Source organism: Anopheles cruzii, chromosome 2 (assembly GCF_943734635.1).
Source record: "Anopheles cruzii chromosome 2, idAnoCruzAS_RS32_06, whole genome shotgun sequence".
Lineage (NCBI taxonomy): Eukaryota > Metazoa > Arthropoda > Insecta > Diptera > Culicidae > Anopheles > Anopheles cruzii.
Genome location: NC_069144.1, coordinates 16,295,466 through 16,411,228, shown reverse-complemented (window position 1 = coordinate 16,411,228; position 115,763 = coordinate 16,295,466). Strand labels below are relative to the sequence as shown.

The following is a 115,763-nucleotide window of genomic DNA, read 5'->3' as shown; positions in this document are numbered from 1 at the left end:
ATGCTTTGAAATTGGAAACGTTTCTTCCCAACTTCTTTCAGTCGCAGGACGACGCTGACATTCCGTCGAAAGCTCGTGCCGGCATCATCTTACAGATGCCGCTCGGGAATTACTCCGTCGTCCAAATTAGCTTGTCATTTCACCCAAAAGCCAAGCGGCAAAACATCAGACACCCAGACAGGTTCACCTGCCACGTCAAAACACACTTTCATCTTCACTATCTACCAGTTCTCGGTCGGAGACCTTCGGGGAAGAAACGGGGCTGCTCCTGCTCCTGCTGCCGGTTCCTGCCCAGTAGCCGCCTGTGGCAGCCTTTGAAGGAATGCATTTAATGTAGCTCTGGAGCGAAGAGGCGACTTACAACGGCAGCAAGTCTCGGGAATGGGCCCTCCGGAAGAAAAGTCGGAGCGGAAGAAAAAGCTAATCATCTTCAAATGTTGCTGCACGCGGCGAGGTTCGAGGCACCTCGGTCCCGGATTAAGTTTTGTAATGAGTTGCCATCTGCAGGCTGCTCCGGGCATCTTGATTCCGTGACCTGGAGGAAGGATGCGCGGTGCTCAGTGCAAAGTTTGTGCCCGCCGCAAAGAAGTATGCTTCCAAGAAAAACTGTCACTCGCCCAAGATCACCGACCACTGAAGGGAAAACTTTTGTTTCAAACCCTTTTTCTATCTACCTTTCTCTGTCGCTCTCGGGACGTACTGCTGAAGCCCTTAGTGGTTGTTACTGTGAGGCGAACAGCTTTTCTCTACTATTTTTGTGATGATTCGCATCCTTCCATCTGATCAATCACAGCAGGAGCCTAGAGAGCATCATAAGATAAAGCTATTTTAATAGTTGGTAAAGCGAATAAAGCTTAAAAAGCAACATGAAGTGGAGCAACTGGTGCCGCTGTAGCGATTATTGTATTGCGTCATTCTTCGGATACCTTTGCTGGTTATTATTTTCCGCCTGCGGTGCTTGGTTTTCCATTCAAAAATATTGAATAGTTTTGGCTAATTGATGTACTAAGTTCAACTTAGGTCACTTTGCTGGTACAGCTTATGCTTACTTTAATTTCATTTGTTTATTAAGAATCGTTGAACAACGGGGCTTCAAAGAACTTTATTTACCTCTTGAAAAGCATTGTGAGCATTGACGCTTAGTGCATAAAAGTAAGATTCCATTAGTTTAACTGAAAACGAACTGAGATTACGTATACCAGCCTTTACATTAAGACACAATTTTTGTCGTCCTCGGTTCATAATTTATTAAAGTTAATTTCATTATGCATACTGAAGTAGGGCTCCATTATGCACAACTCATTCAGCATGTGGTCTCGTTGGCTGAGGAACTTTGAAGCTGATTTCCACTCACACACTATCGGCAGTGGAACATTTTAACCCATCAACAGCAACCCACTCACAGTTTCGCAGAAACAGCACAAACTTGCTTAATGAGAAAATGATTTTGCGTATAACGGTTGTGTGTTGCGGTTACGCTTTTATCGGCCCATTTGCGTTGGACGATAAAATATATTTCATTAACTGTGCCCAGTGGGCGCACTGGGTCTAACTTGAGGCTCCCACGTGCTATGTTTTGCTTCCAACCAAACGGAAGTCATTAGACACATCGAACGATTGATGGGGCGACCGAGCTCGTGCCGTTCGTCAGAAATCGATCACCATTTACCACGATGCTTCGAGGCAAGCCGAGGCCCTTAAAAAGAAGGCACCGTAGCTGGGGGAGAACGCATCCCGAAGCGATGCCATCGAAGGGATCGAAGGGCGGCACAAACCGACCCGGATAACAGTTGCCATGAAGCGGCGCCCTCGAACTCCCGCATCTCGATAGGGTGAAAATGTTCAACGGCACTTCGCGTCGCCCTTGAAGTGGAGCCTTGTTTTGTGTGGAAAATTTCCCAGAAAGAAAACAGAAGCAGGGGAAAAGCGTCCATCAGCATGAGTGTCAGTGGGGCGGCCTTCCTTCTGACGACGGTTGGTTCTGATTGATGTTGATGGCACTCGATGTCCTGATAATAATATCGATGCACGATAACGGTAATGTTTATCGTGACAACAGTCACTAGCACCGCTACAACGCGTGACGACGAGGGCCAGCGCCGTGATGATTTTATGGTGTCGTGCCACCGTAAAAAACCCGCGAAGTTTGCATGTCCTTGCGGTAATCATAATAATTATGGCAAGCCCCCACACACACACACGGTTGGGCCCGCGCGAATGTGTCGATTGCCATCGAAACGGCACTTAACCGCGCATGGCTGGTAGGGAAGCCGCATCACTGGAGGTCCTGAAATGAGGCAAGTCATCAGGCGGCCGTTTCGGGGGCCAAACATGACCGAAGCAAAGTGATAATTAAGCACCGAGCACCAGGCGCCTCCATCGGCGGCAGGAATGTTTGTATTCGGGTTGCGTTGCTTCACGGGCGTGCACCACGCACGCCACGTCACACAAATGGGTTCCAATAAACCTCACCATAACAATTACGCGTGCAGCCTGCCATCGTCGCGGTCGTTACCGTACCGTCGTTCGGCGCGCAAACTTCATTAATGTTGCTCAGTCGAACGCGCGAGTGAATTTAATTTGGCAATAGCATAACTTTTTCGTACCGCCACCGCCGTTCGTCGTCGTTCAGCGTGTTATGGCCATTTGGTTTGGGTTGGTGACCGGTGGGTCGTTCCAATGATGCGATGGTGCCTAGTCCAGCAGGCGAGGTGGCAGGTGTTTACCGTTAGTCTATTACATTTTATCTGATTGCGCTCTGCGGGAAGTCTGGGGAAATCTCAGTCTTTGGAGCTTTGGTAGAGAACTACATTCAGGGAGAGTTCTTTGGTGCTGTGCTCCACACGGTAGTGACCGTAGTTAGCACGATCTAACAGTTTAGGTACTATTTAGTCGCACAATCTTTTAGCGACAATTTTCCTTGTTTACGCCCGGAAGATATGCAAACGATTGCGCAGCGCTTTTAAGGATTTGTTATATCCCAAATTCTCCCGGCACTCCAATCAACTAACCCGGGGTCCAAAACCAACACAAAAATCGTTAAATTTAAATGGATTCCAAAAAGGAACGAGGGACCGACCGACACTTTCCGTCCCGTTTCGGTTTGCCGATTCGATCAATAATTTACAGCCGTTTGATTGTGCAACCAGTCGGCCGGCTAGCGACCACCGTTCGTTAGGCTCATCTATAATTGATCACCAGGGTCTCCACCCGAAGCCGTTGTCGTGGCTCCAATCCCGGGAAATGATGTTGATTCCATATTCGTAACGCCGTGGTCCTCCCCGAGGCAGGCTTTTGAGTATTTTATATTTTATTTTGTTTGCTCACGGCGGCCAGGTCACTTTGGCCGGGCAGACCCGGTCTGCTTTCGGTCCCCCGGCAGTCATTAGGCCGCTGTGTTGGGCTGCTGGGAAGTGCTCAAGTGGACTTTTCGAAAGCGAGTTTTTTCTGCTTTCTTCCCTCTGTATGGTGCTTCTAACAAAGGCAGAAGCTTCGGGGCGAAGAAAGGACCGAAACGAAGAAAAGTGACCCGCTTGATTGGCCGCTGTAAAAGGACCCGTTTTACGCCGTTTTGGGAAGGCCTGACAGTGGTTCATGCCGGAGGCCCGGGGCTAAGGCTGTTCCGGTCGTATTGGTTCTGTTTTGGAAAATCATTAAACAACCTTGCGGACACAATAAGCACAATGAACGGTCGGCCATCTGTCGGCCTCACTGAAAATACGAAGAAAGAACGCTCCTTCCAACGACTGGACGGAGGACGGATCCTGACCGTCGCTGTTTACTGACACTGGATGGAAAAAGATATCTGGAAAATCATTTTCCCTCCATTTATCAACTCTAAACAAGGACCCACGCACGCTCGCCGCAGAAAGAGACACCGGCGCTTAGAAATCGGCTAGGAAAAATGGAAACTGAGCTGCTGGCGTGGCGATTTGCAGCAAGAGCTTGTTTCATGAGTTTTTTGCTCAGTGAAAACGCAGAAAAGCACACCGAAGAAGTGCTTTAATGGAGTGAAACTCCACTCGGGCATCTTTACGCCCGGCGGACCATTTTATGGTTTTTGATACCGGTTTGCGGTTCTGTTCGGTGGGATTTATTTCACTTCTTCGCGCAAGAGATGGACGGACGATAAGCAGAAAGGCACAGACTCGCCCTGGCTGTGGCCAGGGCCGCAGTCATTTCGGGTTTTGGCGACATTTTCAGCGGACCGACCGTTCGCCTTCGCCAAAGGATTGTGTCATTATGCTGGGCCTGGTTCGTGCCGAACGAAGGACGACTGAAAGGGGCTGACTACAAACTGGGTGGGCTGGAAGCTGATCCGGTCGTTTGCAGCTAACGACGGGCGGGCAAGCGGCGATGAACGATGAGTTGTCAGGTCCGTCCTTCAGAAGAAACCGAAACCGGTTGCAACCGGGAACCGGAACCGGCTCCCCCGACCGAATGGTACTCACGCGACGCTGGCTAAGCTTGTCAGCTAACATCTGGTTTTTCGGGTTTAGCCAGCTCCCCACCGCTTCTGTCTGGAGCTTTGTTTCTGTGGCGCTCCCACCAACGTTCTGGTTCTCCCCCAAAAAGGCCCAAGTCCTGCTGAATGTAGTCCTCGGTTTGGCGTTGACAAGAATTGGGACAGTTTTGCAAAAAAAGAGCTAAAAAGAACATGCCAGAAAGGCGAAAGACATTTTCGCCGGCACGAAATGATACAAATGCACTTTTATTGTTTCGCTACCCAATGACGGACGGCTGGGTTGGCATTTAAAGTTGGATGTTGGAATTATGTTTATTGTAGCACTAAGCCTTGGAAACGCTTTTTATAATTTCCCATGTCTGTGCGAAAGGAACACACTCGCAGCCGTGCGTTTGGTGTAGTTTCGTGTTTTTGAACTAATACGAATTTTATCAGATTAAAACTTATTCTGCCAATTTAACTTTAATTGAATTTGATGGTGTTTGATATTAATGAGAATTTTTAAATTCCCCAGTCAAATTCTTCTCGATGATCAATAAATGAATGATTGAATTTGAGATCTTGTTTTATTAAATTACGATTAATATTATAGATGGGATTTGTTGTTTTTGATTTTCAAGGCTGCGCAGATTTTCGATTTAGACAAAATAATTTACTACTCTCATCAAATGATTGAAGAGACGATTCATAAGAAGCCCCAACAAAATCAATCAATCAACAACATTTTCCAAATGAAAACTTCACACTTCAGATCGCCTGTTTGGCAGATCGTTACACGGTCGCGTTTCCTGGTTCTTCGCAATCGGGGCCAAGCATCTCCAGCTCCACTTTCCACTCAATAATTCATTGCTGCAAACGATTCTATCCTATCCGTTCCGCAATTTCCTGTTCCACGAAGCACTTTCGCAGGCATCATTGATTCGGCTGCTGATGCACAACACAATTACAGCGGATGCAATTTTGCAGATCGGACGGATCTACGATGACTCATTTGGCACGGTTTCCTTCACCATCGGCTCGCGTTTTTGGCTTGTTTCAAGCCAAATCAGCATATTGCAGAATGGCAAACGAAAAAACGGAAGGAATCATTCATTCCGCTCATTATGCAACGCAAAGAGTATTGCATTTTTGCTGCAATAACGCATTTCCATATTTTATTTCACTTCCCCCCCCTTTGGCGCTGTCGAACGGCTTGCGGCCATTTTAGATAATGTTTCCCGTGGCACAAAGGCTTCCACGAACTGGGGTTGCTGCATAAATTAGCATCCTTTTAACGAAGAACAAACAACGGTCGGTGGAGAGTATCTGTTGCCACTTTTTTACGTCAGCTACGGCTCTTGATTATGCTAACGAGCTGCGCGGCTGATCATGAACTGAGCTTCTTTTTTTTATTTGTGTGGTTTGCAACAGCGATAATGAAATATCCAAAACCGATAGGACCAAACCATTTTGTCCGAGTGTGTGGTTACCTTTGCGTCAATTAATATAAACTACGTACAGCTGGGGCCGAACGGACGGCTGACCGTTAGGTGCCAAGTACCAGGAAGACCGTCAAATTTCATCGCCCGGCTGCAACACATGCGGATATAAAAAAACTGCATAACTTACTTCGGAACCCTACGGTTCACGCTTATGCGCGGAACAGCAGCTCTCGGGTGTGCAGAGTGTTGCAAAACTGTAAAATATGCACCATCAGCGCGCCACGATGCATTTACTAAATTAAAACTTATCATTTTTCGCTCGTGTGTTTTTTTTTTCATTTGCGGGGTACCATGTGTGTTGAGTAGTTCATATTTTTACTTGATTCGGTTTGCTATTTGTTGCGCCGTTTTTTCTACAACTTTTTTGTTCGTGTTGCTTATGCTTTTTTGTGGCACTCTGACTCCGAACGCCATGTTGGTCACCCACAAACACACGCCTTGGTTTTGCTGGTGTGCGGAAAATTAGTCGAAGCCCTGCAAAAAACCGGAAAAGCAAAATGGTCCCAAGAAGGCAGGGAAAAGTACATAAGTAGCGATCGGGACGTTGGGGATCGGATTGAAATGACAAGCGAAAAACTTTTCCCAGCCACCGTCAGCAAGGGAGAGAAAGAGAGAGTGATTCTGGGGAAAAATATCCGTCCGTCCTCTATGGCCAACCGCAAAACCCGTGAACGGTAAAAGTGAAGCGTAAAAGTTTCGCCACCGACCAGAAACTGTGTTTTTATCTTTCGCCCAAACCGTCCAACCCGACGTTTTCCGAGACCCCCATTTCGTCTTCCTTCTGGCATAGTTTGCTCGTTTTGCTGCCCTTTTTCCTCTGACTTTCCACGGGCCGGGCTAATGGATGGTGGTGGTGCTTGAAGCAAGAAGTTTGAAGTTTTGCAGTCAAAAACTGTGCCACGCTTCCGTTCCGCATCATCGGCGTTGACACCGGCGTGACTCTCCGGAAGCACCGTGCGCTTCCGTACGTTCTGCCTTTTTTATCTTCCTCTTCGTTGCCTACGTGCGTCTGTCACGGCCACTTTCAGGAGTGTCAACTTTCGGGAGCGCACAAATTGTGACAGAAAAGTGAGGTGACATTAAATTTAATTTCCCACCGAACACCGAAATTGGTTCAGAAGGAACGGGGACTCGTTTTTGGAATAAAATTAACGAAATTAATTGGAGCCAAACTTTGGCGTCGGCACCGTCGTCGGGGTTAAAGGTGCGCAAGAAACAGTGAAACAGTGAAAGTTACCGGACGGCACAGTGATACTTGCGTCTAATCAGTAATGGGTATCTTTAAAGTGTTTTGATATTCAAATGAAAAAGGTTAATGTCAATTTAACGTTTAGGTAAAAAATGGAAGTTTATTGCAGACATTTTAAAAATAATTGAAAAATCTAAACGATACGTGACGAATCTTTCTTCCTTCGGGCCGACATCGCGAGTGATTTTGTTGTTCGTGTATGGCACGATTTTCGACCGCATGGAAGGATTGTGAGTATCCCTCGATGTGGAGCACAATTTTGACCGTGAGCTGCAAGCCAGTTTCCGGTGCAGGACACCGTGCAGGATTCGCAATTTGCATCGGGGATTAGATTTTCGTTCATTTTCGTTCTCATGCGAGAAACGGTAACGCGTGACTTGCAAGTTCTACCGGTGGCGCTGGAAAGGTAAGAAAATGGGAATCTTTTAAGTCCACCCCCAGCCGACACCCACGCCACAGGGGTAGCCAATTTTGCTCCGAGCCAGCCAGCTTAGAGGCATCAACGGAGACGAAATAATTTAATTTGCCTGAAAAACCGCACGTACCTACTATTTATTCATTAACTGGCTAGACGGAATATCAACTAGAACCGCCGGCATCCTGGTTGGCCTGGTTCGTGTTCGGTGTTTTAATATTCAGCACAGCAAAATGGGTCCGGGGGTTTTAAAAATGGACGCTCGAACGAGAAATACAAAAAAATGTGTTCATTGTACCTGTCCGTTTCTGGGCCATGTTATTAAGTTATCTCATTATGATGTTGACACTCGTTGTTGAAGTATTTAACCCACTTGGCTGGGGTTTCTCGAGGTGATTTAAACGTTTGTTGATTTGTCATTGTTCGCCTGGGGCCTGCATACCAATCCATTACTATGTTGTAATGACCGTCTGTAATCCATTGTACGCTTCATGTAATTATATTTTACATCTTCCAACGAGTGAAGTGACGAGATAAACAAAAGTAAATTGCTATTTTTGGAATATTCTATTCATCGAATATAACTGGGTTCTCTACGCAAAACAGGCATCAAAACTAAAGTAACGAAAGAACATGATCAATTACATTATTGATCATTACAGAGAACCATTTTTTTCGCTCAAAGTGTGAGTTTTGGTGAAGATGCTTGAAAGTCAAGAAAATTGTATATTTGTAAATCAATGTCCGAGTAGTAGAAAGCACCCTGGTTTCGCTCTCCCCTTTTTAGCGCGTTCATCGTTGCTCTCTCGTTTCTCTCTCAGTTTCTCTAACTCTCTCTCTCAATCGCTCTCTCGCTCTCTCTCTCAGCGCTCGCGCGCGCACGCTTATTTTTGTTTGCGCGTTCGCCGTCAAACAAATCGCGGTAGCAAAACAAACGAGTTCACGAAATCCCTTTTCGCTGCGAACTCCGTCTTCGGCGGGGCTTTTGGGTGATCTTGGCCGCGAGATGAGCTTCGTGGATAGCGACGCGGAGGGCAGCGGTGTAAATGCTCGAAAGCGCAAAGTTACGATCGAATAAGATGTAGCTCACATGGTGAAGGAAGTGTAGGCACAGGAGGATCGAAGAAACCGCAAGGTACACTTGAAATGAGAACTCTCCCGAGTACAGTGCGGTGACTAATAAGTGCTACAGGTATTCGCGAATGCCTTATTCGATCACCTCGATTTGGAGATTCCTGGTTTGCATACGATCAACGACGAGTATGATGAACCCAGTTCGACCGTTCCTTTTGTGTATTCCACAAACGAACCAGAAAACAGTAGGTGTTCGTGAAAACGGCCTGACCGTTGCCGCAAAATTGATTACCCGTCGGTATCGATGAAATCGGCCTCGCACTGTCGCCTTATTTAGCGGTATATTAAGTTAAAAAGGACAACTACGGCGCCCCAAACGTGGCCCGCTCCTCGTGTGAGTGTGTGTGTCTGTATGTGGCGAGAGAAGTGGAAAAACCGGCTTTTTGCATACGCACCTCTCCGGATGTTGTGGCGATCGACTCTCCAACTCTCCGGCGACGAATGGAGTGCGCAAAACAGAGCCAAAATAAAGGAAAAGAAAATAGAAACATAAAACAGGGTGATCTCCCGCGCGTTCCGCCCAAGCCACATCTCCCTGCCGCCACCCTCCCCCGCCGGCAGGCACACCCCGTGCCCCGGTAAGGTCACACTTACCGTGTAATCCTACCCTGTCGCGGGTCTCGTGAAACCGAAACACTTTGGCTATTTATTGACTCGCTAAGTGGAAAGGCTGCTCTTCGGTTGCGCCTAAAGATGACAAACCGAAAGACGCGACCCCGGAGAGAGAGAGGGAGTAAGCGAGAAGGATAAGCCGGCCCGGGAGAGTTGCTGCGTAAATTTCTTGTGGCGCGAAAAATGCTTGGCGATTAGTTTTTTTTTTGGTTTCGCGTGTACGGCCAATGTTTGCAGCTTCGCCACTAAACGCGGCGCACGTTGCTTCCATGTGACTCGCGCGGACCGCGGCCTGCGTTGGGTGCTCTGTTTTGCGCGGTCCATTTTTTGCGACATCATCATCAGACAGCAGCAACCGCGATCGCGAAGTTGGAGAGCGCAGGCGAGCTGTGGCCCGTTTACGGACTCGCCATTTCCAGTCCATCCGATGAAGAGAGCACTTGTCGGTTTATGGACAGAATTTCGTTACCTAATTACCATTCCGATTCCGGGCTTCAAAATGGCGACAAAAGGCAGTACAAAAACGTGCCTTCAATGGTGTGTGGCGTGTGTTTTCTGGAAAGAACCTCATCGAACCAACTCGGCAACGAGCCCATTCAAGTGTTAATCACGAGCCCCACACTTGGGAGCGCTCAAGTGCCTTCGGAAAGTCCATTGACGCGCAATTGAAGGGGAGGCTTTGGAAAATCACTGCCATAACGTTATCACACCCCAGGCCGGCCGGAGTAGCCGGTTCCACATTATCTAATTTCAAGAAGCTCCAGCACGCCTAATCGCCATAATCCAATTTGTTCACCCTTGAAAAGGAGGCCCCCCTTTTGGCACGGTAGAATACCACCTGCAAAGCCTTATTCCGCGACTTCCTGGCGTGTGCATGTGTGCGCGTTGGGGACGACCGCACGACGACGGTGTGCGTGCGGTCTCCTTAACTTAACTTCCCCTTCATTCACGTCGCGATGATAATGTTCATTCGCCAAGAGAGTGGTTTTGAGAGCGTGAGAATTCAGAGTTGTGTTCGGAAATTCAAAGTCTGGTTCGGTAAGTCACACGCGCACCGCGATCTTTTTTTTTCGATGTTATTTGGGGCTTGAATCGTGGCGATGTTAAAATCGGTTCATCGGTTCATCGGCTCTTGGCGGGAGAGCGAGAAAAAAGGGGTGAGAGCGATAAAAGTGAGACTCAGCGTCAGGTTCGGAAATTCGAAGTCAGCTTTGCAAAACGGTTAGATTGATCGGTTAAATTCAGAAAAATTCAGACGCAAGTTGTTTTTCAAAAATTCGGACGTTCCGGTAAAGTGCTGCGTTCTGGTAAAGTGTTTCGTCCTCGTCGGCGTACTATTAGTAGTTGGCCGAGAATACCACCGTTGTGGGTTAAACACGTTGAACTGCCGAGCGAGCCGGTTGTGCTTGAGCTCTCGGGAAAAAGGGGAGCGTGCGAATACGCGAAAGTGTTTTGTGGTGCTGCTAGACATGAGATCGATCGACGATATTTTGAACCACTAGTAAACGCGCGAAGTGAAGCATTGAATCCTTGCCTGGTCCGTGTGGTTGCGCCGCCAACAGCGATCGAAAGGCTACAGGGCCAACGAGCCACCCGAAAGCGCAGAGTCGGAAGTGTTGTTATTTTTGCGGATACTGTGAAGGTGCCCGGTGATTCGCGGTGCGTGAAGTGTGATTAATGTGGTGAGTGTAGCTTTTCTTCTGTGGATCTTCGCGGGCTGCTGCGACGATCGTAGCCGCGGCGTTGTTCCGCTTCTCTTTTGCTCCGCGTGTGTGTGTGTTTCGGTGGCGCGCGCACACGCTGTCTGTGCGCCTGTGTGCGAGTGGCCGCGCGGGTGCGTGCGATAAGCCCAAAATCGAAGCCTGAGGCGCGCGCGGGTTGTTGTTATTTTCGGGCATCTTTTTTGGGACAACTTCAGGCGGCATCGGCGGCATCGGCATCTTGCGGGAGATGAGGCTACGGATGGCCGACTTTCGACGCCTTCAACGGCGCCCGGTCACTCAGCGTGCTCTTTAGAACCTTTTCCTGTTTTGTAGACGATGGAGGAGCTACTGGGGCAGGCACAGGATTCTGAGACGCCAAGCCTTGCGGAAGGTGTTAACCTCGATCAGGGTTGTTGTTCCGTGTCAATCAAAGCTCACCTTGGTGGTGAAATTGATGACATAAACAATACTAATCATTTGATGATAATGTTCTGAGATATCCATCACATTGGACCTGATCATTAAAGTTCTTCTGGTAACCCCAGCTTTAGTTAAATTACTTGAAATGTTAACATAGCATAGATGCTACTACCTCCAACGTAGCCCTGGGCAGTACTCTCTCCGGGTGGTTCCGTCATCAGGGGGAGGCGAATAAGCCCATCAGCTCGAGGAGGCACCAGATCATTAGAAAGCCGATAAGATAACGCAATTCATAATCGTTCGTGAACGGACTTGTTCACACGAATGTGAATGTTTGACTGGATCAAACACGTTTGAAGTTAATTATCAAACTATTACGGTTCTGATGAATCACGAGAGCCACTTTCACATCGTGACGAAATGCGTTTTGCGAAGAATAGATTGAGCTTTGTTCTTCATCAAAACTGGGTTCAAAATGATCGCATTTAGCATGCATTACGAGAGCAATAAAAAAAAAAATCTGTTTGATCGATGAACTGACACTGTCGGGCACATGGTCGGGATCGGAAATTCCACAAAAGAAAGGCAATAAGGTTGCACAAAAAAAATGGTCTGAAACATAATCTTTCAACGCACGCACGCCACACACACAAGGTGTTTCGGTTCCCAAGCGCCGCGAAAGAAACTTTTATGATGGATTTGTCATTGAGTGTGGCATTTATTGAGGCCACCGTGATCATGCGCAAGGTTCGGTGGCAGATTCGAGACGCTTGTCTTTCACCCGGCGATATGGGTCGATGTGTGTGCGGCGAGAAACTGTAACCAGTACAGTTCGCGATCCGGTAATAAATGTCCGCATGCGATGGGACCGTTGTTTGAAGTTTAGTAACAGAAAAGCGAAAAAGGAATCCACGCGAATCCATCGACACACGGGTCGACCTTGACAGGGACCTGCGCTACGTGGCGTGGCGTGCGTGGATCAGTAAAAGTTAGCCTGATTTACGATCATACCGTGCCCGATAGACCGATAGATCTTGCCCAGTCGCTGTCGCCGGTCAGTGAGCTAAGGCCAACCAGCCACCGGGAAGCATGTTGCCCGACACGATTCACTTCCCATTGGTTGGGGAAAAGAGAGAGCTAAAGCTAAACGAAGGTGTTAACATAAGCGGAAGTACCCCGGGGGTGAGGGGTCAGGTCGGTCGGTGACGTGTAATTCGAAACCTTCGCGCGTTCTAATGCCGTGTTTGACAAGCGAAACGATCAACACTAATTAGTGAGACGTTTTCACGGTTGGTGTGTCCGGCACGGGGCCGTGGCGATCAGTTTCCTCGAACCTTTCTCAACTACTTCAGTTTTCTTCTCTCTTTTCCACAGATACTTTGGCATGAAGATACCATTTTGTATTGTTTTCTACTCTTTACCATCTAAAAAATTTATCTCTTTTCCTTTAAACGATCTGGACTTTCATTCTTTTTTCGTTTCTTGTGTTCTACTGCCTTTTGTGAATGGGTTTTTCGTTTTTATTTTGTCTCTTTCTCCATTGATTTTCTTTTTAGCGTAGTGTTTTCGTTTTTTTATCGATTCCAACACCTTTTACCCATTTGAACCGTATTTTGATTTTACCTAACGACATTCTCATTCCGGGTTGAGTTTTGATTTTAATCGAATGGATTTTCGTTTCTCCGACCCGCCTGGGCTATCATTAGTGGGGCATCATTAGCGGAATGTGCCCGAAGTTTCCGTGTTTTATGTGTTTCCGTTCCGCGTGTTCAATGTCGGTTTCCTTGGGCCCCTCGTATGCATAAAAACTGCCGCCGCGGACCATCAAACGCGGCGGACCCGCGCGAAACAGCTTAATCACGGCATCCGGGAGTCCCCAATTCGGATCGCGCGACAGTCGGCGGCGTTAGTTGGTGTTCCGGTGGCCCCTTGTCTGGTCGGCGGACTCGTGCCTTGGTTGGCGCGGTCCAGAGTCGCTGTTTGCTGCTGAAGTGCGCGCAAATCTGGCAACGGCCGCCGCCAGCGAGTCCTACGCAGGCACCCGCCGCCACGGCACTCCGTGGCGGGGCTTTGAGTTCATAAAACATTCACATTATAACATTCGCTAATTTAAAAGCCATAAATTTTAATTTTAATATCTCGTCCGGCCGCGTTGGATCGCGAGCATCGCGCGACCCCGATCAGCAATGGGCGACCAGCAACCCGACCGCGTACACATTTCGCGCGTCGCGTTTGTTTGCGATTTTGTGTGATCATCCCGGCGATCGGAGTGAGCTCTCTGCGGTTCTTCCACGCGGTGGACGCCCCGTGCTGGAGCCTTTTCCTTGATGCGAACCGTTTTCGCAGTTTAGCGACCGAGCTCTTCGCCGCAGACCTTCGCGGCGCGGCACGATAGCGAGTGTGGCTCATTAGTAGATTTTCCTCCTCCGAGTCGGTCGTCGCAATCATCTTGTCTCGTTTATCATGAGGGACAGGAAGATAGCGAAAAAAATGGTTCCTTTAACCTCGCCGGCCGGGCGACTGTCTTAAACAGTCGTCCCATTTACCGGGTGAAACGGGACGCCACACAGAGTGAGACAGCAGCTAGTAGAGGAAATAGCGAGCGAGAGATGCGAATGCAGCAGCCCTTATAGCTGCGCAATCCGCAGACAGCGCGTCGCTGCCGCTCGATGTTTTCGTTTACGCAACTGGCGTGACACTTTCCGTGAGCAGATCGCGGGAACCGGCGGCGAGGGGCCGCCGGGAGCCTGAGCGGTGTCCCGACCGAGCGCGCCAAATGATTCTTTTCCGTCGTCGCGAAACCACCACAGCCAAGCATTCCTTTGCCGTGGTTTCGGTTGCGACAACGGATGTGTTTTGGCAAAATTAGATACCAACGTTTTCCTAGATTTGGGTCATCTTTTTAATGCGCCACACACATTGTTAGAGTGTTGGCGGTGCCATTTTCGCAATGGTCGCAATTTAATTCGATGATTGCGATAATGGTTGGAACGGGACTGTTGCTTCCAAATGGAGAATTTTTAGATGTTTTTTTTTAGATTTTCCATTTGTTTCGTATCTTTGTGATATTTTCGATTGCTCTGTGGTTACTTCCATAAGTCAAGTTTGTGCCTTTTTTCCTGTTTTTAGAATTTTTTCAAAAGGTTGGCTTAACCTATTTTAATCGTTTAAAGTGGAGAGTTTTCCTTGTTATTACTCCCAAATGATGTTGAACGAAGAGAAACGTTCGCCTGAACGGTTGTTGCCACGATGGATGGCAATGGATGAATGGATGAACGATCCAACCCCACACAGCTTTACCACAATCAGGTTTACCGTTTACCAACAGTATTACAGCAATGAGGGTATGTGATCAACGGGTGAGAGGTGCGACACCCGATTCGCCCCCGCTCAAGATTTGCGCCCTTTGGAAGTCACTTAGGGAAATTAAAATGTCACATTTCTTATCTGACACTTCCTTAATCGCTTCCTCCGCATTGCGTTCGGTGAGCTGGGCTCAGCACCACTAAGGAAGGACACGTGTCGTACGAAGGATTTCACAGATTTGTGCAGGTTTTTTTCTTTCCGTCCGGGACTCTGGATTGTTGGACCTCCACGAAGCACGGCCTTTGCCTTTGGGCCGCTGTCCGCGTCCGACAGGAAACGCCACGTCAGGATGATTAATTACCCACAAACACATGCACCCCCGTTGCTGGCCCCGTTTAATTTTTAAACTCTCCGGTTTTGAGCAATTAGGGCTTTTCTGGTGGAAATTTTCTGCGGGAACCATTATGTGGGAGAGCGTGTGGAGAAGAATTTTTCCCCCGATTCGACGCAGCGCAGGGAAATGATTTTTAATTTCGTATCCTTCCTTCCGTTTGAAACCGGGTCGGCGAGTCGTTTATCCTTTTTAATCATTGTCTGGAAGGCGAGGGGGGGATGCCGTCCGAAAGCAGCGGCGCAGCACTAATTGATACCCGTTTCCGATTTACATTAGCATTCGTTTGGGAATTCTTTCCATCCGTTCGAGGTAATTTCATTTTCGCGTTGTTAGCGAACCTTTTTCACGCGGATTATAAATTGGAATGATTTACGTAACTCAAAGTGCTGTCTGCCTAATACGTCCCTTTTCCTTTCCTCTTTACAGCACTTTGATTTGTATTAAAGCAGCCACCAACCAACCAAGCAAGCAACGATCCGCCACGGAGCATAATATAAGAAGTTGATAATAACGACAAAGCAGGCAACGCATACACAAATAACTAGAGTACGAAAGGCGGTGCGCCGTGTGTTATTTATGCTTAAATGCGCGTGAAGGTGGCCGCATTTTCTGTGCATACACTCCCCAACCTGCTGGCCCCATTCTGGTGCGTGTGTACGTGTGAGTTTGGTGAGGGTGAGCAATCCGGTCGCCGCTCCGAAAGCATCAGAAGCATTGCGCGGAGTGCAAATTCCGCTAGAACGAATTGCGTGCGGCGAAACCGATCCGCGGAAGTTGGGCCGCCACTTCCCGCGTTTGATTGAGTCAAACGTCAAACGGTGCCGCCGCCGGAACTTGATCTCCGCCCGCCTCCGACGAAATAGCAATAAATCGAAAATTCGATCGCAAACACTGGTCGACACTTCATCGGTGGATTTCCAGTCACAGGCCCAGGAAAAGGACGACAAGGCAAGTGACGGAAGCGTAAAGACAAGTAAAACTATCAACCCGTAGCATTTCCGTGGCCGATATTAGTTTCAGCACCAGGTAAAAGTTGCATAAGCAGTGCGAAGCGACCCCGGGAAAGCGCTCGAAGTGCTCGAAGCTGGAAAAGTAACGCAAAATAGATAAAGCAAAGAAAACGAAACAAACGAAGCGAATGGTGGTAGAAGAAAATTCCTTCACTAAAGCGTGCCTTGAGTGTTGAAAAGCAAGCAAGCAAAAAAGCGCCGGCTTCCGGTGAAGCCGCCGTCGCGAAGAAAAAGTAGAGAGAAAAGTGTCGTCAACCGGCATCCGGGTCCGGGGAAAATTAGAAAAGGAAGCAGAAGCGCAAATCAAGGTGAAGATAAATTGATTCCGTTCAGTGTGTGCGCCATCTCTCTCCCTCGCAGCTTCGGTGTCGGTGGATGTGCCCAGGGTGTCGTGTGTGCGGGTCTGGGAGGAGATAAAACGCGAAAAAAGAGAAAGAGCGAGAGAGAGTGAGAAAGTATAAATTGGAAGAAGTGATAGTGAGAAAAGGGTGTCCAAGGCCCCCAGAAAGTGATTGTAAGAAGGGGCGCCCAAAGGGTTCTGCGGAATCCGGAAGCAAGCAGGTCCCCGGAGTGAGCTGAGCTGAGCGTCCTTCCGGGCACTTTGTCTGCCACCTGCCCCAACCGTCTTCGACTTTCCGGTGCAATGGCGTCCCGGAGTCGGAAAATCTGGTGTCTGCCACTACTGCTGCTTCTCCAACACGCCGGCTGCACCGCAGCGGAGGACGTCGTAACAGGTGAGCAAATCGATGGCGCAAAGTTCATGTAAAATTATTCACTTAACACGCCGTGTCGGGTGACCCGGGCGTGTGCCCGGGTGAAAGATTCAATTTCAATTTCGATCACGTTTCTGCCCAGGGCGGCCGAAGGAGTTTTTCTTGCGCTTTTTTTTTTGTTCACATCTTATTCGCTTATTGATGTTTCGCATTTGTCGCTATGTTTGTTGTTTTTTACCGCTTTCTTTCTTGCGCTAGAAAGTGCACTTTCTCACCGCGCCACGCCGGATTTGGCGTTAAATCGATTTGTGCATAAACAGCCAAACACCGAACACACAAATGATGTCGGAATCGGGTTTGGATTTTGTTTTTTAATTATGTTTTCTTGTTTGCCTTCGATTTTGTATCGGTTTTTCTGTGCCTTCGGCATTTCTTTTCGTCTTTCTATGTTGTCGATTGCCGTTTCAACACATTCAACCGAAGGCACCATTTATTTTTTCAATTTTGAGGTTCCCTTTTTACAGGATATTGCGAATTGCGCGTTGTTGGACCGTTCCCCTTTGCGAACGGTCCACTCCAAAATTGGTTCCCAACAATTACGCCGCCAACCTTGAGGAGGCTCTGCCAGTTTTCTACAACGTCTGCGCTGGCCTATCAGATTGCCAGCGACGCCACCGATAAGATAGCCTTCGTAAGGTTCTTGCCACCGGCACACGCAGTGTTGCGGAGAGGACCGAGCTTCGTTGTCGTTATGCTTGCCTTATGCTGCGTGAAGGTGATGTTTGTCACGATTTTCGACCGCCCACAGCTGGGGTCGGTGGCAGAAAGGAGGTCGCTCAGTGGGGGGCGGTCCACAACACGTCGGCCTGCTGGCCTGCTGTTTCACGCCACACCGTGCGTGCGTATCTCGCGTAGCATTAAACGAGATACGATTCGGCGTTGCTGGCGTTGTTACCTCTTCGCGTCAAGGCTCGCTACCCTAATTTACTTCGTCACTTGGTGTGCCATCCGCTTGGTGCGCTTTTCGGGCCCACGGTGTCACGGGCAATCAATAATGTTTGATTAGATTAGCCGTGACTGTGTACTTACTCCGGAAGGCCACCAGCCAGGCCGGGATGGCTCCAGCGCCGCGTGGCTCACTGCCGTTCACCAGAACGGGGCGGGGGTTTGTCACTACGAAGAACTTCCGGGAGTTGACCTTCGTCACGCCGCAGATCTCGTAGATCTCTCTCTCTCTGCTGCGCTGCGCGCCAGTGACCGAACGCTTTTCTCACCCTGCCCCGGGGGCGGTCCCGACCCAACCGTACCGACCCCACTAGCGGTCCATTTTCTTTGCCTACTTCGTACCACCGGTTTCAGCCGCCAGACACGTGTGTAGTTTGCGTTGCCCTTGAGAGAGAGATGCAGTCACTGGCTGGCTGGCTGGAGCGATAAAGGGCGAATGTTTCCTGCTGTGGCCGCTCTGATGCTGTTACTGATCGGGTCCGGTGGCCGGTCGAGGACACCGGGCACATCAAACGGACCGCGGCAGCGGCCAGAGTCGGTGCCAGCGGCAGTGCAGGGCCGTGTAAGATCACGGCCCTACCGAGCCGAGCCGAGGTTATGCATCCGACGGTGCACCGTCTCGGGCTGGCAACGGCATGCAATCTTGTAGGTGTTCCAAGAAAGATGTTGCTGATTTAGTTAGCTCCCTCGAGTGTTTATTGATCGAGTGTTTTCTTTATGCATGTCTACATCTGTATCAACACTTGCTGTTTTCAACGAATTTTTTGCATTGCATCTAAAGAAGCCCAGCTAGTTCTTGCTACGAGTTTATGAAACATGATACTTCATGTTTTCGCTTGCAGTTTACGAATTTTAAAATCATTAAACGAATAATGTTTACAGTATGCTTATGCGTTTCAAAATATTCCTCAGTTGAGAAATATATAAATTTCGTTTCATAACTAGTTTCGTTAAATTATTAACACACTCCGTCACAGTAATGGCAGAGTATAATAAGTTTAATGAAAAGTGTAACATCTAAAGCGGTTTGAAGGCGCAAAAAATCACCCTCCCAAACTATCCCACCACCAACCAACCGGGCGGGCGGCCCAATAATCGTTACGGCTGCGCTTTGCTCCCGGTCCCCGTTAACCCTTCACTGCTAATGGCTTCCCCACGAACAGGGGCCGCGCTAGGGGGCCCATCAGCCAATGCTCTTCCGTCTCGTTTCACCGTAGAACCTACCGAAGGGGCTCGATCGATCAAGATTGGGAGCCACCGTGCTCACTCGCTGTCCTGGCCGAATCCCGCGCGTTCTTCCGCCACAGCCACCGCCACGATTATGCTGCCAATTGGCGGCAGCCGGTCGTCGGTCGTCGGTTTGTCGGACAAAGTACAAAGCGGCCAGCCCGCGTGCTCGTTTCGCGGGCTCGTGCGCGATCATTCCGATTCCGATCGGTGAATGGGAAAATTACACCCTGCTGCCCGCCTCGACCGAAAAAAGGGTCCGCGCGAGCGAAGCGTTATGATCTAGGTTATGCAACCGCAATGCTCACACACACACACACGCGAGCGCGATTGTTGGCACGATCAGTTGATCGGAGCGCGGCCGCGGTCGCCGGCTGATGCTGCCAAAGTGCCGAGGCATTAAGGTAATACGGCGAGTGACTAATGCATGGCGGCGAAGCGCGGAAAGGGACCGAGAAGCCCGACCGAGAGGGTTGCTACAATACTTTCCCTGCGAAGCGATCGCTTGTGCCGGTTGCCCCCACCGACAGGGTGCCGATGCCGATGCCGGGAAAGCTTTAACGATTTTTATCGTGCCATTGAGTGGTTGATCGTTTTGCCTCCTTTTTTTCGATTACTTCGCCATCGACGATCGGAGTTCGTTATGGCCGCGCTCGGCGATGATTAGCCGTAGCATGTAAAGTGGCTTGCGGTACCTAGCCATGCGACAGCACTGTTGGGGGAACCGAGCAACATAGATTTCGTGTTTAAGTATATGTAAGAAAAATCGCCAAAGCAGTATCTGTTTATTTTTTAACATGGTGTACGTTGGATTCAGCTACTGAATTAAATCAAAAACATAAATTTTAATCCTGCAAGGTTGGATAGGAATATATTCACAGTACAAGCTACCGAATAACTTAACCTTCAAATTACTGTTGACTCGAAATCGCTGCACACCGAAGGGTTAACGGTCAACCGTGGCTTGGCTTATCTCCTGCCATTCAGCTTGAGACAAACAGTGCTGCCACCGTCGATGGCGAAATTCGAAATGGCACCGGAGGATGGAAAGCAAAAAACAGCATGAAAACCAACCAAACATCGAGAAACCGAGGCCGACGCCACCGCGGCGGTAAATGTCAAAAATCTGACAGCTGCTGGCTGCGCTCCGGCCGGACTTTCGGGTCACGGCCCGTAAAGATAACGATCGGCTTGACCGATTGGCAAGATTGCACGGACGCCACGCGGGGACCTTGGCGGCGACTTGGTGGTGGTGGACTTGAGTTTGACAGTCGACCCACCCGGCCCCCGCCCTGGTCGACCTTACGTACTGCGGGTGGCTCGTGACTTTGCTTCGCAAAATCCGCGATTTACGCATTCGCAGGGCGCATTCGCGTCCCGGTAAAGATTCGAATCGAACCCGGATTCGGTTCCAGATAGGCGGAACAACATGCGTGGCCCACCTTATCGACGGGCGATTATGGTTGATAAGAATTCAATTTCGTCTCCATTAATGGGTGCGTCCGGCGATAATGGGCGCCCCGAGGAAGTTCTGCATCAACAAATTGAGGCGCCATTCTAAATTAGGAGACCCAAAACCAATTATATGGGCCCGTTAGGCGAGTGGCGCCGTCCTGTTCGTCACGCTGTCGATGTTACTCGTAATCGATCGTCCGGGAGAAGGTGGGCTATTTTTAACAACCTCACCCTAACCTTTGTTTTCGTTTCGGCTGAGGGTATCTTTTGGCCCGGCGCGGATAGGTTCGTCAGTTTTATGGTGGGAAATTTGTCGTAGTAAAGCTGTATTTTGAGTCACTGAAAACATGAGAACAAAGTTGACACAGGGATCCGCAAGTTCGGACGATGACACGAAGCTGGCGCTTCTTATAAAAAATCTATGCATTCGAACATCATTCAAAAATATCAATTAAGACAAGGTCGATTGGAAAACGTGTAGGAAAGTTAAGGCTACTAAAAACCAAACGCCAGTCTATTGAAACGCTGTTTTTATGGTTTCCGCTTCTAAACTGAAAGAGAAAATTGGTCAATTAATTAGTTGGTTACCGAACGTTTTGGTGTGCACGATCGAAACGCGAAAAACATTCCTTCCTTCGCTCTCCTACAGTCTTTTGGGACGCTAATTTTCGGTTATTTTTTCACAAACCTGCCTGCCGCTTTTTCTGTGCACGCCAAAAGTGGCTTCTCGAAGGCCCCTGGTCGTTTCTTTCGTTGTGTTTATTTCGCCCACATTTCAGTCCGGCGAGGACACCCGGCAATTCTTCGAAACGTGGTCCGAACTTGCCGAAACCGGAAAGGATGGGCACCGTTCTAAATATTGCCATCCAATCAGGCGCACCCGAAACCCTGGGATCTGGGATTTTTCGGGACTGGCTGTCGTTGTCGTTGTTTGGAGCGCGCCCGTGAAAAATAATATCCTTATCGGTGTATCGGGCTCGAGGGCTCGACTACGGTGCCCTGGAGCATGTTTTTGCACCGTTCCGCCACGCGATTGGGCGCACTCAATTAATTTACCAATTATTTTTAATTTCCATCGGAAACCGTACTCGGGCTCGCGAAGTGTTGTTGCTGTTGCGTCGTCAAGCAGCGTCAAATGGAGTGTTGTCGAGTTGAACGGCCGTTCGGAGATTGAATCGAACAACGTTCGCTTCATTTGCTCGATTTAATTACGAAGAATTGCAAGTTCTATGGAGCATCAAAATTTGGTTTGTTCTGAAGCATGATCGAGAAAAATGTTGGAAATTTAAACTTACGTAAAGCGTCAACAGTTTCCATTCACCTTTGAATACTTTCCATCAATCGAAATCCGCTTTCTTGTGGCTTTAAAAGTACATAAGGCTTCATCGTGAATGCATCGTCATCACAACACTCTAACAGCACATAAAATGGTCGTCAAAATGCTCGCGTCCAGACGGGTCCAGTCCTGTTCCTCGGGTCAGTCAGTGTGACTTCCGTGCAGTGTTTCTGGTCATCAACGCTTCGAAACGGGGGCCATCAGCGACGATCGTCAGGGGCGTCATATTTTTTTATTCATAGCTCCGTTGCATTCCAGGGCGACTTATGCTGGCCGAATCCCAATATTTGGCGTCCAACGGAGCGGTCGTCCTGGAAGCTCTAGTTTTACTTTTCGTTCTCGAACAACAAAAACTCACTTTCCCAGTGAATGAAAGGTGCCCGCGGTCAGTCCTCGCCAGTGTCGCCGTTAAGATGTTCCTGGCAGGTTGTCGATGCCATCGATGGAATTTCGTCCCGCTAGAGGTGGTCCGCTTCTGTGTTTTGCAGCCCTCCTGTAGCAGGTCGCAAGCTTTGTTTAACGTAGTTTGTGAGCATAAAATTTGAATTTTGTTTATCTATTTTTTATTCCATGCGTTCCATCCGGTTCACCGGGTTTAGCCGCTTTCAGCGCCGAGCCGCTCCGTGCGTTAGGCTTTTCGGCATCGTCGCCGCAAGTTTCTTGTTATATTTTATTTTCACAATAAACCCCCGGTTTTTGCATGCGTGATGCTAGTTTAACCCCTTTCTGGGTTCCCGCCTCTCAGGTTTGCCGTTTTTTTTTGCTACGCAACGAAAGAGCCTTCTGGTTTTTGCTCGCAAAAATTGGTTGAAATAGTGGAACCAAAGCTGCCCGGCAGGGACAAGTAAAACCGGGTCTCTCGTCTATTCGTTTTGTTATGAGAAAAAAAAAACCCGGCATCGGTTAACCGGAAGTACGGACAGCGAGTTTGTCGTCGGCAAAATGCGTAGGGCTAGTAGCCGCCACACACTGGACCGCCGTTGGTGGACCAGCTGTTCCGTAGTAAAATATTTACTAACCCAGCAACGAAACGCTTGGTTAGTGGTTGGCACCTTTTTTTTTGTTGCACCGGCTCGCGGCCCGGAACTATGGTCCGGCGAGCGGATGTGAGTGGCCGCTCTGGTCCTGGTTTTTTGTCGCCCAACAGTTTCGCGAATTTTATGGCCGCAGAAATGACCATCTCTGGCCACCGTCGCCGTTTTCGATTATGAACGATCGGCCTCGGCTCAACCACGACTGTTGGCCGTAGGGGCAGCTCATCGTTATGTGCTAATGAAAGCAGCGAAAAACAGGGAATCGAGATCGATGGGGACGGTGCCGGTACACATGACCTGACACATTCCGATAGAGCTCGTCAATGGGGGCGACACGCGGCAATGGCAATTGGTAATCAATTTTCATAAACCTTGGTGGCCGGTCTGGCCGAATGGCCAGCGTTACCGCCAATTGGAATGCAATTGCATCGGTGCTCGGCTCGGGTCGATCGCAAAACCGCATCTGCTTCGTTCGCATCCAGATACGGCGAGCGGTCCGAACCGAACCAGGAAAGGAATTCCATCACTATTTGTCAATAGATAAGCAACTCGTGCGCCCGCCTACGTTCGCAATGGCTGCATCAAGTGCATCGATGCACATTCCTATGGCGACGGTGCACCGCTCGTTCGCGCCTGCTCGACACCGACCGGCCGACCGACCGACTGGCGGTGAAATAAATGAGGAAAAATGAAACCTCCGTCATCCGGAATCGGTCGCGTCTTGACGCATTAATGGGGACCACTTGAAAACGCTTGTTTGCTTCCTAGAAGAATGCGCGCATCATCGTGATGACGTTGGTCGGACGATGCGTGAAAGGGTGCAATGTGTGCAATATTGGCCCGGCCTGGTCACCACACGTCATTACTCATTCGACAGCCAATAGTCGATGAAGGCTGGCGCGATGAAGCGTTTCTTTCTCGATTGTAGCTTTAATTGAACAAACATGTACTCGAGGATGTTGCGCATCCGATTACGCTATTCCTAGTCGCATCTCATACTTTGATTTTTGTCTCCGCTCTCGGTTGCACCAAATCGTGGCAATCTCCCAGACGGAGGCAGATTCTTAAGCGTGCAGCTCATGCGTGCGTCGCACACCGAGGACACCGCAACGGATCGTTATCTTTCGCGCGCACCCGCTGGATAAGTATGGCAATTAATCACACCGTTTCGCTGCATATGAAACGGAATCATGCCGAGGACTCATGCCGCTGCTCGCGGTGCTTGTTGCCGTTTCGCGCTGGTTGCTGCTGCTTCTGAGAGATTCGTCTTTGGCCGTCTGTAAGAAGGGGAACAAAAAGCGCCGAGATTCCAATCGTGTGACCTCATTTTGTGATCCGATCTAATGCTCCACCGCTACCGGTTGTAGGGCAAGTTTACGGCTCGACGATAGAGAGATACAGAGAGAGAGAGAGTCGGTGGCGGATGACTGTGTTGGTCGTGCGTCGTGCTTGCCGTGCGATTATAAATTGTTTTCTGCTGTTTTTGTCCCGCTCGTGACGTGAGCAGCCCGCGTGTGGTGCAGTTCGTGGGTGTAAATTCCGATCCGAAATTAGTAATCACGGTTCGCTTATCCGCGCAAATCATGCCGCTGTCTGTCGTCATCGTCGTCACACGCTGTTCACTGGAACGGCACTGGGTGTTATAATGTTGCCACACGAGGCTGTTGATTACTGATTGAAGGTCATTGCTCTAGTGTTCCTTCAACAATAGCCCCCGTCCGTTTGGCGTGGTTATGTAACATTATTCCGAAACGCAAAAGAGGTTGTTTGGCTTGAAATAAATTGGAAATAAAATACACTTCTTTTTGCAAAGAAACACATAAATTGGACATAAAATAGTCATGTTTTCTAAAGCGCTCTTACCGTGGGTCTTAGCTAATTCCGAATTCCCTATCCATTTACACGCAAAATCGGCTGCTCCACTATGCTCCGCGTTGGGACTCCTGTGGAGTGCTAATTAGTGCACTTTAACTAACCACCATCACCGAGCATGGTGGCCGATTATGGTGGCGTCACGGAGCGTTTTACCGACTTTGGAGCAGGGGAGGGCATTGAATTTAATTATCCCGTTTCATGAGAATCAAACGCTACCGTCTCACGTCGGGAGCGTTCAGCAAAGTGGCAGTGGCCACAAACAGGGGCTGCCGCAGACAAAACCACAGATTCGGTTTCAAGGTTACGAGGCGAGGCGATAGTTAGAGCTTTGCCACCCAAAAGCGTATCCCAAAATGCATACACACCACTGACTTACAAGCGACGTCCCGTGCGAGGGCTGCATTGAAAGGAACCACAATGATTGATTACCATCACACGGATGCCGCAGGATGCTAACGAGAAGATGTTGCAACTGCTTCGTTGGGGTTTCCGTTTCCAGGAAAAAAAAACACCTACACAGACCGAGAGGTCGATGGTTCTTAAATTTTTTAAGACCACAGTTTACCTTTTTTGTGGCCCACAGTTTACGGCCCCAATGCAGTCACTTAAATTTCGATCAATCATCCTAATTGAGTTTAACTCGTTGCAATTTGATTAAATATGCTGCCACATTTCGATGCAATTACGCACCCGCAGTTATGTAGTGTGTTTAAAATCCTCCGCATGGCACTTAATTGTGCATTAATCATCATTGATTAGGGTGATGGTAAATATTTTCCAAACTATGCACCCTCTTACCATGGCACCAACTAACAAGTATGCAGAGTGCGAGTTTGTTTGTTCTAAAGCTTCTAAAGCACGCCCACCAGGAAGTGGATCGATCCGGTTACTGGCCTTGGTACTGTACTGGCCCCCGGATGTTGATGTCTCTGGCCGTGCCAGTAATACGGCGCGAGCTATCTTATCTTGACTCGGCTCGCGTATCGGTTCGCGTCGCCCTTCCAAGGAGCGGGTGTCACATTGAACCCTGCGCACTCAGGTGCTGATTTTGCGCTGCGTTGCGCGTCTTGACAGTCAACATTTCCGCTTTTGCGCATCTGATCGAAACGATAAATCATAGCCCGGAGGGGGGCCCAGCAAACAACAGCAAACTTCTTGGCCGTTTGGGCCGTTTTCTTTTCTTCGGTTATTTTTCCACATCGCAAGGGGCTTAAAATACGACCACCCGGCTTATCAACTTCGCCGCGTTTCGCGACCAGTTTTGAAAGTGCGTTGCGAGCGCGACAAATTTTATACGCATCGATCATCGGGGGCACCTCTTACTCGGGGTCCCGGTGGTCTCGCCCGGATCTTGGCCAAAAATGACGCCGGCTTGTCGACGGGTGATTGAATAATTTTGCGAATTGATGTGAGCTCTCGAGCACTGCGCATGAAGGCACCTACGGAATTAATCGCACGCGTCTTATCCTCTCGTTAGCGAGCGATGAGCTTGCAGTGAGCATGAATAATCGCTGAACCGCGCCCAGGTCAGTCGGCGAGCCGGCGAGACTGACCGGCCTTCCTCTAGTCCCCATGTGCTCCCCGAGAATCATGACAAATGATGCTCATTACGAGCGAGAGAAATCATAACCAATATGAGGCCGAGGCGCCACCAGACCGTCGTGGCTCGATCGATAGGGCCAGCAGCTATCGGTTGAGCGGTCCGGTCCGCGGAGTCGCGTAATCCTTCGCTGTGATTGATTTAAAGTGGATGTTGTGCGGATTTGTTTATATTTTTACTTTCCAATCGGGGCGCGTCTCCCGTGCGCTCTGCTCATAAAATAAACACTCGTCAGTGTGTTGTGCAATTGTGCGAATACTGTTGAATAGTAAACAAATAAGCACCACAAGGCACGCCGTGTGCCGATGCCGATAAGGGTTCAGGCCTTTACGGAGCCCGTAATCTCGGTCCACTCGAATCCCGGGGTCGAATGCGGTCCAGTAAGTGAAAGAGGGAGCAAAAGTATGCCCTGTTAAGTAGGGTGCGGCAATTACATTAAGCCACAATAAGATTTATACCACTTCACCTCAGTGGAGGATCAGTCCGATTGCTTGCTTACAATTAGGCCGAATCTCTTCGGTAACGTTAAGTGTCCCCGTACAGAGGCGGGTTATTGTGCAGCCATCAATTATTGCTGATTTTTCAAATTGTCAGTACAACATGACAGTTTTATTTACTCCCTATTTGCTGAGATGCGAAAAGTTCTAATGAAAACACCAACTGCAACAGAATTATAGCGCGTCGCGGACAATGTCGACGAAACGGGTGTCGCTATGTTCCGAGCAGCGCGCTCTCGGAAGCTCCGGTTTCAAGGGCGGGCCACAAAAGCGCTAGCAAATGAGAAACATAAACATACTCTGCCAAAGGCCCCCGAACTCCTTGCGCTGCACATTTTTATTCTACCACACCGAGCGGGGCCAAGAAAATACGGCTCTTTGGCGCATTGGCACACGGGCGAGCAGAAACGCAACTGTTGCGCTGCTCAGAAGCTGCTGAAGACGTGAGCAAGAAGCGGAAGAAGACAGAAACGCACCGTGTGCAGTATTCGGTCGAAGTGCAGGCGGCGATGCAGCGTGCCGCCGAGCGTGGAGGAGATGCAAATGGTTCGCCACCAGCACCGGCGGCACCAGTTGATGCTGCCTGCCTGTCGGCTGGCTGATGAATAATGCATTCTTCCGTAAAAGTGTCGCCGCGACAAATGATACATACCGTCGATGACACGTTCCCACGACGGAGGGTGTCGCAAATCCGTCACCACGCGAGACACTCGACACCCTCTCGGCAGACGCGGAGCGAACATAATCGACCGGTAGTGGATGGGAAGATTGATCAGTCATTGGTTCAATTTGGCTCAAGATTTATGGTCACAGATTGATTTTTATTTCTTCCATCGGTCAATAAGCTGTTGGGCTAGTGTTGTCGCTTACTATTTTTATCGCAATCACTTCTCTATAAAATGAAAATTTGTTTACACTTCATTACTATTTTCGTTAAATGTGTTTGGCGCTATGCAAACGAACGGAGCATAATTGAAAGCAAACGTTTCGGGCACGCACGTTTCCACGTTTTTAATGAAATACCGAATTTAAAACTAATATTATTATTCAGATAACCAATTATTCAGATAACCAATGATGCTCGAAACGCTTTGTTCAAGATATTTCGCATCAAGCGCATATTGCCTAGATTAAGCCAGAACGACATAAAAACTGTTTGCCTACAAATCATTCAATACACTTTCTGTAAATTAACCATAAACTACAGAAGAATAGTTTGCTCAATAAAAAGAATGTAGGACGTAGAAGACAAAAAAGAAAAATAAAGAGGATTACAATGGTATTGAATAGATGTTGCCATTCAAAACCAGACGCCAAACATTTGAGAAATCGATGAAAAACCGTGCGAATTGTGGCATTTGTTGAATCACAAGCAAGCATAAGAAACTCTTTGTTACTGATATGTTCACGCTTCACGCTAACGTCGGAGTATTTTCGCAAAGCAGCTGATCCCGAATCTGCGCCATTCGCAAACTATCGCGGACCGTCGGCAGAGGAGCTCTTTCATTCATCTGTTTTTACTTCGCACAGCGAAGGCGTAGAAAATGCGTTTGTTATTACCGTACCGTAAGACGTAGAACGAACCCGCGGCCGCGGCCGAACTCGGAGAGTGCAAAACCCGGCCAAAAATGTAAACATGCCGCGGACCACTCGATACACTACGCCGAGCGCTGAGAAAACCTCAAAACTCCCGTCGGGCCGATTTCGCTTCGGTGGTCCGTCTGGTGCGTCTTGGTTTAATTGCAATTTTGCGCCGTCCAGGTTCAAGGTGAACTCTCGGTACCGGGAGGCGCGTCGGATCGAGTGAAAAGTAAACAAGGCCGGTCCGGGAAGAGTTTATCAACTCTTCGGATGTTCGTGTACTTTAGCTTATCAAGATCGATTGCATCTTGCAACGTGCATCATTCGGCGGGTTGTTTTTTTTTTCGTTTCACTGTTGACTCAGCTTCGTTCACGAGACACGCCTTGGGGCCGGATGCAAGAATGAAGACCCGACGACGGGGGGCACTTAAGCAAAAGCTGTCTGACGAAATTTTCTTTGTCCCTCAATGGGCGAATTTTGGAGATAACTTCGGTCTTCGGTTTCGTTTCTGTTTTCCCCCAAGGTTCTATTGCGCAGTGGAAAAATTTCACATCCGTCACGAAATGTGGCGCAAACCGCGGACGGGATTCGCTCGCTCGCGTTGTTTACTTGAAGAACGGCCCACAGATGCGAAAATGAAGTTATTTTGAAGGAGCAACACACACACTGAATGGGAATCAGTTTTTGATTTTTTTTGCCTCCCCCCCGGCTGGCTGTCGGGTGGTTGTGAATGAAAGTGGCCGCGGGGTCCCGTATCCTTTCCGGGAACAAAACAAAACCGGCAGCCACACCGGCTACTGGACCATGGAAGTTCGGCGGCAGTGTGTCAAGATGCCGGGTGGCAAAAGGGATCCGGGATTGACGGATCCCGGCTACTGGCCGGGCCGGGATCGATGACAAGCCGATAAACGCTTCAATTTTGGCTGCCAATTGCATCCCGGGCGGCTCTCTCTCTCTCTCTCTGACGGTCTCTGACAGTCTCTGACAGGGTGATGGACATAATTTCAAGTGGGGTTTCGGTATTGTTTGTGCCGTGCAAATTTACTCGCACTGCCTCGAAGGAATGCCAGGAATTTGTTTATACGCTGCAGGCGAAAATAATATTTCAATTAAAACCAGTGCGCGCAGTGCCGAGACGGAGTTGTTGATTTTCGGTTCGTTGATGGTTCTCCGTGCACCAAAAATTGCGCCTTATTTGATTCGACCGGCGCCGCAATTTTGCTGACTCGCCCTGCTTAATCGGGAGTTTAACCTTTATCGGACCATTCAATCTATCCGCCGTTTGCTCTTCGGCATCGTGTTTTAAGCAAAAGGAACCAATAAAATCGACATTTCGCGATGCAATTAATCGTTGCGCGCCGTCATTGAGAGTCCCGTTGAGGTCGCAATTTATTGACGTTGTATCCTGTGCTTCTCGTGGGGTCTTTTATCATCAAAAAATTATCTAACTCGCCGTCGGTAAATGCAACCGCGAGCGGGTGAATCGGTATGTCGGTAACCTTCCGGTTTGTTTGTAAGCCTCAAATCCGGGTTGAGAAGAGGTTGCGAGCAAGGCGAAATCAAACAACAGCTCACTCTGCACTGCACACTGACGGACAAAAATTGTCATTGCGTTTGTTGAGTGAGTGGGGTTTTAGTTGAACACGGCAGCAGTCAGTCCCTCTCTTCGGGAGGCGGGACGCTTGACAGCCCACCACCGCCGGCAGTGACACTTTGTTCGGACGTACGAGAGGACGGATGAATGAATGGCGATCAGATCAGGAATCACCATAAATCTCCGGGGAACAATAAGTGCATTGAAAAAGTGCAACACCAGGCCACTCGACGCTACCGATGAATGGCGCAATAAAATGCCGGACCAAATGGCCCAGACGCGCGCGACTCACAACATGTCTATCTTGGGGTGCCATTAGTAGCGGGTGACCCCTTCAACGGGCCACAATGCTGAGCTAGCGAAATCCTGGAGACCTGTATTGTGTAGATTTGGATTTAGATGGAAAAGTTTTTTTTAACTTAAAATTCTGTTACTTTTTTCGGTATTCAAACTTCAGATCATCGCGTGTTAGTCAAATGAGAAGATTACTTTCCTATCCCGGTGATGATTAGAGAGCTGCTTCTAATTCGTTTACCTTATGTCACAAACGTTAGCAAAGCAAAGGACAAAATTATGACAATATTACATTGAAAATAATCAATTGAAGACGTTTCCCCCCGTAGGGTTGATTTGCCAAATAATAAAACAGTTCGACCCGGTGCGTTACGAAAATTTTGCCCATTCCTGTTGGCGACCGGAGACACGCCAAATGGGCCGTGCAGCAAATGTACCCCACAACAGCCAGGCGATAGCTAAATGGATTATATAAACGTTGGCGCGCTGTTGGCGACTGCAATCGGCTGGCGGACTGCAACGGCGCAGCGTCACACTGGTCACGGTTTCGCGCACCAAACCGCGTGTCAGAGATTTTGCCTGTTTTCTTATTCGCTCGCTCGGCCTTTTCGGTCTTTTTATGTTGTCCTCTGCATCGCCTGCCAACGGCCAAAGAAACGCGTCAGGCCGTTTCTGGGCGCTTTATTTGGCCCGCGTTCCCGTTGACACCATTTTGTCATCGGCATTCTGCGCGCTGCGATGCGATCATCGTTCACCCGTGGCGAGCCGTTAGCGGGGCGGTGTTTGACGGGAATCTGTCAAAAAAATGGCAACCAAAAATGAAAAATAGTCAAAAGTGCCAAACTGAGGGACACACGCTCGAGTGAGAGATGTTTGGCCAGATTATCACATTTGCGCATTTTTTGGCTGCAAACCACATTCTTCGGTGTTCGGTGTGCCACAAAAGGAACGGAGATGCATCCGGGCCACCGGGTTCGGGCGGAGTGCTAAAATCCGATTGCAACGCAACACACCTTGAGCGTCGGCGTCGTAGCGTCGGCCAGTATCTGCGCGCCCCCCGGGGGAACCAGGGTCTTTGTTCGCGTCTAATGGCGCGTGACGCTCTCGGCTCGGCTGCATATTGCGTCGAGACAGCGTCCTTGACCTTACGCAAGTGCATACGGGCGGCGCGCGCGCGCAGAACCTTATGCGCATCATCATCCAACGGCGGCGGCGCCTTGATGACACAATCGATCAGATTCTTTGCTGTACGATCCTCTTGCTCATCGCTGCTCCTCTCGTGCGGCGGTTATGTGCTGCGCTGCTAATTGCGCGTTGATCGCCCGGAACGCCCGGTTTTAAGGCCCGTTTCGACCTTCCCAGCGCCCAGACCTTGCCAGCGCCAAATGTCAAGGAGAGGGTCCTGTCGGTGGGGCTTGTGAACTCGATACGGGCAGCGTTAATCTGTCGGGATCCTTTCACTTTCCGACCCTTCCAATTTTCTTCCAAGGCTGCGGACGTCCAGTAAGTCGCCGCTCATTAAATCGATTATCGAGTCGAGTTAAGGCAGTATCCCATCGTCGAGCGAAGCATGGGGCGCGGAAGCGGACGCGGAAAATAAACAATAAACACTTCAGCAACCGCGCGATCCCTGAGATCCCTTTCACCTTCGCGGGCTGACACCGCGTGGGACAACCAGCAGCCACGGCGTTGCGCGGATAAACGCGGATTTCGCGGACACAAATTATCAAGGGGGCTACCGACCGGGCGGCCGTTGACGGTTTGGTTCGGGCTCGGGCAGCATTTGGTGGTGCGAAAATAAATTAAAACGATAATATTGAAAGTGGGCAATAATGATGCTAAACGGCTACCTAACCGGCCGGTGGCGGCAGCTCCGAAATCGAGGCCACACTTAAGGACGATGGAATTCGTTGGCGAACTCGCGGTTGACGGGGGGAATAAATGGGCCGCCCGAAGGAAACTTTAATTAACGCAAGCTATGCGACAACTTATTGAGTTTTCAAAGTGCACAAAAAATGGCATCTGTGACCAGGTCTTAAATAACGCCTTTGGGCTTATGCTTTTGGCACTGCCAATCGTTAATGGCGTATTCGAACAGTTTCGTGTAGATTTCTTCTAATATCAGAATTCTGTCCATTGTTCAGTAGTGTAGTTCGGTATCGGATATAAATATTTGTTGGCAGCCGGCACCGATCGTGAGGTCCAGTTTGGCAATCTTAGATCGTTCGTAACGCACGGCATTAGCAGGTTTAGCGAGAAATCTTTAAGCTTATAGAGTTATAGCCTGAACGAAGAAACATTTTGCATTGATATTGTTGGCTCTTGATTTGAAGTTCTCCGTTCACCACCAATGTAACAAATAAGCACTGATTTATGCACCAAAAACCTAGCGAAATTATGACTTCTTGACTTGCCCCATTATTTGATAAAGCTTTAACGAGTCAACGTTGTTTCGTGTTCGTAGTTTTAATATCGTGCGAAAATTGAAGCCAAAACGCACTAACCGTTAATGTTAACGAACATCAGCCCGAGCAAGACCCCCACAAACACACACACACACGGTGATCTCTTCTAATACGCGTTCCTGGCAAATGGAAAGTGATTTTGACATCTCCATCGCAAACAGAGGAGGCTCCAGAAGTAATGCTCCGCCCACCGTTAGAGGCCGTCAGTACTAATTTTCGACCCAAATTTCATACCAACCTCGGCCTCGGCGGCAGCTGAGCTGAGTTTATTAGAGGATAATTTTCTCATTTTCACTCGAACACACTCCGCCGCCACATCGCCGCTGGGTGGGCGGCTGGTGAGCTTGAAGACCATCAGCATCAATCGCCTTTGGCGCTTGGCTGCCGCCGGCGGAAGCGCTGTTCGGCCTACGCGCCGTGGCCATCAAACGGTGGGGGGTGCAAAGATGAGGCTTCCGTACGTGTGAGGGATACTGGGAAAAACGGCTGTACAACTAGACTACGAACCGTTTACCGCTCTCTCGCCTTACGGCCAGTGATTTCAGTGGAAATTCTTCGCTTCCCGAGGAGCGCCCTCTGGCGATACAGCGAATAAAAAGGAAAACCTCACGGTGGGCGATGCGCCGTAGGATGGTAATGCGCTTCCGGGTGGAAGCGTTTCGGTACTGAACACTCTCCCCGCCGGACGCAGACCCACCCCGACTGCCATGTTACGCCAACGCCTTAATCGTACGCTCTGGGGCCTCGGGAGCCCGCGAGCACCGAGAGGCGTTTCCGGTGAACAAATTACAACGCATCGCCAGCGAGGACTGTTTGCGTAGCAGCAGCAGCTATTCCGGTGGCCGGCTGTCCCGGAAGGAACCTTCCACCAACTGGTGCTGCTGGTGCCAAATGTCGACTTTCGAAGCTTTCGTCGAGTTCCTAGCTACGACTCTAGTCGGGCGGGAAGAGTCAAACAAACTCGCACACAGCACAGTGAAACGCAACAAATACCAACCTTCATCGTGATTGATTGATTGACTTCGCTGCTCGCTGGTGGTGGTTGTGGCCGCGCTGCGCTGATTTCACGATCCGGCCATCCGGCAGCAGTAGTGACAGCTCCGGGATGAAGTCGCGAGTCGTGCCCGGTGCACGATTTCGGGGGCCTACCGTTGTTTTGGGGCTCGTCAAAAACCATATTAGCGAAGCCATCGATCGCTGACGAACAGCCGACGTTGTGTCGGGTCAAATAGCCGCTCTAGCTTCCCTGATTTGATTCGCTTCGTTAGATATTGACGCCCGTGTCTGCCCTCTAGCCCTTCTCGTTAGTAGCGCGCTCTAGCCACACCACGCGGAGGGCGTTGTTTTGCGGACACCCGAATCCCCAGCGCACTATTTTAGGCCACAGAGACGGTCCAGCAAACCGGCCGAGACGACGGCTGATCTTCCTCGGCCGCTGGTTGTCTAATAAATTTTGTTTCCCATTTTTTGCATCCCCCACGGGGTGTGGTGGGCTAAGAGATGGATCGTCAAATATTGTGAATTTCCTCCCTGAGCGCCTGCCAGCCAACCTAACCTAGCGCGGGAGATGCGGGAACCATCAAATCAAATCGATAACTTCATTTTTCTTCATTTTCGTGTCCGGCCACGGGTGGGCCGTAGCCAGATCTGCCGTCGGCCAGCATCGATAGCACGTGGTGTGTGTGTTTTTATTCGATTGCCTTTTCGCTTCATTTTATCGGCTCCATGTTGTGCGTGTGTGTGTGCACTAGCTTTTAATATTCAGAACCGGCCTATGGTCCCGAGCCAGCATTCTGCACTGCTTCCGGTAGAAGCCATCCCGGGTGAGCGTTCGATCTGATTGGTATTGATATGGCTATCGTATGGCAAAGGTGCTTCAAGGTGGGTTTCATCTTTCGAAATGGGGCTAGTAGAAAATAGGCGATCAAATTGTGGTTCGTTTATCGATAACAAGAGAGCGCCTTAGCCTTGTGAAGCAGGAGTTGAGTTATCAACTTATTGGCGTAAACGATACCAGTAAATTTTCCCTGCAAAAAGCTTCGTTCGATTGCTCAATGAAGCAATAAAGTTGTCGACCAAACGGACTCTCTGCTGTCTCGACTATCGAGACGCAGATGTCGGCCACTTTCGTACTTTCACATTCGCCTTCGTTTTTTATTGCAAAACAAACGAGTACTACGGAGTACGGAGCCACGTTTACCACCCGTAAACGTGGCCCCTTGCTTTGCCCAAATCTTTCATTAGTTGCCTATTGCGTTGTGGAGTGGCCGCTGTTTCCCCCCGTTTCATCCTCACCCCCCCAAGAGACATGTAATGGGTGATCGTAATACGCGATAACCATCGCACCATCATCACCATCATCGCCAGCGACATCTTTATCACTCGCTCTGCGCGCTGGGGCGACGGCATCGGCAGCGTGTTGTCATGTTTATCGCGCCTTCTGCCTGTTATCGAGTATCTATTGGCCGATGTTGTTGTGATTTCCACGGCCACCACAGCGACTGGCACCCTAGTTTTTTTTTCGGGCCTTATTCGCCTCGCCTCTGTCTTCGTTCCTTGATCGAGAACCGACCCCACGAGCTGGCTGGCTGGCTGGCGACGCCCCAAACATATGCTGGGGACACTCTCGAACTCGAACTGTCAAAATGATTTCGTTCGATTTCGGTTCCGTTTTCGGTTGGACCGGTTTTTGTAGTGAGCCGGGTGATGTGCTATTGTTGTCTGGTGCCGGCCGCCGGAGCACCAATTGTTATGGTTCTATTTCGCCGTAGCATAATATTCGTTCCCCTTCCTGGCGCAATATGATGATGCACCCGCGTGCGTTGCTGACGTTCGTTCGTTTGGAGGGAATAGAATTGATGGTTTTTTAAATGAACTAACACCAAACGGACGCCCTATCGGGCCGCCTCCCCCCCGATAAAGTGACGTGTGATAAGAGGGTGGCCAGCCAGGCAGAGATGGCGATGGCGGGTACGATGGGCCACAGATCGATGCCGATGCCCATGAATCGATTCCTAATGGTTGCAAATGGCCACGGTACGATGAATCCATCACGATGGTCCCAGCTGCAGACGGAATGGCGAGCAACGAATTGAACGGCAAATGGTGGAAGGTCGGTCGACTCTCGTGCCTTCGTCCGTGTCATGCCAAACGAACAGAGCCTGGGCTGTTGTGACGTGCGCACGTCGGTAGGGCAGCAAAAAGCTAAACTCTTCCTAATGACTGTCGCTTCATCAGGTCTTGGCCGCTGCAGAATTGAGAACTTTATTGCTCTTTGAATAGAGCAGGACTCCGTTGTCCCAGCCGTCGGTGCCGGGCGGCGAAGACGGATCGGATGGCACACATAATTTAAAATGCATTTTGATCAAAACTAATGGAAAACTGATTCACGACTATTCGGGGACGCGCGTCTCGATTGAACGATTTGCCAGCCGACGGAAGTCTACATTCGGAACGGGGCCATTATCAATTCATCATCGCCTTCGACCCTCGAGCCGAAAGGGTGTCTCCGAAACGTTTGTCCGAAGACTTATTAAGAAGCTCACATTTTATAGCAACTGTGGCCTTAAATGAAGATTACAGATTCACAACATTGCGAAAGTTATTTCTTGAATAGAATAGGCTAGAAGGCGCTCTCGAGGCTTAATTGCAGTCATTAAACGAATTACGCGACGAATTATTCGCCATCGACCACCGGCGACCTTGTCGGAGGCGTAATCTCACGCCCCGCACGATTTATGGCAACCTTGAAGGAAAGTAACACTCATCTGTCACAAATGTAACACACCGTATCATCCCGCACGCGTGTCACGACCGTTCCGTAGCCCGTTGTGTCTTCAGTCGTAGCTACGTTTTGTGACCGTTTGTGACCTCCGTCACTCTGGCCCGCCGCCCTGTCGTTCCGATGGCGTCACGGTGGCTGGTTTGATTTAAAAATAAATAATGAGGAAAGTTTCACGACACGACCGCGCGCGGCGTCAGGTCTCGTTACGATCCGGCCACGGTTTGAAGCGAACCAAACGGTCCACGGTTGTGAGCTGAGCCGACAAGGTGATGGTCCGTGACTCATCGCGAATGGGGTTGCTGAACGGTTCGGGGGGTGGTTGCCAGCATAACGAAACGAATCCGTCTTGTCAACATGGTGCTTTTTCTTCATCGTTCTTAAAATTGAAATTAATCACCCACAAGCAACATACGTTGGTAGACACTGCGCACATGATTATCATTAAATGATTCTCAATTACGCTCGAGTCGCTGCTCGTAATGCGTAAAGCAGCGAGATGGAAATGGATGCCAAATCTTCAAACTTTAGCAACTCGTTTTACGGGCCCATTGCGCACTGCGGCCCTGACAAAACTGTCTTTGTCGTGTGGAGTCTTCAAATGGTGCGTTTGTTTTTTTCTTCTTCTCGGAGCCACTCAGAACCGGTGCCGTCGCCGATATTTTCCCATTCCCATTGCCCGGTGAAAATCATCCGGAAAATTGTTTGCCCAAAAAGCCACATATTCGCTTCGGCACGGCACGGTTGAGCCTCCCGAGCTGCCAAGGCTCTGGTAGCAGACGCCACCTAGTCCTAGTCATCATTTTTTATGATTATTTTTCCGTGTTTCACACCTTTGCCGTTTCGGGTGCGGGATGTCAGGACTTCCGTCAGGTCCGTGCCGTGAGCCTGGCCCAGTAATGGCGGTCTATCTTGGCAGCCAACGGCAGAAGGACCTCCGAAGGAGCGCGCTGCACGTCAGATGGCTTCGTGCTACATTTATGGCTCTCTTGCTCTCGTTTTTGGAAGCCGCTACACCCCATGTTGAGCTTATTTGCCATGAGGCCATAATTTCAAATTGAATGTTAACCACGCCGGCGCAGGTTGTGGCTTTAGGGTTGATGGTATGGGTTTCCTGCCGAAGCCAGGACGTCGGGCCGACGTTCTTGCACTTTTATTAAGTTTTATCCACACCACAAAGTGCCATCTTTTGCGGAGATGTCAGCAGGTCGCACGGTGTCGTCCGTTTCGTCCGTCCCGTCACAAGTGGCGCTAGGAAATGGCATTCGTTTTGTCATTTTCACCACGCTTACGTCACGGTTTTCCGGTTGGAAAACACGGCAGCGCAGGAGCCGTATCATCGTTCCGTGATGGTTTGATGGCCTTTTTTCGGAAACTTTTCGTCACCGTCTCGCAGGATCCTGCTAGGCCAAGAAGTAGGCCGCAGCCCAATAGTTTTGTGGCTGCGTGATTACATAACCTCAAAACGTTACCGCAGCCCCGTCTGACAGGGCCGTTTTATCTCCACGGCCACACTTGTTCCCTCAGTTTCTGCGCGGTAATATATTCGGAAAACCGGCGCAACCTACTAACGCTCCACGACACTCGGCGGCTGAATTAAAGGCTTACCATAGCTCATACGGAGCGCTGATGATTCATCGAACAAACTGACACATATCCTGACTAACGACGACGACGACGACGAACCGGCTCAAATCGGCACCGCAATGCTGGTGAGGGTGCCACAAAATTGGCCTTCCCTGCGGAAAAAAGGGTTCGCCATGATACGGCGTCGCCCACGGCGTGTCCTGTTGCTCGCTCACGTGCTTTGCACTCCACTTCTGGCTGGGCCATAAAGCAGGATAATTAAACATGTTTATGTTGCCTGCAGCTCCGTCGACGGTCGGAACTCCGGTATGAGACTTTGGTAAAAGTCCTCAGTGCCTTCCGCTACCGGCCGGGCCACCAGTAGGTTCACTTTCGGGTGAAAAGCTTCGAGTCTCAAATACCGTACCACACCACGTAACCAAGATGATGCGGTGATTTATGCGGTAGGATTTGCGATCTTTTTGAAGGAAGGGCCACCCCAGGTCCGGGCAGAGCCCTCCGTTACCGTGTTTGGGTGTTTTTTAATGTTTTTCATCTTCACTCCGGTGCGTAAATCATACGAAGAGCTCATTACTTTGCGCACTCTTGAAACAGGATCCCGCTTTGCTATTGATTTTCTGCGTGCTCCAGCAAAGTTTTATGTTTACTTTACAGCCTACATTTTTGTTTAATACTCCGTTTCGTTTCCCTCTCGTTCTAGGTACGGCCATAACCGCTCGTCTATGTTGATATTCACGGGTGCGTGTTATGTTTTAGGAATGTCAGGTAATTAAAGTGCAAAGCAAAGCCTCATCGTCACTTCAAGTGCGTCAGTGATATGGTGCACTTTGGCCAGAACTCCTACGCCATAAAGTTGCGGTGCGAAGCGTGAAGAATTAAAATGTTAATCCCATAAGGATCACGGCTCGGGTGGGCGCGCCTAACACGACGACGGTCCCACATGGGAATAGTTTAAGGACTTCTTGAGCTGCTCCGTTCCGAGCGACGGCCCCGGCGATAGACTGTGATAAAATATTTGTTCTCAAATTTTCTCATACCGAAGGCCGTGTTTGATCCTGGCAAACCCACGCTAGGTTGCGTGAGAAGTCACCGCGCACCATCATCATCGTCATCATCGTCGCCACCGCCACCATCTCGGTCGTTAACCTTATTACAGGGCGCAAATGATAAGCCAGCCTGGCGGGTGGGTGTGACAAGTTTTTGCCCAAAAGCCCAATCCTCGGCGGAGTTCCAAGGACGAACTCGATTCCCACGATAAAGCGCCACCGTGAGAGCTTGGCAGGCAAAAAAGTGCGCAATGTTTGAACTTTTCTCCCGGAAGGTTCATAATCTATAGCTTCCGAGAAATTTCCGAACCGGCGGTGGCTGCGAAGTGACGCAGTTTTCCGGAGAACCACGGGCGGATTGCGTGTGCATGTTTCTTCCTTTTCATCCTTGCGCGAGGCTCTTGAATTCTTGCCCCGGCTTCTGTGTTTTTCTTTTATTGAAGTGCGTGACGTGCGGCTGTTCCCGTGTTAAAGCTCGGTAATAAATTGGATTGAGTCATGGGCTCCGTGGGTTACGCCAATTTTTCGCGAGTCAACCGTTTTTCCAAACTCCAAGCACAGGAGGAGTGCAAGAAATAAGCGTGCAGACAACCGAAAACGAAAACATTCCTTCGCAACCAATCCCATCGGCAAACTAATGTGAGCCTTTGGGCGACCAGAGCAAAAGTGCTCACAGCCACATCACAACGCCATTGAACAGTGACGGCGGGACGTAAACTGGTAGCGCAAAGTAATCAAAAGAAAGTTGAACATGTGGAAGTGATCGAATGGAAAGGAAGAGAACGAACCGAGAAAGGTCAATGGATAACCCCCGATCGGAACGGTTGGCAACTGATGGAGCCTAGCGTGTAGTGCAAACGCAAACGGTGGTTACGAAGAGTTTTCCACGTCCCGCCGGCCGCAGAAACGGCCAAAACTGCACACCGTGGGCGACTGAAAAGAAAAGTCCTCCTCGAAGTTAGAAAAAGTGGCGAGTGAGTAGGGTTCGAAAAGCACTTACGAATTATGCGTAAACATTGTACCGGCAATCACTTTCGGATATGTTGTGTGTATACCCGCATAGCCAGAAAGAACGAGACAGAGAGAGAGAAAGAGCGAGAGATGGGACAGGAGACTAGCGTGGCTTTGGGGGGCTTTTCTATGGAAAGTTCTTTTGCGTGACTTTCCACAAGACAACAATCAGCTTCCCCGTCGTCCCGTCATCGGCTTCAGCTCCCATGTTTTGGTGGGATTTTCCTGTCATCTTGCCTCTTCGTCCTTTTCGAAACTCTGTGCACCATTTCTTGTTTTTCTTTTTGTTTGTTGCGGCTCTCTCGATGTGTGCCATTTTGATTATTGTGCAAATAATGGAGGGTAGAAAACCGGCAATGAACGAGGAAGCGGCTTTCGTTGAAAAGTGTGTAGCCCCCTTCGGAAAACGCAGATCATGGTGCGGTGGGTTGTCTGCCCCCGCCGTAACATCGTGTGTGTGTGTGTTGTGTGTTTCTCCGTTTTCCTTCCAAAGCCCGGATGCCGATCGAAAGAAAATATTGTTTCACCGCGAGGGCGTAAGCGCTCGAGAGGCGCTCCATTTCTAGTGGTTCTTATTTGCTTGTCGTGTTTTGCACACCCTCTCATACGTTATGCTTCGATCGTTCGAGAAAATGGTCGGCTTCGGGAAACAGCTTTTTGTGTATTTCCTTTCGGGTGCTGTGGCTCGGTTTCGTCAAACAATTGAACAGCTTGAACTCAACGAAACAAATCATGTCGATACGCCGCATCGAGCCGGCGCTTATCTATTGTTGTTTCGAAGTGGATTACTTCTTTGGGTTGATTGTTTTGTCGTAGCGGTTTTTTTAAATTGTTCTTTACATTCCCTTTTCCCCATCAACTGTGTCACCTTAACCTAATTGTTAGTCTTTGTAAGTTGAGGTTTATTCGTTTTCTACTCCTCCCTGTGAAACAAAGCAACCATTGCTCGCCATGCCTTTTGACCAATTGAGCGCAACTAGAGCACACAGTTTCCGGCTGGCACTGCCCCGGCGGGGCCCGGATACGGTTTACATAGACCGGAAATGCTTCGTCGAACGCTTTACGCTCCGGTCACTCTGACAAAAACGCCGGAACACGCGCGCTCGTGACGCGTGTTTGCATACTTGATGATGGCAAATTCCGATGCGTTGGTTGCAAAGCAAAGACGACGACGACGACGACGGCCATTCGACGGCCAGGGGAACGTTCGGTCCTGCCTCAGGGCTCCGAAGGGCTCCCATTCAGACAACAAAAAACGAAGACCCCGATTGTGCACGGTTGTGTCCAATTCCAACCAGCCATCCCGTGTATGCGCGTACTTGTGTTTGACAAAAGCCATCCGGCGCTGATCCGGACGTACGATTTGACACCGGCCCATCACCGGGGCGGAAGATGACGGGGCCGTGCCGTAGAGTGTTGGCAAACATGAGCCGAGCTTTGGAAATGAATTCAATTTCGCACGTTACGCGTGTTGAAAGTAATGTACAGTTTGCTGTGCCCACTGGGGGTGATGGGGTGCCCTGAGTGAGCGTGAGATGCTGTTGGGGTGGACACGGACGGAGTCCGAAAGGTTGAAGTGAAACGGAGAAATCTACAGCTTCGCGACAGAAACGTCAGCTACACACAAAGCCTTCGCTTTGTCCGTGCTCTGCATCTCAGGTTGGCCAGTGGAGCAAGACCGAGGGACGGTCAAGTAAAGCGGAACACGCTTTCCGTGGCGTATCGGTGAACCGTGGGTCACGATGCCGCCGCTCAAACCCGACACCACCAGATGAAAATACTTTCCTTTTTTCGACGTGTCCGAAGGTGTCACGGTGTCGGCGATTCCGACGAAGAAGGGAGTTTTGAAGAAAACGAAACAAAATAACACTCATTCAGTTGGAGGCATTTACAGTGTTTGGAATTGGTGTGGCAATTACTTCATTTTAATACTTATTTTTATTGTGTGGTCATTAATAATTATTAAGGCATACTGAAGATTCTGTTGAACCTGTGACGTTAGGCTGCAGAAACAAGTAGTGTCATCTAAGCCACCATCACTACAAATTGTATGCTCTTTATTTTGCTCAATTGATCGATAGACTATATATTACTTGTTTATTAAACAGCGTTCGTAAGTAAACGAGTTGTGAAGCTCATTCCTTGACATTGACATAAACTTGAGGATTGGCCGCCAAGAGACCGACTCTTACTGGGTTCGGTCAAACAGCTTTCTCTGAAGTGGATCGCTCGCACTCGCCGAACCAATCTACCCATTTTGCGATTCGTGACAACTTATTGAGGCTCCGGTCACGTCAGCTCGCCCCGAAGACGTCAGGAAACCTGGGTAGCGCAACGGCGTGAAAGAAAACAGCATCGCTCACCGAGCGAAAAGAATGACACGGAACAACTCTATCGCCGGAACAACAAACCCCTTGCACCACGCTGCATCGTGGCGCTAGTCTGGCGGAATCGTGCCATAACCTAGAATATTCATTTTCATTTCCTCGTGAGATGGTTGAGATGTGCGGCGTTAGGTCGCTGGACAAATGCAAATTACTTTGCGCCGTCCCAGCGAACGTACATCCCGGAACTGGTTTAGGAGAAAAAAAAGTAAAGTCTAGGCTCTCGAACCCACAATGCCCACCCCGCCGAAAGAGGATCGTTGAGCGGCGAAAGGTAAACTCCACAGTGCCCTCGTTCAGCCATGATATCGCAATACGCCTGTTCCAGGAAATCACGGTCAGGTCAGAGGTCTTCTGGTGCTCTGTCAAGAGTGGCGGCCATTCGTGACTCGTTGCCGTTGCCTTTTGCCATCTTTTAAAAGGTGATCAGTAGAAAGGATTGAACGCGCCTTAATTCGCACCGCACCAAGCGTCGTTTGTGGTGTCCTTTCGGTTCCCTCGGTTCAGCGGTTCGGTCAAACTTAACAAGAGATTCAATTTACAGCTCAACTCAAGGCACTTTTGATCCGTACGAGCGCATCGAGCGATGTGGTTTAATATACAGTAATATTGACTTGTATTGCTTCGGCCACGGCCACATCTGCTTTCGTTCGCATATTTTTCGATGGCCACTTGGGTCAATTAAAGCTCCGCAGTAGCGCGCTCCGTGCCGTTCCAGGTCTGACGGTCCTCCTGGGAGCGGGTTTGATTTATGATCCTATCTACATAAATCTAAACCGAAATGCAAATTCACATTGCAAGCCACGAGAAAGCAGAAAGTCTACCGTTGGGCGTTCTTGGTGTTCCGAGCTTTAATCGGATACGTCCTTCAGTTTCAGTTGCCTGTGTGTCGCTGGGCTGAGGCTGACTCGTTGACTGGTCCACAGTCACATATCGACCGACCGAGCAGCACGGCAGCCGGGTGATCCACGATTACTGATTCATCGTATCGACTCAAACATGGACGACAGCAACGCAGACACAATCAGAACATTGGGACATCGTGTTCGGGAAAGCGCACGCTCACCGTTCAATTCAACAAACGACCGAAAAATCCAATCGAAACCATAAACATCGCCGGTGTCCTGCAGGAAACTCGAAACCCATTCTGTGAAAACCGCTCCGGATGCGTCCAGGTCCAGGGCGGGGGAACCACGGCAATGGCAATTGCGCACTGACCACTGCACTACTGTGCTGTGCCGTGTGCATCCGATGTTCGTCTAATTCTCGTTGCAAATTTTCGATTTTGCACCTGCACACCGACGACGTGGGACGTGCGCGCGCCAGAGTGCAACAAGCCAACAACATAGGAAGCCAACGTCCGACTGCTTTCTTTTCGGAAGAACTGCGGAACGGAACGCTTGAAGAGTGATCGATCTGCGTGTGGGTTTGGGATTTGGGTGCCATCGGGAACGAAGTCACACCAAGGTCCTGTTCACCTCGCGGGAGTTCTCGCGAGACCGAGATCGATGGTCCCGGACGGCGAATGACACGGTGAAAATCCATCAATTTGCCAGCCTAGCAACGTTGCTGACGATGTCGAGCTGCGTCGCGGGTTGCGTTTGATTTTCCCGCAGTCCCAAAACGCCACGACGAATCCTGGTGCGCACGCTGCGGGTTACATACATTTGCATAATGATGATGCTAGCCTTCCAGAGCATCCGCGGATCCGGTCTGCGACGAGATCGACTGGTCCTTGTCACCGTCACAGCCGCCGTCATCATATCGTGACTCGTTTGACGTGTAATCGGTTTGCCTACCTTGCAGGCGCTAGCATCCGATGGGTTGTGCAGCATCCGGCAAACAAATGTTTGCTGCGCGGTTTTCGGAAGAATCGATCCTTTTGCGATCTTCGCGGACAAAATCAATCCTCTATCCTAGGCTGGGTGTACGTTACAGCATTGTGGGCTTCTAGTTTTTCTGAACCTTGCAAATCTCAACTTCTCTACACACCCATTATTATACACGTTTGCTGTGCTTTTTTCGAGACCCGATTCCGGTTGTTGCTGGTGTGACTGACAGGGACTCGAACATTCGAGCACTGGCTGTCGTCCAAAAACCCGGAGGCTATCCACAATTAATGTCATCTACCACTGGTCGTATCAGTGATCGGGTAGCAAATAGACTTCCCGGTGATGATGACGCCGAAGGCGTACTTTTTTCTCTCGCTTTGTGGTGACGTTTTAATTGCGTTGCTATTGATATTTGTACACTACTCTTTGTGAGTGATGCCTGGTTTACCTACTTTCGTGCGGGCTGTTCGGTTACCTCATTACTCGTTCTGGGTCGTTCTGGTTCGTTGCCGACGGCAGGATGTCGTGCGTTACCTTTTTCAGCGCACTTTTTACTGTCACTCACACTTTCGTTTTGTGTGCTTATTTTTCAATGAGCCATGAGCCCTTTAAGTTTTCAGCTTTAATTTACTTAATCCCATTAAGGTTTTTCTCACTGCACTGTTTAAGCGTTTTTTTTTTGTACATCTGGCACTAATTCATTGTACTACTACTTATTTAATTGTTTTCTTTTGTTTCAATATTCATGTTCGTTTATCAAGTTTCTAAGACGTGAGTAGACCAAAGTTCTGTCTGTCTGTGTTTTTTTGGGGCCGAATGCTGGGGTGCAAAAGCTTGGCTAAACAGATTGGAATGTCTGCAATTTTTTATCGTTTCTAAATTTTTTTTTTGTTTCACTAACAAGATCGCAAATTAAATAAAGCCCATCTGTGTTTGAGAAAAGGCTACGCTACTGGGAATTCCACAGCTTTTCGCAACACACATTCGTGTTCGGCCCCGGGGCCCGGACTTTGGATCGGAACCTCGGCGCTGCCGAGTTGGTTGCCGTTCCATCAATTCTTCGTTTCAATTTCATTTTCAATTTCGGTTGCCGCGTAATTCTTTCCGATGCCGGGGCGTTGGTCAAAATCTCCCGAGACGGCCGCTGGAGTTCCTTTGTCGTGCTCTCCGTGCGATTCTTCGTCCCTTATGTTTGGTGTCTTTGGGTTGCTCGCTAAACATGCTTTGCCGCCTAGCGCGGTCTGTGGCACGATCCTCTCGCACCGGTAACGATTACGTGATATGAATAATTTCTGCGCGCGGATGGCAAGGTCGCTTTCGGTTTCGGCACGGAGGACACATTTTCGGCCCCGTTCCCCGTTGTGCTGTGTTTCGTTTTTAGTGTTGCAACTTCGGTACGGTATAAAGCGGAACATCCGGCCCTTTGTAGCAAAGTTGAGCCGCAGCTTTTGACGATGGGCGGTTTGTATATGATTTAAAAATTTAAAAACCGCTCATTCAGCTCAGGCGCTGGTTATTTTTATTTCTTGTACATAAATTTGTCAGAATATCAGAAATTGCAAGAGCTTTGTTCTTTATGCCCGTGCCGTGAAGGCTTTTTGGTTCGGCCCCCAATCGGTAGTCAAACTGCCACCAATCGTGAAATATAGTTTTAATCAATATTTTCCAGAACTCCATGGAGGATCTCGTGTGGTAAATAATTTCCAGCAGTGGGGATTCTAGCAAAACAAAAAAAAACGCAAGCCATGGCACATTGAACGACGCTCTGACCAATCAACCGTCCCATTCATTCCGGCAGTCCGTGCGCTTCAAAAACCCGGCGATCCGATAAACGGGCAACATACATTCGCCACACGTAGCCACCGCTAACCTACATACGAACCGCTTCCCGTTACGAACGATGCGTACCGTTCGCCATCATTAGCATAAGGCCGGCGTCCCCGCGGAAACCGGATTTCGCGTCCATCGGTACACATCAAAGGAGTGCCAGTAGCTCGCCCGCCCAGTTACTCGCCATCAACGGCGGCACGCCGTCAACAGACCCCTCGCAGTGGACCCGTAGCCCTTCGGTGGACCCTTTTAAACCCTGCGCGATGCGAGAATGTTAAGCATTTAAGCAGAGCACTCCGCGACGCCGCGTAAGAATTGAGGGACCCCGAAAAGACCGTGGGAAGCTACCAGAGGCAAGAACAAAAAAAAAATGTCGCTCCACTCCGCGATTGTGAGTAATTATCGGTAATAAAAGATTACGACCTATCAGTTCCCGAACTGCTGCTCCCATTCGTTTTCCTTTTCGGAGTTTTCGCTTTTTTTTTCGTCGCTGTGACTTCGGTTCCTTCGGTGACCGTGAAACAACGTGCATGGTCAACGCCTACGCGCGCGCGCCCCGGCCACATGGGGGTCGCTTTTTATGCTGGGAAAGGCCTACATAAATAACGGAGGGTGGCGTGTCGCGATGAGACGTGTTTTTCGAATACCGCGCGCGCGCCCGACACTAATAGCTCCCAACGGTTTTAAAAGATTATGATGATGATGGTGGCGGTAGGGTCGTCCGTCGTCTGGTGCGCGCTTCCTGACTGTAAGTTGTGACATCTTCGGTTCATCAATTTGTACAAAAAAGTGCTGTAAAATGCTGAAAAAGGCTGAGAAAATGCTTGTTGTCACCCGCCATTCGATGGTGGCCATTCAAATGATGGTTCTACCGGGGCACCCCACATAAAATGGACGATCAAACATGGGAAGGGTGTCACTGTAAAGGGTTTAATGTCTGTGCCCTGCGGCGAACGAACGAACGATCTAGTAAATTGTATGCTTCCCTAGAAGGGGCGAGGCCACCGCTGAATGATTTAATCTTTCGATTCCGTTGGCGGACCCATCGAGCTGGTTTATCAATCGCGGAAGCTACTACGTTTAGGAGAAGACTCGCCGTACTCGCGGACGGAACCAGTTTCCCGTGAACGGTTCGTGGGCCGCACGTTATTGTGATAGCTGATGTCGAGAAACGTAAACGTGGGACCGTCAACAAAGTTTCCGCCGAAAAAGGGCCAAGCACAGTAATTAGATTTGGTGTCAGCTATTAACGCACGTGGCTTCCTGGCTTGCGTTACGCTCGTCGGGCCGGCGGGTCTCAAGTGACTAAAGCCAACACTCGACACTCAACTCAACAGCGAAAATATTTATTTCCCGCACACAGCCCTACGCGTGTGTGTGTACACACTTGTAAATAAATTACCATGCCTCATTACCACCGAGAGCCAGCGTGCGGAGCCAAGGCTGCGCCACAGATAGTGCGGGCCCGAGGGCCTTTGTCTTACGAAGTCTTGGGCCCTCCCAAAAGCCCTAAACTATTCTTCCCTCGTCGGTGCCGTTGGGTCGGGTCGGGGTGTGTGTGTTTGCCTATTTAATCCCGAAACCACTTCCACGTCACGCTGGTGTTTGCATAGTTTCTAGTTTTCTACAGACGTTGCAAGCGATCGCTGTGGACGATAACGCGCGCTACGCGAAGGCTACTAGACGGCATTCCTCACATCTCGAGAATAGGATCTCTGCGTGCGGGAGGCAGCAAACACCCGGTTTCGGGCCAACCCCGTTTATCGGAGCAAAGAAACTGATCAAACAACTCCACCGATCGTCGCTGCCGCAGCACAAAAGGCACTTGCGGGCACCGATGCTAACCCTTCACACGCCAACTCTCGCCGTTTCGGCAGGCCGTAGCTGTCAAAAGTTTTGTTGGGCAAACGCGTGACGGACCGCTCTCGGTGTGTCTCTCTTCTCCGACGCCGATCGACAGAATCGATGGCTTTGCATTATCAGCCTTCATTATGGGTAATTTTCCAGAAGAGACCCCTTCCCTGAAGTGGCGAGCGTGGCGAGTGCCAACCCACGACCCAAGGCTCAAAGAATCGGCACTCCGGTGAATGTGAAGACAAAATTCCTAATTAACGGGGTAAATAATTCTGACAGCTCGTCCGATAGAGGGCGCGACGACGAGTGCTGGGTGGGGCGGGGCCACCACCGACCCCACCGATCAGTGTGCGGCCATGTTTACATTCGCAGTCAGCGCTAATCTGACAGGCAGGCGGCTTCAACGCACAAAGTCGTCTGTGGGGCCCCTGGATTCTGTTGCCCGCGGGCAGGGGGAGACATCTCCAGTGGCAGCATCAACAGTGGGCCACAGCCCAGCTGTCAATCACTGGGTTTCGGGTTTCGGACAGCTCGTTCACCGCCTTCGTAGGCCGCCTGTCCAGAACGCGACCGAAAAGGCTGCTGAAGTGCAGGCTTCCAAAGCTGGGCGGGACCCCTCCATTACACGCATTAATACTTTCCGTTGTTTTGTTGTTGGCCAGCTGGTCAAAGCAACAACAACCAGCAGCCATCGGGTGCGTAAGCTGGTTCCAATCTTGCCCGACGGAGAGTAAGCTGACAGAAAGCGAACAACAGCTTGGGCGACTGGGCGCGAGGGTGCGCATTCGTTCCCGTCGCGGTCATTTTTCATTTCGCTACGAAGCAAATTATGCCAATTATTATCTTAATAAATTACACCTCACTCACCGGCCGCCAAGGAACCGCCTTCCGCAGCGCCGCATGTGCGCCGACCGGAGCCGAGCTGAGCGAAACGGCCCTGAAGCGATCAAAATGATTGATCGTTGTCGTTGCGCCTGAAAGGGTGGCAATACGAGTGCACGTGGCAGCGGTGGCCGACTGCTCGAGACTGGCGTGGCGTCGCTCTACTCTACTACTGTAGTGCTCTCCTGTTTCAATCAGAAAACTCGGACACGTACCACAGCCGCTCGGTGCTTCCTACGTTCGTTTACCATTTTTCGACCGGAGTTCCGATCCAAGCACCGAGACTTCACGAGACCAGTGCAACATCTAACACTTCCGGGTGGACGATGAAAAGCCGGTCTGGAAATTGATTTCTGCGCCCTTTCTGCAATCTGTTTGCCACGGTATTTTTTCTCCCCCATGGACTGCTCACCAATTCTGCTGACCGAATGGACGAGAAGTTGGGCTTTTACCATGGTGCCACTCATTTGCCGCTCGGTTTCAAGTCTACGTTGTGCGGACGCTATGGTTACGAAACATTAAAGCAAGTGTGTCTTGGATGGATTTCAAACGAGTCCCAGCCCGGGTCTGGCTTAAGCATTCTCCAACACGTTTGATGACCGGCCTATCGCCGGCAGCATTCGGAAGCATTTCGGTACCACGTGATCCCGAGATGGGTGAAGTGCGGATTTCCGAGCTGGGCGAGTTGCCAACGTCACTCTGCCAGCATTAGTAACCATCAGCGACAGCATCAGGAACAGATCCACACAGGCACACGTCAGTCCCGTAGTAACGCAATCAACAGCAAATTCACGCGTTTTTGTCCATGATTTTTGTTGTTTAACGGAAATCAACAGCATGTGACGGTTCTTGGGACTTGCGTTGAAGCTTTGTATAGTATTATTTACACACTTTTGATACTTTTTCTTAAGAACCACACATGCGATGGAGTTCAGAAAATGTGCGACAAGGAATTTGTTGGCAAAATCACATCCTGGAGGCCGATTTTCGAAGTAAACGGGAACCTGAGCAGGTCTTTTTAGACCAAACGTACTCTCAACGTTTCGTAATTCACGAAAAACTCAAAAAAGACACCAATTCTGCTTCAAATCGACAGCATCTTCAATATCGCAGTGCTCGACGTTCCAGCTTCATCAGACTTTTTAATTAAAAAGATACAGAATGCACCGCATCTCGCAGGAGCATAAAATTAATCAGTGGAACCGAATGGTAGAAAAAAAAAATTAGAAACACACACAAACCAAAGACCACGCAGCGCACCGCCTAGAATTGATAATGAAGTTTCGCGCGCTCTGGTCAATAAATTTTCATCCCATTCCCAGTTCCGCCACGTCTGCGAAGTTTGTTATCATGCGAAAAGACGCTTCGCGTAGAAAGCACAATCCGCTGCCAGCGGCATCTCCGGCGTCGGCATCTCACAAGACTCACAGCTAGCCGCCGTCACCGCCGCTAGTGGCTGGCTTGGCTTCGGATCGCGCTGCAGTTTGCATGTTTTGCTGTTAAATCGACCGCATCGAGGTGAAATTAAATTAAGAAAACCAAACGACGGAAAGAACGGTGCTGGTCTTCGCCGGCGACGATCGCCAAAAACAAACGCCAGGCGAAAGCGAATCAAATTAATTGCATTTTAATGACTGCGACCCCGCGGTCTGTGTTCGGGAGATTGAGAATGCAAGCGTATGTAACAGGAGTGCAAAAACCTGCACGAAATCGGGATCGTTCAAGTGGAACGGCGCAACAGGACCCTCAGGAAATGGGGAGATAAAAAATCTGCCACCATCGCGGCGCACTCAAACGAAAACGAAATCGAAAGATAAACGAAAGACTGCCGCAACTTGGAAATGGAAAGCAAAGTTAGGTGACTACCTTGGGCACAATTTTTTCAAACAATTTCAGTTATCGTCGTCCGTCGATGTTTAGCAGAATGAAGCGTTTTGTGTCCTTTCGGTTTAAGGAAGCACTTTAGCGCCAACGACGGTGTGAACAACCTGAATGCGTTTAAGTTTCACCGGAATCTAATATTTTCATCACTCAAACGACCTAGTTAGGGTGCTGTCGAGAGCACGGCGCTAGTTGGCCTTTTGCTTTGCTGCCCTGAAGCAAACCCCTTAAGCATGGCGCTTAACTGGGCAGGTTACTAAATGGACAAAGCGATCCTTCAACGGCTCTCCGGGCTGCACCCGCCACAAAAGCATAATTACACCTGCAAATGAACAGCGAAGAGATTAATGGCGCATTTTCATACCCCACAGCAGCCAGCGTTGAAACCGGAGGATAATCATCTCAGAAGAAGTAGACGGCCGCGCCTGGGCTCTGTCGGCTAGAAATGGCCGTTCGCTCTATGGCGCAGAGTGTGCACCTATCCACACACACACCACCGTAGGAAACTCTATCAAACTCAAGCGTAGTGGCCGAAACTCCTGAAAAAAGTCCACGCAAAATCCAACGACGCACGCGCAACATGAACGATGCGAACGATTGGCATGGCCTTTGGTAAAGAGCAAAATAATGACCCTGCTGGATGTAACCGGGTTTTGGGCGAAAATTTAGCCTCGCAAACGGAAAAGGTTAATTAGCTTTCCTGTAAATTAAACTCAATTCTCGCTCGCTCCCTGCGGATGTGATTGGGCGCCGTAATGTTCCGTTCCCTGCAGTTGCTGCAGAGTCTTTAGATAGTAATTAAAAATTAGTTAATGTCACAGCCCCAACGGTTTTTTTATGGGAATAGAGCCACAGCGCCCGAGTTCTTTTGAGTGAAAATGTTAAATTACTTTTAAATAATTGCACAGTTTTTGGAATTTTGTACTCTGTTTTTATTTATTTCGCTGTCAAAGTTCTACTATTTCCCTGTTTTTCACTACCTTTTTATTATTATAAAATTTGCTAAATTGAGTGATTTCTGTCTATTTTATATTTTTGATGTGTTTTCAACTATTTTGTTTCTCTGTCTCCTCCATTTACATAACTTGTTACTGTTCTATTTAAAATTGTATTCTAATTTATATTCGCGTATTTTCCCTTTGTTTGACATCAGCAGCCTCTGTTTATGGTTTGCCTCTGAATAAACGTTGCAAATGAGCCCTTTAATGGGGTATTTTGTTGACTGCCCCGCGCGATGATTAATGACAAAAGATGTTTAAGCGACTACCCGCCATTGAACGCTCAACGACCGTACAAACAAATTGCTCCCTTGCCACGGTCAGGCCTTAAGGATGAGCCATAGTTGTGTGAAATATTTCACGCTCATCCGTTTCAGTACACAAAATACTAAATTCCAAGATTAAAACGCATTCCTTGCGCGGTGCTGTGGTAGTGGACACTCGGTACTTCCCCCTACCTCACCATGGAGAAACGGCAGCTGGCAACTTGCCAACATTACGGCGGCAGCAATGAACTTGGCCCACCGAGCACCAACTAAACCTTGCATAACTCCTGGCCACGGCGAGCACCGCGAGCACAGTATGACGCTAATAGACTGCAGGCCAATAAATCACCTACTTTTTAACGAACAGCACCCCGTTCCAGCCAGCGCCCCGGTGCTAGCGGTCCGCGTCCCTCTCTTGAACCCCGTCCAGGGGAAGATTTTTCAATCATCGTCAAAGCACCAATCTTTACGAGCGCTCCCCGGCTCGGGCTAATGAAGAAGGCAACGCGACGACTTGAAAGAAAACTGAAACGAAACAGCCAATTAACAAGTCGTCAAGCAAACAAGCCGCACAAGAGCATCGGGCCGGGCCCGGGGGCTGCTTGGCGCTGCTACCCCCGGTAGTACCTCCGGCCTGCTGCTGTTTATTTCCCATTAGACACTTGTTGCTAATCGATCGTCCCGCACACACAGCCGTGTAGCCGTTGGGGCTGAAAAAAAGGGGTGAAAATTGGGAGAGCTTGTCAGCGGGAAATCTGATAAGAGGTAGTAAACTATCTCGCGAGGAACCTCCGGTTGTCGCTGCTACTGCTGTCAACGCGATTTCCGATTACCACGGGTTGGAGATTGATGGCGGCTTGAGTTTCCGTGGTTAAATTAGTCGTTTTAAAACTCTCCACCGCATTCGTCGGACATTAGTGGCAGCTCAGTAGATGGCTTCCTGCGCTACCCATGAGCCCTACCTACATGACATAGCTAACGAGCTCTACACGCTGCGTTCGATTACCGGTACGGTAACTCCAACAAGTAATCCCCAACTCAGCTGCGAGTATCAGCTGAGGGCTAATTATAGCATAATTAAATCGTGTAATGGTTGGCTTAAGACCTGCTGCCCTGCCCTAGATGCCCTGCCCGACACCGACACAGGCAGCGCCACTTGAGGAGGGATGCAGCGGCTTGTGGTAGCTCCGTTGTCGGGTGGCCAACATCTGTAGCGTGTCGCTTCCGCGGGAGGAACCACCATCAACAATGTGCTCCCGCAGCGCAACCGAACCGAAACCGAATTCATTTGCCAAATGCACCCGAGCGTCGGGTGGAGACGTAGACCGGGAGGGGGCCCAGTTGGCAAACCCCACGAGCCCCACCCGGCAGCTACACCGTTGGAATGTCAATGTCAAGCAATTGGGTGGGTGTAGAAAGTACTCGAAACGAACGGCGGCACAGGAAGGCCCTCGGCTGTGACTTCCTCGACAGCTGGGTCGCCCGCTCGGTGGGTGACTCCAGCTTCCGTAGCAGCCCAGCCGCCGTCAGCCAGCTGTCAGCGTGTCGGTTTCGCGGATCATATTACCCGGCGGGCCGAGAGACGCCGTGACACGTGCGCCCACAGTTTGTACGATATTTTATTGCCAACATCAGGCCGATCGGGGAAAACGTCGTCGTCGTCGTCGTCGTCGGCTCCTGATGGGCCGACGCCGCGCGGAGCAGTTAGGCATTCCATTAGCCTGGTAACCGCAGCAATGTGTGAGGTAATCAATATATCGCCAGGCACAGGCCCCGACAGTGGGCTGGAATGTACTGAATGGGCTCTGTATAATTATTTCTTCGTTGTGGAGCGCACGCTACTAGAGCCCTTGTGGTCCCTCCAGCACCTGACAACCGCCAGAACAGTATGCGAAATGCCTGTCAATTTGCGGTCAACCGGCCGCCAAATGAAGCAAGATGTTCTACGACCACGCGCTGCACAGACTGGCGAGGCTGGGGGCCTCTCGCAGCAGTCTGGCGAGGCTGGGGGCGCCCACACCCATAAAACCCGAAACGCCACCATGTCTCGACGGTGCGTCTACGACAGTTCAGAGCGTGTCCACACTCGACAAACAAGCCCCGGTGACAGTCGTCATTCCGATCACTTCCTGATTGCCCAACGCGCCAACGAGTTGCGACACACTTGCGCCCGAAACAAGGGCCCACCGGCCCTCCGGCCCGATGTCAAAAGTGATGCTTATCTGGTACACAGCATAAACATACGCGTTGCGTGAAACGCAACTCTCGAAACGCAGCAGCTGCGCAAGGCGCGCGCGGGATCGCGGGCGTTAGCGGAGGCCAATCGGAGGCCTGTTATCAAGCTGTCAAAACAAAAACACGATAAAACACCACCGGTGACACACTGGTCGGGCACATCCACACCACAACCCAGCGCTTCGCTTCTTCCGCCCGAAGTTTTCTTCCGCCCATTGTTCGTCGAATTCCGACGGGTATCTCTAGTCCCAAAAAATGCGGATCGGGTAAGCAAACGACGCCATCGTCGCCTTCGTTGTCGCCGCCACCTAGCAGCCGTGTCCTATCCCCTATCCATCCTTCATATCTCTGCTAACCTTCCCACGTCACCCAGGCGACCGATCGCCGGTATCGCGCTTTATCGCAACATCGTCTTGTTGACCCACCGACCGCCTCCGCCGATCACACACCCGGCGATCCACGCCGCCGTCCCGCCTCCGTCGTGGCTTTGCGAAACTTTTGTGTGGCAAATATTTGCAGTAGAAATATTTCAAATTTTTGCACCCACTTATGTCGCCCGGCCCGGCCCACCTGCGGCGCCCGTAATCTGACGGGCCTTTCGGGCGACACGGTGTTGCTGTGCGGCTCCGGGTTTCGCCCAGGCCACCCCCGGGCAAAGGGGTGTTTTGTTTTGTACGTACGGTCGGCGGCGTACGTTGTCAAGCTACTTTCTTGGGGGGCGAGGGCTCAATCAACGTCCGAACTGACATCTGATACGTTGCGGGCTGGGCTAGGCGAACCGATTCCCGACGCCATTTGCACGGGCGGTAGTGCTACGGAGATCCGTTACAATCGTAATGCCCAAGTGTCTGTCTGTTTTAACACATTGGATTCTGATAGTAAGAAACAGCGACACACAGGGCGGAATTTTCGGACGAACGGTTTAGAAATGGAACGAAACAAGCGACAACCATTTTTGATGTTGCTCAAAGAATAGCAAAATCGCATACTTTACACTAAGCTATGTTGAAAACATATGTTATCGTGTTCGAACCCTGACAGTGCATCAACTTAAGTGTAAAACTTTTACTTGGTGCTTAATACGGCTCTGTCCATTTTAGCAATACTTTAAAAAAATATATATATCAAATGATGTTTTTTGGACCATTTTGGCTATTCAAAAAGCAGTGCTAAAATCATATAGTAACGGAGAGATATTTAGGCAATTTGTGTCCGAGTTTAGACGGTTTTTTCGCAACCTTAACGGGGCACTTACATTGTGTAGTAAACGTTTTCAAAAATATGCTTGTTTGAAGTGAATTGGCTATCCGTTGGGAGTTTGCCAACGACCTTAGTTCGAACTAAGGTGCATCATTTGATTTATTACTAACTACTACCACTACCTTCATAAGTACATTCGGAAAATAATGAAAAGCTTTTTTGAAAGATTGCGGCTTGACAAATTATCACATCTTGATTGCTATTAACACATGCCGTAACTGAAGAAAATCATCGGAGCTGTCCACTTGCCGTGCAAATGCAGATAAATCATTAAGATTTTATAACAACTCTGACGATTTGACTGCATCTTCGCACGACTCCGCTGCACTTGCTGCGCCACCATCTGGCATCGGTGTGGCCACTCGCCACCTTTGTCGTCGGTTCGCTTTTGACGTTCGCCGCGATTGAGTCGTTCCGAGCTGATCGTTCCAGCGCGTCTCGCATGTGTCGCTCGTAAAACGTTTATTTTTATCGCGCACTCGAATCAGCCGGATCGGTGTTACCGTAACGCATCCACGACACGCCATGTGTGCAGTTTGTGCCGTGAAGGACTGTCAAAACACCGGCGAACATTTGCAATCGATGTGTGACTGCGGTCGTATCTTTTCCGAGGGTTTCGAACTAAACTCCGAGATTTCTGTTACCACGAAGCACGCTATGATCGTGGCAACATAAATTTGCTTCCATTTATGGTAAGAATCGGTCCTGGCAAGCGTTTGCGGAACTTGGCCAAACTGTGTCCACGCGTTGCAACCCATTACTTCTAGCTAAGAGTATTTGTTTTGACGGCTTCGGTTGATCTGGGCCAGTGCCTAAACAACGACAGCCCCGCCGCATGCATGCGTGACTCATAGGATGATGAATTAAAAAGTACTCCGAGAGAATGAGAGAAAGATCGGACATCAGTGTTTAAGGTAAAGCAAACAACTACACGGTGTTGTGTGGCATCCACAACAACAACAACAACAACCAGAATGACGAATCGCGTCAAGTGTGTGACGACCGGCGCCGACGCCACAGCAACCGCCGTCGTCGGCGTCGTCTTCGTCGCCGAAGATATGCAAAACATCATCAAGACGCTCGACGCCGGTTGAGTGACCGTTCGCCGCTCCTTTCTTTTTCTCCTTTCGTACGCGACTCCGCGGCGGTTTTTTATTTTTAGTGTCGACACTCTGTTATTTTGACACACTTCGATCGACCGTCGGGCCTCACCGGTGGCGTTGGTAGCCAATTTGCAACATCTCCTCGCATCCCAGCGAAAACCATTTTTTGCATATATTCCGTTTGAAGTGATTTAACCTACTTTCGTCGAAGGCGCTGTTGTTTTTCTTTTAACGACTTTGACGAAATATTGCGCCATGGCGTGATTTTTTGACCTTCTCTGCCGGTGGACGGCCCCGACCGGGACGGAGGATCATTCCCCGGGCGCGCGTTGTCGCGCGTGCTGGAAGGAAGGAAGTTGCCCGTTTGGAGGGATGAACTTTCGAGAGGCCCGCGACATGCAGCTGGTGGGTCGCAAACGCCTCTTGCGTGCTCGTTTCTATGTTAATAATCAAAAATAAATTTTGGCAATAAATTTTATGACGGTGATAATGGCATAAAACAACGGCCTCGCGGGCCTGATCCGACAGTATGCAAAACAGGCCCAAAAAATTCGCTCCACTCCGGGCGGGCGATGAAGCCTTTCCTGCTAACGATACTCTTGTGGGCAATACGTTTAATTGATGTGTTTTCACGTTTGCCCAAAAATTGCTTTCCATGAACCCGAGCCAACCGAAGCCAAACTGCCTAACAAGCCGGCACACATGCTCGGGTGGTGGGTTAATTCGCCAAATTCCGAACCGCGCTAATTTATTTCGTGTAAATGAGCGCCCGCCGGTCCTGGTTGAATCGATCTTCTCACGGACCGCCATTAGACCGGGTGTAATTCAATCGATCTTACCACTTGACGTCAACATTCAGTGGGCTGGGTTTTCCGGTTAAACCCTCCTTTGCCTTTGCCCGCAGCATGGAAACATGGAGTACCAACCATGACCGCCCGGTCGACCGGCAATTATCATCGACGATAATTTAATGATCATCTCTTGGTTCGTTTTGGGCATCATGTCGGGTGTTGGGGTCGATTGTTGTGGGAAATTGAATATTTTCTCGTGTTTTTGTTCCATTCGAGCAAGTTACCCAGTTAGGGTTTTGCAATATCATGAGCGCATAACATTCAGCTTTAATCACATTTGCCCATTTCATAAATTTTAAAAATAACGAAGGTCTTTTCTTGTTTTTTTCAGGTAAATTAACCACCAACTGTTGACAATCGATGCCCGATGAATTCTTTTATTTGGTAAGCGATCGCATGTATTGAAATGATATGTGATCTTTCCATCGTTACGTTTTCATTTCATGCGTTAACTTCGTCCAAAGTGTCACTTTCTCTCGAATCAAGAATCGAGAATGATCACATCCAGGTGATCCTGATTCAACTTTCCGCCTTCTCTTTCGCCAATCTATTCAAATCCTAATTTTTGGTGATCGCTAGTTGCAAGATACTGGCAAATAATTGAGTCCACAACATGTTCAATGTCGTAGATAATTACTCAATAATGACTGCTCAACGTAGACAGTCTGGACTGCGCAACATACACGCGTCTCCCGGTGCCGGTTGGAGAAAATGTTTAAAATTCCATTCCAATCGAACGCGAAAACCCGGCAGTCTGACCTCCAACGTGCACCGCGGAGGCAATGGATCCTTCGAGAGGCAATCGGCTCCACGCAGCTAAATCGGAACCTCCGGCGGAATGAGAGACGTTCGACAAGATCCCCTCAGACCGGCGCTTGTCAGAGGGCACGCTTGAAAATAACCATTACACACTCCATTAGCGAGAGACGATGTCGACAAGCGCCGGCCGAGAACTCCGGCCGAGTACGGCCTCCAGACGGGCGCGCGCGCGAAGCATTCCACTCCACTTGACATTCCAAGACGTTCGACGCATCATGCGATCGGCGGAGTTGCGCTCCCGGATGCGGCTAGCCACTATCGCTCTACGCCGAACGGCCGATCAACGGTGCTGCTGGCGGCGTGCGCTATTTTCACTTCTTGTGCAGCGGCCAAAAAGAAGCCGAACAAAGAGAAAGAGATGATCAAACGTAGCACTTGTGCGGCTGGCTTGGCTTGGCACCGTCGTTGTATTGAGACATCAAAGCGCATCGGCGCATGTTGCAAGCACCGATGCCGGCCGATGCCAGTAGCACCAGGCACTTGTCAAAGAGTCTGTTTGCTTAACTCTCTCGAGCTGACTAAACACCAAACCCAAAGGAAGAAACGAGTCCGTAGAAATGTTTGAAAGGAAGCGATACACTTGGCACCCTTTTATAAGGCGGCCATTTTTACGATCTAGGAATGTGAATCTTCTGCAAAAGATGGCTGTTTAGATTCTTAAATAATTATACGAAACTAACATAAGAGTTTGTAAACCAAACCTCCCGTGTTGGTATTAATATTAAAATAGGTGTTTCCGGTGACTTAACCTATTTATGCAACTTTAATCGAGTGTCGTAAGTTATGTAAGCGACCGAGTGTGACATATTTTCATGCACAAAGAGCGCCACACCGAACAAGCGAACCGGAAAAGTGAAAGTCGGAAAACGTACGCTCCGAAGGCGAAGTTAGATGCGCTTCACACTCCACACGGGCACACAGCTGATCAGTGGGAAGCGGATATTTTTGTGCACTCACCGCTCACCGCCCACCCTTCACGCCAGCCCATTCCGTGCCTCACGGCCCATTGGTGCACGTGTTTACTTACGCCCCGAGCGAAACGATGCGCGACACACTTGGCCACCGTTGGCAACGATCGAAGCGCAAATTTTCTACTGAAGCGGTCCACTTTTCAGCCTCCGCCGCCCTCGGTGAACCTGTCCTGGCCTGTTGCCCGTTTGTTTTGATTTCCAACCGCCCCGGTTCCCCGTGGCCACTAGCTTCTTCGAGCGAGCGATGGGTGTACGGTTTGATTCCATTTGCCAAAACCACACCACCGGCGACCATCGCCGGCAACGGAGTCAGCTGGTTAACTCACACGGACTGGTGTTGTTTTTCGTTTCGATTTCCCAAGCGGTTTTTCTTCACGCCGCCTCCTCATTAGCACCGCTGACTCGTGACGTCAGAGCCGGAGCGGGCAGTGGGTGAACAGATTTTTCGTTTTCTTATGACATCACCAGAGCCCCTTCGAAGTCAATCGTTTTAAAATTGACTTCGTCTTCGTCTTCGTCTGTGTTTTTTTTTCTGGGGCGGATAGGAAGCTTGCTGGCATGCAGTTTCGTACGTCAGCGGTGCTCAAGCGGTGCGGTGGCCTTCCCACACGCACGCCGGGCAACAGGCATCTGTTGTTGTTCGACACCCGGCAGTGACCAGCCACACCAGCTCCGCCGAACGCAAGGAAGGAAGTTGGACGGATTTATTTTTAAACAGGCACAAAATGTGAGCAAACGACATTAAATATTCATCACATCATCATACACGGGGGCTGCTGGTTGCCCCGCCAAAGTCCAACCCACGCACACACACACACACACATTTGCATAAGAGGAACCCCGTGGCGCGAATCCGTTGGCCTGGATGCGACGCTCCTGGAGGCAGGCGGCAGTGTTGGTTGGATGGGGGGGTCCGGTCTGTTGAAGAAAGCTGAATGAAATTCCTGCGCCATTTTGGCTTGACGTCACCGTAAACACACTCGTAAACTTTGCCGGACGTGCGCTCGCGAGCATTGTTTTCTATTTAACTTGTCCGCGGCAGCCATCATCTGAAGTTTGGAACATTTAGTAAACACGGCCGCCGGTTCACTTCATTAGCGAACGCTGGAAGTTGCACGGCACGGTGCACGTTTTGTTGCCCGGTAAAGCGTGATGCGTGAGCCTTGTCCTTGTGTTATGTGATTTTGCTTGTTTTACGTTTGTAACGTTAGGCTTAGTGATAAGCGTTAGGCGTGTGATGTTGATTGGTTGGTGAAGGCCTTTTGTTTATTTTACACGTTCTATTGTTAATTTTTATTCTATTGTTGTATTTTATTTTTTTACTAAATTGATTCTATTACAGATTGTAACAGTTTATTTTCAATCATGCTTTAAACGCGTTCTATTTGTAACTATTTTTCATTGATGCTCCAATGTTTTATTTGATGACATAACCTGTAATTTATTTTCTATTTTGCAAATTTTGCAAATTCTCTATTATTTCGTGGTAATAATGTTTTGGTAAACTAATATAATTACCATTCAGTTACAAAATAATCAGCAAACATCGTTTCGATTCATGAGGATGACAAAAGGCCAACATAATAGAACAGTTCTTTTAGTTTGAATAAAATATTGTCACCCGCAGCACCATTTTGTCTTCGGTGATCGATTGGCATCCCAAACACTTCTCGGCTTCCGGTAATTGGCCGTATGCAAATAAGGTTTTCTATGGATGATCTTGCCGACTTGGACGGCTGCGCTATATGGGTTGCCGGCTCCCATACACCATTCTGGTCTGCTGGTGATGCTGGTTGCCGGTGCCGACCCGACACCACCATTCAGCCTGTCAGCGTGCCGTACAAATAAAGCAACATAAAACGGGATGCCGCTGTAAACAGATTAGTTCCACCTTCACACACTGTGAACACCCGTCCCCCGGGGGCTGTCCATAAATCATTTGGCGCATTTGATAGTACTCTCTCTCTTTCTTTCATCGCGTGTGCCGCGTGTATTTCGTGTTTCACTCCTAAAACAAGGTTAGATCTTTGACCGAAGAAGTGAGCAAGAAAACCGGACCAAAAGAAACTGTGTGACGTGCCGTGCTGCCGCCGGATGGCAAAAAACAGGTCCGCATCATCCAACCCGGCGAGCAATAATGCCATTTTATGCCGCTTTCTCTATTCCCCCACCAGCACCGCACCCGCCCACACGTGGGTGATTAATTTTCCACCCCGCCCCAAACACTCGATACTCGAAAGCTGCTCTGCCGAACACCCGGCCCGGTTAATGCAGCGGCCGGCCTTTGCATCCGGGTGGGGTTTTTGCGCACACCGGATGTGTGTCACTGGGCGGGAAATCAGCCGGATCGTTTGGGGGAGGAAAATCCATAACCCCAAGGTCGCGCGCTCGGATCACAATCGGCCATTTTTCACTCGTTCAACCTTCTGCCCCTCTTTTTCTCTCTCTCTCTCTCTCTCTTTCTCTCTCGCTCTGCCTGGACCTGGAACGTGCCCGTTCAAGACAGGCCAGTCCGTGCCAGCATCCATCAACCGCCGGCTGCTGCTGGGTTGGCGATTTCATTTGCTTTTTGGGGTTGATTTATGGTTCGAAGGAATTTGGACTTGTGTTTTTTCGCAAATTCTCCACCACAGGAACAAGCAAAAATAAAAATAAAACACACACAGGCGTGCGAGCGCGCGCTCGTGACACGCACGCGGTGACCTTGCGATCAGATGGAATGAAAATGGAACAACCAGAAGGTGGTTGGTGTTTTCATATTTAAGCTTCCCCTGCGTGTTCGGGTGGGTTGGCCGCTGTTTGGGGCGCATTCCAATCGGGGATATTACTATTTTTGCTTCTGTTACTGAAACGCCGCTTCTGCTGATCGTGGTTTCCTTTCACTTCGATTTGTTTTCCTGCAAGCCGCCTTACTCGTTCGCTATGCCTGGTTTTTGTTGGTGCGTTAACGCACGATGGCTTACGAGATGATGGCTAGCTCCGCGGTTGGTGGCGCCGAACCGAAAACAGTTCACGTTGAGGGTAGTTTTTTGTCCGTCAAAGACATCTGCCATTCAGTCGCATATGGCTAACGTACGTGCTGACATGAAACGCTTTTATCATCACCTTGTAAACCCCAGTGGTTGGTCAGTGATTCATTAATAGTAATTTTTCTTGGCCCCTGAAGATCATTGCCCAACACGAACTAAAGAAAAGGTTTAAACAGTAAACAGTTGTTGTGATGTTATCATGTTCCACTGCGCTTTGTTGTGCTGTTTATTTATCAAGCTGTTGGTCGACAACACTCATTAACGGCCATTTGGTGCATAAAACATAAGCAAACCTCGCGCCCGAAGGGAGAAACAAAAAGCTAAAAATATTAACTCTCCACGGAACAAACACCGCGGCCACTCGATGAAAACCCCCAAACCAGATGATTATTTATGAGCATGTGAGCAACTCGGGGCCAAAACTCGTGGCCAAAAAAGAAAACATTCACAGATGGAGGCGCCTGGTACACGTAGGATTGGAAGAAATATTGCCGACATGCCCCAACCGTACACAAGCATATGCTCCCGGAAGGGGAGGAACGGGACCTTCGAACGCCACCAACCAGTAACGGGTTATGGATTGTGAATTCAAATTTTTCGGAAAGTGCTTAATGAAATGAGTGATGAACTGGCCGGTACTAATGCGAACCATTTGCCAGACGTAATTTATAGGTTTGGTGTGTAACGTAGTTTAACGTATTGTAATATTCATTTTTTATTCTTCATTTTTTGCGTTCGGTTTAATCTGTTTTGAAACCGTTAAAATTGTTTATATGCAAAACATAGATGATATGGCCAGGCTTATGCTCTCGTTGAACTGAGTCCAAACAAATCATTCATCGGAGCATTGCTGTCGTCAATAAACAAAACAGGACTTTCGCACGAAACGGATCCGTTTCGGAGTTGTTGTGCTCTGCCTCTCTCACTCTTTCTTCGCTCAATTATGCCACATCTCATCACTTATTTATGCTGCGTGAAGACAGAACCAAACCAGTGCCTGTCAATGGCTGAGGGACATTTCATTGAGCTGTCAGCAAGATTGGCAGTCGGTAATACACCGAACCGATTGGTATACTGTCAACCAAATCTGACACATTTCCCTTTCGACTGTGACGTTCGCTCCGTTCCGTTGGTGAGAGTGATGTTATGCGGATTTCAGGATTAAATCCGTTCTTGATGGCAATATCTTAATTGATCAAATCACTTAGCTTTGTGGAAGTTTATTAAACAGTCGAACTATTAAGTAGATTCTACAACTCTTCCCCGGTTTGTGGTGCAGGATTCCTTCTCTATAAATAGTGCTTCACGGGATCGTGGTAAACAACTTCAAATTATCGAAAGTGCTTTTCGCCATTGACCTTTAAGATTTGGCCTGACATTTGCCGCTGACACTCACCATAATTCATCCTCCTCCCTGTTTGCTTCCATTTCCTCGCGAGGAAACTAAAGTTCACTAAGCACGGCAATAATTAGGGGCCCCTACTTCCAGCGAGCGAACTGACGAGACATAATTTATGATTCCTACCATTCGCAGCCTGTCAGTCTCGTGCTGCGTGTTGCCGTGCGCGTAAAGGAGAACTGCGTGTCACCTGTCATTACTATTCAAAGCTGCCAACCGTTCGTTTTCTTTTGCCACAATAGACCGTGTGACGCCCGCGATCACTTACACTGGCATCGTATTATCAAACATCCATTAAAAGAAACTCCCTACCACACGCACGCACCAGTTCATTGAGTAAACGGCATCGGCAGCATGTCAATAAATCTTCGCTCGTGAAGTGAAATCAGAAAACAAAACAGAAAACTGACCTCCCAGATGTTGGACGATTATCGCTTTTGATGCCATTTTTATTCGAATCGATTTGCTTGCTTTCCGGTGCAGGGGTTTGGGTAACTGTTCTATTAATGCACGCTCTGCAGTGCGCCCCGCTGATCACTGACTTCTAAAGTCTCAGATGTTTTTGGTGGTTGCGGTGGCATTTATCTTATCCGCAAACCCATTGGTGGCCATCGTGCAACACAGTGTTTTTATGCTGCTTAGATTTCATCTTCTACAACCACCGAGCCCATCAGTCAACCACTAACACCAACACCAGCGACCGCTGGAGCACCACAATCTAGTCGCGTGTGATAAATTACTCGATTTCATAGTCTATGGATTTTTATTGTTATTTTATTGATAATTTATGATTATTGTTACGATTATTGTGGTCCACATTTTGAGTCGTTCATTTTCAGACCTCACCCGAGACACCACCGCCCCCATCAACACCGCTGCCCTTTGCCAGCCGCAAAAAAAAGGTTTGCGTTCTAGTTCACAAATAGTCTCTCCCTCAACACAGAGAGGGAGAGAGAGAGAGAAAAGGAAAGAGCGCGAATCATTGAGATAAATCACCGAGCGAGGGACTGAGAAGCAGAATCCGTATACCCATCCTGGGACGCTGGTGGTTCTGGTTATTTCGATTTATTTATGCTTTGCCGCTATGCTCTTCGTTTCGATCCCACTGGCCCACTGGTGCGTGACACGGTTTCTTCTCAGGGTTTAACGTGAGACACCCTCGTAGTTCTGAACCCCGTTGTTCTTTAGGGCGAAGAAAACTACACTCTACTCTGCACAAGAAGCGTCTTTTTCTGCTCGGCAAACTTCTCTTCTAAACCCTGGCACAATCGCTTGGTGGGGCCCCCTGTTAGCACTTTGCGTGTCTGAGCTGAAACTTTCTTCCACCTTTTATTCAAATGTCACCAAAGTACATGCCAAAGTGAGATACTCAGGCTTGGCTCCGAAATGCAATCCGAACCGCAAACTCGGAAGGGAAAATAGAAAGAAAAAAACAACAACAAAAACCACCGAGGGAAGGAAAAGTTGATGGAAAACTCATTGAAAAGTTTCGATGCTTCATTTTTATGGTGCTTATGATGCATATTTATTTGCTTCGAGTGCGTTTCGGTTGTCTCGTTCCATTTCGTCTCGTTTTATTGCACGAATTTCATTTTTACACCACTATCGACAAGACAATTTATTGGTTTTGCTTTAAAAGTCAGTACCCGGTGCAATCAGTGTCAGTTTTATGGTTTTTGTATTTATTACCATCATCGCCAGTTCTTGGATGTTGCAGACAGAAGCTCGTTTTCTTGAGCGAAAAGCTGGCAGATGCAAATCACAGTTTTATAGACTATTTTTTCTTTTACATCTGTTCGATTTTCATTTGATTCACTTTATGGTTCGCGATGTGGCCAATCATCCCCTCTGGGTTTCAAATTTGCATACAACTGCCATTCTTGTGCTTTCTCATCGAGGACTTGTTTCAAAAATTCTCGCTTATGCTTTATGTATTTATTTTACGAGATTGGTCTTGGTTGGTTTATGACGCAAAAACGGGATCTGAATAAAAACATTAATTTGAATTTCTGTAAGACGATCATTCAAATGAAACACTCAGTTGCGGCCACTGTTGATGCAAAAATCGAAGTTGAGCATAACGACCTTTTGATAGTCGGCAGCAGATTTCCGTTTTATTTGATTTCTCGGCATAACCACCCACAAAGCAAACTGACTCCGACCAGCACTGCTTCAGACTGACGTGTTTAATTTTAAAATGAATGCCACAACATCGAAGCCTTAATTAAATTTAAATAAATATTCTGTGGAACGTGCCACGCGCTTCTTTGACTACGATTTCTCATTTGATGGAAGTGGCAACATAACGCAAACAGACGCGCTCACACACAAGCTGCGAGCTGGGTCCCTTTTGCAGCCCACATCTGCCAGCGGCAACTGCAGTAGCAGCATAAACAAGCAAAATCACATTGCCACTACCAATCTGATGGTCCGTACAATTTGTGCCTTCCCTGTACGCAGCAGGAAAGACATCTGCATCGGAGCAAAATTGCACCGGGACCACTGCCCCGTGCTGTTGCATTGTGCACGCGTCTGTAATGGACGCATCGGAGATGTTGCATCATGATGTCAAGCGGATGGATGATGCAAATCGAGCTCGTGGGAAAAAGAACGAGCTGTACCGAGGAAACCCGGGCTAGTCAAGATACTCTCGCAGGTTCACCGATGCCCGAGCCCGTGGGAGCTGGCTGGCTGGTGGTAGGAGCCGACGGGGACGATTTATTACGCAATTAAATTAATCTCGACCCTGTGCTTCGATGCCTTGCTCTGATGCTGCCGCCGTTCCACGGAGCAGTCGGATTGCACAGTCAGCACCCAGCCCGACAGGAGTTGACTCTCGATGGCTTCAATCTCCATCATCTGTCTACCAGGGGTGGCAGCTTTCCCGTGGCCTGGCGCTGACGTTGGGGGAAAATTGAAATCGTGTTCTATGGCATGGAAACGTGCATCTCACTTTGCATGCTTGACAATTTTCCCTACCCATGGCCCTGGCACTCGTGCAGAAAAGGGAATCAGCTTTCTCTCTCTCTCACACACAGTCGCTCCCTACGGGCCGGTCAACGAAGATCGAAAGCTTCTTTAATTAATGGGAACGCATGAAAAAACCATTACACCCGTTCGGGGAACTTTCATTCAATTTGGTCACTACCTGGCAGCTGCCTGGCCTCGGGATATTCATTCCCAAAGTTTGAAAATGAAAACATGCTCGCCCTGGGGGTGGCTGTAAGAAACGTGCACAAAACTAGAACGAACCGCACGAGTCCGTGTGATTGAAAAGCAATTTTAAAATGTTCTTCATTTACCCGCATAGTGCCCATAAGGAAGTTCCAATTTCTGGCAACAGGTGGTCGAGGTCGTCGGCCTAATCTCCTTTGTTGCTTTCCACGCTACGAAACATCGATTTTCCGAGCCACGGAGCCTGCGTTCGATTGCGTTCGCTGTCCTCCACTTCGACGCAGCATTTTGGCCGCTTTTCCCACGCAGGTTTTCTGGGAAGCATAATAAATAATTCACGTGAACAAAAAGCGCTTCGGTCGAGCGCTTGCACGTTGACCAAACACGGTTCCAGTCTGGGTGCTTTGGGTTGGGTTTTGGCTTAATTTTCCTCTTTGATCACACTTAAATGAAGCCTAAAGTGGACTAGAAGTTCGATATCTTTCCGAAAAGCGAGTTTAACTTCGTCGTTTTTGGACACAATCACAGCGCTTACCATTCTGTTTCTGGTAAACTTTTGCTAATCAATTTCGTCCAAAGTTGGGTGAAATAACAGCCCACAGTTTCAAGGGCGAGTTCGAGTTTTGTTCACGGAATACTAGATGGTGGAAAGTTTCAGATATTTTGTACATTTTGTAGCCGGCAACGGAGTGTTCATCAACGAAAATTTATAGAAATTGTTGACTTTCACTTTGTTTCGTAAATACAGATTTTAATCCAACAAACCAATTTCCCCGGTCCGTTCTTCTATGATTAAAAATAAAAACATTTAAAATTTTGCACTCAATTTCATCAACTTCTCGACCCATGCTGACGCCTTCCACTTAGAAACCGATTAATCGGTTCGCCCAATCGGACGAGCCCAAGAAATCATTTCTTTTTCTGGTTTTAAGGGACTTTTAAAGAAAATTCATACAGAATAGAGTAAGCGATAATGCCTTAGCTTTTTAATTAAAACTCCATTGCCGGCAGTGCCAGTTGCAAATGCAAATCAAATACAAAAAACAAAAAAAACAGCACCCCACAATGACACGAACCCCATAAGCGCCATTAACCCCTTACTAACCGGCACCCGGGGCAGGGGATCGTAGGCCCCGGCCGCAAGTCGTGAACTCCGTGTCAGCCTGGTCCGTCGATTAGTTAACCTTCCACCTGACAAATCATCTCAAACAAACACGCAAACTAGGCGCCCCCGAACCCAAGACTTCCGACCCAAGTAGCCCCAGCCCAAGTGAAGCAACAGCCTCACGGTGGGGCCCCCACGGCCGCCAATCAATTCTTGCAACATCCACTTCGAATCCGAGTCCGCGAGGCGCGGGGTTTCGAGTCGGTTGCAATTAGGGCCAAATGTATCGACCGTGTCACGAACCGTTTCAAGATCGATGACGCAGCGCGCCGCGACGTGTGCCCTTTTAATTCCTCGTCGTTTCCCCCTCAGAAGGCCTAAGGACGGCGGGGCCAGCGAGTACACTTTGCATATATTCGTAAGTGCAATCCGATGTCTCGCGATGTGGTCGGATCCAGTGGCGGTCTCGCGCAAGTGGCTTCGGCTTCCATTCTGTTTTTTTCTGGTTTCCCCACTTTCGCTGCCTGATTTCGATGCCCATAAGCCGTCGTGTGATTGGCACCATAAATGGTATCGCTACTCTTGGAGCGTAAGCGATGAGCGATCTATAAGGCCAGCACACGGTATCGTTGGTCAATCCAATTAGAATATTTGATGGTTCACGTGTCGACCGACAGCAACTTCACACTGCCATCATCGTCGGAGCAGATGGTGCGAATCGAGCGCACCGCCGCGAATGGAGCACTCCTGGGTTCTCTGCTGCGAATAGACTCCCCCCTAAAAAGAGACCTTTTTCTGCTTGTTTAGACATAAAAGTTTCACGTTCTGGCAGAAGAACCGCTTAGAAAACAATGGGTAGGTGCGCGCGCCCGCGTCCCCAAGAAGTTTCGCCTCCGAGGACCCGGCTGGTGGAAAGTTTCTCCATCTCCAAAAGGTGGACAGAAGGGCTGACACAACGGTCGGTGGCTCACTTGACGGTTTTTGACTTTTTGCTTCCAGCACGCTCACCGACATGGCGTCTTTGCCCAAAACGTATGGCTTGGCTTCTTGGCGGCCCGAGAAGCCCCGACATTACGACCACGACGACGACGATGAGGTACAAAGTGCAATTTTCGCACCGATCAGCAACCTCACAGTCCAAGCTCGGCCGCCAACTGTGGAAGGTGTTGGTTTTCGCCTCACTTGTGTGTTTCGCAAATTATGCTGACACGGCACACACAACCCACGGGCGTCCGTTTGACTACCACTTTGGCGCTGCTTCCCCAGTGGGCCCGGCCGAAAGAAAGGTCCGTCGTGGTGAGTGTCTATGACGAACAGTTCTGGTGAAGCACAAGAAACCGGCGGTTGAACATTGGGTATGAAATCGCGTCGGGTTGTAAGTACACAATGTTGTCACAGGTCGTTATGGGCGCGGAGCATTCGGAAAAGGGCGGCCTTTTTCACGAGGTACTGACTTCACCTGAGCGGGAAAATGGCTTTTGTTTTAATTTCTCAAACAACCGCTGCTCTGCCGTTCGTGAAGGTGGTAGCATCTGCACGATTTCGAAGGGTTAAGCTGGTCGATTTCAATAGAACTAACTTCAGCAGCGCCTGACAATTTCCACATGTTGTAGCTGTTTTCCAATTAATATTTCTGACCTGAATAAACAATCATCTGTAGCCGCTGAAACTTGGACGAAATTGTAATGCTGATTAAATTTAGTCAATAGCGTCCATATTCATACACTGAGCCCTTTGCATGAACCAATTTGTTGCTTGCTTGACACGATTTGTAGTAAGCTTTTTCTACTTTAAACCTACCATAACACCATACAAAAGATCTTGTGCAGGTTTCATAGAAGCGTATTTACGTATGTGCTTAAAAAGTACGAATATTTGAAAACCATTAAACCTTATGGAAAGTTTAAACGGGACTCAAAGGCAACACTTTCACTAACATAAAAATCCGCGCTTCGAGAAACTTGTAGAACCACTTTTTTGCTCCAAGTTGAGTGCTTTCCACCGTTGACGTCATCGGCTGCGAACATAAGCGCGAAACGGTTTGCTTTGAGCATAACTTCAATCGCTGAAACCGAATACCGTTCCGATGCTGACTGAGCCCACACGCATACCGCCACGGCCGGTGCCTTTTGCCCGGAGGTGCTTTTTGCCTTCTCTTGCCACCAACCCGGACGAACAATGCGAATTCTTTCATCCATCATAAGCAACTACTGTTGGACGACGGTTCTGTATCTGCCCAAGACGGAACGAACGGGGCAGAAGTCGGACACCAGGAACCGCGGCCCGAACACACAGCTGAAGGTGCATAAAATATGCAAACGCAAGCTTCTGCCGCGAGCCGAAGGCGATACGGCTACGGCGAACGGTCCCCGTTTCCCGGTTACCGGTTACCCGACCCGGCAGCTGCGTGACCGGCCTCGCTCAGCCTTCACCATCCATTGCAAAGTGCAATGGGAAAAGTTATTTATTTGTGAAGTATAAATCTTAATCCGCTGGAAAACAAAACAACCCAACCCTGAGATCTGCTCCGGAGGAGATATATCGCGGAGCGTCCAGGAGGGAGTCCAACGAAGAGGTTGATTGAAGAAATTGGAAACGGTTTCCGTGGCATGCCGCGTTGGACCCTCGGGCACCGGCGATAACTCCTTCCAAGGCACACTTCGTCTGACTTTGCACGGTTCCTTGAAGGGTTCCGAGAGTTGCTTCTGTGGATGTTGGTTTCGATATTACGAACGGTGCGGAAGCTCGAGCTGGCAAAATCGCGGCCAATCGATTCTTGGCGGCGGCCGGTGGATAGTAAAATCCCCTTGTGCCCACCACCACCACCGTACCCCTTATGCTGATTTTTTCCGGCTTGCATTCTAAGTTTACAGTCGGCTCCTAAGGCGCAAAAAGACCCGACTCTCGGTGCACAAGAATAGTTTCTATTATTGTTCCGTCTCTCGCATTAGAATGGAGAACTTTCTTGGCAGATACATAAATTTCCTGTTTGGTACCGAAAGGTAAAGTTTTATTAGCACGCACACCCTATCTGACGGGAGAACTTCACTTTTCCCCAATGGCTAGTCAGTTCTGCGTTGAAATCGTAAATCCAGCAGGAACGTGTGTAATACAAGTGCAGGTCCAACAATTGGAACGCCGTGCTGGAGTAAATTACCAGACCCAGGGCGATTGTTTGTGGCCCTATGTCGTTCGAGTTAATTTATGGTGCACCACTCGAAGATATGGCGCTCGTCGCCGATGGAATGATAAACGAAAGCCACAACGGTGGATGGGCTGGTGCCTCAAATACGCGCATATCATAAGGCATGTGAAAGGAATGGGCCGGAGGGGCCTTGGGGTCGGTTGGTGGGCAAAACCCGAAAACATCCTAATCAATATTCGCCTTGCCGTGATTATTGAGCCCAAGTGATGCATCATTTTTCAATCTGATTCTGATTCGTGGCCCGAGGCGTCGTGATGACGGATTTGTGTTTATCCGGCGCTGGTCGCCTGTCCCGTGATGCACTACGTCGTTTGATAAATCAGCATGTTTTAAGGACTCCCATTACTTAATAATATTGTAATTAACTTTTATCTTAAGCCAGATTTGTGTTAAGCCGATATTTGTCGAAATAATCAAAACATCCGAAATATTCCTATGTGCAACAGAAGCTCAAAAAGTTTTAGTTATACCAATCGCAAGTACATTCAATGCCCAAATTCTCAGACCCCGAAGATTAACCGATTTTGCAACCTTCTTCATGCATCAATCTTTAATCTCAGTCCAGGCACGCCACAGTACGGCATGAAAATCAATTTCGGCTTCATAGAGCGAATCAGTAGGAACGTCCTTCTCTGGCCGATGCATTTCGCTTGCTTGGTCGGTTCGTCGTGTTCCACTCTGCATGCTGATAGGACGTGCACAGGACTCCCAAAGAATGGACCGTAAACATTCGATCGAATCGATATCGAGCAGTTCATTCCGCGCAATTGAACCATATCCTTCTCGGTCCGTCCTGTGCTGGAGAGTATCTCGGTAATATATCGGTAAGCCTAGGGCCGGAACACTATGTGCTGCTTTGTCTTTTGCAACATGACTGCACCCCAGTGCCCAGCGATTATGCCGACCGGGGCGTATGGCTAGACTCTTCGAAAGGCACAGAACAGCCCTCGGCCCGCGCTGTACACAGTGTCGTATCGTTCCTTTCATCGAGCAGCTTAATCTCGGTACCGAACTTCCAAGAACTCGACCGCTCGTCCATGAGCGGCAACTTTCGCTCGAGCTCTGCTACGCTTCGCAAAATCGCACCCAAAGCGAAATCCGACATCCTCGAATTCGCTCCAGCTCCGGATGATGTTAACCGTCTCGGTTAAGCCGTGGCAAGCCTAATGTCTATTGCTAATTGCCGGCGTTTGAGGCTAGCGTGCCCCCAGGGTTGAACGTCGACCGCAGTGCTCGATAGACGCGAGAAGGCTGAAAATTCGTAGTAATGCGGTGGAAAATTTTCCTAATAGACCAATTTCCCCCGAAGCCAGAGTCGAACGTGGTGTCGGTTCGCGTGGAAGGATAAAACCACTGTAGCACGTGGCATCGCATACATCGCACGTGGACCCGGGCCGTGAGTGGGACGGGGGCTTGGATCAGAGCGGAGTTTGACGCACGTCCAAAACGTCGATATTCAAATCAATTTAAATTGTTTCTGCCCAAACAAAGTTGATTAATGATGGGGTTATTTTGTACGACAGCGATTCTAAGCAACGAAGCGGTCAGCGGCCGAAATCCGCGGATGTTCACAGTACTTTAGCATAACAGAGTCAATAGCCTAAGAAAGGGATGCAAATAATTGATAATACTGATGCTGATCGAAATTGTTAACACCTGTTTTACTAGGTATGGATCTAATTGTAATACGGCATAGACAAAGTAGTAAAACATCATCAAAGATGATGCAAAATAATATACCTACAAATGAAAGTGTAATGTAACAATATAAATATCATAAAAAACATATGAAACCTGTGACAAAATTAAATGAGTCAAATAAAGGATATAAAAGAAAACTAAAGAAGAGAAATGTACGCAGAGATTCTTAATATCAGCCGATTGCTCGAAAATTGGACAGTAATTGTTATACGAAACCCTTTTGCCACCAGAACTCATATCCATAGTTCGTCAACGTTTGGACCAGCCACTAAACGGTCCAGTTTTTTTGTGTTTATTAAATCATCGACCCTCCAGCTGGTCACCCCGTGGTGGCATGTGTGTGGCATATTGATTGATTTTGATTGATTCATTACCACGCGCCGTGACACGCATTCAGCAGAAGCCCGACCCGACGGGCGTGACCTGTGCGAGCATGAGAACATAACCACCGAGATACGAAACCTCTTCTGCCACGCGAGACCGAGGCCACGGCGGCCACACGCAGATCAACCGTTATCTTGTGGGCTAAGCGTCGCCCTTCTCGAGTTCGCACGAGGATGCCTCGACGGGTTTTCGCCTCCAGAGGCTCTCGCACGAGCAGCACACCGAGGGCCGTCCGTCGTCCCCGTTTTTGCACCAACAACTGCCACTGAACTGCTTCCTGCTTTCACTCATCATCAGGCCCAGCCGAGAAAACTTCTTCTGCGAGCAGGCAGATAGGACCTCACAGCCAAACGTGCGGGCGAAGCCGATGGACGGGGCCGTTTGACATTCCTCATCAAATCGATCCCTCGAGCAACCAGAGACCTCACCGTTCAGTGGCCAACTGCCACTTTGGTGGCCTGTTGCACACGGGATTGGCACCTCAGGCTTCTCGCGCGCGCGCGTACACACTGCCAGGCGCACCACACGTAGTGTCGATGACAGTTCATTAGCTCCAATTAACCGCAACCGTTGCAGCTGCTGCAGAACGAAGAAAGAAACCCATCCTCGAAGAAGTTGGAGTGGAAAGAAGGCAAGAAAATGGGTCACTGAACTGCGCGAACTTTTACCGCAAAACTTACCGCGCGGCGGCGGCCAACGTCTTGAGACAGCCCGCTCGGTTCGGTTCGAACCGCCCGCTCTGTGGCACGCTCGATGGCACCATCCGTGGCGACCTCTCGAATTGACACTTTTTCGTTGATTGATGGACGATGAGTTATTTTTGGCCCACCCCTGGCCGCTGCTATGCCGTTGAGTGAAAAAGGCCGTTGAGTCGATTCGATGCGGCTCGTTGCATAGTCTTTTTCGGTTTTTAGTCGATTAAATCTGTGCCAATGACCGGGACCGGTGAGTCTGTAGATAGATGATGGGTGGTGTCATGTTGCGTGTGCTCGCTGGATCCAATTCGATGGGATGCGGATTTAATCGAGTCGATTCGAGTTCCGATGCACAGTTTCGAAATGGTCAAAAAGCGAGCTGTGTTTAACTAAACTTACCATGGTCAATCTTTTAATGTTGCAGCTAGCCGTCGTGTCAGCTAACGGCCATGAAGCACTGTTTATTTTTACAAAAAGCATTTGCTAGCTATCAAGAGGAAGACCATAAATTCACCGTGTTGTTCGCCTGAATCCTGGCAACTATTTCCGAAGGGCACTACAAAAACTCATGCAAATGCGTTGCCATTACACCATCGATTGAAAAAATCAATCTCCGTCAGCGCCGAGGATGGGTCCGGGTTATCCTCGTGCACACGACATTCACTCGCCGAGGACGACGACTGCTGCAGTAATTACATGTTACTTCTATGCTTCACTTCAGATGGCCGCCCGGTAGTAATTACAGTGCCGATTGCTCTTGATTACAATAAATTACGGCATAAAATGAGAACATGAAACCGAGCAAACGAACCCCGACGTTCAGCAATCAGTGCAAAAAAGTGGCGACAGCAAGAAAAAAAATGGCCGGCGCACTTAATGCATTTGCATTCGATTTATTTATTTAACTACTTCTTTCGCGCGGCGTACGCTTATCGGCGCATCTCGGCATTCAGCAGATGGAAAACTCTTTCAACTCATTCGGTAAATGGATGAAAAATGGCGGCGCAGACTTTCTATTATTGATTTTTTATTGCAAAAAAGAAAACTAAGTAAAATAAATAACTAAAACCATGGGTAAGGTATGGTAAAAAAAATATGATAAAGCTTTCGCGACGTAACTTGGTAAACTTTTCTTGGCTTGGCTTGGATTTAAGCATAACTCCCAGCCGAATCTTCTTATAAAAGTGCAATACCAATTACTTGAACCGCCTCCGACCTTATGGGCAACCCCAAGGCTTAAGGCGACCAACTTTGCCGTTCCCTATAAATCTTCCAAATTCGTCTCGGTGCTCGACAAAGAATTACTTTCGATCCAATCCGGCATCGAGTAGTGCACCACTCGGCGGGATCCCACGTGACAGCCCCGAACAGCGGACCCACACATGCACCGCAGACAAAGAGGTCCTTTCGGAAAAGCGAAAAGCTTCACCTCAAGGGCCGTCTGGAACGGAGCACCCCAGCGCCGTCGTTGATTGCCGGGAAGGGATTTCCAATCTAAACAGCCTCTCCACCACTCTACCACCATGCACTACACCCGCCTACCGCCCCGGAATGCTAGAGGGCAAATAAATCGTACCTCGAGGCTGTGCTTGCCTTGAGCCACGCTCGAGGCGGATGTTTCGATGCGATTATTCTTTGTCGTGGAAAAAATAACGACATCTTCCCGAGCAAACACACACACACATGTGTGTGAGCGAGTACAGGAGGGCAGAAAAGCCGTCAACCCGTTTCCTGTCGCCTGTTCAAACCTCCAACAACCTCCACGGGCGGTGCGGTTGCCATTCCAAGTGCCTAGCATTACTGCGCCCAAGGTTCGGTCGGCAAGTGCAAACATATCGACTAACCATCGTCACACCGGCACCGACACCAACCAACAAGTACCGGCAGTCTCCGGCTTTGGGACCACACCTACGAGGAAGGGTGCCCCTGCTGATCTTCCTGGTGCCTAGCATGTTACCTAGGTCCGGTAGTGAAAAGCGATTGGAAAGCGAATGTTGAAGCGCTAAGGTGAAAAGTAAGTGAATTTGTATTCGACTCAACGAGTGGCCAAACATTGCCGCAGCCCGGCGCTGCCCCGTGCTCCGGAACCGTACAACCTCAAAGCGGGCTGGGCTGGGTTGGGCTGGGCTGGGCGGTCCAATAGAACTGAAACCAATCGCCCTGATGAAGTGTAAACAACCGGCGCCGAGGACCGACCCGTTCGCGAACCGAACACATTTTTTTTATTCCCTTCCATTCGCTGATACGACATAATCCGCTCGCTCAGGAAGGACGACGCTGATCATCCCGGGTGAACTCGGGTCGTGTTGAGGTGTTGATTACGATTTCATTTGGCGCAGGATATTTATCCTGCATTTTTATTTATGGCACGGTGAGGGGCAGCTCAGTCAGTGTCTAGAATCCTTCAATGCTCGAGCTTGGCATTAAAAGAAGAAAATTTGGGCTTCATTCGCGCTTCGACCTTTCAGCCGGCATAAGTTTGCTTAAAAATTGTGTATCAACATGGCCCGTTTTGCAACCTGCCGCAGTGAAGGAGCACGAAGTGAGCCTTTATTTTGATTCGATTTTCCATTGATCGTAGGTCGTGCTTTTTTAACTGCCGGCATGCAAACAAGCAACTTGGTAGGACTTGATTTCGTGTGTAAATATTTTCCTCTGATTATGGGTGGTTTGCAAATTTGCATCCCATACTTGTAGTTTCCAAGCTTGGGCGTGATTTTGGGCTCATTCTCTGGAAAAATACCTGTAAATGATTTGCATTCCGCTAGAAAAATATTACTTCCTTTAATTTATCATACAAAGTGTAAGCAACGTGATGAAGTAACGTCAGAGAGAAACCATTTCCCTTCGACGGAAAACGACGATGGCGATGGTGGGTCTTAAACGTTGCAACAACTCAATTCCAAGTGGCAACCAGCGTTCCAATGAAGCTGCCGGGAGGCGCTATGCAGAGTCCACTTTAAAGCCCGTACATTTTCGCTTCCTGATGAAGCCGACCGGTTGCCTGCTGTACACCGCCACGCCACGCAAAAGTATTAATTAACTATCGATCGGTACACGCTCCGCTTCGCTAAGTCGCCGCTGGGCTGCGCGTCGACACCGCGATACGGAAGGTGGATGATGAGATGCAAGGCTCTATGTTCACCGGTGAGCGGCGAGAACTGCCAACTACTCGGGGTGAGGGCACTAAACTCACAGCCATTAAAGTCCACAATACACTTCATTAACGAAGGGGGAAAAAGGCAATGGTCGCGATGAAAAATCGAATGCGAAGCGAATGGTAGGAGCAAGGAAGAGACAAGCCAAGACCCCCACCGAAACGGAACCAGAAATTAGCTCTACGCAGCTAATAAAGAATAATTTGTCCCACATGAATAATGCAACGGACATTGGTAATTATTATTGAATAATGAGCTAATTTGGTCACACGTCTCGGGAGTAATTTGCCAGCCGGTATCTGAGGCTCTCTCGCTGTCTCTCTGTCTCTTGGCTAACGGATCCAATGCTCACCGGCGCACGTGCAGTGGCCTTCGCCGCATCTCCCTTCCCTTCATTTCGCCAACCACGCGGTGGTTGTCCAAGTAATTAGCTTTTCCCTGATTGCAAACTGACTTTGACAGCAGGTGACAACCGCGGCAATGGCCAGCAGAATGCCACGTCGGCGGGCGCGAGCGCGCGTGCTGATTGGCCGTGCCGTTGACACTAATCGATGAATGAGACACCGAAACGTTTCCTCACTGTCGCACTCTTTCTCTCTAATTAAAGCTTACAAAATGCTTTCTGGACACATTTCGCAACCGTCAAAAGGACATTGACAGTCGACATTATATAGCTGTAATATTTAGAGTTTCAACTTTATCGAGGAATTGATTGCTTGTTGATTTACTTATTACCCACTGTATAAGGAATAATGTAAATCATATCCGTACAACTATTCCCGCATGGAATGGATTAAAATCGATCGACTTTTCCGTAGCAGTGAGCGGAAAATTTATGTTCATTATTATTATCTTCACCGTAATCCTATGCTGCCAACAACGGCCGGACTGAACAACAAAACTCCCTGCTACCCATCCTGTTCCGCATCTAAACCGGGCACTACCGCACCTGTATGCACGATGTTCCGAATATTTCGGGGATGACCCCCGAAAGGCACATCATGGTTGCACCATAAATTATGTCCTACACAGACAGCCCGGGGGTGGACCTCTGTGTGGAAATTGTTTTGCATGCTGATGAACCTTGTCACAGCCCCCCCGGCTGCAATGTGCGATAACGCAAACACACATAACTCGACGGCGATCCGTTTCGTGGTGTCCAGGTCGTGGTGATCCAGGAACGGTGTGGACACAGCACAGTCGTTCGTGCTGTTTGTGGTCCTGTGGCAGACGGAAAACAATCGACTACAAATGGAGAACGGTACCTCAGGTACGTTGGGCCCAAAATCGAATGCCAAGCAAGGTTGTTAATGGGAATTGCCAGTGGTAAACGATTGGGGCCCTGGGCCGTTCATATGACGGCTCCAAACGCGCCTTTAATCTGACCATTATCCTTGTGGCTTACGGGCGCGTTATGTGTGTTAACGCGTGCAGCTACATTGCGTTATTAAAAACTTACAACTGGCTGAATATTTAATTAGCGAGTCACAGGCGGATGCCACTGGCGCTCATTAATTTCCACTAGCTTTTTAAGCTTGTAAAAGATTAAAACTGTTCAAAACTGTTACCAACATCAAATTATTATTTTAATCTCTTCATTATAACAATCTCGGGCCCGTTAATAATGTTTCGCAATTCATTTCAATGGCCCGGAAGCAGTTGGCCCGCGGTTCGAGCTACATACGGAACGGTGAACAGCATTTTGGAATACGTTATGGGAAAAGTTTCGCTGGCGTTATCATCTCAAACCCATTGTCTGACGATCACTACCGCATAATCGACACCATTTGCTCTGATTTAGAGGTGAATGCAGTTTTATGCGTTTTTCTCGGGAAGTGTAATGAGCTTAGTTTCAATTACGAGAATGTTTCGCATGTTTCGAATAGCTTCTATTGTTGAACCATGGTTGAGTTGCAATAGAGTTTGATGAGTTTCAACTGCTGCCAGACAATGTTAAAATGTTATATGTTTTCTGTTTTACTACCACCACTTGAAAGTACGACATACAAAGCACACATTTTTCGAAACTATTCATTCACGTAGCTCGCCTCCTGATATACGAGAACGGTAACGGACGGTGACATAATTCAATATTTTTCTGGCACAGCGCACACCACAAACCGTCGACGGTGTCCGTAATGTTACGGGCAAATGCACTCCGTGCATGAAATTGTCCTTTCCCTCAGAAGACGGGCCCGAGCCAGCCCGAGGTATGCTCACGTGATCTCGTCCGACACTCGGAAGGCTGCTGAACGTGATTTTTGTTCACAATTTCACCGTTCACGTACAATTTTGCAGCCGGAGAGAGATTTTATTATTATTTCCCGCACTCGTACATACATCCGCTCTGGGCAAAACCTCTGGCGCCGGTCAACGTGCGGGACCCGATTTCGAATTTTGCAGCAGCAAACGATGACAGTTTTGCTTCCAGCCCCTTTCCCCGGTGTTCCAGCATGATGTTTGTGGAAAAAGTTCACGTAACGCAAACCCCGGACAGGGCGTTATTTGCGAGCGAAACGACCGACGCTTTCGGTCGTCGCCCATTCGGGTTTCGCTTCCCGAGAAAAGAAAACTGCGTTCGAAAGCATTTTGGATGCTCATTTATTGAAGTTCGAAGCCCGGCACGGCGAACGGGTAGCTGAGGTTTCTAACCTTACCCTCTAAATTGACCGCACACAGCATTTAGATTGATGCTTCGATTGGGCCGTCGATGCATCGCGTTGGCGGTCGTTGGGGTTCTTTTGTCGAACATTCCACCCAGCTGTCAATTTAGAGGAGAGCGGTTCGTCGACGTCAGCACTTTTGGGACGACCTGATCGATCGCCGCACCTAATGACCTTGCGTTGCCGATGCAATGTAAATCATGTCGTGACACTGGCATCAATTTTGGTTTGGCCATTCGATTTTACTTATTCCATGCTAAATTTAACCATTAAAGTAGATTATTTTATTCGTCAATCACCAGGCGCCTCCTTTGATGGCGCCTCCTTTGATGGCGCCTCGGTGATGGGTTGTGTGACAATTCCTCAAACCGCACTCCTCAACAAGGCAAATAGTTATCCCACAACAACAGGGGTTCACATCCGCCCATTATGTTTACCACATTATCTTTACTGTTTCCCAAGAACGACACTATTTTCTACTCTCAATGATCTCTTCATCCCGTAAGAGGCGTGCCAAAGGATGGCCCAATAAATTGCTAGCATATCAATATGACTCTCTCTTGACGCTGGACGGATGCTGCTCAATTGTCTTCTCAACATGATAACACACAGAAACCGCAACTGGACTTTTGCCGTCTTGAGAAGTCCACCAAGGTTACCGAGGCGTCCGTAGATCCTTACCAACGGGTTAGATAAATTTCCTCTTTTTCATAGAACTCGAACCCATCTCGAGGCTCGTCCGGCCAATTAGTGACGCATTCAACTCATTGTCCCCGAGTGTCGTTCCGGGTCGTAGTAATTTAGAGTTCGTTCTTTTGCCTCATTTCTCAGAAAGCTCCACTTCAGGGTGGGGTGCGTTCGCTAGAAAACAGAGACCATTATACCGCACCATGTTTTGCCGCCCGACCGGGCGTCGCCAGTTGAGGTCACTAAAAAATAACTCCATTTCAAAAGTTGATTACCGTCGATAAAAAATATGACAATTTAAGTTAACCTTTTCCGGTTTCGCTTCGAAGCTGGGGATCCAGTTTTTTGCTGTGCTTGAGATTTGTCACAAGACTTAGCCAAGAGTTCACCAACGAGACTAAAGAAAACAGCAAGAAAAATCGGATCCTTCCCAGGATTCTCTGGGACCGGTCAAAGTATGGAAAGAATTTCCATTTTTCTCAGCCGCCTTTGGGGCACTATTTCGCCCGGGCGGCACACGGGTCCTGGCTTTTTTGTTTCGCTCTGCTTCGCAGTGGTGCGGTTACGGTCAATAAATTAAACCCGCCTTATCGGTTCGGCAAAATCTGCTCGAACCTTCGCTCTCCGAGGGCCACTATCAACCCTTTGGGGACATTGACACGGGCGGCAACCTCGGCCGACTTCGAAGTTCTGTTGGCCGATGCGCAAAGTAGAGCCACCATTTTGGGCCGAAAGGTCTTGAAAGTCCTCTTTTCTTCCAGGAAACTGCGCTAAGCATGTGAGTGTTTCATAACGCTTACTTTAAAGATAGATTTCTTGATGAAGCCTGTTTCTAATTGTTATCCCGATGATGCAGATAAGATGTTGGCCTAAAGTTGGCCCGTTTTTTGAATTAAAATCTATGCAATATTACAATAACATCTGGACATTGTTATTCCAAAGAAACTCTTGAAACCCGCCGAAGACCGGGGAATGTCTAATATTTATTTATACATCCGTAGAAGCTATCAATCGATGCCGGTAGTTGGTTTTGTAACCTTGTGTAACCTTGCGACAATGATGAAAAACATCGTTTCGCTAGGGTTGACTGCAGGCGGAAATTGGCAAAGTTTATCCAAACACATCTCAACCTTGGCCACCGACGTCAACGAACCCGCCCACCGGCTGGCTACCGGGCTTTCCGTGAGGCGGATGATTAATAATTTTCTCATTTTCCCGATTTGTCAGGTCATCTTTCGTTAATTTTCACTCCGCGAGCGGGGCTCAAATGAGTTGACAAGAAATATTGTCGTCGTCGCCGTCGTCGAAGAACAGCGACAAGAAAACTGGCATCATAATTCATGGAGCTTCTTCCAGCAGCCTCCGAAGTTGTCGATAGGCGGCTTTTGGTGTCCGCGCTTGCTTGTTATGACATTAATTTAAACTTTTTGTCAGCGTTTCCCGGCGGAATCGAACGGAAACGGAAACGCTAATCATTTTTGCTATTTCTGCGCATTATCATTTGCTTCAAAATCATCTTCCGGTCTGTCTGCCAGCGCCGTTGTTTGTTGGAAAGCTCGGCACTCTGAGGACAGAGCTCAGATATTTGCACAGAAAAACCTGCAGACAAATGTTATTAAACAAGAAATGCAATCATATTGTTATACCGTTTGGGCTCGTTAGCTGTCGTTTCGAGATCACTAATCTAATGCCACTAATTTCCACCCATTTCCCGGTTCGCATCCTTTCGAAAGTTCTACTTGGTTCCGCTTTTTTGTCATGAATCTAAATCCACTCCGGATGCCCTTGAAAGCTGCAGCACGTCCGCTCGCTCCTGTGGTTTTGTTTAAAATCCGGAGCGCAAGAGCATGCTGAACTTTTGTCCCCCGTGCAGATTATCAACCAAAGCAAAGCGGCCTCTTTCACCTTGGCTTCGCACAGCTTTCTCTCTCTCTTTCTATTTTAACGACTCGAAAATTTTCTCACTAATGACCCCATGTTGACGTTATCCCTTTTCCGGCTTTTCTTCGTACGACGGTTCGGCTCGTTTCTTTGAAACTGAAGCAAATAAAAACGTCCTCTGTTCGAGCAACAGAAAAACGATTGCAGCAGAACAGCACCAAACCGAAAGTCGCATTAAATCCGACCTACGCTTTCGCGAAGCGGCCGATTCGGTTGATAAGTTCTTTTGGTGCAGGAAGTCCAAAATGAGAGGCTCATTTCCGTGCCGAGCATCACGTTGCGGAAACCGGTCCCGCTTGTTTGCTTTGCCCAAACCAAAGACAAATAAGATATTCAAAATTTATGATCCATAAAAGGAAAGGCTCTATTCTCTACTGAAGCCCTGCGAATCAACCCGATTTTTTGTCCCATTTTCAATTTATCCACCATATCTTCGTTTTCGCATCTTTGACGTTTGATGGCGAAGCTCTCTTCTGTACGGCTCAAACGTCTAACCCATCGCCACATCTGGCGTTTTGCATCCGTGAAGAGTTTTCTCTCCGTACGGCCGGTTTCTTCCGTCGGGCTAATTTGACCGACAGGAAGTCAGCTTCCGTGCCTGCCGTTCTAATAATGACGTTAAAAACAATTCCCGTTCCTGTGCTCATCTTTGCTGGGTCGAAGAAAAACCCGCCGGAGAGAAGAAAGCTCAAAAGTTCAACTTCACTAAACCACCATCGGGCGAAGGAAAAAGAAACTCCGGGCACTTCTTTTTTGATTCGTTAGCACAGAATCCCTCGCCCAGCGCAGGGCCCCTGCTACAGACGAGTGGCGTAGGACCTTATTCCGTGGACCGTGCTTCCACGCGGATGCAAAAGTTTTCCACCAACAGATTTCTTTTTTGTTTCCCGCTCGCTAACGCTTTCTCTTCTTTCTCGCGTGTCGTTTCAGGTAATTATAATCAATGGATGGTGGAAAAATGGCGCGAGGAAGCGCCACAGCGCCACGAAGGACCCCCCAGGGCAAGGCTGGCTGTAACGAAGTCCGGGCGTGTGTGTCTTGCGTAAGCTTTCTCCACAAACCGGAAGTAGTCTGGCGTCTGGTGCGGCAGGAACCGGAAACCGTTTGCTGCGGACTAAACGCCGACAGCGCCGACGTGGTTTTCAAAGTTCAGCCAGCCATCACTGGCCACGGCAACGTGCAGGAAGATAAGCGAAGCTACCTGCACCTTGCCCGGTCACCGGATTGCTACTTTGTGTACCGCTTTGTGGCGTGCGTCACAATTTTTTATTGGCATCTCGGTTGCTCCGGTGGCCTCGGGAAAAGTCTCGTACCGTAAGAAAACTCCGAACGCAGCGCGGAAGTGGCTACATTATTCTGCTCACGGGAGAACGGGCCGGGGCCGCGACGTAAACGCAGCAAGGCCGCACCGAATTACGTCGCGGAAGTTAACGAGATTTATGCCCCGGCGGTGACTTGGTCCCGGAATGAGTTTTCCTCTTTATACCGTTCGGAAGCCCTTTCTTGTTTCGGGCCAGCCTGGTGGCTCGAGCCAGCGATAAACTCCTGGAACGCTGGCCCCCGAAGCCGAAGTAACAGGCTTTTTCCGCGAGTGGTCTACGCACGTGCCTTCCAACGGGATCCTCACCGGCACCCGTGTGTTGTGGTCGTCCTTTCGACGGGTTAGCCGGGCTCCTGTAATGGGTAAGCAGGAGTTTGATTTCCAACAACCCGGGCGAGGCGTAGAGTGTGTTTACAAAATAAAAGCACCCATTAAAAATGATCTACGTTCACTGAAGCCGAGTATACTCGAAGGGCCATAACCGACATGATGTATTACTCGGTGCGGGATTGTCACACAAACCCAGAGCTCCACCGGCGACGGCAACATAAAATAATGATTTGCAATGTGAAACCGTGCAACCGGAGCACTCAGGGCCGAGAATATTTGCTTAGGTGCGGAATGCTAGGGTCCCTCTGCCAGTCTTGCGATCAAACAGTCGGAGCCGGATCCCGATTTCAAAGCACAACATATTTTATGACGCATGTCTTGTGATTCTAGAAGCAACTTCTTTGTTTTGCTTCGTTTTTTGACGACTGTCGCCACATTAATGTTGGTGACAGCAAAAGGTTCCCGAAGAAGGTTCTCCGAGGACTTTCAGCCCCTCCAGGAACTCCGAAGCGCAGCATCGGCAGTCTTTCGGCAAAGCACTCCTTAAAATGGTTCATGGTTCCTTGGCCACTTTAAAGCAACGAAACACAACTGTTGCCGTCGGCTTGTGTGAAAATGACCATAAATAAAATGATTACTCAGAGGTATCGGAGGCCACTCGGTGGCTGTGTTTGTGGCCCGCTGCGGCACCAGTACAGTCCAGCAGTACCACATCATTAGGAACCCGATCCCGGGGCCCGTTTATCATAAGCTTCCCACGAGTGATGCGCATATTTGAACAAAACACTTCTCCCAACAACGGTCGCCAGATTCAGGCTCCCGATTTCCCCCGGGGGGCGCTCATTACAAACAACATAACCAGCATAGCGCGTTTCGGAGACCCACAAACCTACTACGGCGGGTTGCGCCAAAAAAGCGGCACTCCACAGCAGCAGCAGCTGAGGGTGACGCCGCAGTGTGGTGACCCATTAAAATTGCTGCTATCAATTTGTTTCTGGGGGTGTAAAAACATCGAAAACATGCACCGCCCCTCGTGTGACTCGCCGGTCGGCGAACAAAATGTGGGCGAACGAAATGTCGAATCGAACCACCGACCGGCCGGCCAGACACGAGTGGAGCGGAGCCGGACGCAACCTTCTGCAACCCGTTCAAATCCGCTGGCCCCGGATCCAACGCAAGGCCCCCGAATGTGTGCGAGTGCCTATCGTGTGCGGCATAAATTAATGGTGAAGTTTTTAATGCAAAATTTATGTCACCAACAACCCGTGACAACACCCCGCCCGCTGCTGCATCACTTCACCCAGTTCCCACCCCGGGCCTCTTGGATCCCGAATGGGGGTGGCTGCGGATCATCCGATGTTCCGATACAGCATACAATATAATATGCTGCCGAGCTAATGCTGGTGAGTCCTGCGAAAGCACCAAAAAAGGGGAAAAAACACGAAAACACAAAAAGATAATGTTTCGGTGCCAGCATCACCCCACCCACGTGCGGTGGGGTTATGTTTTACCCCACCACGGGGGGAGCATCCACCCAGAATTTCGGTTTTACTGTGGAACTTGTAAATTAAATTTTATATGCACCATTTTGTGCGCCTCAATTTCGGTTACAGTGTCACGTAACCAGCCTCAATAAACGACCCACCCGCGAAAATACACACACGCACGCACTCTCGCTCTCTCTCGCTCTCTCTTTGAGAGGGAAAATAATTCAATTTCGACACAGGCTTGCGCAGCATTTTGTCCACCGGAGAGCAGCACACTCTGCGCCCGGTGTGGGCCTGCACGTAACGTGGAATTGATAATAAGGTTTCGATTTGTGCTGCGATCAATGGCACGGACTCTGAACGCTCGCAAAGGCAATCGTAAATTGTGGATGCTTCGTAAATATTTTCCCAACCCCATAAAGGCTCCTCCAGCTTAGGGGCAAAAGGAATCCCTTAAGACCCGGACCCGAATGCCGAAAAGACGAATCCTTTCAACTCGCTGTCTCGCTAGGGGGCAGCTGCACGATGTTGGTGTTGTGTGATATTTTATCGAAAGCTTCCCTTTACATTCGTCACCGTGTGTCGGTCCGCACACTGGGTGCATCTGCGTGCCGTGGACAAGGCACATGTTAGTTCCCAACGGTTGCTCACTCATTGAGCTTCGGAAAATGCTGATCTTTCCCGAAATGGCCCGAAAGGAAGTTTCCACGACAGCAAAGGCGGTAATGTTTCATTCCTCCAATTTTGTATCGGCATCCTGCAGGAACAATCTGCCGTGCCCGGTACGTGACTTGGCTCGGCGACGATCGCGCACGTACCAGAAAAACCGTCCGGGACCAAACCGGGACCGGGATTTATTTATCGGTTCCTTGCACCGGTTCTCTTCGCACGAAATCATTTTCTTATCCTTGTGCCACACACATTGTATGCGGACGTGGCCAAACGGTGCGATGCTGCGATTTTAGAATATGTACCTCACACAAGCTTCAATCGATCGGATCGGATTTCCCCCGATAGTATGGTGCAGAATTGCGCTACCGTAACCCAATTATGGTGCCTCGTCGATCCAACAATCCACCGGCACAACCGGAGTTATGCTCCCAACCTCTCAGAATCGAGCATAAATACACGCTCAGACACCTGGAAAATGAAAATTCCAACACAATCACCGGTAATCACCGGCATCAATAATTACGTGTAATGAGCTTATACGACGGCAGGGGTGGTCCAGTGTCCGAAGTTGTTGTAGTGCAAATTATTCGGCGACACCAAACACCCTGCAGAAGTGCAGAAGTTTGCCATTTATTGATCGACCGAGCAGACGCGACCAGCAAGGCACCAAACCCACCCATAAATGCCCGACGCAGGGCGCAAGACGCAGGACGGGGGCACAGCAGCATAAATCAAGAATGCAAACGAACGACAACCAAACCAAACGGCCAGCCAACAACAACAAAAGTGGCGTGGAAGCTCGCGGCCAAGCTCGTTTGCATGAACCGGTTCGGTGCCATTGAGGGTGGCATCAATTTATTCATAAATAAACACATGTTTCTGAGGCTGGTGGCCGACGAGCCGGTCGGCGGGGTTGCTGGCCTTGCGGGGCCGTGTTGCGGGAAGGAAAGGACACGGAAGGATGCAATATTGCTGCCACTATTCATTATTGTGTGCGAAAGCGGTCCACATTCTGCGTGGGAGTTCCGGCGGCGCCCCGGAGTAGAGTTGCCCCGGATATCGAGGTGATGTCGACAATCGATTGGCCAAACCGGTCCAAACTCTGCGGGCTATTTTTTATCAAACTTTCAAACACTAATCTTTGTAGCTTACGAGATGTGATATTGTGTAGATATTTTATGCGTTCTCTTATCCTATTTGAATGAACAAAGCCGAATTGAAACGGACATTTTCTTATTTATGCTAATTTAACAGTTGTAAGAAGTCTACTGAAACAAGCCTAGGCATAATATTAAATCGAAATGTAGACAAAACCAACTCGAAAATATCCTTTGCTACGCAAATCTTTGATCACCCAAATCTGACGAAGAGAAATATGGGCCACTAGCTGATCCAAGGACTAACATCCCCTCTGGAACGAACGATGATTGTAAACCGATTTGCCATGCCTTGTTAATCAACATAATTTCGGCTTCTTTTCACGTTCAGTTTCAGTCACCTAGTATGCTTTGGTTAAAGCCTCAAACTAATAACATTTTCCCACTACCAACTCGACTGTCCGCGTACGACTACGGACGAGGACGCCAGAACTAGTTTTCAGTATCAAAGAAACGCATAAATCACTCGACAGGCAACAAAAGCATGCAGCTTTCAAAGTAAACAAACATCTTCTACAGCTGGAAATTCGGTTTTTATCTCATTCAAAATGCATCTTTTTTGTCTCGCCGACGCTGCCGATGCACCGGGCGGCCTCATAAACAACTCAACGTCCCCCCAAAACGCCCCCCCGATTGTCACCACATAAGGTGTGTGTGTGTGTGTGCGAATTAAGGTAAACATGACACTCTTACCATCCATTAGCTCCGCTTACAGGTTGTGGTGTCTGCGATTCTTTTCTTCTCCATTTCCAATCGCGCATAAACATCCAAAATAGCTAAAAAACATAAAGTTGCTCGGGATTTGACACTCCACTGTTCCAGGGCCCGCGGGGTCCTACCAAAATCCCACGCGCGCCAGCACGTGCTCTGTCCACCTCAAAGTCCTCGCGACTGGCGCCGCCCGCCGACGGTGGCCCCCGCGGTGATGATTGTGCGATAAATCTTAAACAACGTACGCAGCCAATTAACTCCCATGTTGGAGACCGCCAGGCGTGCGCGAGAAGCCGGTCCGTCCCCTCGAAATCCCCATATGCCTCGCGGTGAATCCTCCGAAAATTTATCGACTCGAATGAAATATTTGACACAATATCTTAATTAATTACCGGGGGCGCTTTGTGTGTTGTGGCGGTCCACCCTTCCGTCTGAAGTGGCGGCGCCCAAGTGCTTTGCGGGAGGAATTTTAGAGGCACTCGGGCCAGCTCTGGCAAGTTTTTGTGCCGCCGACTATCGGCCGATCGACTTCACGGTGTCTCGGTGGCTTAGTCCAGTCCAGCTACTGGTCCGCGCTCCGTGATATCATAGGCAGTGGCTTCCGCCATTATTTATGCCCCCCGGCTAGCGCCTCATGGACTTTCGAAGTCTATCAACCGGTTCCCAGCAGTTTGGGGCGCCACCATGTGACTCCTTCAGCCCCGAGACCCACTCACACACACTCACGTCACAGAGGAGCTCTCCAGTGCCGCCGCTACGAGATGATATGCTGCGTTGGCCCTAACGAGGTACGGCCGCGACCTCGCCGCGGCTGTGTAAAATTAATGATCCAATTTGGGGACTCACCACACAGTATCCTTGGGCGCGCGCCACAACTAATTCCAGTCCGTCCATGTCCGTGTAAGCCTTCGATACCCGAGAGCCAGCGGTCCTAAAACCCAGTTATACACGAAATCTTTCACGCCACAAACCACATCAATTTCAATCAACCGCCCGAAAATCGGCGACCTCCTCGGGTGTCAGCCGTTCGCCGGGTGGCTATAATTTAGAGCGGCGCTGACCCCAAGGACCGCTCCGGGGCTCCGGAAGCGAGCGAAAGCTTAAACCACCGTGCGGCCCGTCAAGCTACCGCTCAAAACTTCCGGTCCCGTTACTGCCGAGACTTTGGTTGAAATATTGACACTTTTGGTAACACTCTTTTAATCCACCAATTTACCACTTCTTGGCCCCCGGTGTCTGGTCGGTCGGTGGTCCGTAAATAGTGTCCTCACGAGGTGCGTGCGAAGTGGGTTGGCAACTTAACGGGTGAAGTTTGTGAAAATGTGCCTCGTTCACCGGACCGATCCTTCTCCAAATTGGGACTTCCTTATCCGGCTATTTAATGGGGCTTAGGCTGTCCGGATCGATACGAAACGAGTGCCGCAACCATGATGAAGAGATAAATGTCCCGGTTCGACGTCCGGCAGGTTACATTTTGTTTATCCGACCAATTTGTGGGTACTGAATGGCAATTTTCTGAAACGGACTGCAATCTCGGATTTGCGGATTCGAACTCGGTTTCTGAGTAAGATTCATATCCGTTGCCGATCGAAACAGTTGCTAGATAAGGCGCTAATACGAATACGAGCTTGAATTCAAAGTTTGAAACATTATTATGTGTTAACGTCGAGTTCTCGTATCATCACTGAAATGTGTTGCCATCTAACATAAATCGATTGTCCATAAATGATTAATCCATTGCGTTGAATCAAGCATTGATCTCCATTCATCATTGTAATGTTTTACCCGTCAACTACCCTTTTATACAAAAACAGACCCAACTCAACCCAGCATAAAATCTGCGACTAAAAACCACCCTTTTAATGGCTTCTGACGTGGTATTGTTTTGAGGTTGTGGCACACGACACGCCAAACCAATTCGCTGCTCCCAAAACAATCGGCCGCACACACGTTTGCTGGTACAATGGTCAGAACCCGCCCATTGTTCGTGGGTTAGTGGGGTGGGGTTGAAGTGGTACTACCCACTCAGGCACACCTCACGATCCAGCCGGAGGCAGCCCGGCCGATCTTTCACATCTTACGTCACAGTGCATATTCCAGGTATTCCTACGGATGAGTGTCCTTCTGGCGCTACATTGCATCTCTGAATGCCTCGAACAATTGTCATCATTTGCTTCGGAGCTCTCACTTCCGGGCCAAAGGGAGCGTGGCTAGCGCTTTCTGTTGACATTCAATTTTTATGTCCCACAGTTCACAGTTCGGAACCCGCTTTCCATTCTTCCGTCTTCTCAGTGTCGCATTAAAAGCGATACCTATTAGAAGGGAGCAAAAAAATGGCAACCGCACAGCTTTGGCGCTTCGGATCGGTTCGGAAAGGAAAGAAGTCGCCGTTTCTAGTGCTTCTTGTCGCTCGATGAAAAATCTGTCGACACATCGTAGCGAAAGACGGAACGAAAGAAAAACCCCACCCCACCGAGAAAGCTTTTCCCAGCCCACAGTTCTGGGACCGGTGCGGCCTCTGCAACCCACCACCGGTTCGAGGAGACCGGAAACAAAGACATAATCCTTCTACCGTGGCGCGCTCGCGTATCGGCAACCATTCAAGGCGTTCTGTTTGGTTCTGAAAAGAAAACCAATCTCTTGAAACCCCCGTTACGCGAGCGTGGGAAACGCTGGCTTTTCTCAAACAATGTATGTGTGTGCGGAACGGAAGCGGATTTTCTCCTCCTCACATACACACACACACACACTCACCGGAAGGAAATCCATTGCTGCATCGAGTCACGAGGGCCGTCGCAGCCGCTGGTGCGCCTCCATCACACGCCAGGATGCACTTTCGGTGAAGTGAATCCGTCTCCGATGTTGCTTTCTTTTCTTAATACCGCAACCGCCCCCACCCTTTTTGGAACAGGACGAAGCAGGACGTGGGCCAAGAAGAGAGGCTTTCCAGGTGAGGGCGCCATCGGTGCAGGACGACAATCGAGAGCGAACAAAGCAAAAGAAAAAGGAATGCCCATAAGTCGCTACATGCGATGTTGCCTCTTCTTCGAGGGGGTTACCGTTGCAATTGAAAGCATAATTTGCCGTCCGCCCCATTTAGTTTCAGCGTCAGCAAAATGGTGCTTATTGTGAAGCGAACTTCTTTGCTTGCGTTTCGCTCAATGGACGGGAAATAAAGCAGGCTCCATTGTTACTTCTTTACACAGTAGAAGGTGGCCCGGGGAATTATGTTTGCGCTTTCACGGTGCATTCAAAGAACTCACTTTTGAAGACCGTTCCCGTTAAGCTGCCCGTCGGTAATTATTGAATAGTTCACACGCCTCGGCGGGTCTCGACGAGACAAGGCGTGAGCCGTCAGGCATACTCTGGGGTCCCACATCTTCCAATCACATTTTGGCATCCTTTTATGTGCGATCGTCGAGCACTTGATACTTTCCGGATTAATGCTACGTGAGTCGGACCTTTACACTCTCCCGTAGTGTTTACAATTTCATGTGACACATGGGTCAATGCGGGCCAAAAGGTGCTTTAGAAGAAGGCTCTTTTCGAATTGTTTTTCAAATCCAAACATTTTCTCCTTTCTCAAGGTGTTCGTAGTCACTCAGTATTAAGGCGTGTAGTGGAGTGTAAATAAGATGTGATCTCTAGGTGCCGTTTATGCCCGATGCAAGAACAATACTATTCAGATTAAGCGAATCAAAAACCTGTTTTGAAAGGCCAACGTTTCAGGCTACATAGAAACGCTAACAAAGCTTTCCAAAAATTTGTAAGTTCTCGATGGGCTAGTCGCTGAGATCGGGCTGAGGCACAAAGGCAAGTAACGAATACGTCCAACGATTTGAACGCCTTGATTGGCGGTAACAAAACTGATGAAATTGGAATGGAATTGTTCCTCAAGAACTGTTGAAAGTTGGCGAAACGGGAAATTCGGTCCTCCGCTGCAATCAATTCAGCAAGAAACGATCACATTTTTACAACAGAAAAGGAGTTGTATTTCATCATGACAATGCCAGATGACACACACTCATTTGATTTGAACAACAATTTCATGCTCAAGCAATAATATTGCACATCTAATAAGCCGTTCATCGGCCAGTGTCGATGTCAGTGGCGTCAGCAATATTTTGGTCACAACAAAACAACCGAAGTAGATGTCCTGCAAAGTTTACGCTTGGTGAAAGTATTATCATCACTTATTAAGTGGTTCCAAAGTTGACGTACAACATACAAGCTGCCTCGGTTGCTCGGCTCAGGCCTCACTGAGCGGACCAACGGCCAACAGATGCTTCCCTTTTGAAGGCTCTGTTGTGCTGGTTATCACACGCTGGAAACACGCGCCACACCTGCAGCGACTCCAGCAGCGCCACGAGGACGCAAGCGCCCGCCAGGACCTAAACACGGGCGAAAGTTTGTCGAAAATTTAATCAATTTTGTGTACAGCCACAACCACGAAGGAAACTTTTGCCCCATCATTCCGGCCGTTCCCTCTCTTTAGTGAAGTTTCTTTTCGTTCTGGTTTTCTTTTCACCGTTCACCGTACGCTCGAATCGATCGGTGGCTCCCCGAATTGGGTTCTGTCTGTCCGGGACGAGATAATTTGGCTGCTTCTCCGGCGGGGGAAGGGCACTTGTTGCAGGCTGCCAGCGAATCTTGAGCCTGATTACGCTCGTCGTTACGCAAATCAATGCCCCCAAAGGCGTATCGACTTCGCCGTGGGCGAGTGGTGATTCCCCTTCCAAAGGGCGACGCCAAGAAAGGCGTATCTAATCGCTTATCAACGCTGGTTATTGATTGTGGAGCACGTTCCATTCAAATGTATCATCAGACAATGGCTCCGAGCTCTCCGATCTGGACAGCATCACCCATTGCCCAGTTCCGTACGAGCAGCTGCACAATGAAGTCCTCAGGCGCTCTACTGACGCTGCTTCCAATGGCGCTGCTACTAGCGCTACCGTGGTCTCGCGTACAAGTGGCGGCCCAAGTCCAGGAGCTGGACTGTACCGATCCGAACAACATCGGCATCTTTCTGCCGCATCCGGAGTCGTGCCAAAAGTATCTGAACTGTTGGCTAGGCGTCATGGCGGAGGGTAGCTGTCCGGACGGGCTGTACTTCGACCTGGAGCGGCAAGTCTGCGAGTCCGCCGCAAGGGTACGCTGCACGATGAATGTCGCGGAGCAGCCTAAGGTGTGACCTTCACCCGCGCCATCCCAGAATCGACATCGACAGGGTGCCCCAGAAAGGCTGCGTACGTGCGTCTGGACGTGAGTGAGTGGTGCCCGGTGAAGTGTAGTGTGGCCCGACCGAAACACAAATGGAGTAAATAAACGGGTCAAGAATGTGAACCAAACGAGCCAAGACGGTTACTTCGCTTCCACTTGCCGAATGATTTCCTGGTCGTCCCTTGGTCTGACGGACGTGTCGTCACGTGGACCCATCAACACCACGGCGCCGTATCGCGATTAATCGATCGCTTGTCACGCCGATTGTCGGCTCGGGCTTTGAAGTCTCTGTCGAAGCCGACCGAAGGTTGGGGCACCGCTAACAATGTTAATAATTTAATTTCATACCCAACCGCACCCGCGAACTGTCCTACGTGCGCCCTCGAAGCCACTGCACCGTAGGGGGTCGTAAAGCTGCGTCGTAATTTTGCATTCATTCGGTCGGTGATTAAATCCCCGCGTGACGGGGCCAGTGATGGCCGGTGCTGTAATTACATTTTTCGCTGTTCGTCAATATCGTTTTCACGGTTCGATTGTGCCGCGTCACGGGAAATGGACACACACACACACACAGAAAGAAGAAAAAAACAGATTGAGAAGTCCACGAAGTTTCTGTTAAACGGGGACACGCGCTCGTTCATGGGAAAAAATAAGATTAATGACAATCGCTTCCAATTCGCGGTTCGCGTGCTACTTCTTCTTCTTCGGCGTCGTCGTGATCCGCTTGGAAATGTCACCTTAAATGGGCAAATAATGTCCCTGGCGGGGATGGGGGTCCCAATTTAATCCGCTTACCAAAAACCGTCCCCGGGATTATCTTTGGGAGTTCTGGAGCCTTCTTTATTCCGGGGATTGCATCTATCGACACGGAAAGTGCATCATCGGGCAGGGTAGTTCGGCGATCGATGAAGAAAAAAAAAACGCGCGTCTAAATAAATTCTATGCTTCACCGCTCCGGCGAATGAGGAAATGCTGTCTTTCGTTTAACTGTCATCGTCATCGGCGTCGCCGCGGGGTGGATCTATTACTTCATTCATGAATGGGCTGCTCGAGAGCTGACAAAACAACGGCTCCCGGTGGGACGGGATTTTCCAACATTCTTTTCGTGGCCAGACGCAGCGGGAGCCGAAGGGTGGGTGGCGGCCCAACATTACCATGCTCCCCTGCAGGCAGCAGGCGAGCGAGCGGCGATGATTAATTGGATCTATATTTAGCGAAGCGAACGTGAAGCCGAAATTGGCCGCACTGGGGCACTGGCACAGGGAATCGGCATCGGTTCGGTTTCGCTGCGTTGCTCCGTCCGACACGCTGTGCGTGCGTCGAGTTCCATCAATTGGTAGATTAATCATTCCGGACAAATGTTGCGCGCCAATGTTCTGTTCGCCATCAGCTTTTAAACCGATTTTTGAGACGGCACAACGAATCCAATAGGTCCCCTGATTCGATTCCCACACGGTTCCAATCCACGTTTGTCAGGTATTGTGCTACGAACCTTAGCGTTCGGCCGACCGCTGCTAATGCAAACCGACAACGCGCGAAACGACAAACCACAGGCCGGAGCTAAAAAGCTGGACGGACACACATATCCTCTGCTCTGCCATCGCCGATCTGTCACGCGAAACGTCAAAATGGCATGTTTGCAAATTATGCACGCACCCGCTTCTGGAAAGCGCTCCCTACACACGGAAGAAGTCTAAACAAACGGCTTTTCACTGCCACGGCCGTCAGGTGCTTGGCGAAAGGACCACCAAACGCTACCGAAGCCAAAGCTGCCGCGTCGCGAATCATCACCACGCCAGTCACATCCGGACTAGCGTAACGGGAAAAAAAAAAACAAATCGGCGGTCGCGGACCGAAACGTAGGGTGTCCTTTGCGTGCCCTGCCACTGCCGTTCGCCATCGGCACCGTTCGCGTAAACCAATGGAAAATGGGTTCTGCGGGCGTATCATGAATATTTCACGCGACAAATGAGCGTGTAGAAGAACCGCGACGGATCCGTGCTTGCCGCCGTGATTCCGGAAGCGGTTGTTGTTGTTGTCGCTGCTGCGGCGTCCAGTTTTGTCGCCATTCTCGGGATAATGATGATTCGGGAGGAAGATGATAAATAATTTATGACGATGACACCCGCGCAGGCGTCCGGCGTGACTGAATAGGCTCGCCGAGAGTCCTTTCTTGGGCAAGCCTTTGGAATTCAGAACCCGCTCACGGCGCTCCCACGTCTCAAGAGCCTTCCCGTTCAGATAGGCAGCGTCAACGGCATTTCCATCGCAAGGACGTCAGCCTGTCGAAATGTACCGGTCTGCACATCAAACCGAACAACCGACCGTGGACAATTTTAACACGTCTAAGATGCGGTCAGCTTTTCTTGCACCGACACCCATGATCACCCCAATCAGTTTGATCAGAGGCGTTCCGAAGCATCGGATCGATATCTGTGCCATATTTTTTGTAGGGGGGTTTTAACGACCACCTATAAAGCTGCAATGTTTATGCGTGCCGCGTCGTTTCGATTCCCCATGTCTTCTCAGGGGGGCACCGGCATCCAAGCCAAGTGCAGCAAATGAATGAACTTGACCTTAACCCATTTAACGTGCGACGATAAGATGCACTCCTGCCGCGAGGCTGCGAAGGGGTTGTGTTATCTAATTTATATTTATGAGCAGCACGCATTAGCCGACAGGCCGCGACTGTGGCTGGGTCGCTTCAGAGCCGACCGACGGAGGACTGACGTCGGTTTAATCGAGATGCGCCTCGGCCGTGTTTGGTATTTTATTGTTTCGCTTGGAAAGCCTTTTATCAACCGCGGTTTAAAATGGGAGCATCGCATTCGATGCCGAATGAGAAAAGCGGCAACCAAAACGATCTCCATTTTATGTGGCTTCTTCTTTGGTTACGCCTGGTGCGTTCGTTATTTTAAGCACCAAGTTAGGGAATGTAGCCTTGAATGGCTAAAAGGATCACGCTACTCGAAGTGTGTATGGTTATCGGGCAGCATAAGCTAGTCGACGATCTCGATCTATAAGTACTTAAGCATATTGTATTAACAGGCTAAAAGTTTTCGATTAAAATAATTCTGTTCTTCGAATAAGAGTGGTCGAATAAACGATTCAATGTCCACGATACGGTCCTCCGACGGCTATTGGGGTTGATTTTCATCAACTTTCCACCAATTTGCTAAATAAATATAAAAACACTACCTCGAAGGACTACAAACTTTAACAAGTGATCAGTAAATCGATCGATCAATCAATCGATCCTCCAAAAAGTACCAGTTGAACCGCTTTCCTTTTCTTGCCCGCCATGGTGGCCTCAATTATTCATTGACTACAGCTAAACACGAGCTTACAGGGAAATGTTTGTCCCACCGTTCTGGTTCTGAAGCCGGACCGACAGGATTAACCGACCTAATGTTTGTCCGTTTCATTTCATTAATTGTGTGCTGAATATTCACGACAATCAGTTGGATTTGTTACGGATTGTCACACATTATTTCGCAGGACCCAAGTATTGTTGGTACTTTGTTGTCTAGTTAGGGTGTTTACATTTGACTTATACTTGTCACACCAATAAAGTTCCCTAAACAAACAAAGGGATGACATTACCGGACAAACAGTTTCGCTTCCGCTTATCAGTACCAACCAACGGCGTTGTAGACACTCTGCGGACACGCCACAGAAAAAGGCGGCCTCGAGTTTGAGAACGGATTAGCAGCGGACACATCCGATCATCAATTATGCTATTCAGCCCACCGTCGCCGCCACCGCCCGGAACCCGGATGATGATGACCGGGTGGGGTGGCATAAATAGCGGAGCACTTCCACAACAACTCGTCTCCCGATTGTTGTTGGCTCCCCAAGAAACGGGGCCATACCCTCCGTTGCACCAGATTTGCGGTAAAGAACCGACCGGAAGTATCCTTTCAATGTTGTGACCCAAGACTGGGCAGCGGTACAGCGGAAAGCCAGCCCGGGCCGTTTCGGGTCGCGCGTCGATCCTTTGAGTCCTCGAGCTGTCCGCGCGTCAACGTTGGGTGCCCGTTATACTTTTATAACCCACATTTATTGCCGTCATTCGATGGGTTCGGCCAACGAAAGTCAAACCCTTTTTCGGGCCACTCAGAAAACAGGGATGACATTTCGGTGCGGGGAGAGTGAGCGATAGGTTCATTCACCTCTCCTTTGCTCTTATTCTCTCTTCCTCGCTCTGTGGGAATTCCTATTTTGCTCCTTTTTGACAATTTGCTTTTTGCACACCATTCCCCATCGGCTGGTTGGTCGGTCGGTCGGTCGGTGTCGGAAAACAATATTTATTGCTTAAACATGATGGATGACTGACGGGGTCAGTGCGCGCGTCCATTCGAATGAATTTATGGGATTTTCGGGTCAGCGGAAGCGGAAAGCGACAAAAGCTGGGCAGAGGATGAAAAAAAACGAGAGCGGAAAAGTATTTCAAAAATCCCGCAGCCCGCGCGTGCACGGCCCCATCTGCAAACGGTGCCCTTGCGGGGTGTCGGTTGCCTTAATTTCATCACTTTTTCTTTCCCCACCGATTCGACCGATTCCCGCTGTCCTTCCGGTGGGCCCTGACAGTTATGCTGACGTGTGCAGGTTTTGGCAGAATCTGACGGTAGCCTTGGCCAGCCCGTAAATTTTACAATTCATGAGAAAAAGTGCTGCCAGCCAGCGACGGTTTGTGGCATGACCCAAAGGCCCTCTATCCGGAATCGATCGAAACGATGATGACGGAGCGTTGAAATGCATCAACCCACGTTTGGCCCATTTGAGTGACTGAAAGCATGATGAAATATGCCGTATCGTTCCGCATTAATCGGGGCTATCGGGGTAAAAAGGACCGACAGTGTTTCATTTCCTTTAATTTGGGCGTGAATTTTAAGTCAACCGGCAGCCTTTGGGGAATGACTTTTTAATTAAACTGGCACACTTCGAATGGCCATTAACAGAAGCACCTGAAGCACCGGTCTTTGCAAACATCGCGAGCCAAAGGGCTCACTTCACACCGGAAATGGGTGCGCGCCGTAATTGCCTGACTGCATGTGGAACAAAGCAAGGTTATCTCCAAGAGCCACTTAACCGGGCGGCTTATCCAATCCGCCGGAGGCCAAGTCGGGCCCCGGAATGGCGTCGGCGATAGAGACCCGACTCCTTTGCGTGCGGCACGCACATTTTTCACACGATCGCAGCACCACGATAAGCGTTTTATTAGTTTCCGATCGTCATATCGGGTATCGGGAGCCCAGCAAAGTATCTCGGATCGAGACGTTCCAAAGTGGGTGACCATAATAAGGTGGATGGAGCCCGCTTTTCCCGAAGCCCGATCGTCAATTCTATCTTATCTCCAACGCACCCGCTTTAATAGCGTCAACGTTGAGGGTTGATGGCGTACGTAATGGGGCTACAGTAGGATCCAATTGGCCCGACACCGAGTGGTCCATTTAATAGCCGCCACTCGCGTGGCGTGATGGCTACAACGTACCGTGCGCCAGAGGTGCACGATAGCCATCCGCCTCCATCCGTTATCGGCCGATCAGTCGTGGAAAAATGGTCCAATTTAGGCCCCGGTGACAGTGTGGCTCGTCCTGCCGCCACGGGTTCTACGGGCTCCAATTGCCGGGAGGATAATTTTACTTCCTCCGAACGCGCCCGGACAGGGCAAGTGGACTGTGAAAAATTCGATTCCAATCCCCGATTCCAGATACGGCCGCCTCCGGAAGTCCCCTCTCGCTGAGCGCGGCTAATTCCACACTCCGCAGCGAATGCCGTTGCCCCCCCTGTGCTCCCTTGCGTCCCCTGTCGCGCCCGAGGGGCCCTCCTAAGTCTGGTGGATATGTGTTTGCCCGGACAAAATTCTGGCCCCGAGACTCGAGGCCATCGCAGGACTACCACGCTTCGCATATTGAGGGTGGCCCTGGGGCATAACGCCCCAAATGGAGTGCAATCACCGGGGAAGTGACATCAGCCAGGATTAGCAAAAAGGACAAGGGCATTTCTTTTTGGCTAGCCACGTCCCGAAAAGCGCTTCGCTGCTCAAATCATTCGAAAGCGATCGCTATAGCCCCCGGATCAGGGTGGGAGTTCAACTATCAAATCACAGTTTTCGGGTTTTTTTTTTGTTTGTCCTCAGCCGGCACCCTATTTGCCCAAAAATGGCGGCAAAAAGGGCACCAGTCTGCGACTCGAGGATTACCAGTTAGCGTTGCGGAGAGGGAGAATTAAATTAATTTTGGACGCCCCCTCGTGATGGGCGCCGATGATGGCACGACGAGTTCTGACAGCAGCTGCTGCAGCGGCATCTGGCGGCGTTTGTGCGCTCCTAAAACGCACGTGACACGGCCACGAACCTGAACGTGTGCCCCTGACATACCCGTCGATCCTCTGGCACCTCCCGCTTTGTGACGTCAGGGCCAATCGATTTCCAATGAGGCGGAAAATGAATTCAGGAGCTGCTACCGCTGGGTAGGGATGGACCAACAAACCAGAACAAAAAACGGACGGTTTGTTAAATCCCCGTCAACGGTTTGGGTGGCCGGACTGGGTTGGGCGGGTTCATCAACATCGATCAGTTTCAATCGCAGCGCCCCATTCACGACCCGAAGCAACGGCGGACGCATTTGGCTCGCTCGAGTTAATTTCGTTACCCGCAATTTGTTACCAACCGGTAACAAATTGCGCATGGACTGTTTCTGTTGGCTTTCTAGTTTTTGAAGCCTTCGAAGCTATCCAACATCCTGCCATATGTTGCCAGGGTTTGCTTAAGGAGGACCAATTGTATTAGGTCTAGGTGTTAATTCGTGCGGTTTTTATTCAATATTTATAACCTAATTACAACAACATAACGTATAACTAACTTATTGAAAGTATTGCCCGTCGTTAGCGACGACTTTCTCCCATCTTTCGGGTAATTCCTCGATTCCGTGTCGATAGAAATTCTTATCCTTATCAGCGATCCAGTCAGAGACCCATTTTTCTATACCTTCAAAAGTAGTGAACCGCTGTGCTGCCAAATCGTTGCTCATGCAACGGAACAGATAGTAGTCCGAAGGAGCAATGTCTGGAGAATAAGGCGGGTGGGGTAACAGTTCCCATCCGACATTTTCGAGATAGTTTTTGACCGGTTTTGCGATGTGGGGTCGGGTTCATATTGAAGTAATGAAGAAGTACTCCCCGCAAAAACACTTTATCCGGAACAAAACTAGACATTTTCAGATGCTTAAAACATGTGTTGTTTACACTTTGACAGAACAATCTATACTGCGTTAGATGCGTAATGACAGTATCTGTCAAACACATATTTCATTTCAAAAATATTCGTTATACTTAGTGAGCAGTGCCATGTATTGTAAAACCGCACGAATTAACACCTAGACCTAATACGTTTAAAGCGCAACCACAGAAAATACGTCGTTCAACTATTTGAACGAGAGCTCCACTGGCTGTTCAGCCACTGAGCGAAGAACATTTTAACGACGGTCTTTGCGGTTTTAAGAGATTTTTTTTTATTTATTGTTATTAGAACTGCCAGAGTCGTATTAAGAACCAACTTAAAGTTTTGCATTCAAGTTGATGCTTTGTCAGGGTTCGAAATAGGTAAGGTCTTTCGCTTCGAAAGCGATTAATTGCAAGCAGCAAGACGAATGATCTACGGACGAGCCACTAAGAGAAAATGTTTAGGAATAAGTACAGGCCGAGGGTTCCGTCGATGCGAGGGCGTTCCGACGATGTTGCGGATCCGTTGGAAGCGCAGCTTCCGGTTGAACACGCCGGACCACCGGCAGTGGATATCCTGGCCGCACAGTCGCTTGCCCTACGTAATAATGTTCTGCCGGGGGAGCGATGGCTGCTTCCAACCGATCGTGTTCGATAGCTTGCGGGTCACGACGTCACTGAAATGATAAGGAAGTTGCCCAAAATCGTCCTACTCTCCAGAAGCACGCATGAATTAAATACACATCCTGCCATAATTTATTTACTACTAGCTGCTCCCAGCGTACGTCGCTACGCCTCATTTCGTTCTCATTTCTCGATGATCCGCGCGGTTTCAGAGGATCGGGCTTCCCGGTGAAGTATCCCATCGGCTACCCTTCTCGTTTCCCGTTGCTCTTCCGTTTCCGCGAGCCACGCGATCGGCTCCGCTTTCCGAACGGCATGATAAATGTTGAACAACGATCTGAGCCCGAGAACCGCTATCGTGCTCGAAGGATAGTAATCCTTGCCCTTCAGCCCCTTTGTGGACTCCATGGCTCTATGGTGTACTGATTAGAGAGTAGACAACCGTCTACCGTCTACCCGACCATACCATTCGACCATGCAGATGTAACGCTCATCTCATCGGTAACTCATTCTAATCGGATGCTTTTTCTCCTGATCTCCGGTGTCGTTCCAGATCTGGACAGGTTGTGCGAGGCGGTGCAATGTCCTTCCGATTGCCCCGCGGACAGTTACATGCCCTCGAAGGCGGAATACTTTGCCGGCGAGGGCAACGGGCTGTACGCGCGGGGCGATGAGGCAGCTACGGAGGCGCCGCCAACCGCCGATCGTCGCGAGCGCCGCTCGATCGCCATGAACAACCATCCGCACGAGTCGATCAAGATCATCCCGAGTGCCCCGCACGTGTTCCTGCACCAGAACCAGCTGCAGGCCGCCCGGGCCCAGAGGCACCACCTGTGGAAGCGTGCGGTGCCGTACGCGACCGACGCCACCGACGAGCTGCTGGACGGTGGGGCCGCACCCGGATCCGGCGTCGACTTGCACGAGCTCTGCTGCCCGAAGTGCGTGTGCCGGGTGTGCCGGGACGCGAGCTGTCCGCCCAACTACTTCCCCAATGTCGACGGGGACGGCACGACGGGCCAGCCCGGTAGCTGCTGCCCGCACGTCCTCTGCCAGCAGATGAAGGTCTGCCGCTCGGCAAACTTCCCGGACCGGGTGTTCGTCGACGGCGAGACCTGGAACGAGACCCCGTGCACGCCGTGCCGGTGCGTGAACGGTGAGCCACGCTGCGAGGTCTCGTCCTGCCGCCCGCTAAACTGCAAGCCCCAGCGCCACGTCCCCGGCAAGTGCTGCCCGGTGTGCGACGAAGAGCGCTCCATGTTCTGCCCGGGCGACGTGAACTGCGGGCTGAACTGCCGCTTCGGCTACCAGCGCAAGGGTGCGTGCTATGTGTGTGTGTGCACTCGCCAACCCACCACCAACACCACCACCACCAACGACACCACCACCACCAACGACACCACCAGCAGCAGCACGGAGCCGGCGGGCTCCACAGAACCGACGCACGTCCCCACAACCTCGGACGAGCCAGTGGTGGTCGAGCCGGAACTGGAGACTAGCAACCGCTACGCACCGGAACCGGAACCGACCCCGGTGGAATCCGCGGCCCGGCCGCTCTCGTTTTACCTGACAACACTGTATCTGTTCATTATTTCGCTGATCGGCGGCCTAGCGTTCGCCGTGGGCATCATCTACCTGTTGAAGCTGGCCCAGAGCCGGCACCGCGGCAAGTACAGCACCGTGCCGGTGTCGTCAAGTACGGCACCGACGACTCCGATACCGTCGGTGCTGCTGATCGCCTCCACCCCCACGATGACAGCCAACAGTTGCGCCTAGACTGGTCTGTGGTCCTGCGACGCTGCCCTTTTTCGCTTCACCGCTTCACCATCCGCCGCCTATCATATGGTCTCATCAATCTGCCACCAATCTGCCGCCGATGCCGAGGGCAGTCCTACCTGGCAGGCTGTCGGCTACGGCGACTACGCACGATTGTCCTTCCCACACGCCCAACCAGCCGACGCATCCCTTTGTTTTGTCGCTTTCATTTGTCATTCACCATTTTCCACGCCGTATATAAAATACAAAAAAATTGTGATAAAAATGTTAAGAGAAGAGGCCCCGACAGAATGAGAGGAAGAAGAAGGAGAAATGGACAATTAAAACACGAGAGAGAGAGCCAGAGGTCGGAGCCAATAAAACGAGAGGGGGCAGGGCATCGATTGGCGGTGGCCCGTGTAAGGAAAAAACACATATTCCTATATATTAATTCGTGTTTTTTCGCTATTATATTTATTTACTTATTGGTTTAAGGATACGACGATGGATAGAGTGAGAGAGCAAGAGAGAGAGAGAGAAAGAGAGAGTGCGATAGAGTGTGCGCCTTCGCATATGTTTGTTGAATAAAAGAGGGAGAATAAGAAATATTCAATTTTACGTTCAAAACCCGAGCCCCAATTCCGAATTCGCGAACCGTGCGGAACCGAGCACTCAACAGAAACCGGTCAACTTGTGGTTGCGTTTACGTGCACGATTTGGGTGTCGAGAAAATTAACACTGTCAGTGAGGTGAGCCCCCCGGGGACAGACGGTCAAGCGCCAAGGCAGTATTCGAAGCGTAAGTAAAATCACCCTTCCGTTTATTGTACCGTTGCACGTTTTACTCGCGTTTTCCTGTGCGCTTCGCTTTATCTTTGGCCAAGTCACGTGGAGCGGCTAGAACACCACTTCCGAAACGCAGGCAAAACGGGTTTGTAAATGAAAACAAAATAAAATACCAAAAGGCTTCCATTCGGGCCCCGGGCAAAAAAACAAGATGCAAACACACACACGGGGCAAACAAAGCAACGCAAAAGACGAAAACGGAAGTGAAACAGCTCACAAGCGCACGCAAGGGTTACAATGATAAAAGAAAGCTGCCCAAGGGCAAACATTTAAAGGAAAACCGAAAACATCCTTGCATAACGGAGCCGGTCATTGTAAAAACGCTGTTGCTAAACTATTTAACCACCCCCCGGGGACACGGGGTCCTGAAACCTATACCTCCTGCATATCGCTATCGCAGGCTCACAGACTCACGGACCACTCATGCGACGCAGACGTGATAAACGATCCTCCACCAAATATTGAACGCCCGGAACTGCGGAAAATAGTTAATCGAAACACCTTTTACTTCCTCGATGTCTCGCTTCAGCTTCAGCCTCGGACGGTGGACGGACGCGCGTCCCTATAAACGGTCTAAGCACCGCTATTCTGTCACCTCATCGCACACACACATACGCTACTAGGTCACCGATGAGCGTGACGGCAAACTCGAAACCATGCAATATGTAAGAGGGACACGCCACATGGCTCGCCCCCAAAAAGGGAACGCAAAACCTGTTGAAACTTGTAAACGCCACTGTAAAAAGCTAAAGCCCGAAGCTCGGCGAGGGGGCAAAAGCAGAACTGTAGCAAACCGGGGAGATAGCCCCCGGAAAAACAGGCAACATTTAAACGTAGCTAAACACGGAATAAGAAGCTTCGCGAGTGGCCCCAGTATATGAGTTTACCCCCCTTTGGGTTTTCACACGAAGGAACCATCCGCCTAGAGCTCCTCGGTCGGCCGAACGTATCGTGCGTGTCAGGATGGCGCGAATTCGCGCAAATTGAACCAACACCGACGTGTACATTAAAGAAGCAAATCTAGATATAAATGCATATAAGTGTGTGCCGCGTCCGGGTGGCTCCAAATGTTTGTCCCCGCCGGAAATTGTGTCTGTGTGTACCTATTTGTGTGAATTGTTCGATGTCGCCACCACATGCCGGAGAGAAAGAGAGAGAGAGAGGAGAGAGAGAACGCACAACCGAACCGCGAATGCTGCATCCGATCGTAAAAGGTTCAGGTTTAGGGCGCTAGAATGTAGAACTCGAACGAAGACGATAGAAGTGGACGGACACACACACAATTAAAACAAAACCAAAACAATGAAGGTGCAGAAAGGCAAACCCCTAAACAGCAAAACAATAGCGAAAAGCAAAAGTTGGAAGCCTCCAGCAATCGGCGGAGCGTATTGAGCGAGAGTTGGTGGGGAGTTTACATGTGAATAGTTATGCATTGTACGAAATCGATCATTTGTATAAAGAAATAAAATATACCAGTAAGAAAAATTATGAAAAATATATATAAATTCGAACGAAACTCACAGCTGATGCTTTTGTGTCGGGGTTTGGGCCCAACGGGAACGGTGTTCCGTTCCGTCAGTTCCTTGAGTGTATAAACATCTTCAAAAGTTAATCGATGCTTGCCGCACGCCACTTACGAAAGTGGTCGAGCTTCTAATTGGATGGTTAATGATCAATTACTTTCGACTGCCGGAGCCTCCAAACCTGATACCTCCGAAAGAGTCCCGACCAAACAAGCTTGCGGGTTGCCGAGTGGCGCTGTGCCAATTGGTTTCGGACCGTTTTTCGTTTCCGGAACCGAGCACGAAAATGATGGAAAACTGAGTTTTGTGCTCTCGAAACTTTCGGCATCTCGCTACCCGTAGCCATTTTTACATTTACATCACCATTGTTGGTCGGTAGAATTTTGCCAACAATTTTTCCCGTTCCATCCGTCAGAAGTTTGGCGGTGCAAAGCTGCCGTCGCAAAAATCAACTACAGCTAATTGGGAAATTTGGGTGCTCTTGGGGGGTAATGTTGATGATAAATAAATACATGCGCGCTTTGTCGAAGTTCAATAATCGGATTTCAGACCCTCTGCTGGATCCCTCATAACTCGAGAGCCCAACCAACCAATATCGATTTCGAGTTAAGCACCAGGCTCAATGATATAATTTTCGTGTCGTTGCCTGGGCCTGGTCGGCACGAAATACGATCACTACATAACTCTCAAAGAACCGTGTAAAGCGTACTTAAAATGGTTTTCATTATATTCCCGGTTCGAAGAGCAAACCGTTTCCAATTCATCACGCCATAATTAAACCGATTCCATTATTCCAAACACATACCTACATCAAGTGTTCCGATTGCACGGGGCTCGATACAAACTAAGTTACTCCCTGGAAAAACCGAATTTAATTTCATAATTGCTCTCAACCTGACCCAAAACTAAACAGTAAACACCACAGTTGACTTATCGCCGCAGTCCTGCCCGGTCACACACACACACCCGGCACTGGAACCCCAATCTGCTGCCGTTATTCAATCAATTAGAATCAAAAATTAAAGTGCAAACGTTGGTCCAATATTCGAATTCCACTATCGGCCGGCACTCCAGTGACGTTAGTAAAATCGGATGGAATCAGTGGCCCACAGCATTACAGCAGCAGCCAGCAGTGCAATCGGGCGCGCACGCGAGAGAGGCAGAGAGACGCGGTGTGTACTAAAATCGGCTACGTTCGGCAGTTTTGGTTGGCTAGCCGATGGCCGAGTGTTTAAAGTATCCAAATTGAAGTGTTTTATTTGTTCGCCCTTCGGCACAGCATAAGTGTGCTGCTACAGTTAGGCAAACATTACACAACCAGCTTCGATTGGCGTTATTAAATTGCAACATCAATTCGCAACAACAATGGACGCCCTGGCCACGCATTCCAATCTTCAATAGTTGCCCATTTGCCCAATCAGTACGGACACGGCCGAGATTCCAACAGCAGTGCAATAAATTATCCTTTTCGCCATTATGAAAGAGCGCTTTAAAGGGGAATCGGTGGGGAATTGGTGGAAGCGACCAACCACGGCCACGCGTGACTTTCAATCGGTTCAAGCAAATGGATCCAATTTTGCTCGATTAGGAGAAAAATGTTAAATTTCTCATCTAATCTGCAATGTGTAATTTAATTTTAATTACCGAATAGCCTGTAATTAGCAATGTCTGAAACGCCTTCAAGAAATCCTTTGAAGTTTAACATGATTGCTATAAATTGTGAATTAGATTTACAATAAAATTAAATTAAGTTAAAAAACTATCCACGACCACCCTGCATCGGTCGCCCACTTTAAACTACTGCGACCTACACGTCCTAGGGATTCTAATCGAAAATACAACTGGCCAGCCCGCAGTCAGTCTCTGGCCGGGTTTCAATTCATTACACCCCCGGGGAGGAGTGCAGCAACAGAAGGAATGCCAATCCTGTCACCTGTGTGTGCATGTGTGTTTGTAGGACCGCACAGGACCAACTGTGCCATATTCCGTGCGGCAGTAGGGAAATCCGACACAAGATGGGTCCCCGGTTCGGGTGCAAGACTACTCTCGATTGCCCAAAATCGATGGCACATTCGAAATTTACTACCCTCGGCACAACGGTAGGGTGTGTAATGACGCTCGTGTTACAACGCCCAATTCCCAAATCGTATTTCACCGGGACACAGCGGCCCAACTGACGGGCCGTGCCGAACGGAAACAGTGATGGTCGTAATTTATCGTCCCGTGTGAAGAGAAAATCCCGGACCTGGTAAGTTTTCCGACGGTCTTGGTCTAAGAAGCGCACCACAGTGCACCACAATGAGTGCTGCATTGCAGGATGTTCATAATTTTATTTCCGTCGCTTACGAAAATCCCGTTTCCTGGCATCGCTATGCAAAGTAATTGATGAAGCTGGCTGAGCACTCTGCCAGCCGACCTGACCTTCGCCAATAATCGAATTCCCTTTTGCTGTGCCGCCGGGCGAGTGTTGGGGCCACCCGCAGTACGACTGCATATCGATGTCACCGGACACATCCTGGCCGACCGTTCGATGCACTCCCCCCAAAATGCGTACACCTCGATCGGTACGTGAGTTTTATGTTTCGCAAGATTTTGTTGAGCACAGCGCAACATATGAAAGCACTGAGCAGCGTGTACGGTGGCCTTCCTCACCCAACGAAGGCGTGCTCACGTCCGAAGCGAAACTTGCTCGGTATCGTTCACCGCCGGATAATGTACGATGCAGATTGTGTTCCGTGCACGTTTTGGTTGCCGGAGCAATCCTCAAGCCAAAAAAAAAGATCTTGAGCTTTTGGAGCAAGATTTGAAGCGAAGCATTTGAGCACACTCCGTCCGTCGGGTGCTTTTGCTTCCCTGGTGAAATTAAATCGGCTTCGAACCCGTTTTGCATGCCGGATCAGGATAGAGGTGTTTCCGTTTTTGTGGCAACATTTTTGAGAGCCCCACGGAAAAAAGGGGAAGGAAACTGCAAAACGGGACGGACGTACCGGAGAACGTTCTCTTGAGTGCACTTGAAGACCCGGAGGGGTCGGCCAAAGTTATTAGCAGCTGAGCTGCCTTTAAATCTGCTCCTCTAATTAAATCAATTATGCAGCAAAGCTCGATCGCCTCGGTGGCCAGGACCCAATGCAGCCCTCCTGCAGCGCTCACGGTAATCCTATAATTGAATAAGAAATTTATTGAAATATTATGCATTTATTCCACACACACACACACAAGCTCGCCCAAGGTACGCCTCTCAATCAAGTGAGAGAACGAATCGGATATGATAAGTTATAAATCTTGGATCCGGAATCACCGAACGCCCAATAACGGACTCCGAAAAGGACTTCGAACGACTTCGAATTCAATAACCGCAACCAAGCGCAGCTCATGGGGTCCTGGTTTGGGGAAGGATGACAGGATGAGAATAAATACGCATTCGTTTCCGATTTGTGATTGACAATCTCGTACCGTCCGCCGTTTGATCTTCCCGATAATCGGAATGCAAAAGACCGGACCGATGCCAAGACATCGCCATCGTCTTCTGTAGACAAATTCTCAACCGGAGCTGCCGTCTCGACAACGACGACGACGACATCAGTGCCGGTTCCCTGAGAGCCGTAGTCCGAAAGCTCCACATTCCAGGTCCCGTATCGCACACACGAAACAGCTGCCAATGTTAACGCTTAGAGTTGATAAATTATTAATCACTTCAGATTCGGAACCGAACCGCACGTTGGAGGATCTTCCGTAGTAGTAGTCAGCAGCTGCGGCGCTTCGCCTCTGTGCCAGGCTTCGGTCAGCAGGTCTGGTCCGCACATCTGGTCCGCACATCTGGCTCCGGTCACAGCACGGCCACAGTGTCACAGGCTGCAGTTAATCTCCTCTCGCTCTCGCTCTCCCGAGTGGGTCATTAATTAAAATTTACTTCTTGTCCGCCTAAACTCCCACGGCTGGTCACCGAGACCCCAATGGCGGGAAACGTGCGAACTCGTACGTGCGCGCTCCGCTCCGAGGTCCACGTCGAAGCCGTTGTCGAACGTGAGCCGTACCAACGCAACCACCGCCAGTCGCCGGTGGTTTGCATCAGAATTCAGGCGTTAATTTATCTTGGGACCTTCGCAAACGGGATGACCAGGAAGCCACCGAGAGTGCCACACCGCAGTCTGGCTGCGTTCCAGTTACGCTTGACTGCATCTCTCGCTTACCGTCTGCCCATCTTCGTCGTCGACGTGGTTGACCATCTTTCAGCTGTACAATCCCTCTGCAAAGCAACACGGCCGTAGGATAACTGCTGAATGGGCGCCCAGGACATCGTTTGTCTGCGCGCCTGGCAATGCAATTATTTCGGTCTTTTCGTGATAAATTGACAATGGCTATCTAACGAAGTTTTGGCAGACGGCAGGTTCTTTAGTTTATTAAAACCAAAAAAATCGTAAGCAATTTAGCATTGTAACTAAATGGATGGATCCTTATTTAATAAACCCTTTGCCCGTATTTTGAAGTAAATGAAAAATTATATTGAGCATAAAAAATGTGACCAGTCCTTGTGGCTGCAGATTTCAAAGGACACTCCTGAGCACGCTTCCGAAGACCTAATCTTAGACGCTTCACCTAAGTGTTTATTTTTGAACCAGATTAGCTATACCCCTAGGTTGCACTGCTTTCTAACTAATGATCCCAGCAGTCCTTGGGACAACTGTGCACCAGTAGTCCACTACCGTACTCAAAAGTGTCGAGTGTTTTCAGTTAGTTTCGTTATTTCAACCCCAAATGGGTTTTTTTTCTGTGCCGCCCACTCAACCGATTCAACGAAACGAACACCAACGCTTGTGAGCGTATCTCGAAGTGCAAAAAGCTTGAAACACTTCACTGAACTAATAAACCGACCAACCGAGCGTAAGCTCCATCGCACCGCACCGCACAAGATATTGTTGGGATTTATCGCAAAAACGTGAACTGCGATCAACGAGAAGCGAGACGGTAAAGTCCGGTGCAAGCTGTCATTTTTCATTTTTGCACAAACACACACACACACAAGTTCGTTATGTTTTGCTTTCGCTCTCTGTGCCCTGAACCGGAATCTTGCTCGGAAGTGCCCGCGGGTCTTAAGGTTGTGATCTTTGAGCTTTCGAAAGGCATTACCGTGAGAGAACGGTGGAAAAAGTTTCGCATCAAGTGGGCGAAAAAAACACACTGACACTGGCAACAGTGTCCGGTGCCGGGACCGAAGCCTACGGCACGGCCTTCTTGGATGAATGAAGATTCTTTTCGTTTCAAGAGAATTTAGTAAGCATTTCATCCGGGCTTAAACCGAACGGCAAACGTTTTGAACCATTTTGTCATTAAAATTTAATAATCTCAAATAATACTCTCGATTTAGTTCCACCCTTCGCTGGGAGCCATCCTTTTCGGGAGTTATAAAGTACGTTCACCAATTATAAATTATGGTCACATTCATCAGCGGCAAAAATGAAGCTTCATTAGACCCGGTACTCCATATCTCGCTGGCTACCAGCGACCCAAACGGGACCAAATAGTGCCAGCAGGAGCTTAGCCTCCGATCCGGGCTACCGCATATGGATTAACTTTGTCACGCAAACCGTGTGTACGTCTAATGCATTCGTCATCCTCACGTTCAGTGAGTGTCTAATGAGCTTTAGAATGGAGGCGCCTGGTGATGGCTGATTTGTGTGGTGTCCATCCACAGGCTTACACCACTGTGTGTGCCTCGTTGGCTTTTCCCGTTTTTCCCGGCCTGCCAGACAAAACTTTGGCAGAATCAAAAGCCCGGGAACCGCACCCAAAAGACGGTGCGTCCATGTTGACGATAGTTGGATGAGGTGAGGCCGGACTTTAACCGCACTCAAATCATCGTTGGCACTGGCAGGCAGCATGTGTGTGGGAGTGAAAACAGCAGCCAGCAGCAGGGAATGGCGAAACTTTTCCCGAAAACTTCACCCAAACACCGATCGGGATGGTCGTGCTCGGACGGGTCGGGAGTCCGGGCGCACTCACACACACACACACACCGAGCGCTTGACACTTGGCTGCTCGGGCGCCCGGGATGAAGGAAGTCCTTCGGTCAACCACACGCAGGCACGCTATCACACACCGACCAGTCCAGTGATGTCGGGTCGGGCAGAAGGATGCGATTTTCAAGCCCGGCATCGGAGCATCGGCGCGAAAAGCGTGTGCTGGGCGCAAACTTTCGCCAGGAAAACTTTGAAGCGCGTCGCATTATGTGAGCCATTTGTTCACAATTATATCATTTGTGTGCGGTGATGGCCGAGACCGGCACACTGGCGATTCGGGTGGGTGAGCTTGATTTATGTTTAAATTTATGCACGGCGCAGGCCACGACACGGAGTTTGACAAATGATAATCAAATCTAGTGGTTTGCCTAGGAAAGCAAGCTGTCGAGTAATGAGGACGAAAGAATTAGCTACAAAATTGGTAGTTTCAATATAAAATGCACAGTTTAAAATTTATAAGTAAAATATGAATCAAGTATGGCATTCACTTTGGGCATTGTTGGAAACGTTTGCAAGTGATTGTGAAAAAAAGGATTAACAATCTGAGAAACACATGAAACATGGCACCAAAACTCCGCCACGAAACAATGACCGCAAGCAATCGCCATCGGCTTACAGTTCGCTGTGTGAAACGGTTCCCGGCGGTACCGGGGGGGGCTTCAGACCGAAACATTCCTTCTTATACCTTAACTTTCAACGATGCCGCGCTTGTTCCTGGGAAAGAGGTCTTTGCCTTCCGAAAGGATCATCCATAGGGGTAGAGAATTCATTTCTCGAACTTCCCGGCGGTGGCAGGAAATCCCGCATCCGGAAGTATCCTGGAGCCCGAGCGGGGGAAACGTTTCAAAATAATTTTACATGCCTTCCGAGGAACCCAACCCCCTGTAACCCTACAGCCAACCAGTCCAGCTAAGATGCACATTTTATCACCACCGGCATTCCGGCACACATTTCCCGTGGAACCGACCGACCGGGAATGCCAGTCGCTCGTAGCACGACCGGTATGCTTTCCCGACTCGCCGGCACTCCGTGCTCCAATGCTCCATTGTTTGTCCTTTCCAATTGGACGGTGGTCCTGGTGTTTTTTTTTTCGGTTGTGCTTCTATTTTCCTTACAACCCACAAATCGAATTGTTCAGCAAACCGACGCCCTCAGCGCTCGGACTCTTCAATCGTCGTGGTCGTCGCTGCCGTCGTCGCTCGTTCGTTGCCAGTTTTGCCTCATAAATGTCCATTACTTGTTCCTTTATGTTGGAGCATCGTAAACGGCTGCCCGGCGCAGTTAGCACTGGCTCGGGAGTCATGCCAATTCCTCGTAACCCCAATCTGTTGCACTCTGCACTCTCGGCCGACCCCACCCTGGGTCGGCCAAACTAACTGGCTGTGTAAACGGGTTTGACTTTTCAACTTAAAGTAAATCAACAAGAGGGGCGTCGAATTAAATTCAGAACTTAACTCGGTGTCACGGAGGTTAGCTCGGATCGTAGGACTGTGGGGCTATGCGATGCGATCTCTCTAGCGATCAAGTTGAGCTCTTAGTAAGACATTCAAAAACAGATACAAATGCTTTACACTCTGTCACGCTAATCACATTGGCCCAATCGCTGGGCCCTACAAAGGAAGTAATAATAGAATGTCGAATAGCTTAATACGTTCCCTTGCGTGTGCCTCTCCGGCTGCATATTACCATTAACCTTCCTAACCTAGCGTGCACGGTACGTACCGTAGCCGTTTATAGAGTACGACATACTTCCCGTTTCTTTCGATCTGCATCTCATCCAGACGGTACTCCCGTATATTTATGTCCACTTATGCGAAATGCTCATGCGGAACGTACGCTAGAACAGTGCCAGCTCACTCAACGGTACACCACGTGGCAGCGTACGAGGTACACCCGCTGATGGAGCCTGAATTGAATTTTCATAACTGTGCGAGCAAAAATTGAATTTTTACAACCTGCTATCTGCTGTCTGGGGCTCCCGTTGGTTCGTTCGTTCGTTCGGTCGTGCCACCGTGGCATGGCAAGACCGCTTGGTTTCGATAGCAATTACGCGTGTGCACCCAATGTGTTCTTAATCAATAGAAGTGAAGTGATTGTGTGAAGTCAAGATGAAGAGCCGCAAGCTGTTTACAGGCGAGTTGTGGCGCTTTTAAAATTCAAGCTTAGTACCCTTAGAGTCGTCTGAAGACGGTTCTAAGTCATTTTTTCTCGAATGAGCTGTAATAGAGATTTTAAATTCAACAAGAATCAGCCGCTAAAATTAGGACTTCAAATGGTATCTGAAAAATAAATGGATAATAAGCATCATTAATAAAAGTAATAATTATATTAATAAACAGGATTGCTTCAGGCCTGCCTTAAATGATGTGATGTCTTTAACATAAAGGTTGACTGAACTATCTGGCTATTGAGACATTCTTTGAGTTCCCTCTATAGCCGTCGTTTAAGAGCAGGAAAAATGACGGTGACTTCCATAAAGAAAAGATAAGATAAGAGTTGGCGAACGCCATTTACGAATGGTCAAATCCTGCCGCAAGAATCGGCGCATAAATTTGATAATTGATCACCAGTACGCCGCCAGCAAAGCTCACAGCAAACATTCCGGGTTTCTTATCTCTTCGAGGAGCATAATTTAATTTCAAGCCAAACCACGTGCCTGCGGACCCCGATGAACTGCGGGTCTCTACGGAAGGTAAAGGCCAACCGAAGGTTCAGGTTGGCCAACACAACATCCAGTTGGGGCGTTCGAGGAGACGATTACCATCCCCCCGGAAGGTACACCGGGCAGCAGCGGGACGATTAAATGCAATCGAATCCTAAAATCGGTAAAACAATTCCAAAGAAAACCATACCGACGACGACGGCACTAAAATGGCGTCTTAGGGGAACCTGCTCGAGTCCAGCGTAGGGCCAGCGCCGGCAGGTTGACAAGAATTAAACTCTTTTACAACCCCAAAGCTGGCCCGGGGTGATCGTCTGTGGGCGAAGCGAAGAAAAATAAAACGATCTCCTCGCCCCGGCAGGAATGGGGCCGACCTCCGGGGGCCATATCACGGACGGCCATCTTAACGAGCAGCAGTACGGACGCCGAAGCTCTGTTTTGCTGGACACCTCCCCGGGGGTGGTGGGGTCGCCCGCACGGCCACTTCCTCTTGGTGCCTGCTCCCGAAGGACAATTCAATTTACGACACGCAGGGATCGGTATCAGTAAGCCATCCGAAACGTAAACAGCGAGTGAGACATCGGAGCAGGGCACTACTTGCTGCCCCTTACAAGGGAGGGCGTTCCGACTTTCGACGGACCCGAAGATGCTTACACAGCACACACACACACACAGCCAAGTTTTGTCTGCGCCTTCGTGAGCAGCAGACCGTTATTTTGCATTTTAATTAAAAGATATTTATGAGCTTCCGAGCGTTGGGCGCCAAACGGAGTGGAGTCTTAGGGTTTGCCTTGGCGCTTGAAGCTTACCTCGCACCTCGTTTGAAGTGCCCTGTCTAGTGCTCCCCGCCCTCCTGGAGGTCACCTGAGACGCTGATCTGACGCTGAAAATTCCATTGTACTCAACGGAATGTACAATGGCGTCGTAAGGATTTCGTAAGGAAATCGGCAAACGGAGCAGTCGCGGTTCGCATTACGGCAACGGCACATATCCCCGCTCCGGAACGCCCGAGTGGCACGTTTGTCTTCGTCTTCGTCACCGGCGCTTTGGCTTTCAACCACACAAGTTTTGCTTTGCGACCGTTGCGGTTCGTAGCCCTGCAGTACCTCATTCACAGCTTCTCACCGGTTTCGGGAGCGTGATAGGGACCGATGAAAATCAACAACCACACACAAGAAGTCGCGGAGGCATGCGATGGGAGACGTTGTGGACGAAACACCATCACAACGGTGTTTCGCGATGTGTGATAACCCGCCCGGGCCGACCGACCGAGACCGACCTCTCGCACTTCACTCTCCGAAGTTGTAATCCTTTAATTACGCGAAATTGGAGTGCTGTGCTATCCGCGAAAATGGTGGCAGAGATCGCTACCCTCGCGCGAATCCTTCGTGACGCGTGTCGTCGGATCACATTCACCAATTCACACTCGTCTTGTTCGGTTCGGTTGTCTCTTTCATGGAACCCCAAGGCACTCGGAGCTCCGTCCATGAATTCTTTGAATTTTGGCGTGTAGCGGGAGCCACTTGCCATTCGTTGTTCGTGATGCCTTTGGTTTACTTCTTTCTCCGGTTGGCGACATCGACCTGCAATGGGGGTTGTGTAAATTAAGAAAAACCGTGA

At 49.4% G+C, this 115,763-nt stretch overlaps 1 protein-coding gene across 1 annotated transcript; it reads left to right on the top strand.

The window, feature by feature from the left end:
• The first annotated feature begins 15,862 nt into the window (after positions 1-15,862).
• On the top strand, positions 15,863-105,413 carry LOC128277340 (uncharacterized). The gene is made up of 2 exons (XM_053015787.1): positions 15,863-16,923; positions 101,898-105,413. The coding sequence occupies exons 1-2, from the start codon at positions 16,833-16,835 to the stop codon at positions 103,115-103,117; spliced, it is 1,311 nt and encodes a 436-aa protein (XP_052871747.1). The 5' UTR covers positions 15,863-16,832; the 3' UTR covers positions 103,118-105,413.
• The last annotated feature ends 10,350 nt before the right edge of the window (positions 105,414-115,763 follow it).

Coding starts and splice junctions, on each gene's coding strand:
- LOC128277340 (XM_053015787.1), top strand. CDS start 16,833: ATGGCGTCCCGGAGTCGGAAAATCTGGTGTCTGCCACTACTGCTGCTT. Junction 16,924..101,897: donor AGCGGAGGACGTCGTAACAG/GTGAGCAAATCG, acceptor GTGTCGTTCCAG/ATCTGGACAGGTTGTGCGAG.